This window comes from Pinus tabuliformis, chromosome 5_1 (assembly GCF_031772625.1).
Source record: "Pinus tabuliformis cultivar Carrire ecotype Pingquan chromosome 5_1, CPIR1, whole genome shotgun sequence".
Classification (NCBI taxonomy): domain Eukaryota; kingdom Viridiplantae; phylum Streptophyta; class Pinopsida; order Pinales; family Pinaceae; genus Pinus; species Pinus tabuliformis.
The window spans coordinates 965,603,843-965,748,021 of record NC_142305.1 but is presented as its reverse complement, the minus strand read 5'-3'; the positions used below and the strand labels follow the sequence as shown (position 1 = coordinate 965,748,021).

General features: G+C 39.6%; 1 protein-coding gene across 1 annotated transcript; it reads right to left on the bottom strand.

Moving 5' to 3' along the window:
• Positions 1 to 142,726: 142,726 nt before the first annotated feature.
• LOC149167977 (F-box only protein 6-like) lies at positions 142,727 to 143,422 on the bottom strand. The gene has a single exon (XM_089430652.1). The coding sequence runs from the start codon at positions 143,420 to 143,422 to the stop codon at positions 142,727 to 142,729; it is 696 nt and encodes a 231-aa protein (XP_089286778.1).
• Between the last annotated feature and the right edge of the window lie 757 nt (positions 143,423 to 144,179).

Sequence of the window (144,179 nt, the reverse complement as noted above, 5' to 3'; positions counted from 1 at the left end):
TGCATTCACGGATGACAGGTAAGGTGTGCGGGCATCTACATGCTTTATTTTTCACTTAAAAAACAAATTTCTATCTGAGAAAACAGGGTTCTGGTATGACGGTGCAGGTATATTCAACCAGATGGTGGCAATGGTGGTGAGAGGAGATGAAACAAGTGGAGGATGGAAGAAAAGAGTGGTTGCATGCTTCCTCAACAGACTTCAAGCTTCAAATCCCTCTCTGTAATCGATTCTGGCCTGCCCAAAGGCTCTACAGGATGTTTCTGGTAGAAATACAGAACTTCCTGTAGAAAGTCCTGTAGCTTCCTGTAGAAGGTTGAACCATGACCAGATTGTGTCCGAACCCTGAAAAAATGAGTGTTCATGGAGGGAGTGGATGTGAGGATGCCTGGTAACTTGGTAGGGGCCCTTGTCCTTGTGTTGGGAGGCCTCCTTTCTGCATTGTGTTCCTGCAACCGAGAAATTCCATGCAACACAGGAAAACTGTTGTTTTTGACTCATGGAAGACTTGTCTCGAATTCCCCTACTCCAAACAATTTAATTTATCACCTTTTGAAATTTCATGCACGAGTATGGCATTTTTTGAGCCTACCTCTCTTCAAAACTCCCATTTGTCGAAGAAAAATCCAGGCTTTTCTGCTCTGGAAGGCTGTTTTCTGTGTTTCCTGTAGAAGACTTCCTGTAGAAACACCTGTAGAGTGCGACAGGCAGGAATTTTTTAAGAAACGGTAGAAATCTCAAGAAACCAGGTAGGAATCTTGAAAAGGATCACCGGTTAACTAATCTGGACGTGGTGGACGCGTGCTCCAGTTGACCGCAGTTGAACAGAGGGTGGTGAGAATTTCAACCGAGCATCATTTAATTTCAGTGTGATTTGTGGTGAGGGAGTGAAGTGGCCAGGTGTACGTGGCCACATGCAACTGGAAGTGTTGTTCCTGAACTGTGTGTTTTCCCCCTGTAATCACTGGCATCAATTGAACTGAGGTTTAAACGGCCAACACTCCTGGTTGCTTTCATTTTCACGTGAGTCAGTTGTCCACGTGTACTGCATGACTTCCAGCTGAGTGCTAGAGAAGGCAATCAGATTAACCTTGCTAGATTCGTGGCTTACCCCACCATTCCATTCGTTCATGCAGTTCTTCGATTATATTCATGCAATAGAGGAACAAGTTTTAGTCACGTACCTGAAGTCAAATGGTTGCTGTGAGGTGCTTTTTACTGTTGCATGCATTTGTTTTGGTGGTTGCATGATGGATCCTTTGTGATATAAGCTCTTTTCTATCTGATGTGTGGTTATTTTTCTTGTGCAGGTATCCTCTAGCCAGATCTTAGCTGCAGGAGTTCGTTTCCACGTTCAGATCTGCACCCTCAAGCTGCTGCTGCTGAATTTTCACAGGACCAAAACTTGTTTTCACCATTGCTCCCGAACAATAGATCGGATCGATCTGAAACTTGTTGAGCATGTTCCTATCATCATGATGCACCTCCCATAGCAAAATTGAGATCAATGGATGCACATATTTCGAGAAAAATGGAAAATGGTTGAAGATTTCAGAGATCAATTTCTTAGAAACCGTGCATCACAATCAGCTGAAACTACTTGGGTAGGTTACTATTACCCATATGCATCTCCCCATGAAACAGGTTTTGAAATGGATGCACGGATATGGAGAAAATGCAAAAATGGCTTACGGTGATGGAGGTATATTTCTTGGAAACCGTGCATCGGAATGGGCTGAAACTGCTCGGGCATGTTGCCATCACCCCTATACAATTCCCTGTAAAGCGGTTTTTCAAATGGATGCATGGTTTTCAAGTTAGGGCAAAAACAAATTCTGTTCTATGTATTTTTTTCTTCAAAGCATTCTGCAAGTTTTTGCATGGAAAGAAAAGTTGAGCTTGGGCTGTGATGCAGGCATGGATATGATCGAGGAGGAGTTTTAAGATTGCAGGAGGACTTCTGAACCCTTTCGGAAGCTATCGTGTTCGCCAAACCACCTTTTTGCAATCCATTTTTAGCTTCTTGTAATTTCTACAGGAACTTCTTTTAGAAAACACAGTTTTCATAAAAGAAGCACAATGAGGTGGAAAAAATGATGGAAAAGGGTGAGGAATGGAAACATGGATTCTTGTAGGCATAACCAACAGATTCCAAGCTTTAGATTCCCTTCCAAAATCAAATCTGGCTCACCTAAAGATTCTACAAGATGTTTCCTGTAGAAATACAGAACTTCCTGTAGAAGGCACAAAAACTCCTTTGTCTTTGTTTTGAGTGATCCTCCTGACCTGCAATGTCCTTCTTGCAACCTGCAATTATCCAATGGAAATTATGTTTATTTTTATTTTTATTTTTCTCTTTTTTTTTTTGAAAAACAACTAGGGTGCCTCATGGAGGTTTTCACCCTAATTGCCTGCCCTGGGAGCCTCCAAGGGAGGTTTTCACCCAGAGATCTTATTTTCTTTTCTCTTTTTTCCCAACCCATTGACCACCTCATGGAGGTTTTCAATCAATGAGCCAATCTAAGGCGCCTCCGAGGAGGTTTTCACCTTAGATTTTTATTTTCTTCTTATTTTCATTTTTTCTCTTTTTCTCTTTTTTCTACCCTACCCTACTTGAAAAACAAAATCATTTTCAGGTGTAAGAATACTTCCAATGGAGCCATGTGCACATCGAGATTAGTGACAAAATGATGTGAAGGCTCGAAATGCTTGCTTTGACAGCTATCCAGATTTCAGAGACAAAATGATCTGACTTTGAAGGGATCAAACATAGCTGAGGAAGAGAGTACCGCTGCAACTTAGTGACGATCTGAAACCATATCTCAATATAGCTTTGATATCCTTGGTCCTTTTGATGATCTGGATCATTCTCCATATCTTCTTCTATCATGACCTTTACATCTTCCTCTTTTTGCTGACTTTTCTCTTGACTACATGGAGGGTTTGATGGTAACCATGAGGGAGCTTTCTCGATCTTTGATTCTGATATCTTCTCTTCATCAAGTGCAGCCCATGGTTCTTTGATCTCCTCTTTTGAATCTTCTTTTGCCTTTGGTACTTCAATGTTGTCAATATAATCTCTGTTTTGCAACACTCTTCCTGAGCTATGGTGAAGATCATTGAGCTCAAGAGGAGTCATTTGGACATGTTGTGCCTCAGCTTTGCAATTGGGTTGAGCTACTCCATTGTATGGTTTTGGAAATGGTGGTACGGGTAGCTGAGTGGGGGTGTATATTTGAGATGGATGTGGATGGGGTTGTGGTTGGGCAGGCATTTGGGCTTGCCTTGGTGGAGCAGGAGGCGATGGTTGTGGATGATCAGGTGGTGGAGGAAAAGAAGCGGGAGGAGTGTTGTATTGGGGCCTCCACCCCTGCTGAGGTGCATTCCACTGAGGCTATGGCTGAGCATAAGAGTGAAACGAATGAGCAGCTGGTTGGGCATAATATGGATCTGTGAAGGAACAAGGAGGAGGTGTGAACCAGGAAGGGTGAGCAGGGGGACCCCAAGAAGGCATGAAAGTGGCTTGATAGGGGTCATAATAGGTCTTGGATGTCCCTTGCAGTTCCTGGTGATAAGATCTAGGTTCATGTAGCCTCCTTTGGTTCATATAGTAGAGTGATTCAGTGGCTCCTTTTTCCCTCTGATATGCAGCTTTGATTCTAGGCAAGGAAGGGCACTGATCTGTAGGATGGTATTCTTCACAGACGAAACACACTTCTAGGGAGTGCATTGGACATTCGTCCCAAGGATGCTTTCTAGTGCACCTGGGACAAAAGATGGCCAAAGCCCTCTTGGCTTCCTCTTGCTTCTTTTGGATCCACAGGGTATCCAATTGCATGGCAAGAAATTGCCTCATATCACTCTTGAAATCTTCCATCTAATCTTCAAATTCGTCTTTGGACAAGGTGCTGCTCCCAACATTTTTGCTTGTAGCCATTTGCTCCAAAGGAATGGTTTCTTCTTCTTCTTCCCTTGAGGTTCTTCAAATATGTCTTGCTGTCCACCTAAGGGTTCTTTAATCACAGCCATTGAAGAAGAGAGAATGTTGGCTGTGTGAAGCAGTGGGGGTGTTGTGCAATCATTTTTCTAACTTATCTCTACTCCTACAAGGCATGAAATGAAATCTTATTGGTTCATTTTTGCTTTTTTCTACTTCTACCTGCAAAACTAAAATAGATTGAACTGGAACTAACTATCTTGCTAAAATGAAAATGCGGAATTGAAATGAAAGCAGGAAAGGACTAATCTATTTTGCTCAAATGAAATTGCAGGAATGAAATGCTAGTCTACGCTTGCGGAATTGAAATGCTAATATACGCTTGCAGAAATGAAATTGCGGAATTGAAATGCTAATCTATGAAAGAAGGAAATGATAATCTACTTTTGCATAAACAAAATTGCATAATGGAAATGAAATAAACTACTTAGCAGAAGATTGTAGTGGAAAATAGAAGAAAAGCGGCAATCACCAATACTCTGACGCTTCCCCGGCAACAGCGCCAAAAAGATGGTGGGCCACAGTATTGCAGCAATAATGCTGCAACTCCTGGAACTCCCTTCTTTAATTTTATCAACGCGGTAGTTCGTAACAAACTTGGAAGCGACGGTGTTGTATGCACAAGTACTAGCTCTTGCCGCAGCTGTCACTTGGTCAGCTGGCACAAGCCCGCTAGGAGCTTAAGCCAACTTCTATGAGCTCTTAGAAGAAGCTTTTTAACTGATGAATGAAAGCTAACTCAAAGGGCTAATTTACTTGCAGAAAGAAACTGGAAAGCGGAAAGGAAATGCAAACCCTAGCAAACCCTAATTTTACCAGCTAGCCCTACTGATGCGAAAAAGAGGATGCAAGCTACTGAAAGAGATGCCATTGACTTCTAGGAAGGTAAAATGCATGTGTCTAAGTTATCACTATCTGAAGAAAACATCTTTTTGTATTTTTGAATAAGTTGTCACAATTATCATGCATACAATTTAACTGTTTTTGACTGTGCAGAGGTGGATTGGCGAGAGGAAATGCTTGGAAGAGGTCGGGAAGGTTCAGAGAGGGCCTAAGGGGTCCCTAACACCCTTCCAGAGAGTTTCACAGAGTTTGGCTATCAAGAAACCTCATTCGTGAGCTTCTACAGGAAGTCTGCAGGGGTTCTACAGGATGTTTCAGGAATTTCTACAGGATGTTCAGAAATTTCTACAGGATGTTTAAAAATTGGATTTTGGAGGATGGGTGAGTGAGGGAAGATGCATGAATGGATATGGAGGTAGGATAGGGGTTTGAAGTGGCCCAAGGACTGGTGGATGGAGTGGTGAGAAGGTGTAGATAGCTAAGTTGGCTCAAAGAAGGCTGAAACAATGATGTACAAAAACTAGGGTTATGTGAGCAAATGTGGCAAACGTGAGGTAAGGATTCTAAGTAGAGGGTGGAGTGGATGGTGCTGATGGAGAATAAGCAGATGAAGGAGTGGTACAGGTGCTCTTCAAGTCGTTTTTCCAATCTGAACAAACAAAGACTTGTAAATTCAAAAACCTAGTTACGTTGACCTAATTTGCTAGCTGTCAGTAAAGAGAATGAACAGAAGTGTGACCTGCAATGAAACCATGTATTTTAACTCATGCAACTAAGCAAACGAAATTCTTAACTTGTAACCAACTTCTACACATGAAGATCAAACACTAGTGATTGCATGGCAAAGCAAAATCAGTGTTTTTATGGGCAGCAAAGTCATCCTAGTCACAGCTCCTGATCCCACTGAGGAAGAGGTGAAACCACAGATGTTTGTTGGCCCTTTTCTTGAAGATTTTTGTATTAACAACCTATCAGCTAAATCTGAGCATGAAAAGCTATTTTACTCATCAAAACAACCTAAATAATAAAACAAGGTTTAAATCTAAATAACAGATTTTATTCTAAGAATGCAGCAAAGACACATGAAAGTAAACAAAGGAGGTACTGGGCACTTGAGATGGGCCCAACCCCAAGAGCTACAGCCTCCTAAGATATATTTAGAGCTGGTGCAAAGCTGGATTCATCTTTGTTGATCAAAAGAAATGTTACATTCCAAAAACTGTCCACAAGGAGAACTTGAAAATGTGCTGAAAGCAAAGCTAATCTACTGCCTAAAAATCGAATTACAAAATGACTACAAAATGAATACAAAATGACTTTAAAGTGACTAACTGAAATGAGGCCCTAAGCCCTCTTATTTATACAAATTGAGGACCCCAACAGTCCTCCTAAACTTTAGGGACTCGGCTGCCCAAAACTTGCAATTAACAACAGTCCTACTTGACTTGCTTGGCTGCCCTTGTGGTAATTGATTTGGTGGCCCTTGAACTCCGAGCTGATGGTGGAGAATTCGAGGTAAGGGCCCATAAATGAAGGGGACACCTTCCTACAAATCCTCTCCCTTGTTCTCCCACGAATTTGGCTGCCAAGTGCTCATTAAAACCTTCAATTTTGTCTCCAAATTGACCAAAAAGGCTACACAAAGCACACATTAGACTTGTTGGCATAATGACTAACCCAATTCACTCTATTAGCATAAATATAATCAAAAAAATGCAATAAACTAATGAGAATGGTGGATTAAGTCGAATTAGGAGGTTGAATGAGCCCAAATAATCATCCATTTTTGGGGCTCATCAGCACTCTCCTACTGACAGCATATGCAACCCTGTTCTCCTTACCCTTAATGTATCTGATCTCAATTTCAAACTCGCTAATCATGGCCAACCACCTAGCTTACCTAACATTTAGATTCAATTGGTCAAAAATATATCTCAACCCATTGTGATCACTCATCAATACAAACCTCCTGCCAAGAAGATAATTCCTCCACATCTTCAAGGCGTGAATAATAGTTGCCAATTCAAGACCATGAGTCACATAGTTCCTCTTGTGCTCATTCAGTTTCTTGGACTCATAACACACCACCTATCTCTCCTGCATCAAGACCCCACCAAGTATTCTTTTGTAGGCATTTGTGCATGCCACAAACTCTTTGTCTAGATTTACAATATTAAGAACTGAAGCATTGGTCAACAACTACTTCAACTACTCAAAATTGACCGCACACTCCTCTGTCCATTAAAATTTCTTACCTTTTCATTGTAATGATGTGATAAGATATGCAATGCATGAGAAGTTCCTGATGAACCTCCTGTAGTAGCCTGTTAACCCCATGAATGATCTAACTTCATCCACATTATTAGGACCTACCCACTCAATGATAGCCATTATCTTTTTGGGATCCACTGTTGTGCCTTCCTCGGAGACAACATGTCCCAAGTAATGTGCCTCTGTCTGAAAGAAGTTTCAATTGAAAGAATTAATGTATCTCAATATTGGTGCTAAATGTTTGACATGCTCTTCTTCATTCTTAGAACATATCAATATATCATCAATGAATACAATAACAAACTTGTCCACATAAGGACACAACACACTATTCATCAAGCACATAAAAGTAGTTGGGGCATTAATCAAACGAAAAGGAACCACAACAAACTCACAATGCCCATACCTTATCCAAAAAGAATTCTTGTATATGTCCTCTTCTTTGATGCATACATGATGGTATCATGATCTCAAATAAATCTTCGAGACCACTAATGCTCCCTTCAACTGATCAAACAAGTCATCAATCCTTGGCAATGGCTACCTAGTCTTGATCGTCACCTTGTTCATCTTCCTATAATCAATGCAAAATCTGAGAGTACCATCCTTCTTCTTTACGAACAACACTCGTGCACCCCAAGGTGATACATTTGGCCTAATGTATCCCTTATCAAGAATTTCCTTCAACTGCAACTTCAACTCGGCTAACTCTAGTGTGCTTATCCTATAAGGTGGCTTTTATGCTAGTGTTTCCCTTCATACCAACTCAATAGAAAATTCCACTTCCTTGTGGGGAGGCGACTCTGGAATCTCTACTGGAAATACGTCCTGAAAATGTTTTAATACATGGTATCTCTTGAATATTTCTGCATCCTTAACATCCTTACCCTTGTCACTAGAAATATGAACTACAAACAGTACACACCCCTTCCTAAAATTGTGCTTAGCTTGCATAACAGTGACCATCCTCACTAATGTAGGCTTCTTCTTCCCTTGAAAATTTCTCTTTTCCCCATTATCATCCAGACATTGAATAGACTTGTCATAACAATCTACTTTGGTCCTGTGAAGATACAACCAATCCATACCCAAAATCATGTTATATGATCCTAGTGGCAGTGCATTCATATGTTTTGTTGTAGGCATACCGCTTAGCTCAAATGCACAAGCTCTTACCCAATGATGAACTATCTTCTTAATACCTATAGCCAACTCCACCAACCAAGACTCTGCATGCACTTATTTTCTCAAAACACACTTATCCACCAGGTCAAGATTAACATAACTATAATTAGATATAATTTCAATCAAACTAGAAATAACTTGACCATAGAGCTTACCTTCCATATGAATAATGGATGCCTGGTGATCTACTTGTTTGTTGTCCACAAATGCATAAATATGAGGAATGTTATGACCAACATCCCCAATTGTTTGTGCCTCTTGAGCATTGTAGACCTAAGGCCTACCGCCCTATTGTACTACGAAACAAACCCCCCATTTATAACAAACAATAGCTAGGCTTAGAGTCGTAAATGGGGACCCCTTTAAATTTTTAGGCTTAGGATAAATAACACCCTAACTCTAAGAAAATTCATAGCAAAACCTTGCAAAACTAACTAAGGATGGAATCCATATCGCAAATCGCACTTTTCCACATGACCATGTTAAAAAACCGCTACAAAAGTGCGATGTGCGATTAGGTCTCCCGCTGCGATAACATCACCTAGTCATTTCGCAATTGCATTTTGCACTTCACATAGTTCGTGTTAGAGTCAGTCTTGTCAGTCCTCCATTAGAGATCAAAACTCTTTTTGCATTTCATTTTTAGGTGTCTCGCTCAATTCACCCAGTTGCATTTCGCTAGGGGCATGCCATTATCTGACGGAAGGGTCTCTTCATTTGTTGCCCTCATGTTTGTACCTGCTGGATTGGTCAAAAATTTCTCAAAGTTCATCGAAGTTCATTTCATGTCCTTTGCAGTCATAGATGCTATTTTGGTCCAGAAAAGAGTCATTTCACATTCTAGGTCTAGGGTTTGTCTTCAGAATGTTTGATAATGCCCGCAGGCCATGAGGATGTTTTCAATTAGTTTTCAGTTTAAGATTTTCATCATTAATAATGCTAAAGGATATTTCTTCTTCAAAACTCTGTTTTGAAGAAGAAATCATCAAGTTTGTTTAATACATGATTGTTAAGGTTTTTTAAGTTCTGCAGTTCTTCAGGCAACCCTAGTTATCTTGCCAGGTTTCAGCAGCTCCTATCCCTGCAGAAAATCAACTAAGAAAAGTCATCATTTCAAGCCAAAATCAGAATGGAAATTAAAACACATTTGTAGTATAATTTGCTCTATTTGCATAAGAATCTTGCACTGTAGTTTCGAGATCCAATTTTTGTTGTGACATTGCCAAGGGAAGGAGTCTAATCATCCTATAGGAGGGCCAAATATATTGTTTTTCACCAATACTAGGAGAGTCAAGTTATTTATCATTCAGGGAACCAGTTCCAAGAAGATTTGCTACCACCACTAGCTGATATCGAAGTCATAATGTCCAGAGTTAAGGGCTTGCAGTAGTTGAGATTAAATATATGGTGGTTGTCATTTTCAGCTCCAAGGACATGTAAATAAGGAACCTGTTCCAGATTTATTTATGCACAGAATTTCAAGGTATTATGGCCGCATTGATGAGAGAACCATAGAGATTAAGCAGTGAGCACATTGAATTCTAATTTCTCATTGTACCGAAGGTTGTTCCGTGCATCTTTCATAATATTAAAACTGAACTAGGTGCCAAAGAGAGCTCTATCTCTGTTTGGAGGAGATCCAAATTGTTTACAAGAAGAAGGGACGAATTTCCTAAGTACCAAGCACAAGACCGAACTGTATGAATGTGCAGTGATCCTATGTTCAAAATGAATGAAGAGGAACAACAAATCTGATATGAAGGAGATCACCATCGTATATATATATATATATATATATATACTATATATATATATATATATATATATATATACGTTCACATGCGCAGCGTGTTGGGCAATGGCGCGGCGCATTGGGTGCCTTTACGCAATGTAATTTTACACTGGCACGGCGCATTGGGCAGCCTGCACGGTGCACAGAGCCAGACCACTGATCTTTTGCTATGTCACTCTGGAATCAAACGAAAAGATCTTCTCTGCTCCAAGTAGGTTCTAGTTGTCTTGTAAGTGCCATTGAGCAGCATTTGGTGTTGATTGGGAGGGAAAAATATGAAAATTTGACTCCGATGAGGATGAACCACTGTCCAATTTCCTTAAACAAGCAAAATTGTGCAAGAAACTAAAAATTACAGCTGTCTCTAAGAAGTGTCAATTTTCATGGGTTGGGACTGGCGGAACTCTCTTTCCCATCATCAAAGGCAGATTCAAAACTATTTTTTTATTAAAAATTAGTTTTTATTGAAAAGGTAAAAGGGAAAGCGGACAGTCAAACCTAAAATTAAAACAAAGACATTTACCATGCAGAGAAATAGGAACGGAAGCCTACTTTTGTCTTTAGCCACGATTTAATGGGATCCACACTACACCATTTATTGGCCATCAGAAATTTTCAGCTGAAATAATGTAACGATGTTCTATCTTTAGAACGAATGGATGACTCTTTCTCTATTTTTATAATTTCAATTGCAATAGCTCCCTATCTGGATCGATTTGTTTTCTCATAGTGGAGCTTATTTTATTGTATTGTAAAGCATTTGTAAAGTGTGGGAATTTCTGGGAAAGGTGTGGAGAAAAACCCAGCGCTTTCATTGTACAGTTTTGGCAGAGAATTAATAAAATGATGCAGCTCTGATTCATGAGATTCATGTGGTGTGAGTTTAGCAATATGTTTCTTTTCTGTTTCATATGTAACTTGTTATGTTTTACCGTTCCTTCATAATCATTTCTATTTGAATGCTTTTAAGTTAGAAAGGTAGAATCCAGTTTGTTGCTCTGCCTTGGGAAAGCGTTCATGTTCTGTGTGTCTTCTTCTGTCTGAAAAGGATTCATCACATATGCCCTTTTCAGCCCCCTCAACAGTCTTTCCACTCCATATTATTGAAATCTAATTGCTAAACTTCCTACCTATCTTGCCTCATGAAACAATCTGTGTCTTTGATTTAATTTCTCAGCTCATGTTGTTCTTTGTCCCATACAGCTCAGAAAATTCAGTCATTCAATCAATTACCTCTTTTCCATATCTATTTACTAGCCTAAAATCATCATTCATTTTGAGTCATCTCAGACCCTATTGTTCATTTTACTGAGTGTGACCCAGAGAGAGCCCTCTCCTGTTCTAGTAGGGCTAGCTACCAGACTGAGCGTGGTTTGTGGTTATCCTGAATTTTGCCTTCCTTTAGCCTAAGGCAGATTTAGGCTCTAACATAGTGGCGACTCAACTGGGGATGAAAATGGTTTGCTTGTAGATTGTCTTGCCCCAATACATCTATCAAGTTCAGATCTTATGGTTGACGGTGGACAACGATCATACATAAGAAGGCTGAAAGCATTCACCTGGCGACTTCACTCACTGAAAAATCCAGCAATCGGTGCTTCATGTTGACTCCACTGCAGAGAGATCAGTAGCTTTGAGATTTTCAAGATGGATCTGTTTTCTCGACGATACGCTCCCATGAGCTGAGATCACATTCCAGGCCTTCCAAATAAAATTTCGAAGGTAGATTGGTCAAAGAATTTGCCTACGTTTAAAGATGATGGTAGGAAGAATGTTGCTTTACATCTGGTTAGATTTCATATGCATATTCGCAAGTTGAAGGTTGATTTTCCTGAAGATTTCTTGATGAAGATATTCCTGGCCACTCTGGAAGGTGAAGCCCAATCTTGGTATGAAAGTTTGCCGCCTGCTTGTATTTACTGTTTAAAGGATTTTCATGCCCTGTTCATTGAAAGATATAAAGAATCTTATCCATCATTAAATTTAGTCCAGGACTATTGCAAGCATTCTCATGGTTTTATTGAAAGCCTTGAGAAATATTATGAGGATGATAATTTCATGGATGAAGAGATCATGGAAGCTCTGTATGAAAATCCGTTTCAGCAGCATGCAAAAATCCTAGAGGATACTTATCAAGATCAGCAAGTTGAAGATTTCCATATGGCTGAAAGTGATGAAAGAGAAAGTGTCGTTTCAGATCTGTCCATAGAAGAAGACAGCATGCAGGGAAGTCAAGTTTCAATGTCAGAAAGTGATAACGTTAAGTCAACCATTTCAGATCCAGATTCAGATTGTGATGACCAAGAAAACCTTGTACTGAATCCCGTGAAGAAGAAGTCTGCTGCTGAAATAATCTGGAATGAAGAAGACAAAGTTATGGATCCAAATGTTCTCATGCCATCAGAACAAAGCCTTCATAAAGAGGTAATCCATTCATTTCATAAACAACAAGATGAGATCTGTGGTCAAGTAAGTGAAAAGGTTTCTCTGGATGAATTTATGGTAGATGATAGAAATGTTAGTGTTGGGTTTCACGAAACATCTGAAGTTTCTTTTCGCATGATTGGTGAATGTAATGAGAATCTGGTTGTCATATCATATGAATATGACCTACAATATATTCAAACTACCGAAGATCAGACCATTCAGGATTCCATTTCAGATTCTTCTTCCTATGTTTCATGTTTTGAAATGTTCTTTGAAGAGGAAATCTGCTCATCTACTTGTTCAGAATTTTTTGAGGACCAGGAACATACTCTTATTGAAGTACCTTATGAAGAAAGACCAGAATCAAGAGAAAAAGATACCTTGTTTTTCCAGCAGGAGGTCAATCTTCATGTTTTTCAGGATCCAATGGCAGATTTGTTGTAGTCAACAGTGAAAGTGATTATTGCAGTATTCAGTGATGAAGGAGATCATGGTAAATTAGCTTTTTGGATGCCCAGTTACAAGTATCTATTGTTGACCAGGAGATCTGATCAGGAGAATCAATCAAGAAGGCATCTGCTTGATTGGTTACATTGGCATTTTGATATAGTTTGATCGTATATTGCCTTGTAAGAAACACAAGTGGCCATGTACTGCCACCAAACCTTAAGTTTTAAGTTCAGGTCTTTGTCATTTTGAGTTAGTTTGTTAAAGTCAAGTTTTTTTTAGTCATTTTAGCAGTCATTTCAGTTTAAAGTTGAGTCGGTTTCAGTCAAGTTTCAGTTAATAAACTGAGTCAGGTTGGTTTGTCAAAATAATGGACTCCATTGCCCAATGGATGAAGGCACTGTCTAGCTCTTCCAGAGATCTGCCGTTCTTGGCACCTCTAAGGAGCTACCATCCCCATTGGAGCCAATGTTAGATTCGGTCTTGTCAGTCCTCCGTCACAGATCAAAACTCTTTTTTGCATTTAATTTTTAGGTGTCTTGCTCAATTCACCCAGTTGCATTTCGCTAGGGGCATGCCATTATCTGACAGAAGGGTCTCTTCACTTGTTTCCCTCATTTTTGTACCTGCTGGGTTGGTCAAAAATTTCTCAAAGTTCATCAAAGTTCATTTCACATCATTTGCAGTCATAGATGCTATTTTGGTCCAGAAAAGAGTCATTTCACTTTCTAGGTCTAGGGTGTTAGGATATTCCGACACATAGGATATAGTTAAGTTCAACTTGGTCTAGTATAGAGTTAGGTTAGAGTTAGGTAATGTGTGTTTCTTTACCGTTGTACATTTTGTAACTTACAATCCGATGGTCACGATATGTAGTGATCCGACGGTTCACTCTCACCTCGGTATTACCGACACTTGATCCGTGGCTTGACACCCGATTGGTCCATGAGTTCTATTTAAAGCGCATGGAGGGTCATTGTTCGGGTAATCCGTGCATGAGAGAAGCTTATGTAAATTTTCATTCTTTGATTAATAAATTTCTTGTAGTACCCACATTGGGACAGGCCGTGGACTGTTTCCCTCCTTGCACTTTGAGGGTTTTAACCACGTCAAAAATACTGGTGTATTGATCTGTGATCTGGTTGTGAGCAGTGTCCTTTTGGTATTCTTTCTAAGGAACTTACCCTGTAAATTCCTACATGGTATCAGAGCTTGGACCCAGGTTCTTCAGAATGTTGAATAATGCCCGCAGGCCATGAGGATGTTTTCAATAAGTTTTCAGTTTAAGATTTTCATCATTAATAATGCTGAAGGATATTTCTTCTTCAAAACTCTGTTTTGAAGAAGAAATCATCAAGTTTGTTTAATACATGATTGTTAAGGTTTTTTAAGTTCTGCATTTCTTCAGGCAGCCCTGGTCATCTTGCCAGGTTTTAGCAGCTCCTATCCCTGCAGAAAATCAACCAAGAAAAGTCATCATTTCAAGCCAAAATCAAAATGGAAATTAAAACAAATTTGTAGTATAATTTGCTCTATTTGCATAAGAATCTTGCATTGTAGTTTCGAGATCCAATTTTTGTTGTGACATTGCCAAGGGAAGGAGTCTAATCAGCCTATAGGAGGGCCGAATATATTGTTTTTCACCAACACTAGGAGAGTCGAGTTATTTATCATTCAGGGGACCAGTTCCAAGAAGATTTGCTACCACCAGCAGCTGATATCGAAGTCATAATGTCCAGAGTTGAGGGCTTGTAGTAGTTGAGATTAAATATATGGCGGTTGTCATTTTCAGCTCCAAGGACATGTAAATAAGGAACCTGTTCCAGAATTATTTATGCTCAGAATTTCAAGGTATTATGGCCGCATTGATGAGAGAACCATAGAGATTAAGCAGCCAGCACATTGAATTTCAATTTCTCATTGTACCAAAGGTTGTTCCGTGCATCTTTCAGAATATTAAAACTGAACTAGGTGCCAAAGAGAGCTATATCTCTGTTTGGAGGAGATCCAAACTGTTTACAAGAAGAAGGGACGAATTTCCTAAGTACCAAGCACAAGACCGAACTGTATGAACGTGCAGTGATCCTATGTTCAAAATTAATGAAGAGGAACAACAAATCTGATATGAAGGAGATCATCGTCGTATATATATATGTGTTCACATGCGCGGCGTGTTGGGCAATGGCGCAGCGCACTAAACAAGCGCGACGCAATAGGCGCCTTTACGCAGTGTAATTTTACACTGGCACGGTGCACTGGGCAACTTGCGTGGCGCACAGAGCCAGAACACTGAATCTTTTGCTATGTCACTCTGGAATCAAATGAAACGATCTTCTCTTCTCCAAGTAGGTTCTAGTTGTCTTGTAAGCGCCATTGAGCAGCATTTGGTGTTGATTGGGAGGGAAAAATATGAAAGTTTGACTCCGATGAGGATGAACCACTGTCCAATTTCCTGAAACGGGCAAAGTTGTGCAAGAAACTAAAAATTACAGCTGTCTCCGAGAAGTGTCAATTTTTTATGGGCTGGGACTGGCGGAACTCTCTTTCCCGTCATCAAAGGCAAATTCAAAACTATTTTTTTTATTAAAAATTAGTTTTTATTGAAAAGGTAAAAGGGAAAGTGGACAGTCAAACCTAAAATTAAAACAAAGACATTTACCATGCAGAGAAATAGGAATGGAAGCCTATTTTTGTCTTTAGCCACGATTTAATGGGATCCACGCTACACCTTTTTATTGGCCATCAGAAATTTTCAGCTGAAATAATGTAACGTTGTTCTGTCTTTAGAACGGATGGATGACTCTTTCTCTATTTTTATAATTTCAGTTGTAACAGCTCCCTATTTGGATCGATTTGTTTTCTCATAGTGGAGCTTATTTATTGTATTGTAAAGGATTTGTAAAGTGTGGGAATTTCTGGGAAAGGTGTGGAGAAAAACCCAGCGCTTTCATTGTACAGTTTTGGCAGAGAATTAATAAAATGATGCAGTTGTGATTCATGAGATTCCTGTGGTGTGAATTTAGCAATATGTTTCTTCTCTGTTTCATATGTAACTTGTTATGTTTTACCGTTCCTTCATAATCATTTCTATTCGAATGCTTTTAAGTTAGAAAGGTAGAATCCAGTTTGTTGCTCTGCCTTGGGAAAGCGTTCATGTTTTGTGTGTCTTCTTCTGTCTGAAAAGGATTCATCACATATGCCCTTTTCAGTCCCCTCAACAGTCTTTCCACTCCATATTATTGAAATCTGATTGCTAAACTTCCTGCCTATCTTGCCTCATGAAACAATCTGTGTCTTTGATTTAATTTCTCAGCTCATGCTATTCTTTGTCCCATACAGCTCAGAAAATTCAGTCATTAAATCAATTACCTCTTTTCCATATCTATTTACTAGCCTAAAATCATCATTCATTTTGAGTCATCTCAGACCCTATTGTTCATTTTACTGAGTGTGACCCGGAAAGAGCCCTCTCTTGTTCTGGTAGGGCTAGCTACCAGACTGAGCATGGTTTGTGGTTATCCTGAATTTTTCCTTCCTTTAGACTAAGGCAGATTTAGGCTCTAACAGTTCTCAAAAAACTTGACCAAGCCATTAGAACAACCACAAATGATTTGTGAAATGCGATATTGCGATCTCGCAATTGCATTTCGCTTAACACATCCGGTAACACTATACTATATCCCTTTTAAGATCGCGATGCATGATTAAGTCTAGTAAAACATGTGGAATAATTATGTTTTAAATGCTAAAACAAACGAGTTGACAGGTTATTAAATATTTAGCGGCCTGAGGAAGGATAATCATTTTCCTGGTTATAGGTAGTTATAATCAAGTATCTCATTAAAACCTTTCTCACGATCCAAAGTCATTTCACAGAATTTTTCAATCTTAATTGCTAGATATCATCTGCGCCGATATATCTTGTCTATATTAGGAAAGATACAAATACATGTCCCTTAGAAAGGTGATGCAGAAACATAGCAAACAGACCATTGTTTAAGCTGAGTTTACAGAGATGGCTCCTATCTTTACTGATACAATTTGTGATGCTGCTGAAGGTGCAACAGCTTGAGAAGTAATTTACAATAGGCTGGAGGACGAGTGTCCTAAAATAACTGTTACGAGAGCAACAGCTGACTCCAAAAGGCCTTCAATACTCCAATATAGAGATGCTTCATGTTCATTCCTTCATAGGATAGAAGCAAGGGCTAAAATCCTCCCCTATATAGATATGATCAGGTGGGTGATTACAAACCTTATAATTGAAGATAGGCAGTGCAAGAATTCAAAGATGGAGCTCATTGATTCATTCAGAGCAGAGGATCTGAAAAAGATGTACCACATACCTGATCCCCAGGATATCTACGACAGTACATTTGTGGCTAACTTCACAAAGAAGAATCCATACACCTTCAAGCTAATTCAGGGTTGGAGGGTTTTGGACAACAAATTCAAGTATGACAAATTGGGTATGTATGCTATAGCCTCTTTGGAAACCCCTACAACTATGCAATAGCCATGTTATGTAGATTGTATGGGCTACCCAATAATACTAAGTTTTCAATTGAATGGATTCCTCTGATTGACGTCTGTGTTAATTCCCATATCATGAAATGGAATTCCATCCTATCTGACAATCTGGCCACCACCATTACCAAATATCAACAGAAGAAAGTCTCATTTTCAGACAACCTCCCTCCCTTCTATTTTAGTGCCTACATTATGGATACTATCTATTTTTGCACGACATTTCCAACCATGGGTTGGAAATGGACCTTACAAGATCCTTACCCAATCCATCTCAATCATAAACAAATATGGAAGTCACATTACATACCTCACTTCTATAAGATATTCCATGTTTTTGTGTTGCACCTACATCAAATGATTTTTAATAAGAAAACCCCTAGGTTTTCCCAAGAAGCTGCAGCAGACCTGCTTACGGTCAGCAAGTATTTTATTGAAGAGTGGTTCACCTATATTAGGGTTTTTGGTAGCATAACTGATCCACACATCCTTCCTCAATATGTTTCTAATAAGTTATTAGCAAGAGAGATTGCCTATCAGACTGTGGGAAAGGGCCTGACAAAACATCTCAAAGACAGCAAGAAGTCATTATGGCCCATTTTCCCTGTCAAATGTGGTTCTTTTGCTTTAGCCAATTTTGTTCACGCCACTAAGGAATCAGCACATATGAAAGCCCTCAGGCTTCATACATTTCCTAAGAGGCAATTTGATCCAAACAAAGTGGCATACAATGTCACTACTGGAGTTTAACCCAAGCCATACAATCATGATGATAATCATTTTGAGGATTTGTTATAGTCAGCCATATCCTTTGAACAAGCGTTCGAATGGGAAAAAGCAAATCTGAAACCTAAAGATTTTCAAATATTTCAGGAATTCAAAGATGAGAGGCTCTGGGTGATCCCAATGCATCTATTAAAGCCCAAGGATAAGACTAATCCAAGCGTCAGTCTTGATAGTGAAGGCCCTAGCTCTTAGGTAAAAACTGAGAAGACACCAGACACAAGGAAGCCCCAAGATGTCGACAACATAGTTGAGTCTAGAAAGAAGTCAGTTGAGAAGCAAGTGATTAGCATCCTGGCTACAGAAATCAGTTCAGAGACCAAAGGCAATAGTTTGGAGCAGGAGTGGAATCAGTTTAATCATAAATTACAAGGCACTCCCAAAGCCTCAAATGCCCAAGAAACAGAGAAATTCAAAACTCCTCTGCATGTTCAAAAGGATATAGAACCCAAGTTTGCCGACAAGCAATCTACACCTATGGAGGAACAAGCAACAACGTCCTAGCATACTGAAATTATCCCTGCTCTACCCACATCGAAGATTGTTCTCAGAGTGACTAAAATACCTCCACTTGATGTGTTCTATAGCCCTCTCCACAAGGTTGTAGTTAGAAGGCAGAGGAAAATGACAAGGGTAGATGCACCTAAATTCCCACCTAGAAACGAGCCCATGGACGTGGTCTGGAAGGATATTCCTTTCAATACGGTCGAGAACTTGACTAGACTATCACAGTTCACAGGAGCATACGTGTCGGCCACTATGGACAAGGCTACTGATGTCTCTACTCTACTAAGGGAGAAAGAGGAGATAATTGCATAGCTCGAACAAGAGCTCAAGGCAAAGAAAGCAAACGCAATCAGGCAGGTAGTGGAGCAACTAAAGCAATTGCAACAAGACATGGAGGTCCTGAAAATTAGCCATGAGGCCGATATATCAGCCAAAAACATACAACTCCAGGAAATGCAGCAATCCATGGAAAGATACAAGGACATTCCCACTACTGAGGAGTTCATCAAAGAGGCCTTGGAATTAAATTCCCTTCTGGTGAGACAGCAAGAGTATTTCTGCCAAAAGATGTTGCATATTACTCCCTATCTGACTACTAGTGACCAGCTGACAGACAAGGAAATCGACCAGAGAATAGAGTTTAATGATTTAAACACCAGAATCTCTGAGTTCATTAAGTGGCAGGAAACAGAAGATGGAAAGAAGGTCAATCTACCCGATATTAAAGAAACTCATAAAGACATTCTCTTTACAGATTGGGATGCTAGAATCAAATAAACTAAGCTAGCAGTCGCAAGAGTAGTGGGAGTATCAAAGAACATCGTCAAAGTAGTGAACCACATCCTGTTCGCCACCAATCTCATCAAGGAAGGCAATACGAAAGAAATGCTTGATTTAACTGCTCTGTATAAAGACTGGCAAGAGAAGGCGGGGATTCAGAGAGAGGCAATTGCAAAACTGACCACGACCAATTAGGAGTCATATTAGTAGTATCTGGTTAAGCCACATAGCCAGATTATGACTCTCAACTATTCCCTTCACACGACTCAAAGGATGTTTCCACCGCTCACCGATGTGATCTTCACCGGACAGCTCAGGACTCATTTCAGGCCACCTCCTCAAATTCAACCGATGACCGATATTTGCAACTTAAAGGACAAGCTAGAAGACAGCAAGTCATCCTCTTAGTTTTGTTTATTTAGCCTCTATTTATTTTTGGAGTTAGTTACCTAGTTAGGAGGAAGGTTGTTTGAAACCTCCTCAAATTTTTATAATCTATTTTTACACATTTAGTTAGAGTAGTATTTATACCCTTCTCATGCATTTAGAGAAGGGTCCAGAATTTTATCAAAAACATTTGCAAAGAATGCACTATTGTAAGTTTGTGAATGCTTTGGTGAAATGATGGAACATGATCGTTTCTTTTAGATATCAGACTACTTTCCTTTGTTGATGCACTTTTGTATTCTTGGGAGACAATTTGATTTGAAGAAAGAAGTTGGTCTATGTCATTTGTCAAATGAGCAAGACTTCACACATATGGTACTATTATCGTGTATGATTGATTATGTTTACATTTAATTAGTGGAAAAACTTTACTTTCATGGATTATATGTGAGATTTATTATTTTTGTTAAGCATTAATTTCACTTTTGTATGATGCCTAGCTGAGGTTGTGATTTTCATATATAACTCATCATATATGCGATATATTTTATAAATTCCTTTGACTAACTATTTAGTCAAAGGAATTATCTTTTACGTTATCATCTTTGTTTAGTTGTGTTCAATCTTTATTATCAGATGCTAAATAGATATCTTTCTAGATCGCATATCACATAAAGAACACTCAGGTTTATATTAGAATAAGTTAGAGAAATTGCATTGTAGAATAGGTCACTTAGATTACCATTATTCTATTGCAAAGCACTCATAAAACACCCACTCTAATCTTAAAACCCACACTGGGAAACTGGTCCCATTATCCCCAGTCGAAGCCACCACTTTAAACGGAAAAGGAGTTGTCTTAAGGTCCGGACCGGGTGGTTATCCCCCATGTTTCGGTAGCAGAATTTTGAGGCCGCAACATTTTGGTGCTAGAAGGAGGGAATTCAACTGTGAATGGCAGATGAAGCTAAAAATCATTCAAAAAGAATTCATAAGAGTCAAAACCCCTCCACCATTTCTACACCTTCTCAAACTCGTTCAGAATCTCCTGATCGAAAGTCTGAAGTAGTAGAAACATCTCCCTCGTCTCTTGAAGTAGTAAGGCGACCACCTTCCCCAGATTACACTCTTGAGTCTCCCGAAGTTCATTCTTTGATACAGCAATTGGAATAGATATCCATTTCTGCAGAGAAACCACAGAGACCCGAAGTATCTGAAGAGAGTGTTACCTCCTTATTACAACAAACTGGTGTATTGACTAGACTACAAAGTGAGAGACTTGGGGTTACCCCTTTCGAGTTCCCCATTCCTCCATGACGTAGGAAAGTCACTTCATCAGCATCTGAATCAGATACTAGCGAGATCACATCACCTTTCCATCCATTTACTCCTCCATCCACTTCTATCCAATCCACGACTTCTCAAACATCCACTTCTCCAATTAGTACTACAATTATTAGTACTAATCCAGTAGTAAGTTCTTTGTCATCTATACCTACTTCTGGACCGACCTTCCCATTTTCCCAGTCCCCAACTCAAGTTATGGCCAATCAACCTTGGACAAATCCTGGTGCTATTCTCGTTGCAAATCCAAATGCACTCCCAACAAACCCAGAAAAATGATTGCCTAAGTATAATCCTAACGATGCTCTCACGGCCGAACAACAATCTAAATAATTTTATGTTAGCCATGAATCTCAATGGGGTTTCACATGAAGATGTTGTAATTAGACTATTTCCTTATACTTTCAAAGGATCTGCTGGGTCTTGGTACTTTTCCCTCCCATCAGGTTCAATTAGAGACTGGGATACTTTTCAAGAAGTGTTTCTTGCAAAATTTGGTGATGATAGGACCATATCATCCTTGATCAATGATCTTTCTAATTTAAAAGCTAATCCAGATGAAAAGATCAAATATTTCAACTCCAGATTTAACAAATTGCTAAATAAAATCCCATCTGCCTCTAAACCTGTTGTAGATGTACGAATAGAATGGTATATATCATCTCTGCCTTCTAATATTGCAATTTTTGTAGATAGAGCCAATAAGGTTACCCTTGTATGAAACATGAAAGAATCCATGTCTGTAGAAATAAGAATCATAGGTTTGGAAAAGAGATCACAAATAGATGAAAGGAAGACCAAAAAAATGACATTGATGACTCTAAGAAGAAGGCTTCAAAAGACCCTTTCGATATTGAATGTCTTCAGAAAGTGTTAAAGATAATTTCCAACGAAATGGTTGAAATCAAAAAAAAAAAAAACAAGTTACAGAATCATCTTCTCCTAAGAAACCTTTTCGATCATTCAAATGGAACCATTCTTCTACGTCACAACCCCCAAACACCATTTCAAATGTTGAATCTGACCAAGAAGCAGAAGAAGATTCGCCAAATGAAGAGGAAGCCGAAATGGAAGAAGAAATTGAACTAAACAGGATGTGGGATTTTATTCTCCCAACTAAAGAAGAGGCACAAGCAATGCCAGTGACTACAAGAAGCAAAAATTCTCCTAACATGTCTATCACAAATCACAAGCAGAAAGTTGCTACTCCTGCAAAGGAGAAAACAATAGCTAAGAAATATAAGACTAGCCAAACCGATCCTATCCCTCTAGATTCCCCAAATGCCTCAAAAACATTGGTAATATCAGATACAGTCGAATAAAATATAATGGAAAACATGAAAAAGACTAGAGCTAACATCTTGTTGCATGAGCTCACTAAACTCAAACAGCAGCAAAAGATTTTATTAAGGGAATTGAAAGTAATTCCAGTATCTGCTCTGCCATCTACTATAGTTACTTAAGCTGCCTACAATATGGGAAAACCTCCCTCATCCTCAAACAAGGTAGAGCCTTCAGATCTAGTTCTGATTGGTGATAAGTCTATTTCTCATGTTCCTTCGTTTCTGCTCACCTATGAAATTTTCAACAGGAACGTTCACAACTATCTTCTTGATTCAGGAGCCTCCTCAAATATAATGCCAAGGGTTGTTTGTACCAAAATGAACATTACACCTCAAAAATCTGCAGTGCACATAGTTCAGCTAGATAGGACAAAAGTCGAGGTGCTTGGCGAAATAGCATCAATTTCAATAAGGCTTTCCTCTAATCGAAAATTTTCACAAAAAATTGATATTCTGGTGGTCGATATCCCTGAATTTTATGGTTTAATTCTCAGTAGGGACTGGTCTAAAAAGCTGCACGGTTATTTCGCAACTTATTGGTCTCACATGTGGTTGCCACACAATGGTAAACCTAACCAAATCAGGATACACTAAGAGAAATTCATGAAATATACAGTCACCGACCTCGAGGGAAGCAACAAACCTGTTGGTTTCCCTAATAATATCATTGGAAACTACTCAGCCAAGTCCTCTTTAGGATCCTTTAATGCTCAGAGATCTCCCTTTTTAGATAACATTGTAGTCTCTCAAATCGAAAAATTTTCAAAAGTGGATCCTTCCAAATGTCTAAATTTAGTAGATAAAGTTTCTAATAACTCTCCATTCTGGACTCTCTATTTTGACGGTTCTAAGTCATAGGATGGTGCAAGTGCAGGATGCATTTTGATCAATTCGCAAGGAGAGAAAACCATGCTGGCTTGCAGACTTGAATTCCAGTGCACAAACAATGTCATTGAATATGAAGCACTAATCCAAGGACTGTATAAATCCATTGGTCTTAATGTCAAATACCTATAAGTCTATGGTGATTCGAAGATAATTGTGAAACATGTGAGAAATATAATTCATTGTGTCTCTGGGCACCTTAAACACTATCAATCTTTAGCCCAGAAATTGACTTCTCATTTTTCTGATTTCAACATATCTTCAGTCCCTAGATTACAAAACACAAGTGCTGACTTACTTGCTAATGTGGCATCTAGACTTATAACCTCAGAAGATTTTAGTCTAGACAGATTTTCAATAGAATTAATTTTTAGGTCATCAATTCCCAACAATGTAACAAATTGGAGAGTATTCAACAACGATGCGGATATAGTTAATTTCCTTACATCAGAGGGATCATATGAAGAACAGATCATAGATGAACATGACCATGATCTAGAAATCAAACTTAATCATGATCATAACCCAATCCCAAAGTCTGTGGTTAAAATGGAAGATCTTTATGATCTAAAGGATAGATTTAAGAAAATTACTAACTCCAAAACTCAAAGTTCTACTTTGAGATTTGAAGTAGTAAACCTAGGGTCAAACGAAAAACCTCAAAATGTCAACCTAGGTCTAGGCCTATCATCTAAAGAAAGAATATCATTCATCAAGTTGTTGAAGACATATAAAGGCGTTTTTGCTTGGGATTGTGCAGATCTCAAAACTTAAATGCCTCTATAATTCAACACTCCATACCCATGACTTCAAATGAAAAGCTAGTTCAACGCAAGCTTCGCAAAATTCACCCAAACCTTGAAATTCAAATCAAATTTGAATTGAACAAGCTTATGAAGGCCAAAATAATCTTCTCGATTAGACATTCTAAGTGGGTATCAAATATGGTACCCGTAAGGAAAAATAATGGAGATATTAGGATTTGTATTGATTTTAGAACCCTGAATCAAGCTTACCAAAAAGATAATTTTCCCTTGCCCACCATGGAACATATTTTACAATCAGTTGCAGGTTCTGAATTAATGTCCTTTCTAGATGGATTCTCACGATATAATCAAATACTTGTCCATCCAGATGACAGATTAAAGACAACATTCAGGACCAAGTGGGGAACATATTCCTATCAGAAGATGCATTTTGGACTCATTAATGTGGGTGCCACATTTCAATGTGCTATGGACATTGCTTTCAAAGGTCTAATCATTAAATTAGTGGTTATTTACTTGGACGATATCACAATCTATTCCAAGGATAGGAACAATCATTTAGCTTACCTCAAACACATTTTTGAAATATGCAAGAAATATGGCATTTCCTTAAATCCCAAGAAACCATGTTTTGCTTTACCAGAAAGAAAACTCATTGGGTTTATAGTATCCAAGAAAGGAATTTACATTGACCCTGATAGAGTCCAAGAGATTGAAAACATTCCCCTCCCACACAACAAGAAAAACATGCAATCATTCCTATGCCAAATAAATTTTGTAAAAATATTTGTCCCATATTTTTCACAAATTGTTCTACCTCTTCAAGCGATGATAAGAAAAAATGCAGTTTTCAAATGGAACAAGGATGAAAGAGAGTCATTCAAGTTGATAAAAAAAGATGTTATTAATGCTCCCTTATTGACAACCCCGAACATTCTCAAACCTTTTGTATTATATACTTTCTCATCTGATACATCAGATGCAGCAATTTTGACACAGCTGAACGATGAAAATATTGAGGCACCTATCTCCTTTTTCAGTTCTAACTTACAAGGCACCGAATTAAATTATTCAGTTGTAGAGAAATAAGCATTTGCTATTTTTAAAACTTTGAAAAATTTCAGACCTTTTCTTCTTAAAACCCATACAAAGATAATTGTACCCTACCTTGCAGTAAGACAACTATTGATCCAAAGAGAAGTAGGGGAGAAAAGAGCTAATTGGGTAACTGCACTCCAAGAATATGATGTAGAAATCCGGCCAGCTAAAATTGTCAGGGGCCAAGGTTTTTGCAGGATGTTAACAGGAGCTTCCCAGTTACCATCAAAAGAAGATCAAGGTAATGAAGTACAAATATCAGAGGTAAGCCTCAATGAGACCCAATCACAATATGTTGATTTGAAATTTTATCTAAAAAATGGATATGCTCCTATGCATCTTAATTATAAAACAAAGTGAGCTTTAAGATTGAAATCAAATCAGTATGAGCTAGTCAATGATGTATTGTTTAGGAAGAATTATGATCCAATATTGCTAAGATGTCTAGAGAAACCTGAAGCCGAAAGGGTCGTGCAGGAATTACATGATGGACCAGCTGGAGGACATTTTGGAGGAAATACCACGACCCACAAAATCCTACATGCAGGGTATTATTGGCCAACAGTATTTAAAGATGCACATGAATATGCAAGGAAGTGCAAAACTTGTCAAACCACAGCCGGAAGAGAAAAAAAGCCAGCATTCCCTTTACAACCAGTTAACATCAAACAACCATTCGAACAATGGGGATTAGACATAATTGGTGAGATTGTTCCTAACTGTTGCAAACATCATAGGTACATCCTTACAGCTACTGATTACTTTACTAAGTGGGTAGAAGCTATCCCATTAAAGATAGCTAATACAAAAAATATTACAGACTTCATTGATCAGTACATAATTACCAGATTTGGCTTACCCTCAGCTTTAATGTTTGACAATGCATCTTACTTTTCTGGAAATACAATGGTAGAATTTTCTCTTAAGCGAGGTTTCAAGTTGAAATATTCAGCCAATTATTATCCTCAAGGTAATGGATTAGCAAAATCAACAAACAAGAACCTCATTAGAATTATCAAAAGGACTATTGATCAAAATCACAGGAATTGGCACAAAGCATTAACATTTTCTCTATGGGCAGACAGGATTACTCAGAAAGCCTCTATTGGTTCTTCTCCTTTTGCTTTAGTTTATGGAAAAGAAGTTGTTCTTCCCACAAACGTAGCAATCCCATCTCTTTCCCTAGTGCAATTTATTGATGAAAACCCTTCATCTTCTCTCCAGGCCAGACAATTTCAAATTCTCAAGCTTGAAGAAGAAAGAGAAAAGGCTAAAGAAACCCACTTCCATCATCAACAATTAGTCAAAGCTTATTTTGATACAACTTTTTCCAGTCATAAAAATCTTGAAGTAGGTGACTTAGTTTTGAAATGGGACAAAGCACATGAGGAAAAAGGTAGACATACCAAATTCCAAAGACTATGGCTTGGCCCTTTCCAGATCATTGAAAAAATTGGACAATTAACATTTCTTCTACAAGACTTGCCAGGTAAGAATGATTCTTTGCTCGTCAATGGGCAAATTTTGAAAAAGTACTTCTCCTAGGAGATAGCCTATTTCAATTTTGTAACATATTGCTTTCTAGGAAAATAATGGTCAAATAGTATTTACTTTTGGCTTTTCAAAATAAAATCATTGATAACATTTCTGTTTTTTTCGCTTTTATAGGAAAGTAAGAGTTAAAAGGAATAATCAGGACATTTTAGTGTTAAAGTAAACTTGATTTAAAAACTTGACCTTGCTTAAAACATTTATTTTACCAACAAACTCTTATCTTTATAGAATATTAAGGTTTTGTTATCCGTCCAGAAAAGAATCTTTAACCTAGTAAAAAATTTTGCAGATCAGCATCTTAAAAACTCTATCATTATCACCCAAAACTCTCAAAAGAGCCAATGATCCACCCCATCTGTTAAAATTTTCCTTTTTCAGAGTGTAATTATAAAATATGAAAAACTTAAAAGATAAAAGTCTCATTATGAGCTTGTTTACCATGTTCATAGGGAAGTGATTAAACTGATATTACCAATACTGCATACCAAACAGGGTAATAGCTAACGATCTCCTCAATTAGAAGACAAGGGGTCTCATCAAGAGCCATCTTGTTTAGTTTAGTTACAGCCAGTGAATGTCATTGTCATTAGTAGGTTACCACGCCTATACAATGTCTTTTAAGAAACCAAAAAAGAGAAAAATTACATTCAAAAAAGGAAAAAGAGGACAAGGTCCAAGTGGGATTCAATCCAAGTGAATATCATTTTGAAAATTGAAAATTCATACAGATGGGACAATGAAACATTGTTGGTTAAAAGATAACCCTGTCAAGGCTATGAACACCTGCTGGCAGCAGAGGCTCTATCTGTGATAAATGAGTAAACTAATCTGCAAAAGACACCTACTATATTTCTTTAAACTTTATTGGTTGATGCAAATGTTTATACTTCTATCATTACAAGAGTAAAGTAATTAAGTAAATAAGCTGAGAAAGTAATGATGATTCCAGAGACATGTTGTTTACTTTATAACTCATGTAATCATTATTCTTATAACTCTAATTATTTGAAAGTTTTTAGAAATTTTAGAAAACTACTCAGAGATAATTGGTTCTCCCAAGTGAATCACCAATTCTTGTAATACAAAGCAACCCCCCTGTTTATAACAAACAATAGCTAGGATTAGAGTCATAAATGGAGACCCTTTTAAATTTTTAGGCTTAGGATAAATAAAACCCTAACTCTAAGAAAATTCCTAGCAAAACCTTGCAAAACTAACTAAGGATGAAATCCATATCGCAAATCGCAAATCGCACTTTTCCACATGACCATGTTACAAAAGTGTGATATGCGATTAGGTCTCCCACTACGATAACATCACCTGGTCATTTCGTAATTGCACTTCGCATAGTTCACAAAAAAATTGACCATGCCATTATAACAACCACAAACGATTTGCGAAATGCGATATTGTGATCTCACAATCGCATTTTGTTTAAAACATTCGGTAATGCTATAATGTATCTCTTTTAAGACCGCGATGAGCGATTAAGTCCGGTAAAACGTGTGGAATAATTACGTTTTAAATGCTAAAACAAACGAATTGATGGGTTATTAAATATTTGGCGGCCCGAGGAAGGATAATCATTTTCCTGGTTATGGGTGGTTATAATCGAGTATCTCATTAAAACCTTTCTCACGATCCAAAGTCATTTCACAAAAGTTTTCAATCTTAATTGCTAGGTATCGTCTGCGCTGATATATCTTGTCTACCTCAAGAAAGCGACAAAAGACATGTCCCTTAGAAAGGTGATGCAGAAACAGAGCAAACAGACCATTGTTGAAGATGATTTTACAGAGATGGCTCCTATCTTTGTTGATACAATTTGTGACGCTGCCAGAGGCGCAACAGCTTGGGAAATAATTTACAATAGGTTGGAGGACGAGCGTCCTAAAATCATTGTTATAAGAGCAACAACTAACTCCAAAAGGCCTTCAGAACTCTAATGTAGATATGCTTCCTGTTCATTCCTTCATAGGATAGGAGCAAAGGCTAAAATCCTCCCCTATACAAATATGATCAGGTGAGTGATTGAAAACCTTATAATTGAAGATAGGTAGTTCAAGAATTCAAAGATGGAGCTCATTGGGTCATTCAGAGCAGAGGAACTAAAAAATATGTACCACATACCTGATCCCCAAGATATCTACGATGGTACATTTGTGGCTAACTTCACAAAGAAGAATCCAGACCCCTTCAAGCTAATTCAGGGTTGGAGGGTCTTGGACAACAAATTCAAGTATGACAAATCGGGTATGTATGCTATAGCCTCTTTGGAAAACCCCTACAACTATGCAGCAGCCATGTTATGTAGATTGTATGGGCTACCCAATAATACTAAGTTTTCAATTGAATGGATTCCTTTGATTGATGCCTGTGTTAATTCCCATATCATGAATTAGCATTCCATCCTATCTGACAACCTAGCCACCACCATTATCGAATATCGACAGAAGAAAGCCTCCTTTTCAAACAACCTCCCTCCTTTCTATTTTAGTTCCTACATTATGGATGTTATCTGTTTTTGCACGACATTTCCAACCATGGGTTGGAAATGGACCTTACAAGATCCTTACCCAATCCATCTCAGTCATAAACAAATATGGGAATCACATTACATACCTCACCTCTATAAGATATTCCACGTTGTTGTGTTGCACCTACATCAAATGATTTTCAATAAGAAAGCCCCTAGGTTTTCCCAAGAAGCTACAACAGACCTTCTTACTGTTGGCAAGTATTTGGTTCACCTATATTAGGGTTTTTGGTAGCACAGCTGATCCACATGTCCTTCCTCTATATGTTTCTGATAAGTTATTAGCAAGAGAGGTTGCCTATCAGACTGTGGGAAAGGGCCTGACAAAAGTTCTCAAAGACGGCAAGAAGTCATTATGGCCCATTTTCCCTATCAAATGTGGTTCTTTTTCTTTAGCCAATTTTGTTCATGCCACTAAGGAATCAGCACATATGGAAGCCCTCAAGCTTCATACATTTCCTAAGAGGCAATTTGATCCAAACAAAGTGGCATACAATGTCACTACTGGAGTTAAACTCAAGCCATACAATCATGATGATAATCATTTTGAGGATTTGTTACAGTCAGCTGTATCCTTCGAACAAGCATTCGAATGGGAAAAAGTGAATCTGAAACCTGAATATTTTCAAAGATTTCAAGAATTCAGAGATGAGAGGCTCCGGGTGATCCCAATGCATCTATTAAAACCCAAGGATAAGACTACTCCAAGCGTCACTATTGATAGTGGAGGCCCTAGCTCTCAAATAGACTCTCAGGTAAACACTGAGAAGACACCAAACACAGGGAAGCCCCAAGATGCCGACAACACAGCTGATTCTAGCAGGAAGTCAGTTGAGAAGCAAGTGATGAGCACCCCGGCTACAAAAATCGGTTCAAAGACCAAAGGCAGTAGTTTGGAGCAGGAGTGGGATCAGTTTAATCAGAAATTACAAGGCACTCCCAAAGCCTCAAATTCCCAAGAAACAAAGGAATTAAAAACTCCTCTGCATGTTCAAAAGGATACAGAGCCCAAGTCTGCCGACAAGCAATCTACACCTGTGGAGGAACAAGCAACAACGTCCCAGCATCCTGAAATTATCTCTGCTCTACCCACATCGGAGATTGTTCTCAAAGTGACTGAAATACCTCCACTCGATGTTTTCTATAGCCCTCTCCAGAAGGTTGTATTTAGAAGGCAGAGGAAAAGGAGAAGGGTAGATGCACCTGAATTCCCACCTGGAAATGAGCCCATGGACGTATTTTCGAAGGACATTCCTTTCAATCCAGCTAAAAACTTGATTAGACTATCACAGTTCACGGGAGCATACGCATTGGCCACTATGGATAAGGCTACTGAGGTCTCTACTCTGCTAAGGGAGAAAGAGTATAGAATTGCACAGCTCGAACAAGAGATCGAGGTAGAGAAAGCAAGCACAAACAAGCAGGTAGTGGAGCAACTAAAGCAATTGCAGCAAGACATAGAGGTCCTGAAAATTAGCCATGAGGCCAATATATCGGCCAAAAACATACAACTCCAAGAAAAGTAGCAATCCATGGAAAGATACAAGGATGTTCCCACTACTAAGGAGTTCATCAAAGAGGCCTTGGAATTAAATTCCCTTCTGGTGATATAGCAAGAGTATTTTTGCCAAAAGATGTCGCATATTACTCCCTATCTGACTACTAGCGACCAACTGACAGACAAGGCAATCGACCAGAGAACAAAGTTTAATGATTTAAACACCAGAATCTCTGAGTTCATTGAGTGGCAGGAAATAGAAGATGGAAAGAAGGCCAATCTACCCGAGATTGAAGAAACTCATAAAGACATTCTCTTTACAGATTGGGATGCCAAAATCAAACAGGTTGAGCTAGCAGTTGCAAGGGCAGCGAGAGTATCAAAGAACATCGTCAAAGCAGTGAACCACATCTTGTTCACCACCAATCTCATCAAGGAAGGCAATACGAAAGAAATTCCTGATTTAACTGCTCTATATAAAGACTGGCAAGAGAAGGCGGGGATTCAGAGAGAGGCAATTGCGAAATTGACCACGACCAACTGGGAGTCATATTAGCAGTATCTGGTTAAGCCACATAGCCAGATTATGACTCTCAATTGTTCCCTTCACACGACTCAAAGGATGTTTCCACCACTCACCGATGCGATCTTCACCAGACAACTCAGGACTCATTTCGGGCCACCTCCTCAAATTCAACCGATGACCGATATTTGCGACTTAAAGGACAAGATGGCAGACAGCAAGTCATCCTCTTAGTTTTGTTTATTTAGCCTCTGTTTATTTTTGGAGTTAGTTACCTAGTTAGGAGGAAGGTTGTTTGAAACCTCCTCAAATTTTGTATAATCTATTTTTACACATTTAGTTAGAGTAGTATTTATACCCTTCTCATGCATTTAGAGAAGGGTCCAGAATTTTATCAAAAACATTTGCAAAGAATGCACTATTGTAAGTTTGTGAATGCTTTGGTGAAATGATGGAACGTGATTGTTTCTTTTAGATATTAGACTACTTTCCTTTTTTGATGCACTTTTGTATTCTTCGGAGACAATTTGATTTGAAGAAAGAAGTTGGTCTATGTCATTTGTCAAATGAGCAGGACTTCACACATATGGTACTATTATTGTGTATGATTGATTATGTTTACATTTAATTAGTGGAAAAACTTTACTTTCATGGATTATATGTGAGATTTATTATTTCTGTTAAGCATTAATTGCACTTTTGTATGATGCCTAGCTGAGGTTGTGATTTTCATACATAACTCATCATGCGATATATTTTATAAATTCCTTTGACTAACTATTTAGTCAAAGGAATTATCTTTTATGTTATCATCTCTGTTTAGTTGTGTTCAATATTTATTATCACATGCTAAACAGATATCTTTGTAGATCACATATCACATAAAAAAAAAAAAAACCCAAGTTTATATTAGAATAAGTTAGTTAGAGAGATTGCATTGTAGAGTAGGTCACTTAGATTACCATTATTCTATTGCAAAGCACTCATAAACCACCCACTTTCACCTTAAAACCCACACTGGGAAACGAGTCCCATTATCCCCAGCCGGAGCCACCACTTTAAATGGAAAAGGAGTTGTCTTAAGGTCCAGACCGAGTGGTTATCCCCCATGTTTCGACAACATAATTTTGAGGCCGCAACACACCCTAGTACAATGGACAATCCTTCTTGCAATGATCTTTGCCACATATCCAACACTGTAACAATCCCCTACCGTCACCTATAGTCTGCTGCTCTCCAGGCTGTGACCCATGTCCCTTCTTCATTGCATTGAACTTCTTGTAAGGAGCAACATTTTCTTTCTCACTTGCATCCTGAGGCATTCCCCGCTTTGGTGGAAACTTTCCTTTAAATTTCTCATTTCTTTTCAAATCACGCATAGGCTCAAATTTTCACTTTGACTACTCATAAAAATACTTTAACTTCCGAATGGCCTCCTCCAATGATATATTCTCATCGAACTCAATCCGGTCTCTATATGTTATTGGCAATCCACTGATTAATCTCTAGATCTTAGCCTTCTCATCCTTGAGGTAAGGCACATACCTCAATAGCTCTAGGAACCTGCTAGTGTACACATCATCTATCATAAAACCCATCTGCAGCTCATATAACTCCTTAGCTTTGTCATCATAGTACCTCTCCAATAGATGATTATTCTTATAGAGTCTCTCGAAATCATCCCAAATCACATCTTCTACCCAAATTCCCTTAACGTTATTCACATCTTCCCACCAAATATCTGCTTTCCCTTTGAGACTGAAGGTGGCTATCTTTGCTTTCATTTCTCTGAATAACTATGCATTATAAAGAATTTATTCATCCCAAGCAACCATGCCTCTGGATATTTTGTCTTATTCATCTCTCCATCGAATGTAGGAGGCTTGAATTCCTTGAACTCCTCTAGCAAATACTCACTCCTTCTAAAAGGATGATGACAGTGATGATGATGATAATGTCTCCTAGATGAGGAAATAGAATGATGCCCATACATACCCATCCTCTTGTCAGGTGCATCCAGTGCTCTACTACCACTAACTATATCCCCTTTATCCAACCTGTATCCACACCAAGACCTGCTACCATAGGCTGCATCAATTTTCTCTTCATGTTCTTGATTTTTCCTCAACTGTAATTGTCTTTGCAATTGTGACAAGCTATGAAGAATTGTTGCATTTACTTCTACCTACTTTTCCAGAGCCCTTGCAAGTCTTTCCTAAGCCTCAACCAACCTGTCATTGTCTACTTTGCAACCTATGATATATGCCCTCAAAATCCTCAATGTATCTGATATACTAGGAGAATACTCATCTCCTTACTGCCAAATTTATCTGTAGGGAGAGTCATGAGAACTATAGTCTAACATTTTTCTCCTCATATTTGATTTTGTTCTTCCCGCAAGTAGGCTATGTCAAATAAACCAAATAGATACCAAAATAAAAACCATACGTCATTTATGTCCAGAGGAGGCTTATCTCATCTACCAAAACCCGTCCACATTAGCATGATACATATATAATCATAACCATATCAATATAACAACATCATGCATGACCATACCAATTGTATACCATGATCCCATGCATGACAATAATAAACTTGACAGCATTAAATTTTACCCAAAGAGAGTGCAACCCACTTAAATACCACCCTACAACCGCCTCCTCCCACATTTACCCACTTTAACCAGTTTTCCCACGGTAAACATGAGCCGAGGGTCACCATGTGTTGGGATAGGGTCCCTAGGGTCAATTTTGTTAAGTTTTGAGTCAATTTTGTATTATTTTTTGTAGCAAATGTAAAGTATCCGCGAAATGTGCAAAATCGGAGCATGAAGCTAGTAGAAGTCAAAGGGGCTTTAGTTCCTTAGTTGGGTAGGTGATAGAGTTGTTTTGAGACCCGCCCATGGTCCGCGGACCATGGTATTGTAAAGAAAAGGCTATATAAAGTTGAGTCATAGCGAGTCTAAGAATCAATAATTAGTGAAGAATCATTGTAAGGGAAAGGTGTTAAGGCAAGAAAAGTCTGTTTCATGTACTTAGGCGAAAGGGGAAGGCTCCTGCAGCTGAGTGCGTGGAGACCTTGGTAAGTCTACAGGCTGAGTGCACGGGTCCCTACAGTTGAGTGCGCGGGGATAAGAAGTTTGTAGCTGAACATTTTTATCTAAGACTGTTTTGAGCCAAATTTGAAGCATCTGTGTCCTTTTATTTACTTCTGCAAAATTTATGTATCTTCACTCTGTAATCTGTTTAATATGAATTAATGCTTATTTACTGCACAGAACTGGTAGATTTGTAATATTTATGCATGATAAGTATAACTAAGTACCTTCGCGGAGATCTAGAAGCCGTTTAGATATATTTGCAGTAGTTATCTGTCTAAAGGAGTGGATCTGCGCAAAGGCAGATCTAAGGCCCAAGGGTATCAGGAAACCATCACACAGGCCTGTGGATGTAGAAAGTTGGTTCTAGCATCCCCCAGTACTGCTTTGGGTGAGACTAAGCTTGCACTATGCAGGTTGTTGCCGAAAGGGCCAGCAGTTAGGGTTTTGTTGGTTGGCACAATTAAAGTTGAACCTGGGTTAGGCCCCATCAAGCCAACAAATGGTCCCGTCTACCGACGCTTCAGGTGTTCTAAAGATAGCGACCTTAATTTCCAGGATCGCTTCATCAATGCACCCAAATCCATCCTCAAAGCTAAAAGTCAGAAAGAAGCTCTCCCTCAATATGTCCCATTCGGTTGTCCCATGGTGTAGCTCTGTTTCCAAATACCAATTCATGGGAATAGTATCTAAAGTGTGACAGAAAATGTGCACCCATTCTTGTTGTGTCTCTTCACCCCATTCTTTATTCCACTGCGCTAAGTGTTCGCGTGGATCATCCTTTCCATTGTACTTTTCAGTCATCTAGGTATTAGCGTATCCAAACCTAAGCTTCATCATTCACTTGTATTCCTTTCAGTCAGCAAAGCTATCCTTATGCGTACCCCACCAACGGGCAGGAGTAGCGCACAGTGCTAATTCAAGCGCCTAGAAACTGTTGGGTTGTGTTATATTCTTTCAATGACTAGCCCACATAGTTAACTGTGGGTTAGAGGGGGGGAGGTCACAAGGGGTTTGAGGGGCACTCGTAACCCCACTTTATGGGGTCCGGGGCAGCGCCCCAGAAAATTTTGGTTTTGTAACCTATGTTAGGTTAGGCGAACCCACTTATGGTTTTGTGCATGATTTTCGCACATGTTTTTTTGGACGCGATGGTTTTCGGTCCATGGTATTGGACGCGATGGTTTTCAGTCCATGGTATTGGATGCTTCGACATGTATAAATATGTATTATAACATTGAAAGGAACATAATGAAAAATCAAGCTGGTAGTCCCGGTTTGGGGATCCAAGGGAAAATCTCTGTGTATATGTGTTTTATGTGTTATGCTCTCGCATTGTTTATTTTTTGTGTTTTAGAATTCATATGCAGGTAATTTCTGTACGGGGTTAAAACCTACATTTGGTATCAAAGCTATTTTGGCTTCAAGGGGACGCCTTTGTTGCTGAGGGGTTTCGCTCGGGCTTGTGGTAGACCCTGTTCAGTGGGAGATCTGCGAGATCAATTCTAGTGGTGAAAGAAGATGGCGAGCAGTGGAAAGATAGAGATCGAGAAATTTAATGGTCAGAGTTTTGAGTTGTGGAAACTCAAGATGGAGGATCTATTGGTGGAAAAAGATCAGTGGATTGTGGTATATCCAGGTACTAAACCAACGGGAGTGTCCGATGAAGAATGGAAGAAGTTGGATCGGAAGGTAAAGAGAACAATAATATTATGTGTCTCAGATTCAGTATTGTTGAATGTATCAGGGGAAGCTACGGCGAAGGCTTTGAGGGACAAGTTAGGGACTTTGTACCAATCTAAGTCTCTGGTGAATAAACTGTTCCTGAGGAAAAAGTTGTATAACTTGAGGATGAAAGATGGAGACTCGATGACAGAGCATCTGAATGCATTTAATACTGTGGTAAGTCAGTTAGCATATGTTGATATTAAAATTTCAGATGAAGATAAGTGCATCAGTTTGTTGTGTTATCTACCAGATTCGTGGGATAGTATGGTTATTGCAATAGGTAGTAATGCAACTGCCTTGCAGTTTGATGAAATAGTATCAGCCTTGCTGACGGAGGAGATGAGATGGAAAAATATGGAGAGCCAGAATGGTGATGCCTTGTTTGTACAAGGATGGTCCCAGAACAGAAACAAAAATAAGTCATCGAGTGGGAGATCTAAATCTAGAGGGAGATGTAAATCTCCAGGAAAACCTGTAAAGGTGGTGTGCTGGAAATGCGGAAAGGAAGGCCACTTCAAAAGGTACTGTAAATCTAAAGCTCCTGAAAAAGGAAAAGGATCTGATGAGGCTCCTTTTGCAGAGGTGAAAACCACCTCAGATGAAGGTGGGGATGTGTACTTGGCTTCTTCAAGTACTCATGTAGATCATGAGGCATGGTTAATTGACTCAGGTGCATCCTTTCACTTCACTCCCCATAGAGAGTGGTTCTGCGGGTATGAGAAATATGATGGTGGTGATGTCTTCTTGGGGGATGACAGGAAGTCTAAAATTGTTGGTCGCGGAAAGGTAAAGTTGAAGTTGCAAGGTGGAAGAGTTAGAACACTTCCGGGTGTTCTACATATTCCTGCATTGGCCAGAAATCTAATTTTTGTAGACAAGCTGGATGATGCAGGTGTAAAAACAGTGTTTGAGAAGGATACCTGCAAGATGGTTCGGGGAGCACTGGTATTGATGCGGGGAGTTCGTATAGGAACTCTATAAAAGCTGCAAGGTAGCACAGTTGTTGATGGGTGCAACAGTTCTGTGGTTCTTGAAAGTGGAGCAGAAAATCTAGTGGTCTCTGGAGAGAAGAACATGTTGTGGCATCAAAGGCTTGGACATATTGGAGAGAAAAGCCTTCGAATACTTCATGGTAAAGGTATGGTAGAAGGTATGAGTAATAGCTCTCTGGATTTTGATTTCTGTGAAAATATTGTATATGGGAAGCAGAATCGGGTGAGTTTCCCCTCTGGTGGTAAGAGGGTGAAACAGATATTAGAGCTTGTGCACAGTGATGTGTTTGGACTTGTAAAAGTTCTGTCACTGGGTAAGTCTGTGTACTATGTATCATTTATAGATGAATTCTCAAGGAATACATGGATATATTTCCTTAAGAACAAATCTGAAGTCTTTGATAGGTTTAAAGAATTTAAGGCTCTCGTGGAAAATCAGACAGAGAAGAAGATAAAGGTGCTAAGGACAGATAATGGTGGAGAGTTTTGCAGCAAGGAATTTGAAGAATTCTGTAAGAAGTGTGGTATAGCATGGAAGAATACTGCTCCATATACACCTCAGCAAAATGGAGTTGCAAAAAGAATGAACAAGACGTTGATGGAAAGGGCAAGAAGCATGCTCAGTGGTGTCGGGTTAGGACAGGAATTATGGGCAGAGGCGATGGATACTGCATGTTACCTAGTCAACAGATCACCTTCATCAGCGTTGGAGGATAAGACTCCACATGAGGTATGGATTGTTAAGAAACCCTCTCTTTCACATCTAAGGGTATTTGGATGTGATGCATATGTACACATTCCAAAGGAGAAACGAACCAAGTAGGATAGTAAATATGAAAAGTGCATCTTTATTGGGTATAAGGATGGTTTAAAGGGTTATAAACTTTGGAACCCAGTAACAAGGAAGGTTGTGTACAGTCGAGATGTGGTGTTCAGAGAGGTGAAAGATGTTATTAAACATGAAGTCCAACCAAAGGAACCTGAGAGGATAGAGTTTGAGCTAAAGGAGGAAGAATCAGACTCTACAGCAGAGCAAGAATCAGAAGATGAAGAGCCACAAACTCCGGCTGTGAGAAGATTAGTACGAGAAAGAAGGCAGCCAGAGAGGTATAGTCCATCTGCTTTCTGTTCAAATTTTGCTTTGTCTGTTACTGATGATGATCCCAGAACTGTGAAGGAAGCAGTGGATTTAGATGATAGAAAACTCTCGAAAGAGGCCATGGTTGATGAAATGGCATCTTTGCACAAAAATGAGCCTTGGGATCTAGTGGAGTTGTCGGCTGGGAGGAAACCCATTGGAAGCAAATGGGTGTTCAAAAAGAAGACAAATACAGAAGGAAAAGTGGAGAAATACAAAGCTCGGTTGGTAGCAAAAGGTTATTCCCAGGTGCCGGGAATTGATTTTGGTGATATTTTTTCTCCTGTTGCCAAGGTAACTTCTATTAGATTACTTTTATCTGTTGTTGCTGCTTTTGATTTTGAGGTAGAACAGATGGATGTGAAGATAGCATTTCTTCACAGGGATTTGGAAGAGGAGATCTACATGAAGCAACCTGAAGGCTTTGCGGTGAAGGGTAAGAAAGAACTAGTATGCAAGTTAAAGAAGTCTCTGTATGGGTTAAAACAGTCACCGAGGATGTGGTATCAGAAATTTGATACATTTATACGGGGACTTGGCTTCACCAGAAGCAAAGCAGATCACTGTGTGTATTTTAAATTAATTGGTGACCGTGTTATTTATCAGGTCTTGTATGTGGATGATATGTTGCTGGTTGGAAATGACAAATAAATTATCCAGGATTTGAAGACCCAATTGTCCTCCAAATTCGACATGAAAAATCTTGGTGCTGCAAACTATATTTTGGGCATGGAAATTAAAAGAGATTGGGAAAATAGGAAGCTCTGGTTAAACCAAAGGAAGTATGTCGAGACAATACTGCAGAGGTTTAATATGCAGGATAGTAAATCGGTGAAGGTTCCTATTCCTGTAGGTGTGAGGTTATCTACTGAACAGTGTCCCAAGACACAAGAAGAGGAAGAGGACATGTCCTGTGTTCCATATGCAAGTGCAGTCGGTAGCCTGATGTATGCAATGGTTTATACTAGACCAGACATTGCACATGCAGTGGGAGTATTGAGCAGGTTTATGTCAAAACCAGGGAAGGAGCATTGGACAACAGTGAAGCGGATTTTCAGGTATTTGCGTGGCACTAGTGATTATGGTTTGTGCTACCAAGGAAGACTAGGATTGGATAGAGTGTTGGATATTCATGGCTTTGTTGATGCAGACTGGGCTAGAGATATGGATCAGAGAAGATCTACAAGTGGGTATGTGTTTAACCTATTTGGAAGTGCAGTCAGTTGGATGAGTAAGAAACAATATGTAGTGGCACTATCAACTACAGAGGTAGAATACATGGCAGCCACTCATGCAAGCAAGGAAGTAGTTTGGTTACAGAGATTATGTTCAAGTAAGGGGTTAGTACAGGAAGCTATAAGGATAGACTGTGAGAGCTGAAGTGCAATTTTCTTAGCAAACAACCCTACATATAATTCAAAGACAAAGCACATTGATGTTCAGTATCACTTTGTGAGGGATATGATAGAAGACAAAAAGGTGTTGTTGGTAAAGGTGGACACTTTGAAGAATACTGCAGATGCATTGACAAGATATGTGAGCTCTAAGAAGTTCTCTTGGTGTAGAGAAACAATGGGCATTGCAGGGCTGGATAAATGACTAAGCTCTCTTGTGGCCCCCTGTGGAAAGAAAACAACAAGTGGGAGAATGTTGGGTTGTGTTATATTCTTTCCACGACTAGCCCACGTAGTTAACCGGGGGTTAGAGGGAGGGAGGGTTTGAGGGGCAACCGTAACCCCACTTTATGGGGTCCAGGGCAGTGCCCCAGAAAATTTTGGTTTTGGAACCTATGTTAGGTTGGGCAAACCCGCCTATGGTTTTGTGCATGATTTTCGCACATGTTTTTTTGGACGCAATGGTTTTCGGTCCATGGTATTGGATGCTTCGGCATGTAAAAATATGTATTGTAACATTGAAAGGAACATAATGAAAAATAAAGCTGGTAGTCCCAGTTTTGGGATCCAGGGGAAAATCTCTGTGTATATGTGTTTTATGTGTTATACTCTCGCATTGTTTATTTTCTGTGTTTTAGAATTCATATGCAGGTAATTTCTGTACGGGGTTAAAACCTAGAGAAACTATGCTCTTCAGGCACCTCTCTTTAAAATTCATCCAAAAATAAATTAACATCATTTAAGCCATCATAATGCGGGAGTTTTCTTACCTCCGTAGATACGCACTGTAGCGATTTTTTCATCATATTGCAACGTAGCGTAGAGACCTCATGCAACCTATTCTGCTAATGTTCGAGCTCTTCATCTGAGTCTGAGGTACAAGAATTGTCTCTATCCCACATGTTTTTCCCATATGCAATGGGATTGATCCATTCTTCGTCGCACGTAGTAATCTTGTAAATTTGATCCAAATTATCGTCCTCTTCATAGTCGCAAACTAGTTCAGTGTACCGTGCTCCTTCAACGGGATCCAGTGACACAATAACACTAAGCGCCTTCTTTTCAAATGTCATCCTTCGCTTCTTCAAGTTAATTACTCCATCCATGTTGAAGTCCCAACCAATTCCTAGTAGTGCAGGGTAAGGATTGTTGTCATCCACTATTTCTATTACTTCAAAATCCGAAAAAGCACTTTCTCCTTCAATATCGACGGTTACTCCATACAGACGCCCCATAGGAATGACCTTCTGCTGATTGGCCATGCGTAGCTGTATAGGATACCACTGTAGTGCAGGTATCCCCATCCTCTCCCATGTCTTCTTAGGTAATATGTTCGCATCTGACCCAAGATCCAAGATAACTTGATCCATTTCGTATTCTCCAATCTGCTCGGTGAGCCTCATCTCGCGCCCTGTTCACTTCTTATGTTTACCCAGTTTTCTCATAGCCTGTTGTCCTAAACCAATCTTAATTTTTCCCGTACAATTATCGATTAGCTCTTAAAGCCCTTCTACTACCTTCTAATCTCTCAATAGCAAGATACAAGTTTTCAGAAAAGTAGTTAACAATGAAGGATCCACATCTTGCACTTCACTGTTTCCAGCTGATTTCTCTTGACTCTCGGACGTAGAAGTTGTTATCACTCTGATAATTCTTTTGAAGCAAAAAGAAATAAAACCCAAAGGTAACCACAAACCGCTTTTGGAGATCAGGACCTAGCCTTCCTGATGCTCAAAGAGGGCTCTCTCCTTAAAATTTAACTTTGTTTTAGTTAAGACTCTTTTAGGCTAGTTATGATTGTTCAAGGGGTTTTTTAATTGTATTTGAGATTGGGTGGTGGGATCACTTATACAGATGGATAGAATGATGTCTTTTAAACCATTGGGCTATGGAGTCAAACGGTAAGGAAGAAAAACTGGATTAACTAACTAAAGGGAATGTTCCAAGGGTAAGATAGCAAAGTGTTTTTTCAGATCTTTGAGACAGGGGTGAAAGGGTTTCACTTGGGGTTAGAGAGCAGTTAAGGGTTCTCAGACTCGAATAATGAATGAGGAATTAAGGGGTAATAAAGATAAAAGGGAAATTAAGAATCCTTTAACCTGGATATTCAAGAAATCAATCTAAACCAAAGAGCAATTAAGAATTCTTTAAATTAAATATCAGAAGAAAACATTTAAAAGCATAATTGTTAAGACAGTGTAATTAAACAAGTTCTGAAATATTATTCCAGTTATAACATTTAGATTGAGAAACACATTAAAGATTATGAATAAATTTGAGAAAAATAACAATAAGACATGAAAATACTTGTCTGAAATTCGCTCAACACATGAATCCTTGGAAATATCTAATCTTTATTTATCAATCCAGCTTGTTGGCTCAGCAAATGATACAATAACCCTCTGGGTCTTCTGATCAAAAGGTCTATAGAAATGTCTAATAGAATCCACCCTTAATACTTCGAATTATGAAGTATTTATACAAAAGGATTTACAAAAATATCTCAAACTGTATTGAGAATTAATTTAGGAGAAAGAAATATCTTCATGCAAGAAGATAGAGACAACTATTGAACTGTTTCATGTTGTCCCTTTTATTTCATGCTTTGTTGTTTGATCTTTTACGCTAGATGCTTCATTTACTTTAGCCTTTCATCTGATACACTTTCATCTTATACACTTTGACTTTGTTGATCTGTCCACATCCTTTTACCATGTTGTTTTACTTTTACTGTACATTAACCTTTTTACTGCATATTTCTATAGTAAATCAGTTAATTTCTCCCATGTTTCAGCATCAGGTAATTGGATTTTTAGCATCTTTCTATATGTTTCATCTGCCTCTGTGTATTTGGAAAAAGTAGGCTTATTGATAAACAAGTGTTTTACCTCATGCTGGAGGTAAAACAAGTTTTCAAATGTTTGGTAGAGTACTTTGCCTGCTGGCAATGCCTTCATTCATGATGTATTTAGCTAATCTTTTTTTACCTCTCTGATTTTCTTGTTGTAATCCTCTTGTGTCATCAGCTTATCATTTATCACTAAGGGATTGGGTAATCCCTTCTCTCTCAAAATCTGGAACTTAGCCATAAATCTGTCAATAGCTAGCTGCATATTCTGACACTTATCCTCCAAGTTTTGCATCAAGTTCCTCTTGGAGAGGACCTTTTTGACCTCCAAAATTGTCTCTGTTATGTCCTCTATTTCCAATTCATACAGCTCATACTTATTCTTTGTGTTAAGGAATTGGATAATTCTAGCAACCCCTTCTGGCATTTGTCCTAATTCTTCTTTTACTTTCTGGATCGCCTTTCTAGCCAGCTTTATCAAATCTATTTGCTCAAAAATCACCTGAATAGATGGCCAAATATCATTGACATAGTCAATGATATTGGCCCATAGTTGTTCCTTAGCCTGCCCAAGGCATTCTTTTAGTGTTATGTCCTTTTCCAGGGCTTTCAATCTTTCACTCATCCTGGTAGCCTTTTGCACTTCTTCTTTGTGCATGATTTTGGAAAGCTTGTAATCAGTTTCCAAGCTTGTCACTTCTCTTTGAGCTTATTCATCTCTATTGTTTATATGGACATTTCTTCCATAGCTTTAACCAATTTTCCTGCTTCTTCACTTGATGTACCTGTTGCTGATGTAGATGTTTTAGAAACTGGTAGTGTTGTGGTCACTGGAGTTGTGGGAGCCAATGAGGCTACCAATGTGGAAGGAACAGCCGTGGTAACTGTTGGGGTGAAATTTACTGAGGTAGTGCCAAGATCAATTTCTTTTAATTGGATTAATCTATCCAATTCCTTTTCTATCTCCCTCAACTGATCATTGAGTTTAAGGACCAAGTCCATCAACTCTTCATGCTTAGTTTGGCTTTCCAAGACTTATTGTGTCTGGGGGTGCTATGGTTGAGGTATCTTTAACTATTTCTTGAGGGTTGCAATGTCATCATTCTTATTTTTGATTAATTTTTCAGTAGCCTTGATGTCTTTGGGATCATGTCCCAATTCAATTACCAAGTCTTCCAAAGAGTTGATTATGGTGTCTTTGGTCTGTGAGGAGGCTTTTTCCAACTAATACTGGACCGAAATGTTATTCAGTGAATTTTTAAACCAATGAGTAACCATGGCCTTTCCTGTAAGGGTGGAGTAAATCATTTCTCCATCTTGCTTGTGAAATTCAATCTAGTCAACTAGATGAATATCCCTTGCCAATACTTCAAAGTCTATTTTATTGAAATCTGTTGATGTTCTCGATTGTTGTACAGTTTTCTTTACGAAGGACATTTACATCTTTCCTTCCTTGATGTCAAAAGCTGAAATCAACCTACTTTGATTAGGCGGTGTAAGCTTGAAATACTGTAACAAGCATGGTACATATGAACAATCTCGGGAAAGACGTGTACTTGTGGAAACTGGTAATTGGGCAAATTGGACTCCCGAAGGCCAATGTCATCAGTATGGTTTAGATATCTATCCTTACTCCAACAATGAATTTTGAGCAGGAGTGTATAGGCACTTGTGTCTTTGATTTGAAAATCCCTGTCTGCCAGGGGAAGGTGGTCAATGTCCAAATGGGGGGTTGTCACTAGTCAGACATCCATGGCAATGCGGGCAACCATAATTCAGTTCTTTTGTATTTGAATTTGACTTATATAGGTTTATATCAGAGGTTTGAAGGTAATTTGGAAACTTTCAAAAGGGTTTGGGTATTTTAATCAGGCACACACTTTAATTTTAAAGTAATTTCAATTAATTTTACTTAATTAAAACACTTTAAAGACTGAACGTTTTCAAATTGAAAGGGTGTCTGGTAATTTCTCTTCAAATACCTAGAATTTGGATGAATTAACTTCAAATTGGTGTTCTTGGCAACTGTAGAAGGTTGAATGGGCTCTGGTACGAACTGGGAGCTTGATTGGGGTCTTTGCAACTTCTTCAGGAGTGAAATTGAGGTCAACTGGTAATTTCAGGGTTTGAAGGTGTCGCAATGGCTTACAAAGGTTTACAAAGAAATTGATTGAAAAAGGTCAAATAGGGCTTCTCGGCCTTTTTATTGAACAACGGTCATTTTTTGGCGGGCGAATTACAAATGAATAGTGGGTGGTTTTTCGGGTTGGGTGGGGAGGTGGTTTCCCAAGCCATCGCACTGCTTTATGGAGGAGGCGGTATTTTGGCGAGGTCACCCAATCTACCTTAATGCTTGACACGTAGCAGATGGGGGCCCAAGCAATACCACTTTATCGGGCGGGTAAAGGTCGGATATCGGGTGAACCCAATATGGCTGTGAACTGTTGGATTTGGGCGTTGACGATCAGACGATAGTCGGGTGACAGATTCACACGAATGAAATGGGCAAAGGTTTGGGGGGGGAGGGTGGCTTTAATCCATGGTGGTTTGTGATTATTTACGAGTTAAACATGGGATTAAATGATCGGATGAGGTTAATGAAGGGATTATCTTAACTTTACCGAGATTTGGTGAGTTAAGAGGGTTTTGTCAGGGGCATGGGATAAATATATAATTTATAGTTATTGGATCTGGGAAGAATGCACTATTTTCTAGGGTTGGAAGTTTGGTAGCAGAAAGGAGAAATCTTCCTTGGGCAAGGAAGGTATGCTACAGAAATTTTGAAAAGGTTCGGCATGGGAGACTGTAGACCTATGGCTACACCAATGATCACCAACTGAAAGAAGATTGTTGCATCAGAAGACAAGGATGTCGATCCCACCCTATACTGACAGCACATAGGGTCCCTAATGTATCTAGTCAATACCAGGCGAGATATTTGCTATGCTGTCAACACCCTCAGTTAGTTCATGGTGGAACCAAAGAGGGCTCACTGGGCAGCAGCCAAGCACGTTCTTAGGTATTTACAGGGAACAGTTGATTATGGGCTCTTGTACAACAAGGGGAAGGATATCAGGTTGAGTGGATTTACTAATGCAGATTGGGCAGGAAGTTCAGTGGATCGGAAAAGTACCTCTGGGTATTGTTTCAACATTGGGGCATGGGATGAAAAATTATATAGTTTATAGTTAAATTAAGGGTTGGGGTATTATATACGGGATTTATTTATATATGGGAAAAGGTATATCGGGAGCTATATTATTAAGTTAAAAGTTAATATGAATTGAAATGAGCGGAGTGAAAATGCTACTAAGCATAATGTAATATTTGTGCATTTTCTTCACATACACTTATACTTAGGATACAAACTTTTTGTGGATGTTTTGAGTGAAATGAAACTGGAGTTTTTAATTTTCATAGGCAAATGGTGTTTAACCTTAGGAAAAGGGGCTTTATTAGGGTAATGAAGGGAAATGAATTTTATGAAGGGAATTCTAACACTTGATGTCCACAAGTCATTAAGCCGAGGGTTCGATCCCACCAAAAGTCATAGAAATGCTCTGAGCCTTTATGACTTGAAGGATTTTTAGTACTAGAATATACTTGTGGATGGGGAAATTAGTAAGTATAGGGATGAAATGAATGAGGGGAAGTTAATTAAATCAACTTGTAAACCTCTGTTTCTTATTTCTTAATTGTTCATGCACATTGAAACATATGATTAAGCATGATAATGTAATCAACTTTATACTTCAGCAACCTTTCTTTTACTTACCCTAACATTCATTTTTTTTTTTTTTGCATTTAGGCTAGTAGGCCCTTATCATTCTTTTTTCTTTTGAAAAGTAAACTATCTAATTCTATCCTTCTATCTTCCAAGGGCTCAGATTAAGCTGATGAGCCCTTTTATTTTCTCTACCTATCTAATGATCTGCCAATATTAAGTTGTTTGGTCAGATTTTATTCTCTAACTATAAACATAAAATTCAAAGCATGAAATAGTCAAGATTAAGCAATTTGACTACCATGGGTTGTGGCATGTATGAAAAGCTGCACACAACCATTATTTAAGACAGTAAAGCAGTAAAATAGTAGTGGCATTTAGACTTGCACACTTTCATGATCTGTTTTTGTGTTTGGGGTTCATATATTTTCATTTTTTGATCTTTTCTTATTCTTTTTGTCCTTTGATATTTCTTTTAGGACACACCCTCTTTACATTTTTTAATTTTTAATATGGAAAACATTTGCAGAAAGCAAAGGTATGTACAATATTACAAGGCTTAACCTTAGCCAATTCAAAATTATGAATCCTATCACTATAGGAATCTAACAATGGCTCCACATGGGGATGACATTTCTTAGTGAAATATCAAGAACTCTAAAGATCAATAGCCTTTGAATTGTGGTTGAAGTTACCTTGCAAAGTTTCCTTCTATGAATCTGCATTATTGATACTTATGAGAGTGAATCCTCCAAAGCTCAGGGCCTTCTCTCCGGGCTTCAACTTCAAAGGATTACCTTCCAATCCAAACTACACTCTACAATGTTATGTACAATGATGCAAAGTAAAGTGAACTATTGTAAGTTAGTGGAAAATTAATGCTTCAGCATCCTACCATTAACAAATCCTCCTACTAGATCTGATCCGTCTATGTTTCTCAAGAAAAAGGCATTGTTGCCTCTGTAGCCATAAATGACATAAGGCCCCTGCCACAGAAAATCAAATTTTCCTTGCTTGCCTTTGTCTTCTCTCCCTGAATCCCACTTAAGGACTTCGTCTCCTATGTAAAAATCATCTACTTTAGTCATTTTATCAAAGACTTTCTTAATATTTTCCTAGATTATCTGTGATTTTACATATACTTCTTCTCTAGTCTGTTGCAGGTGTATGGTATGATTTATTCTTCTCTGAATATCATTTGGTTCCACCTGTAATTCCTGGAGGATATTCATGACTGGCACTCCCAAGGATGATGGGAAAACTACATCCATCCCATAAACCAGCTGATAGGGTGATGTTCCAATGGAATTCTTAGTAGTCAGTCTATCTGCCCATAAGGCATTGACTAACTTCTTGTTCCATGTCTTTTTATTGTCTTCCAGTAACTTTTTGATAATATTGACCAGAATTTTGTTGGATGACTCTGCTAGTCCATTACCTTGAGGGTAATAGGTTGTGGAATGGCCAAGGGTGATGTGGTATTTGTTACAGAAATCTATCATTCTTTTGGATTTAAAGGTTGTTGCATTATCAGTAATGAGCTTCTGGGGACATCCAAATCTTGAAAGGATATTACTCTCTAGGAAGGTGATTATGACAGTGTCTATGGCTTGCCTAGAAGGTATGGCCTCTATCCATTTGGTAAAATAGTTTGTGGCTGTCAGAATCCACTTGTGCTGAGCTGAGGAGGCTGGGTGTATTTCTCCAATGAAGTCTAACCCCCATTGTTGAAATGGCATCTCAGTGGAAATTGGTTTAAGAGGCAAAGGTAAAAGTTTCCTCTTTCCTCAAAAATCTGGCATTTATGACAGGAGGTCACATGTTTTTTAACATCTGCAAACAAAGTAGGCCAATAAAAACCAGCCCTCAGAATCTTGTCAGCAATACTCTTCTAGTACAAGTGTCCTCCACAATCCCTTGCATGAAACTCTTGTAAAATCTTGTCAGCTTCATCTTTTAATAAACATGTTAAAAGAATACCACTATTGTCTTTCCAAAACAATGCATTATCTATAACACAATATCTCAATGACTTCATTTTTAAGAATCTAGCTTTAGTTCTTGTCAATCCAGGAGGAGCTTGTAATTTTAGTAAAACAAATGTAATATCTGCATACCATGGTGAATCAGTAAAAGGTTCATTGATCTGTGGAGTCGCCATCTCCTCCTGATCATCAAGGGCACTAATGAAGTTGATATCAAGGGCCTAACAGTTCGATTCAACCATGAGTTTAGTTAAACCTTGGCCTTTGATGAGCTTGGTGGGCTTTATCTCGATATCATATTCCAATATGGCGGCAATCCATTTGCCTCTTTTTCCTTTAGGCCCATTTTGAGTCAAAATGTCCTTAACTACAGAGTTTGGAACATAAGCAATAATGTGAGAGTATAGAATGTATACTCTGAAATCTTTGATAGCCTTAACCAAAGCTAAAGCCTGTTTTTCCATGATATTGTATTTGAGTGTGGCATATCTTAAGGATTTACTAAATAATGCTATTGGTTGTTCATATCCTTGATTGTTCTTTTGCAGCAAGACTGTTGCAATGGTGTGTTCTGAAGCAAAAGAAAAAATGATAAAATCTTTGTTAAAGTCAGGACTAATCAGGACTGGAGTCTTGGTTAATGCTTCCTTAATAGCTTCAAAGGATTGTTTGGCCTCCAAGGTCCATTTAATTGGTGATTCCTTTCTTAGCGTGTTATTTAATTCCCTAATTAATTCTGCCAGATTTGAGATAAATCTCCTAAGAAAATAATCTTACCTAGAAATGATTGTAGCTCTTTAATGTTTCGAGGATGGAAAATGGTCAAAATGGCTTCTATTCTAGCAGGATCTATCCTAATCCCATCTTTAGATCTGGTGTGTCCTAACAACTTTCCCTCTTCAAGACCGAAAAGTGTCTTTTTAGGATTTAAAGAAATCCCAAATTTCCTACATTTGATAAATACTCTTCTGAGGTGGTCTAAGTGTTCATTGTCAAATTTAGAGAAGACTGTGATGTCATCCTGGTATACTACTAAGAAATCATGGATTTCCTTTGCAAAAGATATATCCATAGCTCTTTGAAATGTGGCACCTGCATTCATTAATCTAAAAGGCATCTTCAAATACATGAAGGTGCCCCAAGGAGTAGTAAACGCAGTTTTAGCTTGGTCCTCAGGTTGGACTAATATCTGGTTATACCCAGAGAATCCATCTAATAGTGAAATCCTAGATGACCCCACTACCCTTTGCAATATATGGTCCATTTTTGGTAAGGGGTAGTTGTCTTTTAAAGAGACCTTGTTTAAGTTTCTAAAATCTACACAAAGTCTAATTTCACCTGTCTTTTTCCTAGTTGTAACTAAGTTTGAAATCTAGTCTGAGTATCTAATGGGTGCTATTATTTGGGCATCAAACATTCTTTTAACCTCTTTCTCTATGGATGGCATAAGAACTGGGTTTATCCTCCTAAGTTTCTGTTTGAAAGGTTTATGATCTTCTTTTAGAGGTATTTTGTGTTGGATTATGCTGGTGTCATAAGATTTTAAGTCTTCATAACTCTAGGCAAATACATCCTGGAACTCCTTAAACAGATTGATATATTTGACCTTTTCCTCTGGGGGTAAGGCTTTAGATATCTTAATGAGTTTTGGATTATCTTCAGTTCCTATATTAACCTCTTCTATGTCAACTCTTAGAGGTTCCATCTTGGGTTTCCTAGCTACATCATTAGAGTCAAACAAATCTTCTAAAGGTACTACTCCTTTAGGCAAAAAATTATTTTTCAAATGAAGAATATCATAATCATCATCCATTATTTCATCTATATCTACATTTTCTAAACTATCTATTTCTACTCTAGTAAATTCAGTTGGTTTAGTTATATCAAAAATATTTACATCTAAGCTGCAATCTATATTATTGTCTACTGTATAGTCAGTATTTATCTTACAATTCTGAAACTCACCTTTATTGTTCATGAAATCGTAGATCTGGGAGTCCTAGGAGAAAATCTGTCAATACTTAAGGTTGTTTGGTATAATAGGCCTATGTCTGACTTCTGTAGTGTACTAGTGGTTTGGTTGAAATGGCAATTTACAAGTACTAGCAAAGGTAGCCAGACTGTGGGCCTGCATGTTTTGTTTTCTAGGAATGGCAGCAAAGTTTGATTCCAGGAGGTCTTTGATCAAGTCTAAAACAGTATCCCTATATCTACCAAGCCTAGGGTTGTTGATAGAATATTCACCACTGATCTATTTGATAATCAGCTCTGAGTCTCCCATGATGGAAACTCTTTTGGCTCCCAATTTCCTAACCAATTGTAACCCTAGAATCAGGGCTTCATATTTGGCCATGTTATTGGTACATTTAAAGTTCAATCTGAAAGCATGTCCCTCAACATGGTTATTTTCCATATTACGGATCCACACTCCTACACTAGCCCCTAACCTATTTACAGACCCATCAAAGTCTAAATACCAAAGTGACTCATGGAATATGTTCTCATTGTCAGTTGTTCTGTACTTAAGGTCTTTGGCTGTGATTTCCTTTTTATCATTTTCTGCATTGTATAAGATGAAAGAGTCCATATCTGAATGCATGGAGTATATGGGAAAGTTTTGTGGCTTTTCCTCACTACTGACCATGTACTTCATAAAGGTCTCCCTATATAATTTTCTTGGTTGGCCAAAAACGGATATGGTGGCATAAGACATATCCAACTGCAAAGATCCCTACAGTTTTGCTCCCCATGAGCGAGATAGTAGCATTCCATATTTTGGTGGGATGTCTGCAACTACAATGTCCATCAGAATGTTCTTTTCAGGGCAATGGACAAGAGTCACACATAAGTCTTTAATTAGACCAAGGCATTTAACCTGGCTGGAGTCAAAAGAAAATAAATCCTTATAAGGCCTGGTAATGTTTAGGTTCAGTCTTTCCATTATTGCCTTTGGCATTAGATTGTGGGATGCCCCTGAGTCTAACATAGCGTTATGCAAAATTTTATCATGAATTTTTAGGCTGATGTAAAAAGGAGGAACTCTCCCTTGTTGATGAATTCCATTGGCCTCAGGGCCAAATAATAATTCATGTTGGTCATCATTCAAATTAACAGAATCCTCTCCCTCTCCTATGTTCAAAGTCTCAGTTATCTGTGACCTATAAGATTGATTCTTTACCAGTTCAATCAAAGGAACTAATATCTTTAATCTAGCTATTTCATTTTTAATGTTGAAAGGGACCTGAGGTTTGTTTGTTTGATTCAGAACTTCCTTAATGTATGCAGTTTGAGTATCTTTATTTTGTTTCTCAATGGTACGCATTTCAGTTTGTGTTTCTACTGTCTTGCCTTGATTTCTTTTATTTTGATTGTTTTCAATGGTTGGCTCTTTTTGGGTTTCAGTGGAGGTTATATCTAATATCCTAGGGGTTGAAGTTTCAGTTGTTCCCCTAGGGAGAATTTGCAATACTTTGTTAGTTGGAGCTTCTTTTATTATCTTAGTCTGGGTTTGAATGGATATTTTAATGGGAGTCTCGTTATTCTTCTTACTTCTCAGGCTATATTGTTTAGGTACCTCATATATAGCTGACTCATATCCCTGTTTAAAATAAAAAGATTCACCAGATTCTAACTGCAACTGCTGAAGCATATATAGCTCATGTTCTTCTTGAGTAAGAAAAACAATGTCTTCCTCTATGGTTTCCAGTAAGTTAATCTGGGTATCATCCTCTGCTTCTTGGTTCTGTCAATCCTCAACATATTTTTCTTGGAAAGGGGGCCTAATTTGTTGGTCTCGTGTAGCATTTTTTGTGGTATTAGGGTTCTTTCTAAAATTTGGGTTTCTTATTGGGGGTTGTTGTTGTTGATTCTCCCATTGATTTTTCCTCTCCTTGTTCTCTAACCTATCCATGATTCTTTCTAAACTTTTAGTTAAAATATCTATGTTATGAAACCAGCTCAAGAAAAGATAGATCAACGCTTTAGAATTCAGCCTCTTCGAGGGGAAAACCTCCTTTACATTACATAAATGAACAATTCTTGGATGATTCAAATGACAAAACCTCCTTTCTATATATAGGAGTCTAAGGAGTCACAATATAACCCAACCGACCTAACAATAATAATATAAAGCCACAAAAATAACAATAGAGGGATTCTATGGAGCACAGTAATAACAATATGGGGATAATAGGGGCACAACAATATTAATAAGGGATGCAACTACAATAGTAATGGGGTAATCACTAGTATTATAGGGACCCAACATGCCCCTCTCCTTCAAAAAAGTGTTGTCCTCAACGCTTGAGTAGTTCTGGATGCTTCTATATAAAATTCTCATCCTCCCATGTGGAATCTTCAGCGGATAAGTTCTTCCACTTGATAAGATACTCCGAAATTGATCGATTTCGTAGCTGTCGAGTTCTTGTGTCTGTGACTGCTTCCGGTTCCAATATAATTTTTCCTTCCTCGTCAAGTTCTGGCAATATTGTTTGAACTGGGAGCTTGTCACCTATAACCTTCTTTAAACATGAAACATGGAAAACTGGGTGCAATTGAGAAGCTACAGGAAGCTCCAATTTGTATGCCATAGTACCAATCTTTTGCAACACCTTGTATGGACCATAATACTTTGGTGATAATTTATTATCCTTCTTAGCTTGCTTGAGGGACATTTGCTTATATGGTTGTAGCCGTAGGAATACCCAATCACCTACATCAAAACTTCTTTCGCTGCGATGTTGATCTGCCTATTGTTTCATTCTATTATGTGCCAACACGAGGTTATCCTTTAAGAGTTGGAGGACTTGTTGTTGATGTTCGATGTGATGTTCCACTGCTTGAACCTTAGAATTTTCTCTTAAATATGATGTGATGGATGGTGGATAATATCCATAAAGTGCCATAAATGGGGTCATTTTTGTTGTTGTATGGAAGGAAGTGTTATACCACCATTCAGCCAGAGGCAACCATTTGACCCATTGTGTATGTTTATCAGATACAAAGCAACGAAGATATCCTTCCAAACATTTGTTTACTATCTCAGTTTTCCCATCAAATTGAGGATGATAAAATGAGCTATGAGCTAACTGAGTACCAAGACAAGAAAATAATTCTGTCCAAAAATTTCTAGTGAAAATGGGATCTCTGTCACTTACAATAATCTTTGGGTTTCCATGTAGCTTTTGAATTGTTTCCATAAATGCAGTAGATACTGTAATAGCTTTAAATGGATGTGATAATGCACAAAAGTGTGCATACTTGGTAAGTATATCAACTAGCACCATGATGACACTCTTTCCCTCAGACTTGGGTAAACCTGTGATAAAATCCATTGAAACCTCCTCCCAACGTTGGCTTGGAATGGATAAAGGTTGTAATAGACCGGTGTCTTAATTGTTTCAACTTTATTTCGTTGGCAAACCAAACATTCCGCCACAAATTTTTGAATATCTGATTTAAGGTCATCCCAAAAAAATTCCTTCTTAACCTTGTGGTAAGTTTTTAAAAATCTTGAGTGCCCTCCTAAGGGAGAAGTGTGCAATTCCATAAGAATCTTTTGTTTTAGTTGGGAATTCTTACAGAGGTATAAGCGATCTTTGTACCATAAAGAATCATTTTTCCAACTAAATGTATCAGACGTACTGGAATCTTGTTGTAACTTTCGAATAAGTGCCCACACTTCTTCGTCATTCTTCCATTCCTCTCTTGCTTCGTTTATCCAATCTGGCTGGATAATAGAAATGGTGCACAACAATGTTTCCACATCCTCATCCTTTCTTGAGAGTGCATCTGCCACCACATTTTGCTTCCCTTTTTTGTAGATGATTTCAAAGTCATAACCCAACATCTTTGTGACCCAATTTTTTTGCTCTTCAGAGGATAATCTTTGTTCTAAAAAGTATTTAAGGTTATCATGATCCGTTTTTACCTTGAAGTGTCTTCCCATTAGGTAGGGTCACCATTTCTTAAGTGCATGGAGTATTGCCAACATTTCCTTCTCATAAATAGCTTTGTGTAAAAACTTTCCCTTGATTGGACGACTTTCAAAAGTAATGGGTCTTTCATCTTGCATTAAAACAGCACCAATTCCATTTCCTGAAGCATCACATTCCACAATAAAGGTTTTTGTGAATTCCGGTGTAGCTAAGACCGGTGCTTAGCACATTTCCTCTTTAAGATGTTCGAAGGCCTTTGTTGCTTCTGCAGTCCATGAAAATGCATCTTTCTTCAATAATGTTGTTAGAGGTGCTGCTATTCTCCCATAATTCTTAACAAACTTGCGATAATACCCTGTCAACCCGAGAAATCCTCGCAGATGCTTTATGGATGTGGGAATTTTCCATTCCTTAATGGCTTTAATTTTGCTAGGGTCTACCTTAACTCCTTCATGAGATACAATATGACCCAAATATTCCACCTCTTGTACTCCAAAGAAACATTTGGATCTTCTTGCATATAATTGTTTCTCCTCCAATAGTTGTAGCACCCTGTCAACATGTTCAACATGATCCTTCCAATACTTGCTGTAGATTAGTATATCATCAAAAAATACTAACACAAATTTTCTAAGGAATGGTTTGAAAATGGAATTCATCAAACCTTGAAATGTTGAAGGTGCATTGGTAAGGCCAAACGGCATGACCAAAAATTCATAATGACCCTCATGAGTTCTAAATGTTATTTTCGGAATGTCTTCAGTATTCATTCTGATTTGGTGATATCCTGAACGAAGATCCAACTTGGTGAAGTAAATTGATCCATGCAATTCATCCAGTAATTCATCAATGACGGGAATGGAAAACTTATCTTTAATAGTGAGCTTGTTGAGCTCCCTATAATCCGAACACATGCGCCATGATCCATCCTTCTTGTGCACTAATACTACTGGAGCAGAGAAATAACTTTGACTTGGTTGAATTATACCAGCCTCTAGCATTTCTGCAACCATACGTTCAATTTCACTCTTTTGGGCATAGGGATATCTGTACGGCCTAATGTTTGTAGGAACACTTCCTGGAATCAGATGAATAGCATGATCATGATCACGAATAGGTGGGAGACCTTTGGGAGTCTCAAATACCTTGGAATGATTGTCCAAGACTTTTTGGAGATCTGGAGAAATAGATGATTGCAATGTGGAAACATCTAGTGAACATAATTGTGCAATTACACCCCTTTGTTCCTTTTTTAGAAGCTTTGTCATACCGTTAGAGTTGATTAACTTTCCCAGTTTCCCTGCAATACCCCTTAATTTAACTTCCTTTCCTTCCATAGAAAATTTCATGAAAATTTCTTGAAAATTAAAAGCTATTGTACCCAAGGATTGTAGCCATTGGACTCCTAGTACAACATCAGCACCTCCCATTGGAATGGAAAGCATTGGGCTAGTCAATACATATTCTCCCATCGATAGCTTGTTATTATGGCACTTTCCAGAGCAATTTATTGTTCCTCCATTTGCAACCATCACTTGATACTCTAGTGCTAGATATAAGAAGCAATTCAATTCTTTTGCTACCTTACAATGAATAAAATTGTGGGTACTTCGTGAATCAATCAACACTATTACCTTTTTCTTCTTGATTTTTCCTTCTATCTTGATGGTTTGAGGAGTGGTAATTCCCGCCAATGCATTACAAGATATGGTATGATTCATTTCTTCTTTATCTAGGCTTGGTTCCTGGAGTATATCCTCTTCTTTGGACCTTTCTTGCTCCTTTCTTCTTCCTCTTCGCAATCTATGTAGAATAATTTCTTCTCATCACACTTATGACCTTTAGTGTATTTGCTATCACAACTGTAACAAAGCCCTTTTGCTCTTTTTTCTTCCAATTGTTGTGGTGTCAACCTTATAAGTTGTGGAAGACTAGGGGCAACAACACTTCCATCTTTATAGTTGTGAGTGGTATGCTTCCTGGTTGCCATAATTTTGCTTTCCATTTTTCTTGCTAACCTGAATGCCTTCTCTAATGAATCAGGTTCCCAAAGGCGAACATCATGTTGGATATTATCCTTTAAAGTCCCTATGAACACATCAATCCTATGCTCCTCTAGAATATTTTTTACCCTTATGCTCAATTTTTGGAACTCCTCAATGTGCTCCATTATTGAACCCTTTTGTTTGAGACTTATCAATTGGCTAAAAAAAGTGTTGCTTTTTGTATCCTCATAATGTGCTGTCAATTCTTCCGTAAAAATTGCCCAAGTGTTAATTTGTTTACGAGATCAAAGCCATTGATACCATACAAACTGATTTGGTTCCAAATATAAAGTTGCAATACGTACCTTTTGTGTGTTTTGCACATTATTGAGATCGAAAAATTGCTCCATCTGTAATATCCATGTTGCGGGATCCTTGCCATCAAACTTGCTCATATCGATTTTTGGAATATGGTGGGCCTTCGATCCCACATTAGAGTCTAAGAAATTATGATTAACATTTCTTTTGTTGGCATCATGAGTTTCATTTACTACCTTTTCACCATTAGTAAGTATTTCTTGTAGAAAATTTGCCAAATCTCTCTTCAAATCTGCCATGTCTGTCTTCAAATCTGGCATGTCTCTCTTCAAATCTGTCTTCAAATCTATCTTCAAATCATCCATCTTAGCTTCCATGCCCTTTATCTTATATTCCACCCCATTTACCTTAGCTTCTGTTAGCTTTTGTGAGAGTGACATTTGTTGCACTTGTTCTTGTATGTTTGATATATCATGTAGCATTTATTCCTCTTCTTCATGAGTCATGCTAGAGCTTTCAGGTTGCTTACTAGGTGTTTTCATTTTCTTTCCTCGGGGCATCAGTTACTGATAATAATGCTCTACTATGCCCTTTGAATTCCTTCAAAATAAATTTTTCAAACCAAGCTTAAGCAAAAATTTAAAAAAATCTACACACCTTTTTTCACTTTGTAGGAGCTCGATATTGCCTCTGATGTATCTCTATACTTTTTAATCATCGAGTTCTAAAATTGTGATTTGTAGTAGCCCTCTGTGTCCTCTTTCCAATGCCACCAGTCTGACCCAAATTGGATTCTCCAAGGAAGAGTTATGCGAAATCTCCCACAGTGACTTGATTATAGACTAGTTCAGTAAAGCGAACTTGTACGACATGCCACGAGTCACTGTTTCGACCTTTGGTTCTAAAAAATATCTACAAGAAACTACAGTCTGTCCTATTTCTGTAACTTCTTATGAAATTTCAATCCGATGCTCAGAGAGAAAGTTATGACGATTTTCCCCCAGGTCACCTGTTTGGAATGTAATTCAGGAGTCTGCAAAAATACCAACTTCCTCAAATCATATCTCCGCAAATATAATGTGAAAAGCTCTGAAATTCAGACCCGAGGTTCAGCACAATGTCTTCTCAAATGGGTTTTTTTTTTAGCTTTTGAAACGTCGTAGAAAAAAAAAGTTATAGCGAAAATTCCACGATGACCTATTTAGAGCAGCGAAACCCTAGAAGCCAAAGCTCTGATACCAAATGTTATGAAACCAGCTCAAGAAAAGATAGAAAAGACAGATCAACGCCTTAGAATTCAGCCTCTTCGAGGGGGAAACCTCCTTTACATTACATAAATGAACAATTATTGGATGATTCAAATGACAAAACCTCCTTTCTATATATAGGAGTCTAAGGAGTCACAATATAACCCAGCCGACCTAACAATAATAATATAAAGCCACAAAAATAACAATAGAGGGATTCTATGTGGCACAGTAATAACAATATGGGGATAATAGGGGCACAACAATATTAATAAGGGATGCAACTACAATAGTAATGGGGTAATCACTAGTATTATAGGGACCCAACAATCTACTTTTCTATCGGAAGTTGAAGCTTCTTCTTTAAACACAACTTTCTTTTCATTCCTCATTCGTGCTTTCTTAACTAACAGGTTGGCCTCTACACTGGCAACATTACTCTGCATTTGTTCAAGTGTTTCAGGATTTCTTTCCCTTAGCTAGTATGACATGTCAGCATCAAAACCATCAAGGAACTTAATTAATGCTAGGTCAGGTGGAGGATTAATGTTGGCTGGGATTGCATTATAGATATTATTAAACCTAGTGCAATAGTCCGGAACTGACTCATTAGGAGCTCTTTTAGTATTGTCATATTCAGAAAGTATTTCCAATGGGTTTTTCTTTCTCTCCCATCTATCAATGAATAACCTTTGAAAACTGACTAAGTCTGCAATATGGTTGACAGGAAAGGCTTTGAACCATTTCTTGACATCACCAGTTAAAGTTTGGGCAAACAATCTCAATTGGACATCTGCTTCATCTATTTCATGCAATTCAAAAAAGTCAGACATCTTGTTTACATGTTGTTAGGCAGTGTAATGACCAGTAACATTAAATAGGAAGATCTTACTCTGATAATCTGCACGCATGGCATGGAGTTAGGCAGTTAAAACAAGAGGAGCATATCTATTTGCCATTGTTGTGATTCTGGTTTGACTTGGGGGTGAATCTGTAGTGGTTGAAGAAGGGCTTCAAACTGAGAGAGGTGAACTACATGATGATGAAGATGATTGATTAATAAGTGGTTTAGGTGACTGGATTGTGGTAGATACAATTGATGAAGCTGTGGTAAAGGAAGCTGGATTTACAGCGAGTGAAGTTTGTGGAGAGACTCCAAGGGCAACTAGTTTAGTAGATTGTTGGATGTAAAAATCACCTATATTACTTATCAATTTAGAGGCCCAAGATTCTAATTTGTCAAAAGTCTCAACGACTAATTTATCTAAATCTAAATGAATAACCCTTTTTGATTCAATGAGTTGAACAAACCCAGGATCTAAGACTGTTTCATGGATTGCATTCTCAGATTTACTTCTAAATAATGAGAGGTCAAATGACAAATCAAAAGGGATGTCCTCTAAAGTTGACAACTCCTCAGGGAGTGAATTGGATCTAACTAACCTGCTACTACTGGCTTGAGTTTCTGTTGTTTTAGGTTGTCTTAAAATCCTCTCTGGGTCATCCACTATAGTTGCAGGGTTCGGATCTGGGTTTGCCCTAGTATAGTGAATCTTTTTAGGAGCCAGAATTTTAAGTTTTTAAACTGTTTTTATGAAATTTTCTGAAAACTTACTTCAAGTAATGACCTTAAGGGGCTCAAGATTTAATTTAAGGTTTCCTTAAAGTTTTATGAGATTGAGGATCGAAGTCCCCAGTATGGTCGCCAGAAATGTTATCACTCTGATAATTCTTTTGAAGTAAAAAGAAAGAAAAACCAAAGGTAACCACAAACTGCTTTTCGAGATCAGGACCTAGCCTTCCTAATGCTCAGAGAGGGCTCTCTCTTTAAAATTTAACTTTGGTTTAGTTAAGACTCTTTTAGGCTAGTTATGATTGTTCAAGGGGTTTTTTATTTGTATTTGAGATTGGGTGGTGGGATCACTTAGACAGATGGATAGAATGATGTCTTTTAAACCATTGGGCTATGGATTCAAACGGTAAGGAAGCAAAACTGGATTAACTCACTAAAGGGAATGTTCCAAGGGCAAGATAGCAAAGTGTTTTTTTTCAGATCTTTGAGACATGGGTGAAAGGGTTTCACTCTGGGTGAAAGAGCAGTTAAGGATTCTCAGACCCGGATAATGAACGAGGAATTAAGGAGTAATCAAGATCAAAGGGCAATTAAGAATCCTTTAACCTGGATATTCAAGAAATCAATCGAAACCAAAGAGCAATTAAGAATTCTTTAATTTAAATATCAGAAGAAAACATTTAAAATAATAATTGCTAAGACAGAGTGTAATTAAACAAGTTTTGAAATATTATTCCAGTTATAACATTTAGATTGAGAAACACATTAAAGATTATGAATAACTTTGAGAAAAATAACAATAACACATGAAAATACTTGTCTAAAATTCGCTCAACACATGAATCCTTGGAAATATCTAATCTTTATTTATCAATCCAGCTTGTTGGCTCAGCAAATGATACAATAACCTTCTGGGTCTTCTGATAAAAAGGTCTATAGAAATGTCTAATAGAATCCACCCTTAATACTTCGAATTATGAAGTATTTATACAAAAGGATTTACAAAAATATCTCAAACTATATTGAGAATTAATTTAGGAGAAAGAAATATCTTCATGCAAGAAGATAGAGACAGTTATTGAACTGTTTCATGCTATCCCTTTTATTTTGGTTCTGCTGGCTTTGATCTTTTTCCCTTTAATCTGTTTTGTTGTTTGATCTTTCACGCTGGATGCTTCATTTACTTTAGCCTTTCATCTGATACACTTTGACTCTGTTGATCTGTCCACATCCTTTTACCATGTTGTTTTACTTTTACTATACATTAACCTTTTTACTACATATTTCTATAGTAAATTAGTTAATTTCTCCCATGTTTCAGCATCAGGTAATTGGATTTTTAGCATCTTTCTATATGTTTCATCTGCCTCTGTGTATTTGGCAAAAGTAGGCTTATTGATAAACAAGTGTTTTACCTCGTGCTGGAGGTAAAACAAGTTTTTAAATGTTTGGTAGAGTACTTTTCCTATTGGCAATGCCTTCATTGATGATGTATTTACCTAATCTTTTGCTACCTCTCTGATTTTCTTGTTGTAATCCTCCTGTGTCATCAGCTTATCATTTATCACTAAGGGATTGGGTAATCCATTTTCTCTCAAAATTTGGAACTTAGCCATAAATCTGCCAATGGCTAGCTGCATATTCTAATACTTATCCTCCAAGTTTTGCATCAAGTTCCTCTTGGAGAGGACATTTCTAACCTCCAAAATTGTCTCTGTTCTGTCCTCTCTTTCCAATTCCTGCAGCTCATACTTATTCTTAGTGTTAAAGAATTGGATAATTCTGGAAGTCTCTTTTGGCATTTGTCCTAATTCTGCTTCTACTTTCTAGATGGCCTATTGACAGCTTTATCAAATCTATTTGCTCAAAAATCACCTGAATAGATGGCCAAATATCATTGACAGAGTCAAAGATATTGGCCCATAGTTGTTCCTTAGCCTGCCCAAGGCATTCTTTTAGTGTTATGTCCTTTTCTAAGGCTTTCAATCTTTCACTCATCCTGGTATCCTTTTGCACTTCTTCTTTGTGCATGATTTTGGAAAGCTTGTAATCAGTTTCCAAGCTTGTCCCTTTTTCTTTGAGCTTATTCATCTCTATTGTTTGTATGGACATTTCTTCCATAGCTTTAACCAATTTTCCTACTTCTTCACTTGATGTACATGCTGCTGATGTAGATGATGTAGAAACCAGTAGTGTTGTGGTCATTGGAGCTGTGGGAGCCAATGCGGCTACCAATGTGGAAGGAACAGTCGTGGTAACTGTTGGGATGACATTTACCGAGTTAGTGCCAAGATCATTTTGTTTTAATTGGATTAATTTGTCCAATTCATTTTCTGTCTCCCTCAACTAATCATTGAGTTTAAGGACTAATTCCATCAACTCTTCATGCTTAGTTTGGCTTTCCAAGACTTCCTGTGTCTGGGGGTGCTGCAGTTGAGGTATCTTTAACTATTTCTTGAGGGCTGCAATGTCATCATTCTTCTTTTTTATTAATTGTTCAATAGCCTTGATGTCTTTGGGATCATGTCCCAATTCAATTACCAAGTCTTCCAAAGACTTGATTCTGGTGTCCTTGGCCTATGAGGAGGCTTTTTCCAACCAATAATGGGCCGAAATATTATTCAGTGAATTCTGCAACTAATGAGCAGCCATGGCCTTTCCTGTAAGGGTGGAGTAAATCATTTCTCCAGCCTACTTGTGAAATTCAATCTGGTCAACTAGATCAATATCCCTTTCCAATACTTCAAAGTCTATTTTCCTGAAGTTTGTTGATGTTCTCGGTTGTTGTACAATTGGCTTTATGAAGGACATTTGCATCTTTCCTTCCTTGATGTCAAAATCTGAAATCAACCTACTTTGATTAGGCAGTGTAAGCTTGAAATATTGTGCATAGGATTCTGCCTTCAGTTTCTCATTTCTCATTTTAATCTCCTTGAACCTGTCCTTAATGTCCTTATCTCTATCAGCATGCTTATTGAATGAAGAGGCTTCTACACTGAGCTGCCTTTCTAAAATTTTAGTTTTTGATGTATATGGCTCATGTGTTTCTCCAGATGGAGTTGTGCCTTTGCTCATGTGTAACTCAGCATCAATTATTTCTACTTAGCCTTCTGTGCCTTCCTATTCTGAAACAGGATTGAGCCTAGCTCTTTTGCTCTGGCTAGCTTCATATTGTACATTGGAAGTGTCCACTGAGCATGCTTCTTTCCCCTTCCATCAACGTCTTGTTCATTCTTTCTATAACTCCATTTTGCTCAGGTGTATATGGAGTAGTCTTCTGTCGTGCTATACCACACTTCTTACAGAACTCTTCAAATTCCTTGCTGCAAAACTCTCCACTATTATCTGTCCTCAGCACCTTTATCTTCTTCTCTGTCTGACTTTCCACGAGAGCCTTAAATTCTTTAAACATGTTAAAGACTTTAGATTTCTTCTTAAGGAAATATATCCATGTATTCCTTGAGAAGTCATCTATAAATGATACATAGTACATAGAATTACCCAGTGATGGAACCTTCACAGGTCTAAACACATCATTGTGCACAAGCTCTAATATTTGTTTCGCCCTCTTACTACCATAGGGGAAACTCACCCGATTCCGCTTCCCATATACACAATTTTCACAGAAACCAAAATCCAAAGAGCTATTACTCATACCTTCTACCATACCTTCACCATGAAGTATTCGAAGGCCCTTCTCTCCAATATGTCCAAGCCTTTGATGCCACAGCATGGTCTTTTCTCCAAAGACCACTAGATTTTCTGCTCCACTTTCAGGAACCACAGAACTGTTGCAACCATCAATAACAGTGCTACCTTTCAGCTTGTACAGAGTTCCAATCCAAACTCCCCGCATCAATACCAGTGCTCCCCGAACCATTTTGCAGGTATCCTTCTTGAACACTGTTTTTACACCTGCATCATCCAGCTTGCTTACAGAAATCAGATTTCTGGCCAATGCAGGAATATGCAGAACACCCAGAAGTGTTCTAACCCTTCCACCTTGCAACTTCAACTTTACTTTTCCTCAACCAATGATTCTAGCCTGCCTGTCATCCCCCAAGAAGACATCACCACCATCGTATTTATTATACTTGCAGAACCACTCTCTATGGGGAGTGAAGTGAAAGGATGCACCTGATTCAATCAACCATGCCTCATGAACTACATGTGTATTTGAAGAAGCCAAGTACACATCCCCACCTTCATCTGAGGTGGTTTTCGCCTCTACAGAAGGAGCATCATCAGATCCCTTTCCTTTATCTGGAGCTTTAGATTTACAGTCCCTTTTGAAGTGCCCTTCCTTTCCGCATTTCCAACACACCACCTTTACAGGTTTTCCTGGAGATTTAGATCTCCCACTCGATGACTTATTTTTGTTTCTATTCTGGGACCATCCTCATACAGACAAGGCATCACCATTCTGACTCTCCATATTTTTTAGTCTCATCTCCTCCATCAGCAAGGATGAGATTATTTCATCAAAATGCAAGGCAGTTGCATTGCTACCTATTGCAATAACCAGACTATCCCACGAATCTGATAGAGAACACAACAAGTTGATGCACTTATCTTCATCTGAAATTTTAATATCAACAGATGTTACCTGACTTACCACAGTATTAAATGAGTTCAGATATTCTGTCACCGAGTCTCCATCTTTCATCCTCAAGTTATACAACTTTTTCCGCAGGAACAGTTTATTCACCAGAGACTTAGATTGGTACAAAGTCCCTAACTTGTCCCACAAAGCCTTCGTCGTAGCTTCCCCTGATACATTCAACAATATTGAATCTGAGACACACAATCGTATTATGCTTTTTGCCTTCCAATCCAACTTCTTGCATTCTTCATCGGACACTCGTTGGTTTAAAACTGGATCTACTGCGATCCACTGGATTTTTCCACCAACAGATCCTCCATCTTGATTTTCCACAACTCAAAACTCTGACCATTAAATTTCTCGATCTCTATCTTTCCACTGCTCGCCATCTTCTTTCACCACCAGAATTGATCTTGCAGATCTCCCACTGAATAGGGTCTACCAAAGGCTCGAGCGAAACCCCTCAGCAACAAAGGCGTCCCCTTGAAGCCAAAACAACTCTGATACCAAATGTAGGGTTTAACCCCGTACAGAAATTACCTGCATACGAATTCTAAAACACAGAAAATAAATAATGCGAGAGAATAACACATACACAGAGATTTTCCCCTGGATCCCAAAACTGGGACTACCAACTTGATTTTTCATTATGTTCCTTTCAATGTTACAATACATATTTATACATGCTGAAGCATCCAATACCATGGACCGAAAAACCATTCCGTCCAAAACCATGTGCAAAAATCATGCACAAAACCATAGGTGGGTCCGCCCAACCTAACATAGGGTCCAAAACCAAAATTTTCCGGGGCGATGCCCCAGACCCCATAAAGTGGCGTTATGGGTGCCCCTCAAACCCCCTGTGACCTCCCCCTCTCTAACCCTCGGTTAACTACGCAGGTTAGTCGTGGAAAGAATATAACACAACCCAACAGAACAATCAAGGTAACTGTTGGGATGACATTTACCGAGTTAATTCCAAGATCATTTTGTTTTAATTAGATTAAGTTGTCCAATTCCTTTTCTATCTCCCTCAACTAATCATTGAGTTTAAGGACTAAGTCCATCAACTCTTCATGCTTAGTTTGGCTTTCCAAGACTTCTTGTGTCTGGGGGTGCTGCAGTTGAGGTATCTTTAACTGTTTCTTGAGGGCTGCAATGTCATCATTCTTCTTTTTGATTAATTGTTCAGTAGCCTTGATGTCTTCTTAAGGAAATATATCCATGTATTCCTTGAAAATTCATCTATAAATGATACATAGTACACAGACTTACCCAGTGAAGGAACCTTCACAGGTCCAAACACATCACTGTGCACAAGCTCTAATATTTGTTTCGCCCTTTTACCACCAGAGGGGAAACTCACCCGATTTTGCTTCCCATATACACAATTTTCACAGAAATCAAAATCCAGAGAACTAATACTTATACCTTCTACTATACTTTTACCATGAAGTATTCGAAGGCCCTTCTCTCCAATATGTCCAAGCCTTTGATGCCACAACATGGTCTTCTCTCAGGAGACCACTAGATTGTCTGCTCCACTTTCAGGAACCAAAAAACTATTGCAGCCATCAACAACAGTGTTATCTTGCAACTTGTACAGAGTTCCAATCCAAACTCCTTGCATCAATACCAGTGCTCCCCGAACCATCTTGCAGGTATCCTTCTCGAACACTATTTTTACACCTGCATCATCCAGCTTGCTTACAGAAATCAGATTTCTGGCTAATACAGGAATATGCAGAACACCCGGAAGTGTTCTAACCCTTCCACCTTGCAACTTCAACTTTATTTTTCCGTGACCAACGATTCTAACCTTCCTGACATCCCCTCAGAAGACATCACCACCATCACATTTCTAATACTCACAGAACCACTCTCTATGGGGAGTGAAGTGAAAGAATGCACTTGAGTCAATCAACCATGCCTCATGATCTACATGTGTACTTGAAGAAGCCAAGTACACATCCCCACCTTCATTTGAGGTAGTTTTCACCTCTGTATGAGGAGCATCATCAAATCCCTTTCCTTTGTCAAGAGCTTTAGATTTACAGTCCCATTTGTAGTGCCCTTCCTTTCCGTATTTCCAGCAAACCACCTTTACAGGTTTTCCTAGAGATTTAGGTCTCCCTCTAGATTTAGATCTTCCAATTGATGACTTATTTTGTTTCTGTTCTGGGACCGTCCTCGTACAGACAAGGCATCACCATTCTGGCTCTCCATATTTTTCTGTCTCATATCCTTTGTTAGCAAATATGATACCATTTCATCAAACTATAAGGCAGTTGCATTTCTACCTATTGCAATAACTAGACTACCCCACGAATCTGGTAGAGAACACAACAAACTGATGCACTTATCTTCATCTAAAATTTTAATATCAACAGACAATAACTAACTTGCCACATTATTAAATGCGTTTAGATGCTTTGTCACTGAGTCTCCATCTTTCATCCTCGAGTTATACATCTTTTTCTACAGGAACAGTTTATTCACCAGAGACTTATATTGGTATAAAGTCCCTAACTTGTCCCACAAAGCCTTCGTCGTAGCTTCCCCTAATACATTCAGAAATATTGAATCTGAGACATACAATCATATTGTGCACTTTGCCTTTCGATCCAACTTCTTCCATTCTTCATGGGACAATCCCGTTGGTTTAGTACCCGGATCTACCGCGATCCACTGATATTTATCCACTAACAGATCGTCCATCTTGAGTTTCCATAACTCAAAACTCTGACCATTAAATTTCTCGATCTCTATCTTTCCACTGCTCGCCATCTTTTTTCACCACCAGAATCGATCCCACAGATCTCCCACTGAACAGGTTCTACCATAGGCCCGAGCGAAACCCCTCAGCAACAAAGGCGTCCCCTTGAAGCCAAAATAGCTTCAATACCAAATGTAGGTTTTAACCCCGTACATAAATTACCTGCATACGAATTCTAAAACACAGAAAATAAACAATGCGAGAGCATAACACATAAAACACATATACACAGAGCTTTTCCCCTGTATCCCAAAATAGGACTACCATATTGATTTTTCATTATGTTCCTTTCAATGTTACAATACATATTTATACCTGCTGAAGCATCCAATACCATGGACCGAAAACCATCGCATCCAAAACAATGGATCGAAAACCATCGCGTCCAAAACCATATGCATAAACCATGCACAAAACCATAGGTAGGTCCGCCCAACCTAATATAGGGTCAAAAAAAAAATTCCCCCGGGGCGCTGCCCCAGACCCCGTAGTGGGGGGTTACCCAGCCCCCTGTGCCCCCCCCGCGCGTAATCAGCAAACAAAGGGGGGGCTCCACCACCCCCTCTAACCCCCTAGTTAACTAAGTAGGCTAGTCATGGAAAGAATATAACACAACCCAATAGGACCGACTACAGAAATGTTGATAGAGGAAGTACAGCAGGCTACAGTACAGGGTTCTGATGACATAGTTGTGTTGCAGATGGAGTTTAGTGACCTTTACAACAAGATAGAGGCACCAGCTGAGTGACTCAGGGGTGAGTCACCCAATTTGTGTTGGAGGCCTATTGGGATAGAGTCCCTAGGGTCAATTTTGTTAAGTTTTGAGTCAAATTTGTATTATTTTTTGTAGCGAATGTAAAATCTCCGCTAAATGTGGAAAAGCGGAGTGTGAAGCTAGTAGAAGTCAAAGGGGCTTTAGTCCCTTAGCTGGGTAGGTGATAGAGTTGTTTTGATACCCACCCATGGTCCGCAAACTATGGTATTGTAAAGCAAAGTCTATATAAATTTGAGTCATAGCGAGTCTAAGAATCAATAATTAGTGAAGAATCATTGTAACGGCAAGGTGCTAAGGCACGAAAATTCTGTTTCCTATACTTAGGCAAAAGGGGAAGGCTCCTGCAGCTGAGTGCGCGGAGACCTTGGTAAGTCCGCAGGATGAGTGCAGGTAAGTCTAAACGTTTCTATCTAATAAAGATTGTTTTGAGCCGAAATTGAAGCATTTGTGTCCTTTTATTTACTTCTGCAAAGTTTATGTATCTTCGCTCTGTAATCTGTTTAATATGAATTAATGCTTATTTATTGTGTGGAACTGGTAGTAATATTTGTGCATGATAAGTATAACTAAGTACCTTCATAGAGATCTGGAAGTCGTTTAGATAGATTTACAGTAGTTATATGTTGAAAGGAGTATATCTGCGCGAAGGCAGATCTGAGCCGCAAGGGTATCAGGAAACCATCACACAGGCCTCTGGATGCAAAAACCTGGTTCTAGCATCCCCCAATACTGCTTTGGGTGAGACTGCAGCCTGCGCTATGCAGGTTGTTTCTGAAAGGGCCATTAGTTAGGGTTTTGTTGGCTGACGCAGTTAAATTTGAACCTGGGTCAGGCCCCATCAAGCCAACAAATGGTCTCATCTAACGGCGCTTCAGATGTTTTAAAGATAACGGCCTTAATTTCCTGGAGCACTTCATCAATGCACTTGAATCCATCCTCAAAGATGAAATTTAATAATAAATTCTCCCTCAAGATGTCCCCTTCGTCTATCCCATGGCGTAGATCTCTTTCCAAATACCAATTTAGTATCTAAGGTGTGACAGAAAATGTGCACCCATTCCTGTTGTGGCTCTTCACCTCATGCTTTAGTCCACTGCACCAAGTGTGTTAGGGTCCAACCCTAACCCCTTTATTTATGTAATAAACCCAATAGGGTCGATTCATAGTCATAGTTAGTTAAAGAGTCAATAAAACCTGTATTAATAATTGTAAGTGGTTGACCCGTATTCAAGAAAGGGACCACAGTTAGTTGCAAACAGGCCATGGTAATAGATACATGGTATTGAGAGAACCATGTTAATGACCCATGGTATTGTATGTATGAATCCTATATAGAGGCTAGAGACTCCCCATTGAGAAATATCGAGTCTTATTTTGTAATCGAGCTCTGCTCTGCTGGAGGTTGCCCCCTCAAAGAGGCAAGTGAACATTGCTTTCATCTCTGGATAATAAAATACTTGATGTTTTTCTCATTTTATTCTGTATTATGGGTTGTATTTCTTTGCATATTTAGTATTCTGAAATTTCTCGCAGGTCAAGAGCATAACAAGTGGCATCAGATCACTTTCCAGGGCCGGTGGTACCTCCATTTTTGGCAGATTTTTTTTTTTTAGGCTAGAGACATGTTTTGGCATCTTTAAACCATGGGATCTGTTGTTGAGCGCATAAACCTGCGGATTTGGGGAGGCATGCACACAAGAAATACAAGAGGTGGTCACGCTTGTTGGACTCCCTTGTAACCCTTGTGGGTACCCATTCGTTTAGTAGCGCATTAGACAGAACCGCGCACGGAATTCCTTCCACGTACCCTCTAGGTATATCAGAAACCCCCTAGGCTCACTTGAAACCTCGCGTTAGATAAGTTGTCAGCCATCTTGCTACTACAGTACACTGAGTACAACAGTCGAGGAGTTTACTCGCGCGTACGATAGGGTAGTCGGGTAGTACGGCTAAGGGTATGTTTGATCCTCCTTAGTTAGTGTCCTAAAAGATTAGGTTGAGTATTATTGTTGGACCCTTATGTATATTGCAATCTGTAGCACCTAACACTCCTTTGAGACCATAGTTCCCTTGACTCTCTAAAGATCTCCCATTATCTTATTTGCCATATCAGATCCACCAGTTGGGGTTCTACCGCCGCAGTACGACTCAGATCTAGCAGTTGGGGTTTTGTCACCATCGCAAAAATCAGATCCACCAGTTGAGGTTCTACCGCCACAGTACCATTCAAACTAGAAGTTGGGGTTCTGTCGCAGCCGCAGTCAAACTCACATTCAGCCATTGGGGTTTCTTGGGTAGATCTAACCATTTACACAGTGAGGCTTCTGGCTCCTATATTCTGGGCCTAATTTTGGAAGGACATTGGGCAGGATCAAGTTTTCTCGAATTTGGCCACTACAATATTGACCAGCTGGGAGGCCTTTCCGGGACACTTACAAGAGACTTAGCCCATAATATTTAGGATGACAATCTGATCACAGTGGTACCATTCACTTATCAGCTTCAATTTTCGGGCGATCCCAATTTTTTTCAAAGTGACGTCAAGTGACCCATATCGAGCTCCTTGAACAAAAGTTGGCTTCTTTCAAGGAACAGATGCAGAAATTCATGGCACAATTCAATCTGAGCACATCGAGGTTGCATCTGGAGGCACGTGGTATTAATGAAGACCTTGAAGGAGAATCTAGCCATCATATTCACTTCCATGGAAATCACCAATATTCCCATCCTCGACCACCCAAGCTGGACATGTATAAATTTGATGGCTCTAATCCGGTAGTATGGGTAGAAAAAATGGAACAATATTTCATTATGAATGATATCCGAGATTATCAAACTAAACTACATGTGGGAGTCCTTTACTTGGACCAAGAGAGATGGAAATGGTGGCAGTGGCATCAGAAATGCTATCATTGGAACATAACTTGGCAGGTGTTCTCAAAATATCTTTGTGGACGCTTTGACAGAGAATCTAATTTTTTGGGTCGTCTTACTAAGCTCTGATAGACAAGTATAGTAAAAGACTACCTTGCAGCATTTGAGGCATTGGCCATCCGCACAGAAGGTCTAGGAGATGAATTCTACTTGGAATGTTTTATCAGTGGTCTCAAAGAAGCCATCCAAGCACATGTCTTAATGCACCACCCACCTACATGGATAGACGCTTGCACAAACGCTATCGAAGTGGAACATGCTTTAGTTTCCCAGTCTCCTCGTCCAAATTTCATAGCCAAGGGACGCCCCACCCAGGCTCAGGGCCCGACCCAAACACTTAAGGTTCAAAAGGTGTCTCCAGCAGAAATGGCTGAAAGAAGAAAACAAGGATTGTGCTACCACTATGATGACAAATACTCCCTGGGGCATAAATGCAAGGAACCAAAATTCTTTCAAATTGATGTTATTGATCACAACTCATTTGAGGAAGCTCCACCCCTTAGAGGACCAGAGCATGAAGTTGAGGAAACCCAGCAAGACAATGAGCTCACAGTTATGCCAGAGGAACCAGTTATCTTGCTACATGCTTTGGCGGGCATTTATGTGCCCCAAACTCTCAAAATCAGAGGCTTTATTAAACATCGCCCTCTAATAGTATTGATTTATAGTGGCAACACTCATAAATTTATCCATCAGTGAGTCGCCGAAGCTGTTCATTGTTTTGTAAGGGCAGTCTCTAATTTCCAGGTCCTCATTGTTGATGGGGGGACAATGAAATGTGAAGGCCACTGCAAAATATTAAACTTCAGATGGGATACTACCTCCTAAATACCCACATTTTTGCGATTAACATGGGTGGTTGTGACATTGTCTTAGGTGTTGAATGGCTTCACACACTAGGCCCAATCGCAATGGATTTCCAAGAGTTATATATGAGCTTTAAGTAGAATGACCACATGCATACCCTTTGTGGACTCCAGGCAAGTGCACCTTCTATCATCAGCTCACATCGAATGAAAAAGCTATTGAAAAAGGGCCATCATGGAGTTATCGATCAATTTAATGCCATCCAAGCCATAGAACCCACTACTCTTCATATTCATCCTAAGATGCAATAGGTCTTAAATTTCCACCAGCTAGTATTTGACAAACCTAAAGAGCTTCCACACTATAGAGGGGAACATGATCATATCATCACTTTGGTCCCAAGGGCCCAACCACATAATGTGCGCCCATATCGATATCCTTTCGCCCAAAAGAATAAAATTGAAAAAAACATCAAGGAACTCCTTGAAGTAGGTGTTATTCGTCCTAGCATCATCCCTTATTCATCACCAGTGGTCATGGTGCTCAAGAAATATGGGGAATGGCGCATTTGTCCAGACTTTCGGGCCCTCAACAAGCTCATTGTCAAAGAAAAATTCCCTATCCCAGTTGTTGATTATCTGCTTGATGAACTACATGGTGCTCAATTCTTTACCAAGCTTGATCTTCACTCTGGCTATCACCAAATCTGCATGAAGGAAGTAGACATTCCCAAGACTGATTTCCGCACTCATGAAGGGAATTATGGATTCTTGGTCATGCCATTTGGTCTCTGTAATGCTCCATCCACTTTTCAAAGGCTCATGAATCACCTGTTAAAACCATATCTCCAAAAATTTTCCCTCGTGTTCTTTGATGACATTCTCATCTACAGCCTAACCTAGGAAAAACATCTCCATCATGTAGACATGATCTTGCAACTGCTTCGGAATCACAAATTATTTGCCAAATTGTCCAAGTGCTCTTTTGGCGTGGAAGAAGTTGAGTATTTTGGACACATTGTGGGTCTTGAAGGTGTCAGGGTTGATCCCAAAAAGATATAGGCAATGCAATATTGACCCCAACCAAAAACCTTGAAGAGTGTGAGGGGATTCTTGGGTCTCACTAGATACTATAGCAAATTTGTCCGTAATTATGGTCACATTGCTAGACCCCTCACTTACCTTTTCAATAAAAATTCATTCCTCTGGACTAATGCAACATAACAGGAATTTGTGGCTCTCAAACAGGCCATGTGTTCCACTCCAGTGTTGGCACTACCCGACTTCACCAAATATTTTGTGATTGAATGTGATGCTTCAGGTACTGGTATTGGTGCAATATTAATTCAGGAATGTCGACCCTTGGCCTTCACCAGCCAACAACTGAGTAGGAAACATCTAGGACAATCTACCTATGAGAAAGAGATGATGGCCATCTTACATGTAGTAGATACCTAGCAACCGTACTTATTGGGACGACGTTTCCAAATTCGTACAGAACATCAAACCCTCAAATATTTTTTGGAGCAACGTCTATCATTGCCACAACAAAACAAATGGTTAGCCAAAATGTTTGGATATGATTATGAGATAATTTACAAGAAAGTGTGTGACAATGTAGTAGCGGACGCTTTATCACTCCAATTTGAGGATGAAAGCACCCTGCTATCAATCTCTCTTCCCATACCAGATTGGATTGAAGAAGCCCACAAGGAATGGTTCCCAACTCATTAATAACTTGAGAGTAGGTCCTAATTCCTCAATTGGCTACTCTTGGAAGGATGAGATTCTTCGCTACAAGGATCGAATAGTGATATCACCGACATACACCCTCAAAACTCACATTTTGGCAGAGTTGCACTCATCTCCCACTGCCATGCATGCAGGCTTTCAGAAGACTTATGCTCGCACTCGCCATTCTTTCTTTTGGATGGGCATGAAGAATGAAATTCTTACCTTTGTAGCTGAATGTGATGTGTGTCAACGCCACAAAGGAGAAACAGTCAAGTCACCAAGAACCTTACAACCATTGTCAATCCCTGCCTTCGTCTAGACGGATGTTTCTATGGATTTCATTACTAGTCTACCAAAGTCAGGCAAAAAATCAGTCATCATGGTGGTTGTGGACAAAATTTCTAAATATGCTCATTTTTGCGCTTTCCCCAACCCATTTACCCCCACTTTGGTGGCTCAAGCTTTCATGGACCACATCTTCAAACTGCATGGCATGCCAACTTCCATTGTGTCTGATCGTGACCCAATTTTCACTAGCAAATTTTGGCAATAACTTTTCAAGCTACAAGGCACCCAACTCCAACTAAGTACTGCCTATCATCCCAAAACTGATGGTCAAACTGAAGCAGTCAACAAATGTTTGGAGACATACCTAAGGTGCTTCACTTCATAAAAGCAACATCAATGGGTACAATGGCTACCTTTAGTTGAATGGTGGTATAATACTAACTATCATGAAGCCACCAAGATGACTCCATATGAAGCAGTGTATGGCCAACTCCCACCTTCACCTATTTCTTATATCCCTGGATGCTCTAAGGTGCAAGCAGTTGATCAACTCCTATAGAACTGTGCCGCCATGATAGCTTGTCTCAAAGATAATCTCCATCAAGCTCAGAATCGAATGAAGCAACAGGCAGACCAACATCATTCAGAGCGCACATTTCAAGAAGGGGATTAGGTATTCCTGCGACTGCAACCATATAAGAAAACATTGCTCAAAGAAAAGGGTTTCCAGAAATTAGCTCCCAAATTCTACAGACCTTATCAAATAAGTCAATGCATTAGAGCAGTAGCCTACAAACTGGCCTTGCCACCAACTTCAAAAATCCATCCAATCTTCCATGTATCACTCCTCAAGAAAGTGGTGGGGAACAATTGCAGAATTCAAACTAGTCTACCCAAATTATATGAGGAAGCTTCACTCTGGCTCCAACCTGAATAGGTCCTTGATATTTGTGAAAGACATTTGTGGTGGGCTCCAGTATTGTAGCAATAATGCTACAACTCCTGGAACTCCCTTCTTTAATTTTATCAACCCGGTAGTTCGTAACAAACTTGGAAGCGACGGTGTTGTATGCACAAGTACTAGCTCTTGCCGCAGCTGTCACTTGGTCAACTGGCACAAGTCCGCTAGGGGCTTAAGCCAACTTCTATGAGCTCTTAGAAGAAGCTTTTTAACTGATGGATGAAAGCTAACTTAAAGGAAGCTAATCTACTTGCGGAAAGAAACTGAAAGCCAAAAGGAAACGCAAACCCTAATTCTACCAGCTAGTCCTACTGATGCAAAGATGAGAATGAAAACTACTGAAAGAGATGCCATTACTTCTATGAAGGTAAAATACATGTGTCTAGACTACCTCTATCTGAAGAAAACATCTTTTTGTACTTTTGACTAAGTTATTAGAATTATCATGCATGTGCTTTTCACTGGCCTCTTACTGTGCAGAGGTGGGTCAAGGAGGAAAAAGGCTTGGAAAAGGTTGGGAAGGTTCAGAGGGGGTCTAAGGAGTCCCTAACACCCTTCCAGAGAGTTTCACAAAGTTTGGATATCAAGAGACCTCATTTGTGATCTTCTACAGGAAGTCTGCAGGGGTTCTACAGGATGTTTCAGAATTTCTACAGGATGTTCAGAAATTCCTACAGGATGTCCTACGATTGGATTTTGGGTGATGGATGAGTAGAAGAGGATGCATGGATGGATAGGGAGGTAGGATAGGGGTTTGTAATGACTTAGTGACAGAGAGATGAAGTGATGAGAGGGTGTGGAAAGCTAGCTTGTCTTAAAAAGGGCAGAGGAAATGGAAGGCCAAGAAGGTAGGGTGACGTGGGCAAAAGAGTAGTTGTGAGACAAGGGATCTAACTTGGAGATGGGCAGTTGGCCTGGACGAAGCTTAGATGGACGAGAGAGTGATGGAGATGCACTGCACAGTGTAAACTTAACCAAATCAACCACGTCCTACACATAATCAAAATATTAACTAATCTATCCTAACTGTTAATGAAACCGATGAACAACACGTTATTTCTAAAGAGAACCATGTACGGTACTGAAGCAAAGAAACATTCCAAGAGGTCTGAGTGCATGAACAACTCCTACAAATGAAAACATTGCACCAAAGATTGCATGAGTAAGCAAACTAGTGTTCTTGTTGGGTAGCACTGTCTACAATTCCAGCCCCTAGAAAGAGGTGAAAATGAGAGTGCAGGCAACCCTTTTATGGAACTCTTATCAATTCTTATCTCATTACACTATTCTAGACATCTGAAGCAACTCTATCTTTCAACAATGACCTACTTAACCACACAACGAAATCTAACTCAACAAACTGCGTTTCAAATGCATGCAAAGAAAATCATAATGCTGAAAGGAAAGATATCAATACAGAGAAGGAGGCCCTAGGCTCTCAGGTTGGGCCCAACCCCGAGAGCTAGGGCTCCTCTAGAAACTCAGAGCTGAGATCAAATCTGACTGCTTCTCATTAAAAAATAATAATCATAAGTCAAGAGGTATGCCAATGATGGCTACAAAAGAGCAAAAACAGAGTTGGCAGCTCGTAGTGCAGAATGTGCAACAGTTTTTCAAAAGTCCTCTTCAAAGGCTGAAGCCTTATCATTTATACATCATGAGGCACCAAGATGGCCTCCTAAATCTATGGGACTTGGCTGACCAAACTGGGAGTGAACAGCTGCTTCCACAAAATCTGTTTGGCTGCCTTCTAGATCCGGTTTTGGTGGCTTTTGGAGCTCGGAGTTGGGGGTGAAGATCCCAAGGAAGGCTATTTAATGCCGTGGACAACCCCCCTACGAATCCTCAACCCCATCTTGGTTGTCTCCTAGCCCTTGTCTGCTCGGTTTTGCTCCAACATGTGTCAAAAAACCTGAAATGAGCACGTGTTAGCAACCTAGGAATAGTGACTACCCTTATTCGTACAAATGACATAAACATACTAAAAAATGATGCATAAGTTATGAAAAATGAAGGATTGAGCAAGGGTAGTTAGGCCAAATGAGCCCAAAATGTTACCAAATTTGGGGCTCATCATCACCCCCCAGCTAAAATGATTGCTCATCCGTGAGCAACTAATCCAGCTCCTCGTCCTTCATTGCTTTCACCGCCACTCTCACATCCCAAGCTTCTGAAGTAGTATCCTCCTCACTGGAATGGAACCCAACCTTACTTTCCACCTCTTCCCATTGCTTATGCTCTTCTTTCTCTGTGATGCCTTCCATCAATCCTAAAAGAAAAGGTGGGCTTAGCTTGAGGCCAATCCAGCTGGCTTGGAGGTTTTGTATGGACTTCTTGTAGAGGGGCACCCGCACTAGAGCTTCCCTCATTCGAGTTGGAGTGTGATATTCCCTGATTTTGAGGCTGTGGGACAATGTGTTCCATCGGCTGGTGCAAGCATGAACACAATTGTCCCCTAATAGTCGCTCCATATCCTCGAAATGTGCTATAGCCTGAGCCTGCTGATCCATGTATTTCAATAAGGCTTGAGAGTCGGTTGCTAAGTGTTGGTGGGCCGATATCAATGCAGTGGGGTCCCCTGGCTCTGCTCTAATCAGCAGTGGCTCATGTAACTCTCGGTTCATGACCTCTTTGACCTCTGCTGCTCTCTTTTCTTCATGGTTCAACCATGAGGCAAATGCCATCAACTGCATATCTCCTACGACTGTGTTGGGATCCCATGAAGTCACATTAGGAAGGGCCAAATTATGGAGATAGAACTCCGATAGCTTGGCCTTGTCCTCTGATGAACTGCTATTGCATAACTCTGTGAACTGCTGGGGGTCTTGGATTTGGGAGATACCCCTCTGTGCCAATGCATTAATTTGGAATTGCAGCCACTGGTCCCGTAGGTATAGGCCATAAGATTTGGCCGGTTGTCTACATTGTAGAGCATCCATGGCCCAACTGGCCATGCAGGCCAGTTGTGCCTCTTTTTGTTGCAACTGTTGTTTGAGAGCTTGTATCTCGATTTGTGCTTGCAGTTCCCTTTCCTGTAGATGCGGGGTTAGCTCCCCAAGACCAACTTGCAGTCCTTCTTTGCCTTGAGGTTTTGTTGTAGTGTCCCCTGATGCTGTGCCCCTTTCTTTCCTCTGTTCATGTAGCTACAGTTTGAGTTTCTCATTCTCTTCTTGTAGGAATACCCGCTGGCAGTTTCCCACGTGTTTGGCCATAGCTAATTCTCTTCATGCCTCCTTGAGTTGTTCCTCCAAGGGGCCTATATCTGCCACTCCTTTAGATTTAGCTATCCTCATCCACGTGTGGGTTCTCACTCTTTCTTCCTCCAACGCAAAGAAAAGCGGCACTGTGAATTTCTGTGGAATAATTTTTCCAGCCTCCAAAAAGTTATAATACGAGCTCAAGCTTGGCTGGGGACTAGGTTCCGGAATATGCTCTACCTCTTCTTCCCTCGGTGGCTCTACTCCGTCTTCCCTTGGTGGTGATGTGGCTGCCTCTCCCTCCATTCTTTCGGTCTCCTTGAGCCTGGCCAATGTTTCCTGTAGAACGGCCTCAGCATCCTGTAGCGGGGTTTTTGAAGCCAACCTGTCCATTCTCTCCTTCCAGGCAGTTGTCTTCGGGCTCCCCCGCTCATAAGTGATTGATATTTTTGAGGGGGACCTCTCCCTTGGCGAGGTAGGGGTGTCTTCTATGGTAATTGGGTTGCTGGATGGAGGTTGGGGCCTGCCTGTTTTGATTCTCACACTTCTCCTTGCTTTGAAATACAGAGGGATCTCCCTCTTTCGTTTTTCCTTCGGCTTGGGAGGGGTACTAAGGGTGGCCAGCACAGCTGCTGCCTCCCTTGCAAGGATTTCGGCTGTCTTCCCCTTCTGTTTTCCTTTCTCGGGACTTCCTGTAGCGGCTGATTTTTGGCTTCCTGTAGAAGCCATTTTTTATTTTCCTGTAGAAACAGGTGGCACCGTTTTAGCCTGTTTGGCTGAGGGTGCTTTGTCTTTTGACTTTGCTGAGGCTGCCTTAGAGGTGCCTTCACTAACGTGGACTTGTTCATTCCTTTCCACCCTGCTCTGTAACCTTTTCTCCCTGGGTTTTAATGTGGGTTCGTCATCCTCTGTTTTGGCAACCTGGTGTTTCTCTTGTTTCCCCTTTTGTTCTTTCTTTGGTGCTTTGGCCATGGTTTCTTGGCCTTTTCCTTTCTTCTCTGTTTGAATTGGTTCCTTCTCCTCACTGCTGGAGGAGGTGAGCTCCTCAGCCAACATTTTGATGTCACCATCCTTAGTCAAATTTCGAAAGGCTTCCCACGAGAGAGGGACGGTGTATGTGGGGAGTGCATCCTCCACGAGGAGCTTAATGAGCCCATGATGGGCTACCTGGTCTGGCATTCCTTCTCGTAATTTGGTGGCACATTCAGTCATGGATTGCAGGAGGAAGTAAGGAATACTTAACTTGTTTTCTAAGGGTAGGTCCATTTGGTGCCTAAGTTCTGTGAGCAGCCGGAAATGGTACCCATACACGATGTTGAATCGTCCCTCGCACGTGATATATTTCATAATTTGGAGGCTGACCTCACTCCAGAGTGGTTGTAGGCTGGCTCTTCGAACTCCGTTCTTATCCTCTGAGAATTGCTCCTCCGGCAGAAAGAACTCCTTCTTAGCCTTCTAGCCTAGTTTTCTCTCCTCCTTATCCCACGGTACCCCCGTCGGGAGATTAGTGACTCTGCTGATGAACTGTGGGGTGAGTCTGAGATTCAAACCTCTGAAATTGACAACGGTCAGCGTTTTTGATTTTGGCTTCAAAGCTCGCACGAATTCCTCTGCCACCTCGTCATCGTAACCTTGAAGCTTGTCGCAGAACGACATCCACCGTGCACGAGAAAACAGGTCTACCACCTCAGGGTTTTCCCGTAGCTTCTTTGAGTCTGTCGGTTCTTTCCTAATGAACCCACCTGGCATGGTGAAAACTTGTTGTGTTAGCCGGAGTTGGCTGGCGCGTATCAAAAGATGGACCTTTGGGATTTCCTTAGACAGAGCGCAGAATTATGCCTCTGTCAAGCACACAGTTTGTGAATTCATGGCTATCTACAGTTGAGCCTTGACAGTGGCTCAATTATGAACCAAATCCTGTAGAAAACCCCGCATATCCACTACGACGACAATTCTCATGCAGAAGTAAAACGACGCTTGCAAATTCATGCGCAGACTGCAATTCTACTTTTTTAGGACGTCGACTTCGCCACTCTTCGAACCAATTGCATGGGAAGACTAGGTTCAGGCTTACCTCATTCCAACTTACCACCTTTGACGTGAATAGATTAATTTCCTCCATAGCGGTGAGCTTCCTGTAGCGCAGCTTCCTGTAGAAGTCGTGCATGGGTTCTGGAGAGCGCGTCAGTGGTTTTGGGCCTTCTGTGTGACCACCGGACGTTTGAACAGGCCGAGGACTCGGAGTAACAGTCTTCAGGAAATTCCGAATGCTTACTCGACTGCAAAGCGGTTGATGATAAATGAGTGGAGTGCCATATGCGATCTAGCGGGTGGATTTGAATCCCTGCGGAACTCGTGGCGCGGGGGTCAGCTGTCCCTGCCGGACCGTTGGACGACGTCACCTGTTATCATTTCACTGTAAGTCTTCCTAATCGCCAATCATTCCCTACATATCTACCGCCGCCATTTCTGTTAGATCGCCGCTTCTCCCCGACTGGACGCTTCCCACGTGTCCATTTCCTGTCTTGTTTGACACAACCAACGCTTTCCGAATCGGACGAGACCATCGGACTGGTCATGGTGGCCAGTTGAATGGCTACCCGACTGGCTCAACCCATTCATTTCCATACTCGCACACATTTTAGAGCATTGTTCATGTAATTTGACGAAGAAGGGTGAGGCACTTACCTGTGCGGTCGCGACGTTATTTTCATGCTTCAAGACGAGGGTGACGAATCCGCTTCCTGTTGCTTCATGCACAGGCACGGGAGTTCCTTCTTGCCGACTGCTGCTGGTTACGAGACCGGTTACCTGGCTGCAGATGGTGCATGTGCCCGCTCTATGAGTTGCAGGTGCCTTCATGGTGTATGCTCTAGCCGGATCAACTACTACAGGATTCTTGTAGGATATCGTGTAGTCGTTTCTCCTCCTAGGGTGCATGCCGAAACGGTGGAATCACGGTCACGGTCGCAGGGTCCTTGGATGGCTTTGATAAGTAGCGCATGGGGCCTCTGCATACTTTATTCCATTTGAGAATTGTTTCTTCTGAGAATCCAACGTTCTGATTTGATTGTGCAGGTATTTCCATTGCATGGCAGCAGGGGTGGTAGAAGGAGGCGACAGCAGTGGGTGATGGAGAAAAACATTGGTTTCATGCCTCCTTATTGGACTTCGGGCTTCAAATTCTTCCACACAGTCGGTCCTGGGCCGTCCAAAGATTCTACAGGAAGTTTCCTGTAGAAATACAGAGCTTCCTGTAGAAAGTCCTGTAGCTTCCTGTAGAAGGCTAAACTATGACCAACTCGTGCCCAGACCTTGGAAGAGATGAGTGTTTCTGGAGGAAGTGCTGGTGAGGTCACCTGGTAGCATAGTAGGAACCCTTGTCCTTGAGTAGAGAGACCTCCTTTTCTGCATGGAATGCCTGCAACCTGCATGAATTGTCAAATCTTGAGCCTGTTTTCCTGTTTCTTTGTTTTTTTTTTCTTTCTTCTTTTTTTTTTTTTTTTTTTGAGAGAGAGAGACAGCAGGGGCGCCTCAGTGAGGTTTTCACCCCTACCATCTGCCTTGAGCGCCTCAGAGAGGTTTTCACCCACGGGTCTTTTTTATTCAAAAATTTTCAGAAATACAGCAGGGGCGCCTCAATGAGGTTTTCACCCCTACCATCTGCCTTGGGAGCCTCAGAAAGGTTTTCACCCAAGGATCTTTTCCTTTTTTTTTCTTTTTTCTTTTTAAGATGTTCAGGGTATGCCAAAAACAGAGGCAGAACCCTTCTCTATGACCAGCACCAGTTTTGATGAATTCTTGCCTTGAAAGAGGTTTCCTGTAGATCTTTAGTCAATGCCCATTGACGAGCATGGGGATGGCTTCCTCATCAATGGTCCGAACAAGAACAGACCCATTGTCATTACACTTCTCCACTGCATATGGTCCCAACCATCTTGTTCTCAGCTTCCCCTTAAAATCCTTATGTATGGAATCGTACAATAGTGCCCAATCTCCTGGCTGGAATTGCTTGTCATTGACGTGCCGGTCATGCCATACCTTCCTCTGAAGTTGAACCACCTCTGAGTGGAGAAGGGCCTGCATTCGGTGTTCATCCAGCCCATTCAGCTGCAATAACCTTTTTTGTTGGGCATGGCTGAGATCTAGGTCCAGCTGAGCTGCCATCCTCAAGGTGTTGTACTCGAACTCAATTGACAGCAAGGCTCTCTTCCTATAGACCAGCTCATAAGGTGTGAAGCTGGTTGTGGTCTTCCAAGTGGTGTTGTAAGCCCAAGTGGCCTCAACCAGGCGATCTGCCCAATCTTTTCTACTGCTGCTCACCACCTTAGTTAAGATCCCTTCCAATGCTCTATTGGTGACTTCCACCTGCCCATTTTCTTGAGGATGATAGGGGGTGGAAGTCCTATGCTTGATTTTGTGATGAGCGAGTAGGTCTTCAATTAAGTTGGAGGTGAACTGGCTTCCTTGATCGGTGACTAGGTCTCTTGGGTAGCCAAATTTGTAGAAGATGTTTTCTCTTAAGAACTCGGCCACCTTTTCTTCTGTCGTTGCTTTGATTGCCTTGGTTTCTGCCCACTTTGTCAGGTAGTCTGTGCACACAATGATGTAAGACCTTTGCCTTGAAGGAGGATTGATTGGACCCACAAAATCCATACCCCACTTCTCAAAAGGCTCAAGAGTCACTTGAGGTTGGAGAGGCATTTCGTCCCTTGGAGTCGGTTTCCCCATCCTTTGGCAGCGGTCACATTGGATGATATATCTTCTGACATCTTGATGAAGCGTGGGCCAATAGTAGCCTGCCTGTAGGATTTTGAAGGCAGTTCTTCTGGCTGCAAAATGTCCTCCACAAGGCCCGTCATGACAGGTTAGGAGGATGTCAAAGACTTCCTCCTCCCTTACACAACGCCTTAAGATCTGATCGGGGCCAAGCTTGAACAGGTTGCCCCCGATCCAAGTGGATGAGGCACTCTTCCTTACGATTCTGCTCTTCTCTCTTGAGGATAGGTGCGGAGGGAACTGTGCTGAGACAAGGTAGTTTGCTATATCAGCAAACCATGGAGAGAGTACTGAGATAGCAAACAGATGTTCATCTGGCATCTGGTCATCCACTGTTCCATCCTCACCTGCAGGTAAATCCAATCTAGACAAGAAGTCAGCGACAACATTTTCTTTACCTGGTTTGTCAACGATAGTCAAATCAAACTGTTGCAACAAAAGTAACCATCTAATAATACGAGCATTCACATCTAGTTTATTCATAAAATATCTAATTGCAGCATGATCAGTATGTACAAATGTTTGATAGCCAGTGATGTAGTGTTGGAACTTGTTCAGGGCATGGACCACGGCCAAGAATTCTTTCTCAGTTACAGTATAATTCAGTTCTGCCTTGGATAAGTTTTTGCTGACAAAGTATACGGTGTATGGAAGTTTTTGTTCAACTTGTCCTAAGGCTGCGCCTATGGCTTTGTTCGAGGCATCAGTGTGGATGTGGAAGGGTAGGGCCCAATTTGGACCTCTCAAAATTGGGGCAGACACCAACTTATCCTTTAATTCATTCAAAGCCTTCTGACAATCGTCAGTCCATTTAAACTCAAAATCTTTTGCCAAGAGGCCAAACAATGGCGAGGCTAGCTTACTGAAGTCTTTAATGAATCTCCTATAATACCCTGCTAAACCTAAGAAACTTCGAACATCTCTTACCTTCTGAGGAGGTGGAACCTTTTTGATGAGAGCAATTTTGTTAGGATCCACCTGTAACCCTTGGCGAGAAATGGTATGTCCTAGCACGGTCCCTTCAGTCATCAAGAATTCACACTTTTCAGGACTAAGGGACAGGTTCATCTCAATGCACTTGGTTAGGACTTTTCCCAGATTAGACAATGCTTCCTGGAAGTTGGACCCATAAGGAGTGAAGTCATCCATATAGATTTCCACCGAATCATGGACCAGCTCAGAAAAGATGCTCAAGACGGCTCTCTGGAAGGTGGCAGGAGCATTGCATAGTCCAAAGGGAAGAACTCGGTAAGCAAAGGTACCCCAAGGACAAGTGAAGGTGGTCTTATCTTGGTCTTCCGAGCTGATTTGGATCTGATTATGCCCACTAAACCCATCTAGGAAAGAGAAAAACTTCTTTCCCGCCAGTCCATCCAACACTTGATCTATGAAGGGTAGAGGAAAGTGGTCTTTCTTGGTGGCTTTGTTCAGTTCTCGGTAGTCCACACAGATTCTCCACTTCCCATTTTTCTTGGGAACCAACACCAGAGGGGACACCCACTCGCTATCCGAGATGGGGTAAATGAATCCTGCATCCAACAATTTTCGCAATTCTTCCTTGACGATGTCCTTAAGGGCTGGATTCATTCTCCTTTGGGGTTGCCTGACCGGTTTACAATCTTCCTTGATGTAGATGTGATGGGTACAGACCGAATGATGGACTCCTTTCATCTCCTTATAGCTCCAAGCAAAAGCATCTAGATGACTGGCCAACAGACTACACAGCTCCTTTTCCTGGGAAGGAGATAGGGAGGAGCTGATCTTTAACGTTCTCTCGGGGCCAAACTCCACATTTTTGACTCTGGGAGTGGTTGGATTGGTCACACAAAGGTCCACTAAGGTGCTGGCTCGGGTATCCTTCACCAATTTCTCTAAGGACGACGCACTGGGAGGTGGATTCTGAATCAAGGTTTCGATCAAATCATCCTCGGTTTGAGGACCTCCCCTGGTGGTTTCTAAGGTGCACAAGGGTGCAGAGTACACCTCATCCTCTTCCCCTTCTTCCAACCAAAGTGGTAAGTCATGCTCTAATAAAGGTTGGGCAGGAGGATATAGGACTAGCTGCTTGGACATAGGACCATTTTTGATGGTCATGTTTCCTGCACGGCAACTTATGTAAGCATCCGCAGTGTCTAACCAAGGCCTTCCCAAAATAAGGGGGTATCCAGTAAGCTTTGCCTTTGGTTGAAGAACCAAGAAGTCTGCAGGGTATTCCCAAGAGTCAACAGAGACCAAGACATCCTCTACAATCCCTTCGGGAGTCACGGTGGAGCGATCTGCTAGTTGCAGGACTGTCGAGGTCTTTCTCAAGGAACCCTGAAGGTTGAGTTTGAGCATGGTATCTCTGGTCATCACATTAATGGCAGCCCCTAAATCAATCAAAGTGTGGGGTATGATGGTGCCATTGATGTGGACATCAACTACAGGACTCCCAGGATCCAAATACTTTGGGCAGATTACTTGCCCCAACATAAGATCAGACAGTTGTCCTATGACGTTGATGGTTGAGGCTTCTCTTTTTCGCCTGCCTGGGTGTCTGAAACACTTTTCCTTAACCAGTTTGTTGTATATCGGTACATCTTTGATGGCTTGGAGAAGTGGTATTCTCACACACAACTGTTTGAGTTCTCCCAGAAGCTCATCCTCCTCTGGGTTGGGTTGTGTGGTTGCTGTTAGTCTCTCAGGAAAGGGTGGAATGGCTTTTGGTTCACTTTCCTGTTTATCTTCCTCGTCCTCTGGGGGAGGAGGTTGGCGATCCGGAAGAGTCTTCCCAGATCGCAGGTTGATCTCCTGGATCTCCACAGCATAGGTAGGGCATGTTGTTTCCCCAGTATATACCTGCTGGGCCTGTCGGTTGTTGGGATTCGGGTTCGGTTGAGCAGGCATTTGGGGTTGTCTTGGAGGAGCAGGAGGTAATGGTTGTGGTTGAGGTGGTGGTGGAGGCAAAATGGCGGGAGGAGTGTTATACTGGGGCCTCCACCCCGGTTGAGGTGCATTCCACTAAGGCTGTGGCTGGGCATGTGAGTGAAACGAATGAGTAGTGGGCTGAGTATTGTACTGAGGTGAGTAAGACCATGAGGGAGGTACAGACCAGGAAGGATGAGCAAGGGGACCCCAGGAAGGCATAGGAGCAGATTGTTTGGGGCTATAATAAGCTTGGGATGTCCCTTGCATCCCCTGCTGGTAAGGTCTTGGTCCATGTGGCCTCCTTTCGTTGAGGAAATAGAGAGGTTCAGTGGGCGCTTCCGTTCCTTGGTACATGGCTTTAAGCCCAGGTAAGGTTGGGCATTGGTTTGTGGGGTGGTCCTCCTCACAAACAAAACATACCTCTACCGAATGTAATGGGCACTCGTTCTTAGGGTGCTTCCTTGTACACCTAAGGCAGAAGATAGCCAAGGCCCTCTCACCTTCCTCTTTCTTCTGCTGGATTCGGAATGTATCAAGTTGCATGGCAATGGTCTGTCCCACCTCACTCTTGAGGTCCTCTAACTGATTCGCAAACTCATGTTTGGAGAAAGGAGTACTAGCTGAGAGGGGGTTTCCTCTACCTCTTTTCCGGGCTGCCCTAGAGTGGTTCCTAAACACAGTCTTTATATCCTCATAAGGTAGTTGGTAAATATTTCCTCCAACTAGCATGTGAAGGGTATCTAGAAGGTCTTCAGGGACTCCTCGGAGTAGGACCAACTTGAGAGATTCAGGGTCAAGTGTGCACCTGGCCCGTTTATAGCTAAGTTGGAACCTTTCCTCGCAATCTTCTAAAGACTCATCATTCCCCATGGTCATCCGAAAGATTTCTCCCTTGGCTTCCTTGGACCTACAGTAGTCCCAGTATTTGGTGTTGAAAGCTTGCTGCATCTGAGCCCAAGTGGTGATACTGTTCCCAGGTAAGCCCATGAACCAGCGTAATGCTGCATCCTTAAGGGTAGAGGGGAAGAGTTTTAGTTTTTGCTCATCTTCAGTATAGTCATAGGTTCGACAAAGGACGGCAAACTCAAACAGGAAGGTATCAGGGTCTTCAGTAGTCAGTCCATGGAAGTGAGGTAGAGCGGAGGGGCTTATGTTTTTCATTTTCATGTCTCCATTGGTCTCTCGGATGGGAAAGGCACCTTCTATTCTCTCATCTTCTCTTCTATTGTCAGCCATGGCTTCAAATGGAGTGTTCTCTAACTCTTCTTCTGTTATAGGATCTTCGTATATCTCAGGAGGCTCGCCTATAGGTTCTTCTGGATCACTGTCACCAAAGAAGAGAGAAGGGTGACTCAGTGACATGGTGGGGATGTTGGGTAAGAATTTGCCTGTTTTATCTTGATTTCTATGAGGCATGAAATGGAAAAACTTTTGATTGCTTTTGTTTTTTTTTCTCTGGTACCTGCAAAACTAAAATAGATTGAACTGCAACTAACTATCTTGCTGAAATGGAAATGCGAAATTGAAATGAAAGCATGAAAGAACTAATCTATTTTGCTCAAATGAAATTGCAAGAATGAAATGCTAGGCTACGCTTGCGGAATTGAAATGCTAATCTACGCTTGCAGAAATGAAATTGCGGAATTGAAATGCTAATCTATGAAAGCAGGAAATGTCTATGCTACTTTTGCGGAAAGGAAATTGCAGAATGGAAATGAAAGAAACTACTTAGCAGAAGGCGAGAGTAGGAAAATAGAAGAAAAGAAACAATCACCAATACTCTGACGCTTCCTCGGCAAAAGCGCCAAAAAGATGGTGGGCTCAAGTATTGTAGCAATAATGCTACAACTCCTGGAACTCCCTTGTTTAATTTTATCAACCCGGTAGTTCGTAACAAACTTGGAAGCGATGGTGCTGTATGCACAAGTACTAGCTCTTGCCGCAGCTGTCACTTGGTCAGCTGGCACAAGTCCGCTAGGGGCTTAAGCCAAATTCTATGAGCTCTTAGAAGAAATTTTTAACTGATGGATGAAAGCTAACTTAAAGGAAGCTAATCTACTTGCGGAAAGAAACTGAAAGCCAAAAGGAAACGCAAACCCTAGCAAACCCTAATTCTACCAGCTAGTCCTACTGATGCAAAGATGAGAATGCAAACTACTGAAAGAGACGCCATTACTTCTATGAAGGTAAAATACATGTGCCTAGACTACCTCTATCTGAAGAAAACATCTTTTTGTACTTTTGACTAAGTTATTAGAATTATCATGCATGTGCTTTTAACGGGCCTCTTACTGTGCAGAGGTGGGTCAAGGAGGAAAAAGGCTTGGAAAAGGTTGGGAAGGTTCAGAGGGGGTCTAAGGAGTCCCTAACACCCTTCCAGAGAGTTTCACAAAGTTTGGATATCAAGAGACCTCATTTGTGAGCTTCTACAGGAAGTTTGCAGGGGTTCTACATGATGTTTCAGAATTTCTATAGGATGTTCAGAAATTCCTACAAGATGTCCTACGATTGGATTTTGGGTGATGGATGAGTGGAAGAGGATGCATGGATGGATAGGGAGGTAGGATAGGGGTTTGTAATGACTTAGTGACAGAGAGATGAAGTGATGAGAGGGTGTGGAAATCTAGCTTGTCTTAAAAAGGGCAGAGGAAATGGAAGGCCAAGAAGGTAGGGTGACGTGGGCAAAAGAGTAGTTGTGAGACAAGGGATCTAACTTGGAGATGAGCAGTTGGCTTGGATGAAGCTTAGATGGACGAGAGAGTGATGGAGATGCACTGCACAGTGTAAACTTAACCAAATCAACCACGTCCTGCACATAATCGAAATATTAACTAATCTATCCTAACTGTTAATGAAACCGATGAACATCACGTTATTTCTAAAGAGAACCATGTATGGTACTGAAGAAAAGAAACATTCCAAGAGGTCTGAGCACATGAACAACTCCTACAAATGAAAACATTGCACCAAAGGTTGCATGAGTAAGCAAACTAGTGTTTTTGTTGGGTAGCACTGTCTGCAATTCCAGCCCCTAGAAAGAGGTGAAAATGAGAGTGCAGGCAACCCTTTTCTGGAACTCTTATCAATTCTTATCTCATTACTCTATTCTAGACATCTGAAGCAACTCTATCTTTCAATAATGACCTACTTAACCACACAACGAAATCTAACTCAACAAACTGCGTTTCAAATGCATGCAAAGAAAATCATAATGCTGAAAGGAAAGATATCAATACATAGAAGGAGGCCCTAGGCTCTCAGGTTGGGCCCAACCCCGAGAGCTATGGCTCCTCTAGAAACTCAGAGCTGAGATCAAATCTGATTGCTTCTCATTAAAAAATAATAATCATAAGTCAAGAGGTATGCCAATGATGGCTACAAAAGAGCAAAAACAGAGCTGGCAGCTCGTAGTGCAGAATGTGCAACAGTTTTTCAAAAGTCCTCTTCGAAGGCTGAAGCCTTATCATTTATACATCACGAGGCCCCAAGCTGGTCTCCTAAATCTATGGGACTTGGCTGACCAAACTGGGAGTGAACAGCTGCTTCCACAAAATTTGTTTGGTTGCCTTCTAGATCCGGTTTTGGTGGCTTTTGGAGCTCGGAGTTGGGGGTGAAGATCCCGAGGAAGGCTATTTAATGTCGTGGACAACCCCCCTACGAATCCTCAACCCCATCTTGGCTGTCTCCTAGCCCTTGTCTGCCTAGTTTTGCTCCAACATGTGTCAAAAAACCTGAAATGAGCATGTGTTAGCCACCTAGGAATAGTGACTACCCTTATTCGTACAAATGACATAAACATACTAAAAAATGATGCATAAGTTATGAAAAATGAAGGATTGAGCAAGGGTAGTTAGGCCAAATGAGCCCAAAATGTTACCAAATTAGGGGCTCATCAATCTGCGCGGCCGCACGATCAAGGAAGTCCTCATCAAGTGGAAAGACACCTCTCCAGAAGATGTGACTTGGGAACCCACCACTATCCTTCAGTAGTTTCCGCAACTTCAGCCTTGAGTACAACGTTGCTTTTGTTGGGGGAGGGCATGTTAGGGTCTAACCCTAACCCATTTATTCATGTAATAAACCCAATAGGGTCGATTCATAGTCATAGTTAGTTAAAGAGTCAATAAAGCCTGTATTAATAATTGTAAGTGGTTGACCTATATTTAAGAAAGGGACCATACTTAGTTGCAAACAGGCCATCGTATTAGATATATGGTATTGTGAGAACCATGGTAATGACCCATGGTATTGTATGTATGAGTCCTATATAGATGCTAGAGACTCCTCATTAAGAAATATCGAGTCTTATTTTGTAATAGAGCTCTGTTATGCTCGAGGTTGCCCCCTCGAAGAGGCAAGTGAACATTGCTTTCATTTTTTAATAATAAAATACTTGTTTTTCTCATTTTATTCTATGTTATGGGTTGTATTTCTTCGCATATATGGTATTCTAGAATTTCTCGCAGGTCAAGAGCATAACAAAGTGTTCGCGCGGATCATCCTTTCCACTATACTTTTAAGTCATTTGGGTATTAGTGTATCCAATCCTAAGCTTCATCATTCACTTGTACTTCTCCAGTCAGTGAAGTTATCCTTATGCGTACCCCACCAACGAGCAGTCGTAGCACTGTTAATTCAAGTGCCTAGAAACGATGCTCTTTGAGCACCTCTCTTTCAAATTCATCCAAAAATAAGTTAACATCATTTAAGCCATCATAATGCAGGAGTTTTCTTACCTACATAGATATGCACCACAACGATTTTTTCATCATATTGCAACATAGCTAGAGACCTCATGCAACCTATTATGCTATTGTTCGAGCTCTTCATCTGATTCTGAGGTACAAGAGTTGTCTCTATCCCACGTGATCTGCCCATCTGCAGTGTGATTGATCCAATCTTCGTCGTGCACATTAATCTTGTAGATTTGATCATCGTCCTCCTCATAGTCGTGGACTGGTTTAGTGTACTGCGCTCCTTCAGCGGGATCCAATGGCACAATAACCCTAAGCGTTTTCTTTTCAAATGTCATCCTTCGCTTCTTCAGGTTAATTACTGTATCCATGTTGAATTCCCAATCAATTTCTAGTAGTGTAGGGTAAGGATTGTTTTCATCCACTATTTCTATTACTTCAAAATCCGCAAGAGCACTTGCTCCTTCAATATTGATGGTTACTCCATACAGGCACCCCATAGGAATGATCTTTTGTGTATTGGCCATGCGTAGTTGTATAGGAGGCCATTGTTGCGCAGGTCTCCCCATCCTCTCCCATGTCTGATTAGGTAGTATGTTCGCATCTGACCTAAGATCCAAGATAACTTGATCCATTTCGTATACTCCAATTTGCGCGGTCAACCTCATCTCGCGCCCTGTTCACTTCTTATGTTTACCCAGTTTTCTCACAGCTTGTTGTTTTGAAGGAATATTAATTTTTCCCGTACAATTGTCGATTAGCTCCTGGAGCCCTTCTAATACCTTGTGATCTCTCAACAGCTTCATACATGTTTCAGAAAATTAGCTAATAGCGAAGGATCCACATCTTTCACTTCACTGTTTCTAGATGTAACCGCCTCCTCCCACATTTACCCACTTTAACTAGTTTTCTTAGGGTAAACATGAGTCGAGGGTCACTATGTGTTGGGATAGGGTCCCTGGGGTCAATTTTGTTAAGTTTTGAGTCAATTTTGTATTTTTTTTTGTAGTGAATGCAAAGTCTCCACAAAATGTGGAAAAGCGGAGCGCAAAGTTAGTAGAAATCAAAGGGGCTTTAGTCCCTTAGTTGGATAGGTGATAGAGTTGTTTTGAGACCCGCCCATGGTCCGCGGACCATGGTATTATAAAGCAAAGGCTATATAAAGTTGAGTCATAGCGAGTCTAGGAATCAATCATTAGTGAAGAATCATTGTAAGGGCGAGGTGCTAAGGAAACAAAAGTCTGTTTCCTACACTTAGGCAAAAGGGGAAGGCTCTTGCAGCTGAGTGCGCAGAGACCTTGGTAAGTCCACAGGCTGAGTGCGCGGGCCCCTGCAACTGAGTGTGAAAGGATAAGAAGTCTGTATACAAATGTTTCTATCTAATAAATATTGTTTTGAGCTAAAATTGAGGCATTTGTGTCCTTTTATTTACTTTTGCAAAGTTTATGTATCTTCGCTCTGTAATCTGTTTAATATGAATTAATGCTTATTTAGTACGCGAAACTAGTAGATCTTTAATATTTATGCATGATAAGTATAACTAAGTACCTTCACGGGGATCTGGAAGTCGTTTAGATAGATTTTTTTTAGTTATCTTTCCAAAGGAGTAGATCTGTGTGAAGGCATATCTAAGCCGCAAGGGTATCAGGAAACCATCACACAGGCCTTTGGATGCAGAAACCTGATTCTAGCATCCCCCAATACTGCTTCGAGTGAGACTACAGCTGGTGCTATGCAGGTTGTTTCCGAAAGGGCCATTAGTTAGGGTTTTGTTGGTTGGCACAGTTAAAGTTGAACCTGGGTTAGGCCCCATCAAGCCAACATTATGATAAGACTCAACCTCCTATGTGACCTTAAGGAAATGGAATCAACAACTTGACACTTTACTAACCTCTCTCAGGTGCCACAGTACCTCCAGGAGCAACCCAACCCCTCCAGGTGTCCAACCCCTGAGTTAACTTTGTTTCACTTACCTAGAGCCTCAGTCGCTCCCTTACCAATGCCTCCAAGTGACTCTAATTCTCCAGTCACTCCCATAGACTTTCTTCCTAACAACTGTGGAGTTTTTCAGTCAATTCTTTGCCAGTGACCCCAAATTATTAGCCACTTTTTCAAGGCTAAGACTCAAGCCCCTACCCAGAACTTAGTGAAACTACCATAAATGGTGAATCACATAGAAACAAGGCTTCCAAACCAAAATTTAAACCAGGACTTGACCTGACATCTCCTAACTAGGACTGACATTCCATCAAACACATGATGAACATGCAACCTACAAGTCATGAACGTATATCTGAATATAAGGATCTAAAACTTATCTCAGGTTTAACAAAAAGGATTTATGCCTTCTCACAATAGTTGTCATAACACAAATTAGGTCATGCATTCATTAACCAGACATTCATTGAATGAAATTGATAAGAGCCATATTTATATCTATCATATAAATGTGATTATAACCAACGTATAAAGAGATAAATAACAATGATAGATTAGCCATTAAATCCACCTAATAAAAAGTACATTTACTTATTAAAGAAGAGAGAAACTTAGCTCTTATTAACAATATGAAAAAGCCAACCAAGTCTGGAACTTCTGCATACCACCCGACCATAAATTGGGCTAAACCAAATCTTTCTTTCAACCAATCACCCCCATACCATATTCCAAGGATGAATGTGGGATCTCATGGGATAAACCAATCTATAAACAACCAAGGGAATCCATAGGTTAAACCACCTCTACCTTCACCATACTATGATCTCCCATAAACTAGCTCTGAGATCACAAAACCAAACTGAGCTTGGTTGCCTCATCATTCCTTCACCATCCCTTAAATAATTTTCTTATCTCGACCCACTTGTTGAGGGCTTCCCGGAGAATACCATCTCCACCGCCAACCCTTGGGATTTTCTTGAGACCACCTCACCTGGATCCAAAACCTTCCGGAAATACAGAGTTCAACTGAGAAAGGATCCCATCACACCATGACTATCTCGAAAATGGCAAGGCAATGCCAAAAACCACTGTCAAAACCTAGAAAAATCCATGCCACCAACAACAATGAAACCAAATACACACATGCACATACCATGCATGCCAAAACCAGCTAGGAATTCATACATGCAACCTGTGACTTGCAAGTATTCCTACTGAAGCTTCTTGATCCAACCTTTCCTTTTCTTTCCTTGTCCTTATTTTGCTTGTTTTCTTTCCATCTCTTCTTGGTGCTCTTCTCCTCTCTGAAAACCAATTCTAGAACTGAACTGACTAAAGTTACCAATTGATGCTCTGATGCCTTTTTATTATTGATGCCTGTAATTTCTTCACTTCCCCTTAATTTTACTTCAATTTCCTCCTCACATGCAACCTATTACCTTTCACCTCCCTTTTCTCTTATTTTCCTTTATTTTCATAATTAAAATGTCAATAATACATTTTTTCCTTTTCAAAGCCTTTGTCATTGCCTTTTCCAATTTCCCCTTAGCCATAATATATAACAAGCGATGCCCACTAGGATATTTTTCCTAACATTCAGCTTGGAATAATTGTCCCTTGACCTTGGTCTTATTTTACCTTTATTAACTTTTATTACATTAAATTTTAACTCGGGGTTGTTACACAATCATCATCATCTTATTCTTGTTGACCAACATGCTTCTTTGAGTAGATATTGTGAAGCTTCTTCCAAAGCCTTTTAGCTTATGACCATTGATCTACTCTGGCTTTCACAAAATCTAGCAGAGTACTAAGAATGACTTTCATGGCTTTTGTATTTTACATTTTAGATTCTTCGGTAGATGTGTCTCTAGAGACAACAGAGTGCCATACATCATATCCATGAGCTTGCAAATAGGGTTCCTTTCTGGATTCCCATATTTCATATTTGTCTTCGTCGAACTTGTTATCCATGATAACACTTAGGAATAGTTTGTGAAGTATGTTGGTCAAATTAGCCAGGGTTTTCAAATTTTCTCGAAATAAATTTCATGATCATAGTGTTTTTGGTCATCATGTCATGATTTGGGGTCCATATAAGTTAAAAAAGGGTCAGTCATAAAGGTTCAATTTCAAAATTTCATGTGTCTCAGACTTATTCATTCATAATTAACATTTAAGCACTTTTGCAGAATTCCGTAGAAAATCTAGTTAAGGAAACTGAAGGTTTGCTATGGAAGTTCCTGATAATTTCGTAACAGATCTGCCTTTCCGAACACCTATCCCACTACATAATTGCGCTGAAGTATACAACTATGTTAAACGGTGGAGTAACGGTCCTTTTTGTTTGAAAATCATGATTGGTCAGTCTTATGGTGGGTTATGGATGCACTTTATCAGTCTTTTATCCATTTTCCCTACATATTGACTAAAGTAACAGGAGGCAACCCTTAATGTTTTGGAGAATTTAGCATCTACGGATAAACACTAATTCACTAGACAAGTAGTTGTGCCTAGAACAACAGTTTAAAGTGTTTTAAACTTTTCCTATAAACAATAGATAAGAAGAGGGGATAGAAGGCCTACCTGTAGTTCCGCTTTCCTCTCGTCTCCCTTGTATCGATTCCGTCGCTCCTTCCCGTACTTAATCCGCTTGAGAAGTACCCTGTAAACACAACAGAAGACAAAAACCAATCAAAGCATATGATCCATTGAATATAAATGAAAGGAATCAGAAGCAATTCATACATATAAGCATTATGAAAGAACACAACATATGGAAAAAGGCTCAAACACTTTATTATATAGAAGAAGGAATTACAACCATCAGTGTCTGATTCAAAGTCATTCCTCCAGCTTGGATCCCATCCACATCACATCAAAAGCAAGACAAGCTTGTGGCATCACATCATTTGCTCCAAAGTCAAGTCTCATAGCAGCATTATCTCCTTACAATTCAACATAATCCAGCCCCTGATCACTTAGATGAGTGGTAAATTTATAAGAAGATGAAGGAGGTTTTTTCATTAATGGTGACATTGAATGGCCTTCCATACTTACAACTAGTTCCATGGAGGAAGGGAAGAGAGGATAGGATGCTCCTTAACTCATTCCTCATCCATTTTTGAGCTCATAGGAGTTGATAAGACAGGGAAACTTCTAGATGACTCCAAAAGATAAGAATATTCCCCAAACCCTATGTGAATTTCGCTCATTCTCGCCCAGCGCAAGTGAAAGGAAGCCTAAGTGCTCTGCAGAGCACCCTAGCAATGGACTTAACTGCTCTACAGTGCACCTTCATAAGGGCTTACCTGCGTTGGTCCCTCTAGAGGCAATTTCTGGATGTCTTCAAGTCATGAAACTGTTTGGGAAGGAGGCATTCAAAGGGGTGACTTGTTTAGGGCATGAAACAACTGAATTTAGGGTTTGATGAGCCCTAAAACACTGATCTGAATGTTGGGATTTGATGTGCCCAAATGGATCTGTAACAGCTGCCCCCTAAAGCATGAAGTCGGAAAAATGCCAATGTCGAATGAAATTCTTTACGATGTGATGAGGAGGTATCGAAGTGGAAGGTGACCTACATCAAATACAATACATATATCATGATATTTGATTTTGCATGAATTGCTGAGGGAAGGCATACCCATGCTCAGCATATAAACTTTCATTACATGTACATAAACAGTCGTCTACAAATATAGACCCATGCTCGGAATGACTATCAATGTAAAGCCATTGTACATATGATTTAGTACTCCTGATATCGCAGCCCGGATGGATGAAACTAGATCCGGGGTCTTCAATCTCATTCAACCGTTCACTCAAGTACGAGTCTAACCATGTGAATATGTGATCTGAAGTTGAACATGGGAAGACACCATCTGATTACCAGCCAATGATGTAAGTTGTTAACAGATGCGAGAGAAATCACTGATAATGATAATGATCCTCAAGGTACTGCAGTACATTCTGCATGGTGTGAATGGATGATTTGATGTCGAACACCATACAAAGTCTTTTGGTCGAAGGCCATTGATGTATGCCTATCGCTAAAAGTGAGAAACCTACCATTGATGCATGCAAGCCTCAAGGTACTGAATGGGTGTTTCTAAGTCAACTTCTTGGATAATGAGTTGATGTCGACAAGAAGCGACTCGTCACAAGAGGGCCTTGATGTATCCCACATCAACGACATGAAATGAGTGTAGTGATTTTAGAGATGGAATTTGACTGATGACATAAGGTTCAGGAATGGCGGTCATGAAAATGAAGGTTTATGGTATTGCAAAAGATGGATTTTGACTGGATGACTTCTCTTGAACATGTCGGTGACACTAAAGTGAATTGGTAGCATTGACCCAAAACAAAGCGACAGATGGTATGATAGACCAACAGTGTGATAACCATCAAGCTAATAACCCAACCTAGATAGTCACGTGATGGAGTGAAAGTGTCATGTTCAAGAGCGACCTGCTACCATAAAGTGGTTTTCCCCTTTTTCCATTTTCCCCAGTCATTGCTAACCAATACCTCTTTATTTTTATCAAGCTTGAGGAGGATAACATATGCTTGTTGTATAATTTCACCCTTCGGGTGAATCCATCGCTATTTGATGTTTTAACGAGTCTAGCGAAGGTGAAACTCAGTCTTGTCTAGATGGACAAGTTTTTCGCTATTTGATGTTTTTAACGAGTTTAACGACAAAGATAACTCGGTCCTTTTCATGTTTAGAGAGTTTGAAAAGGTACAAAAAGAAAACTCCACAAGTTCTTTTTCGTAAATTAATCTCTCAAGTCTGAAAAAGTGTAAAATAATACAAGAGAGATATATTTTCCAATCCGTTAACGAGCTGGAAAGGACAAGCACTCGACAATATTTTCATATTTAGAGAGTTTGAAAAGAGCTTAAAGAGGACTCCAAGGGGGTTCCTTTTTCATTTTTAACAGAGCTCGAAAAAGAGATAAAAGTGTGCTCTGTGGTCAAAAGTTCAACTTACAATCGAGCATGTTGAATTCTGCAAATCAGTTGTAAAACCTACTCAAAACATCACCAAATGGATTAAAAATATCTGTTTCATAGGAAAAAATAGGCAAATACTAATTTTTAGTCAATTAATTAACATGAAATAAACATAAAACAAGTTTTTACCATAACATTTTTACCATTTGGAACTTACCATCCAGTTTTGTGCTCTGAGCTCAGTTTTTACCTCAAACTTCACCAGCTGATTGCGAAAGATTCTGTGGACCATTTCTCGAGCCGTCCAGACCAGGTAGGAACTAAACCTCTCTACTTTCTTTTCAATTCATTATTTTGTCATTTCATGCAAATTTTAGGGTTTTTTGGGGCCCCCGGGGTTACATTTTTTTTGCCCTGGGATCAGCGCAGGCTTTCACATCGAAAACTGCGCTGAAGAGCACCCAAATAGAAGGCTAGATGCTCTGCAGCGCACTGTCTCTGTGCCTGGGCTGCGTTGGGCAAGTTTCCCAAGTTTGTTTTAGCTGTTAGCTCCAAAATTTGTCTTGTTTTTTGCATGGAAAGGATCCTAATTTAGCTTATGATTGTGTTTCAGGCTTTCATCGGATCAGAATGTCAATTACATGGCAAGAAAGAGAGCATGAAGAACAAGACATGGTTTCCCTAAACAACCCGGGTACAGTTGAGGCCCTCAAGAATTGGTGGTTACTCAAATACTTTAAGTTGTCCAGAATGAGGCAACAAATAGAACTATTATAGTTCCTTGTTCGTGCATGGGATCCGATAGATCAGACATTTCACATTAGGGACAAGATGGTCCCTATTACTATTGAGGATATTTACTTTCTTACCAGAATGTCGAGGCGAGGTGCCCCCATCTCACTTTCGGGATTTTCCCGTGGAGGTGAATCGATGAGAGATTACATCAGACAGTTTTGTCGACCAGGTACACAGCCTAGCAAGGACAGGAAAATAAATATCAGAGATGTAAGTGATTTTCCTTTAAGAACGATCCTCTTCATGATCGCAAAACTGGCTGGCAGTGTGACACTACATCTAGCGAATAGATCTTATATGCAGTATGCACTGGAGTGTCTAGAGCCAAAAGTTTTCAACTGGTGCGAGGCTGTACTTTCGTTGCTGAAAGAACAACTAACTAAGGTAAAAAGCGGTAAGACGAAGAATTTCTGCTATGGTTCAATCTTAATTGCTTTTGCCTTAGAGAAAATCCCATTGATGCAACCACAGCATGTATCACTGGGTGTGGCTGGTCTTAGAGATCCACGTATGCAGAGGTGGATTGAATTGATGGCTCGACATGCTGGTCAGTCAACAATAATTTTCTCCCCTGCATTTTTCAGTTGGCTTGAGTGACAACATGTTGTTATCGAGAAGCATCCATACTGAAGGATGGATTATCGTGGAGATCCAGATTTGATTCTACCAGTTGGAGCACAATGGGGTGCTATGGGTAAGTTGTTTGACCAAAGTGTTTTTTGATTTTTCAAGTTTCTACATGTTTTTTGTGTTTTTTAATGTTTCCAAGAATAAACTAAAATTACTCTTAAGCATACGTATGTGGGTACTGTTTGACCTACGATACACCAACAGGTTGCAAGTGGGCCAGCACAGAGAAACATCGGGAGAGCGGTTCTCTAGGACTTGGATTTGGCCGAAACCTTAGCAAAGTTGCAGAATCATATCAAGGGACTAACCCTTCGTATTTTGGATATCTGGATCGATGAGTTACCTATGAGGCTGCAGCGCCACACTATTGGTGTTCCTAACCGTTGGGCGAGGCTTTTGCGCATGACAGCATAAGCTATGACCTGTTACCATGAGCACCACTAGATCTACTTAGGATATTTTGTATGCATTTTTGAGTTTTTGGGTCAGATGACCAAATGTGTCTTGGGCACAAATTTTGTAAAAAAAATTAAAACACCTATCTATTTTACTTTCAGATTTTTTAATGGTTATATGCAATCCTATTCAACTGATGATGTGAATTGAAAATATTATTTTTACATGTGTTACAAATGTCTATTTAACACATAATTCGCCAGAGAATCAGTTAATGTGTTAAGATTTCTAGAAATATGTTGATATTGAATGTGTTCAAAATGTCTTTCCAAAATATGAACTCTAAGGAGCACACGAAAAATTGTTGGATTTCATACAGTATAAATGTTTGTTAATTGTAGTACAACAAGTTGCGAGTCTAGCCTAACGATGATTCGGCGAATGCCAAGTCAAATGGCATCAGACAGTAGTTCAGTCAACGCGCTATACTCGGCGATATTATTTGTCGATCGACCGATACAAATCCCTTGAAAACTCACTAACTCACCACTTGGAGCGAAAATAGCCCATGCTGCAGAAGACAAATTCTGCGTACTACGACTAGCACCATTGGCATAACCAACAAAAGGTTTCGAAAACTCCGAAATCTGCAACAAATGCAAAGCAGATTACTAACCAAAAAAAATATCTAGAAGACACACACACACACATATGCAATGAAAGCATATATATAGTGATTTTTACTACACTTAATCAAGCATAGTAACGTTTGAGGTACAGCCCGTTTCGAGGTTGCAACAATGGAATCCAATCATAATCTACTAACTTGTAGGCTCCTTTTGCCAGAACACGCTTGACAACATAAAGACCCATCCACATTGGTTCGAATTTCCCTACTCCAAGTTTATCAGTTTCCCGATCGTAAAGCAAGACCAGGTCTCCTTCTGAGAAGATACGAGGCTTGACATTCCTATCATATTGCACTTTAAAACGTCTCTTATGCGCTTCGTTAGCCAATGCGTCATCACGACAAGTTTCATCCAGATGGATTAATTCCAAGAAACGTGCTTCTTCTTCAAGAGTGTGGGGTAACAGGTCAATCGCAAGTTTGAGTGATGAAATTTCACATTGTATCGGTAAGATTTCTTCCAAACCATACACCAACTTAAAGGGTGTAAATCCAGTTTCATTTCTCACTGAGGTTCGATATGCCCACAAGGCAGAGTACAGGATTAAGTGCCAGTTTCTTTTATGAACCCCTATCATTCTTTGCAACATCCGCTTCAGGACCTTGTTGATGGCCTCAACCTGTCCATTCACTTGCGGGTAATACGGGGTAGAACTATCATGTGACAATCCTAACTTATCAGTCAACTTCACCATCATGTGATTGCGAAAATGTGACCCATGATATATAACTATGGCTTGTGGTACAACAAACCGGGCAACCACATGATTAAAAAAGAAAAGAGCAGTCATTTCGCCATTGTTGTTCAATGTTGGTATCGCCTCGACCCATTTGGTAAAATAGTCAACAACGACTATAATATACCCATGTCCCCCAGCCGAGGTGGGGTTACATGTCATAAAGTCAATGCCCCATTTGGCGAATGGGCCAACAGCAACGACTGGATGCAATGGTGCATGTGGTAATCTGGTTTTTCGGTCATATATCCGACATGCATGACAGCTTCTGACAGCAATAATACAATCTTTAAATATAGTTGGCCAGAAGTAACTAGCACGATGAATTCTTTGTGCGGTTGCATTTCTAGATAATTGTCCACCACAGGCACCTAAATGGCAATTATTCAATACTTTCTAGGCCTCCTCATGCGTGAGGCACCTCCATAAAATTGTATCGATACCATGACGGTAAAGTGTGTCGCCAATGATCGGATAATCTTTGGCTTGGTATCGAATACATCACTGTTGCGAGCAAGAGTTATCTTGCCAGAAAGTTTGGGTTTGGAGATAAATAAGTATATCTCCATACCAGGCGTCAGATGATGAAATTAGAAACAGAGACTCATCCAAAATTGATGGTTTGGATGTTGAATCGATGGAGGTTGAGGGAAGGTCACATAGTAACTCAGTGAAAACTAGAGATTTCTTTGATTTAGACTTGATGAATTCTAAATCAAATTCCTGTAGAATAACTATCCATTTTGAATATTTTCCCCCCATCAATTGACGTGACAAAATGTATGTCATAGGGTTGCAATCTGAAAAGGTAGTTGTTTTCCGTAATAGGATATAATGGCAAAATCTTTGAACAGCTTGCATAGCTGCCAAAGCTAGTTTTTCGACATAACATTACTTACTTTCTGTATCATTGAGATTACGGGTCAAGTAATAAATAGGATGTTCAATCCCATTTTCTTCCTGGACTAAAACCATGCTAATGGTTGTATCTGCAGCAATGAGATACAGGTAATAGTCATTTTGGTAATTTGGAGAATACATTAATGAAGCTCTAATCAGGGTATCTTTAAGAGCGTCAAAGGAAGCTTGTGCAACCTGATCCCAATGAAAGGGTATCTCCTTTTTCAAAATACGTGTAAAACCTTTATCCATTTTAGCGTAATTAGGAATGAACCTCCTCAGAAAGTTGGCTTTCCCTTGGAGTCTCTGTAACTGTAAAAGATTTGAAGGTGGAGGCAAATCCAAAATTGCTTGAACCTTTAACGGATCCAGTCGAATCCCTTCTTGAGACACTACAAATCCAAGCAAGCGACCAGAACCAACGCAAAACACACATTTGTGTGGATTGAGTCGTATCTTGTAGTGTCGGCACCATAAAAATATTGCTCTCAAGCGTTGCGGGTGATCAGTCCACTTTCGTGAATGAGCAGGTAAATCGTCAAGGTAAGGTTGAACAATGTGCTTGATGTCATGAAAGGCATAATTCATTGCCCTCTGAAATGTGGCCCTAGCATTCTTCAAACTGAATGGGAGTTTCCTATAGGAAAATGTTCCCCATTGACAAATAAAAGTTGTTTCGATTGGTCCTGTGGGCAGATATTGATTTGATTGTAGCCGAAGATCCATCCATAAATGAAAATATTTCGCATCCGGCAGATTCATCAATAATCTGGTCGATAAAAGGAGTAGGATAATTGTCCTTTGGACATGCCTGATTTACATCCCTATAATCAACGCACACTCGAATTGCTCCTTGTTTATTCATGACAAGAACAATGTTGGAAACCCAGTCAGTAAGAGGAACAAGGAAAATAAAACCAGCCCGCAAAAGTTTTTCAACTTCTGCTTTAATTGCAGCAGCTTTCTTTGGATGAACAGGTCAAAGCCGCTGTCGCACTGGCTTGACATCAGGGTACATTTTAATTTCGTGTTCAACAATACTAGAGTCAATGCCTGGCATCTCCTCGTAAGACCATGCAAAAATATCTCTAAATTCACGAAAGAGAGTACGGTAATTATCGAGTTCCAATGGAGAATAAGATTTGCTGACATGAATGTTCTCTACAATATTAGGCTTGGTCGAAATATTAATAGAAATCGTTTCTTCAATATTTGATAGGTTTTTCTCAGATTCGATTGTGTCTATGAAAACTGAATCGATAGGAAATCAACGACTAATGGGTGGTTTAGTTCATTCGAATAATCTTCAATGTCATCTGGAAGATGGGAATGATGATGATAATATTCCCATGGTCCCTCTCTTATCATCATTGATTGGATGATTCCTTCATCTGTAGAATGTATGCGTGAAAAAGGATCCGAAGAGGTACCATATTCAAATGACCGATCTACCCATACAATTGTTGAGTGCATATTTGGGTTTTCCGCACAAGCCCAAAAAATTGGTTGTTGTGATGATTCAATGGGGCTTAACGGCATCACCCCAATATTACTGTCAACTTCAACTTTGTTGGCAGTCCTCCTTAAATCAAATGAGGTGGAGGAAATCATGTTGCAAGTCTCTACTCTTGCCACTTCTGCCAAATCAGATGGTGACGGTAGGGTAAAAGTACCCATTAGGGAAGGATCTTTAAAGAGACCTACTCCAATACTTTGAAGTGACAGTGGGGGTTTGTGTAACAACAGAATGCTTCCCGTAGCCTGTGAACTATTTGCAAAGAAGGCTAGCTGATCAATGACTGTGATTCCACCCTCAAAAGGGAATGCAATAGTACAAAGTACGTGGAAACCACAACGACCATAGCATATACCCAAGGCCTTCCCAGTAAAATGTTATAATCAAGGGGTCCGTCAACTACCTCAACTTCAACAGTAACTGTTTTTCCCCCTAGTTCGATTTGCAGGTTACTCAAAATCCCACATGGAGTATATGTTCTTCCATCAAAAGCTTTCAACGTGGTCGGTGATCGTGACAACGGCAGTGAACCAAGTGTTTTCTAGCAGCTCATGGACATAATGCAAGTAGATGCCCCCTCATCAATAATAGTTCGGTGAACATTCTTATTGAGAGCTTTTACTTGAATTAGGAAAGCTAACTGCGCCGGTAACTGTGGTGTATATCCCGCATGGTTAAAAACCACAAGATTTGAATCCATAAGATCTATTCCACCTATTGCTGATAGTAAAGCCTGCTTCTGGGAGGGACAATTTTGCAACACCTCGAGTGTCGACATAGCAGAAGGTGATTGAGCAAGATCTTCCACTATGTTATAATTTTGAGCTAATCAAGCTCGAGGGTTAAATATCGATTTGTGCACAACTCCCTTTGGTGGTTTTATTGTCAATTCAGGTACAATGGGTGGAACATTTTCAGATCAAGTCGCAGTCAAAAGGATTAAGTTGATCAGTGGCCTGATCATTCGACGATGACGATGGATTTCCATAATCTTTGTTTCTCGTTGACACCAAAACTTCATTTTTTGGCTTTGTGATGGATAACATGAGTACTTGGTATGTGGACGCATGGTCTGTTGCAACCAAATGTGTCTCCAGGTTTGGAAACGGATCAATTAACACTGTCGATGTGTTTGAAGTCTTTAAAAGTTTAGAGACCTTAGAGCGGTGTGGACAATGTCTTGTAAATTGCTCATCATTAGAGATCAAACATGGATAATGAGGTTTCCTTGCTGAAGTAGAGGAATCAAATGATTTCTCTGGAGGGGAATTATCTTGTTTCTTTTTGTTTTTCCCCTTTTTCTTGCTCCCTGGTTGCTTCAGATTTTTGCCTTTGTCAGATGACATGACATTATTTTCGGAGGCAAGAGTATTTTATGATGCATTGGTAGTTTGATTGGAAAGAGCAAGATTTTGACCAGGTGGTCTTTCTATTGTTTGCGTGCTCGAAGAACTAATCACACCATCGTCGGCATGAGAGTCCTTACTCAATTGTGGAGGAGGGGGAACAGTTAAAGTTGGTCGAGGTGCATTGGGAATTTTATCATAAAGCGTGTCAGATTGTGCCTAAATCAAATCCAAGTATTGGGCACGAGCAATAACTTGCTCTTCTGTGACAACTCCACCTTTTGCCACATCCTCGGTGATTGATGGCAACAAGGATTTTATGAACCACTCAGCTAAAAGTTGATCGGGAACATATGTCTTAACCATTCAATGACGACGCCACCACTCATGAATATGATATGATATATGGGTAGCAGTAGTCTATTTAAAGTTGGTTAGGAGTTCCATTCCAGTCTTGTATCTGATGGGTAACTGGAAGTGGGTCAAAAATGTAGTGGCTAAAGTGGTGAAATTATCGAAAGAAGCTCTTGGTAACTCAATGTACCATTTAGCAGCTGGACCAGTAAGTGTTCTTTGGAAAAGACGAAGTCTAACCAAATCATCATTTAAGGAGTTTGATGAACATAGAAATTGAAAGGTCATGACATGATTTGATGGGTCTTCTCTAGGATTTCCGTTAAATTTCATAATGTCAGATGGTAACTTATGCGGAATTACCGGCCACCAAGGTGCATATAAGATTGGATCATTAGTGAGTCGATTTAAATTTGGTAATTCTAAAGTTGCTACAAATGGCAACTGTCGATTCAAGTCAGGTTGAGCATACCCAGGATATGATGGAATTGCCTGAGCAATAGGTCTTTGCATACCGACTGATGAGCCCCAATTTTTGGTACAATTTGGGCTCATTTGGCCTACTTGCTCTGCTCAAACCATTCATTTTTTATTGCTTATGCATTCATTTCTTGGTTTATTCGTGTTGTTTGTAGGAAGAAGGGTAGGCATTCTATCTACGTGACTAATGCATGATGCTTTCAGGTTTTTGGCATTAAAAGGGAGAAAAGACCACGAGAAAGGAGACAAGGAGACAATGAGGTGGCACTGCTGGTTTTTAGGAGAGGATGTCCACGGTCTTGGGGACCTTCCTCGTGATTCCCACCATAGCTCCGAGCTCCAATCCATCTCCCCACCGAGCTTAGAAGCAGCCAACTGTTCTACAGGAACAGCAGTTATAACTGTTCTACAGGAACAGCAGTTATAACTGCCCTACAGGATCAGCAGTTTAACCTTCAGTTGGACAGCCGAGCTCCACAAATCAAGGACACCTGTTGGATGATCATTTTGCATAAATACTGAGGCCGTAGCCTTGGATAGAAGCTTTTTGAACTTTTGTATTACTCTTGTAATTTGGAAGTACGAGCTACATCTCGGTTTTTGTTCCTTTTGTAAGCCAATTTTGGCATGTCATCAGACTTTCGTTTATGAATAAAGGCAGGCAGATTTTGATCTCATTCTGAGTTTCTAAGGGAGCTATAGCTCTCAGGTTAGGGCCCAACCTGAGAGCAATAGATCTCCTCGGTGTTGTAATGTTATTTTCATTTCGTTCTAGCACTTTGAGTTTTTTTACTTTCACATGCAATTCGAATTTACAGTCTGTTAATTTAGTCTTTTTCATGAGCTTAGATAGGATTAGTTTATGGTGATTTGCTTTCAGTTGCTTAGATTCGATAGGAGGATAGTTATAAATTATTGGAGCTCCAGCAAAAGGTTGTTAAGGCTCACTGCCATCTCTGTTAGGGATTGGGGTGCAGTCCATAACCAACCACCAAAAAGAAACGCAGTTCTTCTCACTTCCATGCAAGCTGCAACATAGACATTTTCGTTGAAGATCCATCCATGCACTTTTGACATTGAACCATACTTCTGCATTTCACTTCCATGCACGAGTTTCATTTCTTGGTTTTCCATTGCTGTTCATAGGTTTCATGGCACAGTTATCATAGGTTAATGAATTTCTCGTTTTGGGTGCATAAGTCATTTGTTTCATTTACGCTGCTCCTTATCATTCCACTTCCTTCTTCTTCTTCTTGATCTCTCCTCAATCCACCTACTCAGCCTCTGTCCAACTCATCTACCCTCCAACTCATCCATTAATCACTTAGCTCCATTTACTTACACTTTCGTTGATCCCATCCTTCCAACCATCAAACCACTGCATGCACTTCTCCTCCATCTGATTTCTCTGCTCCTGAGCCATCACCAGCTCCATCTCCATCTCACTTATCCTCCCACACCACTCCAACACTTCACCATCTCCCAAAACCTTCCACGGCCAAACATCCTGTAGAATTGCACAGACTTCTTGTAGAAATCCCTGAGTTTCCTGTAGCATCCCCTGCAGACTTCCTGTAGAAGCCTGCAAACTCGGTTGCTGAGCATCCGAACGTGGTAGACTTCTGTGGACTTATGCTAGAGACCCTCTGGGACCTCCCTTAGCCATCCTGACCTTGCCCATGCTTTCCTTCCATTCCAACCGCTCCTGCACAACCAAACCCTAATCAAAAGCATCATCACAATAAATCCAACCACTTAATGAAAAAAATACAAAAACATGTCTTTTCAGATGCAAGTAGCTTAGATGCATGTATTTCAGTTCACTGCAAGTAATGGCATTAGTGGTAGTAGTTTCATTCACAGTTTTGCATAGTTAGGGTCTAGCTAGTCAAATTAGGGTTTACTAGGGTTTTCATGCTTTGTTGGCTTTCAGTTTCTTTTTGCAAATAGACTAGTCTCCTTTGAGTTAGCTTTCGTCCATCATTCATAAAGCTTCTTCTGTGAACCTATAGAAGTTGGCTTGAGCCCTAGCGGACTTGTGCCAGCTGACCAAGTGACAGCTGCGACAAGAGCTAGTACTTGTGCATACAGCACCGTCGCTTCCAAGTTTGTACGAACTACCGGGTTGATAAAATTAGAGATAGGAAGCTCCAGGAGTTGTAGCATTATTGCTACAATACTGGAGCCCACCATCTTTTTGGCGCCGTTGCCGGGGAAGCGGCAGAGTATTGGTGATTGTTGCTATTCTTCTATTTTCTACTACAACCTTCTGCTCAGTAGTTTATTTCATTTCCATTCTGCAAAAGTAGCATAGACATTTCCTGCTTTCATAGATTAGCATTTCTCGCTTTCATAGATTAGCATTTCAATTCCGCAAGCGTAGACTAGCATTTCATTCCTGCAATTTCATTTGAGCAAAATAGATTAGTCTTTTCCTGCTTTCATTTCAATTCCGCATGTTCATTTTAGCGAGATAGTTAGTTGCAGTTCAATTTATTTCAGTTTTGCAAGTAGAATTAGAAAAAAGAAAAACCCAAGCAAAAAGATTTCATTTCATGTCTTGTAGGAGTAGAGATAAGTTAGAAAAATGATTGCACAACACCCCCACTGCTTCACACAGCCAAGATTCTCTCTTCTTCGATGGCTGTGATTGAAGAACCCCTGGGTGGACATCAAGACATATTTGAAGAACCTCTAGGGGAGAAGAAGAAGAAAACATTCCTCTGGAGCAAATGGCTACAAGCAGAAATGTTGGGAGCAACATCTTGTCCAAAGATGAATTTGAAAATCAGATCAAAGATTTCAAGAGTGATATGAGGCAGTTTCTTGCCATGCAACTGGATACCTTGCGGATCCAAAAGAAGCAAGAGGAAGCCAAGAGGGCTTTGGTCATCTTTTGTCCCAGGTGCACTAGAAAGCATCCTAGGAACGAATGTCCAATGCACTCCCTAGAAGTGTGTTTCATCTATGAAGAATACCATCCTACAGATCAGTGCCCTTCCTTACCCAGAATCAAAGCTGCATACCAGAGAGCCAAAGGAGTCACTGAATCACTCTGTTATATGAACCAAAGGAGGCCACATGGACCCATACCCTACCAGCAGGGAATGCAAGGGACACCCGAGACCTATTATGACCCCTATCAAGCCACTTTCATGCCTTCTTGGGATCCCCCTGCTCATCCTTCCTGGTCTACACCTCCTCCTTGGTCATATCCTCCTTGTTCCTTCACAGATCCATATTATGTCCTACCAGTTGCTCATTCATTTCACTCTTATGCTCAGCCACAGCCTCAGTGGAATGCACCTTATCAGGAGTGGAGGCCCCAGTACAACTCTCATCCCGCTCATTGTCCTCCACCACCTGCTCATCCACAACCATCGCCTCCTCCTCCACCAAGGCAACCTCAAATGCCTACCCAATCACAATGCCATCCACCTCCATCTCAATTACACCCCTCCACTCAGTTACCCGTAGCACCATTTCCAAAACCATGCAATGGAGCAGCTCAACCAAATTGCAAAGTTGAGGCACAACATATGCAAATGAATCCTTTTGAGCTCAATGATGTTCACCAAAGCTCAGGAAGAGTGTTGCAAAAGAGAGAATCTATTGACAACATTGAAGGACCAAAGGCAAAAGAAGATTCAAAAGAGGAGATCAAAGAATCATGGGCTGCACTTGATGAAGAGAAGAGATCAGAATCAGAGATAAAGAAAGATCCCTCATGGTTATCATCAAATCCTCCATGTACTCAAGAGAAAGATCAGCAAAAAGAGGAAGAAGAGAAAGTCATGTTAGAAGGTGACATGAAACATGATTCAGATCAGAAAAAGGACCAAGCATATCAAAGCTATATCGAGACATGGTTCAAGACAGTCACTAAGTTGCAGCAGTACTCTCTTCCTCAGCTATGTTTTGTACTTTCAAAGTCAGATCATTTTGTCTCTGAAATTTGGATAGTTGTCAAAGCATGCATTCCGAGCCTTCACATCATTTTGTCTCTAATCTTGATGTGCACATGGCTCCATTGGAAGTATTCTTATACTTGAAAATGATTTTGTTTTTTTCAAGTAGGGTAGGGTAGAAGAAAGAAAAAAGAAAAAAAGAAGAAAAAAAAGAGAAAAAAATAAATAAAGATCCTTGGGTGAAAACCTCTCTGAGGCGCCCAAGGCAGGTAGTAGGGGTGAAAACCTCATTGAGGCGCCCCTATTGTCTTTCAAAAAAAAGAGAAAAGGTGAAAAAGATCCTTGAGTGAAAACCTCTCTGAGGCGCTCAGGGCAGATGGCACGGGTAAAAACCTCTTTGAGGTGCCCCTGTTATCTTTCAAAAAAAAAAAAAAAAAGAGAAAAAAAAACAATAAGCAAAATATGGTAAAATTGCATGCAGGTTGCAGATGTTCTATGGAGGAGAGGAAGCCCTTCAACTCAAAGCCAAGGGTCCTTACCATGCTGTCAAGGAACCTCACCAGCACCTCCTCCAAGAGTACCCATGTTTTTTCAAGGTATGTGCAATTTTATCATGGTTTGAATCTTCTACAGGAAGATGCTATCTTTCTACAGGAAGGCGCGGATTTTCTACAGGAAAGTACAGACTTTCTACAGGAAGGCGCGGATTTTCTACAGGAAAGTACAGACTTTCTACAGGAAGGCCGAACTTTCTACAGGAAGCTCTGTGTTCTACAGGAAACTTCCTGTAGGAGTTTTGGACGGCCAGAATTCATCTTAAAAGGAGATTTAGCGACTATGGATTGGTTTGGATGCATGCAAGCCTCTGTTGGCACCCTTGCACATTGTTGTCACCTTGCTCCACCATCCTTGTCGACATGCGACCAAGTTCCCTGCACCAACAAAGAAGATCGATGAGTTCTCGCGGGAAAAGCCATTTTCAAAGTTAAACAAATGCTGGGATCTCATACCGCAGGCATCAAGAGCTCCGGGAACGTGATTGAAAGGCCAGAACCTCCATCGTGCAGCATGCACCCAAGGAGAAAGGACTGTTACGAGACACCTCGCGGGAATCCTGTAACAGTTCAACCTGCTCGAGTGGATACCATTCACAGCACCGCCATCTGAAATAAAACGCGGGCACATGCAAGCAAAACATCCACTCCATCGTTGGCAGCCTGTAACCACGAGCCTCCGGGTCTGTGTAAGTCGCATGCAGCAGGTAGATCCACTCACCATCGTCCAAGAACTGGAAAAATCGTGTGCAGCCACGCAGGTAAGTGTCTCAACCCTTCCTTTCATCAAATCGCATGAATTTTACTTTGAAATTGTTTGCATAGCGTAAAATTGAATGGTTGAGCGGCCGTATGGCCCGTCGACTGGCCACGTCGGCTAGTTAAAGTGTAATTGGATGTTTGGGTGGCGGCCACGACAAAGAGAATGAACGGCACGCACGTGAGAACACTCTCGTCAGAAGCATGAGTTTAACAGGAAAAGGCGGCGGCAAATCTGTGGGAATGGATGCGGCAGCAAGTAAATACGCAGGCGGATGATGGATGACGTCGCCCAACAGTCCGGCGGGGACAGCTCATCCCCCGCGCCACGGATTGCGCCGATTCAAAATCTAATCGGCTAGATCATGCGCATGCATTTATCATCCAACACTTCAAACTCGGGTGGGCTATTCTGATACTCTGCACTTTGATACGCCGAGCTTGGCTACCAACACAAGGTAATAAAGCACACGAGCGCGGGCCAACTACAGTCCTCCCCGAGAATTGCGCACTGCTTCTACAGGAACGCAGTTCTACAGGAACGCAGTTCTACAGGAACGCAGTCTACAGGAACGCAGTCTTCTACAGGGAAGTGGGTGCCTCACGAAAAAGGTGGCCAACTAAAGAGGTAACCCTGAACTCTTCATGCAACTGGTTAGTAAGAGTGGCAAGACCATCGTCCATAGTCTGGTTGGTGGAATTGTTGTTTGCTGTGCCTATGCTGTCGTTCTACAGGATGTCAGTTTAGGTAGACTGTGTTGAATTTTGTGGATTATATGCATGCTCTGCCTTAATAAACCAAATCTCTGTTGCATTTGCCACCTTTAATTAAAACAACCGTGTTCATCATGTCGGGTTGGTTTATAAGACGGGAACCCACTGATTCAACTAAACTAAGGGAAAACCCCAGTGGTAGAGCTCTTCACCAGCACAATGGATGCTTTTGTGATAAGCTGCAGGGCTACGAGATGAAGTGGCCGAAGAATTCTTGCAGGCTCTGAAGCCTAAATCCCAACACTGGCCACATAAACTTCAGAGGTCTAACCTCAAGCTCACCCCAGAACATATCAGTCGGATCACAGAACTTCCTATGGTTTGCCGTGGGATAAGGAAGAAAGGAAGCTGAGCCAGCAGGTAAAGAAAGAATTCTTTCCACCTGAGGAAGAATTCTCGGAGGACAAAAATGGGGTGCGAAGGACGAGCCTGTTGCCACCATGGAATGAAGTCAGTTTGCAAATCATGAAATATATTACTTGTGAAGGCCGTTTCAGCATCGTGTATGCATATCACTTTCGGCTGCTCACTGAGTTGAGGTACCGAATTGACCTTCCTGTAGAACAAAAATTGAGCATCCCTTATTACCTACTGCAGTCTCTAATGGAGTGTGCCACAAAGCTGAAAGAGGGTATACCAGATCAGATAGCCCACCATGGGTTGATCAAGCTTCTTGTGGAAGATGCATTGCACTCATATAAGGTCCCCCTCTCATGGGAATCCTTCCGGAATTTGACAAAAGATGGGGACATTAAGATGTTGATCGAAGAAACGGGTTCCTCCAGCAGTGAGGAACAAGAAGCAGTGGCCGAGGGACAGAGAGAAGAAGGCCAAGAGACCCCGACCACAGTACAGAAGAGAGGACAAAGGAAGAAGCATGAGGAAAAAGAGGACAAAGAAAAAGGTGGCACACCTATCCTGTCAGCAAGGGAAAAGAGGATGAAGAGCAGAATGGACAAAGCTGAGGTGGTCCACGTCAGCCCAAGTACCTCGACAGCACCTGCAACCAAAACAAAAAGTAAAACTCAGGCAGGCAAGCAAGCAGAGGTGGAGACACCTGTGTCTACAGGAAAGCAAAAACAGGCTTCTACAGGAAGCCCGAAAACAAAAACAAAGGCTTCTACAGGAAGCCCGAAAATCATTGAGAAAAAGGCTTCTACAGGAAGCCCAAAAACAAAAACAAAGGCTTCTACAGGAAGCCCAAAAATCATTGAGAAACAGGCTTCTACAGGAAGCCCGAAAACAGAGACAAAGGCTTCTACAGGAAGCCCGAAATTGCAGAAACAAGCTTCTACAGGAAGCCCCGAAAAGGTGAAACCCAAGGAGAGAAAGGTGGATATTCTGGCACGGGAGGCAGCAGCTGTATTAGCTGGCCTCAGCACGCCACCTAAGCCAAAAGGAAAGAGGAAGAGGGAGACCCCTCTATACTTTAAGGCTCGAAGAAGTGTTAGGATAAAGACGGGCAAGCCACAGGCCCAATCCAGCAGCCCGATCGTCATCGAAGATACACCTGCTTCTCCCAAAGAAAAGTCACCCTCCAGGATCACAGTCACCTACGAGAAGGGGAGTCCAAATAAAAATACGTGGCAAGAAAGGTTAGACTTGTTGACTGAACAAACCCGGCTACAGGAAGCTGAAAATGTTCTATAGGATACTCTGGCCCGGCTACAGGAAACGGAAAAGAAGGAAGGGGAAGGACCCTCAACACCAAGGGAGGGTGAGGTAGAACCGCCTGAAGAGATAGAAAGAGAACATATACCAGAACCTAGCCCTTCACCTAATCTGAATTCATACTACGCCTTTTTAGAAGCGGGCAAAATCATACCGCAGAAATTTACTGTGCCTCTATTTTTTGAACTAGAGAAAGAAAGAGTCCGTTCCCACACATGGATGCAGATCGCCAAATCAAAGGGTGTGGCGGACATAGGCCCTTTACAAGAGCAACTCAAGGAGGTCAGGAGTGAATTCACCATGGCTAAACATGTGGCTAATTGCCAACGTGTGCTTCTACAGGAAGAAAATCAGAAACTGAGATTGCAGCTACAGGAACTAAAGGTAGGGGCAGGAACATCCTCCAAGGACATCACAAATGAACAACAAGGCAAAAAGGAACTGACCACCAGCCTTGAAGGGCCAATGACACTTCTACAGGAAGCAAAACAGCAAACAAAAATTGAAGTGCAAGCCCTAAGAGAACAGCTGCAACAAAAGGAAGCACAATTGGCCTGCATGGCCAGTTGGGCCATGGAGGCAATTCAGTGCAGGACACCTGCAAAATCCTATGGATTGTTCTTAAAAGATCAATGGCTGCAGTTCCAAATAAACACCTTGGCACAAAGAGGTATTTCACATATCCAAAACCCACAACAATTTTCTGAATTGTGCAGTACTAGTTCGTCTGAGGACAAAGCCAAATTAGCAGAGTTTTACCTCCACAATTTGGCCTTGCCTAATGAAGTCACCTGGGATCCCAATATTGCTTTGGGGGATATGCAATTGATGGCGTTCGCCTCATGGTTAAACCATGAGGATCAAAGAGCAGCTGAAGCAAAATCGGTCATGAACCGAGAAGTGAACGAGCCACTGTTCATTCGACCAGAAGTAGAAAATCCGGTGGCACTCATCTCAGCCCACCAACAGTTGGCTACAGATCCCACAGCTTCCTTGAGATTTATGGACCAACAGGCCCAGGCCATAGCTCACTTTGAAGACATGGAAAGGTTGTTGGGAGAAAATGTTGCCCAAGCATGTGCACGCAGATGGAATACCCTGGCACACAGCTTGAAAATCAGAGAGTACCATACCCCCATTCGGATGAGGGAAGCTTTGGCAAGGGTTGAACTTTACAAGAAATCCATGCAAAGCCTCCAGGCCAGCTGGATTGGCCTTAAACTCAGCCCACCACTACTGCTAGGACTGACTGAAGGCAATACAGAGGAAGATGACAGTCAACAATGGGAAGAGGTGAACAGGAAATCAGGGTTTCATATCCACAGAGAAGACACTACCACAGAACCTTGGGATGCAAGGGAAGCAGTGAAAGCAATGAAGGATGAGGATTTGGACTAAGTTGCTCAAGGATGAGCAAATAGTTTAGCTAGGGGGTGATGATGAGCCCCAATTTTTGGTACAATTTGGGCTCATTTGGCGTACTTGCTCTGCTCAAACCATTCATTTTTTATTGCTTATGCATTCATTTCTTGGTTTATTCATGTTGTTTGTAGGAAGAAGGGTAGGCATTCTATCTACGTGACTAATGCATGATGCTTTCAGGTTTTTGGCATTAAAAGGGAGAAAAGACCACGAGAAAGGAGACAAGGAGGCAATGAGGTGGCACTGCTGGTTTTTAGGAGAGGATGTCCATGGTCTTGGGGACCTTCCTCGTGATTCCCACCATAGCTCCGAGCTCCAATCCATCTCCCCACCGAGCTTAGAAGCAGCCAACTGTTCTACAGGAACAACAGTTATAACTGTTCTACAGGAACAGCAGTTATAACTGCCCTACAGGATCAGCAGTTTAACCTTCAGTTGGACAGCCGAGCTCCACAAATCAAGGACACCTGTTGGATGATCATTTTGCATAAATACTGAGGCCGTAGCCTTGGATAGAAGCTTTTTGAACTTTTGTATTACTCTTGTAATTTGGAAGTACGAGCTACAGCTCGGTTTTTGTTCCTTTTGTAAGCCAATTTTGGCATGTCATCAGACTTTCGTTTATGAATAAAGGCAGGCAGATTTTGATCTCATTCTGAGTTTCTAAGGGAGCTATAGCTCTCAGGTTAGGGCCCAACCTGAGAGCAATAGATCTCCTCGGTGTTGTAATGTTATTTGCATTTCGTTCCATCACTTTGAGTTTTTTTACTTTCACATGCAATTCGAATTTACAGTCTGTTAATTTAGTCTTTTTCATGAGCTTAGATAGGATTAGTTTATGGTGATTTGCTTTCAGTTGCTTAGATTCGATAGGAGGATAGTTATAAATTATTGGAGCTCCAGCAAAAGGTTGTTAAGGCTCACTGCCATCTCTGTTAGGGATTGGGGTGCAGTCCATAACCAACCACCAAAAAGAAACGCAATTCTTCTCACTTCCATGCAAGCTGCAACATAGACATTTTCGTTGAAGATCCATCCATGCACTTTTGACATTGAACCATACTTCTACATTTCACTTCCATGCACGAGTTTCATTTCTTGGTTTTCCATTGATGTTCATAGGTTTCATGGCACAGTTATCATAGGTTAATGAATTTCTCGTTTTGGGTGCATAAGTCATTTGTTTCATTTACGCTGCTCCTTATCATTCCACTTCCTTCTTCTTCTTCTTGATCTCTCCTCAATCCACCTACTCAGCCTCTGTCCAACTCATCTACCCTCCAACTCATCCATTAATCACTTAGCTCCATTTACTTACACTTTCGTTGATCCCATCCTTCCAACCATCAAACCACCGCATGCACTTCTCCTCCATCTGATTTCTCTGCTCCTGAGCCATCACCAGCTCCATCTCCATCTCACTTATCCTCCCACACCACTCCAACACTTCACCATCTCCCAAAACCTTCCATGGCCAAACATCCTGTAGAATTGCACAGACTTCCTGTAGAAATCCCTGAGTTTCCTGTAGGATCCCCTGCAGACTTCCTGTAGAAGCCTGCAAACTCGGTTGCTGAGCATCCGAACGTGGTAGACTTCTGTGGACTGATGCTAGAGACCCTCTGGGACCTCCCTTAGCCATCCTGACCTTGCCCATGCTTTCCTTCCATTCCAACCGCTCCTACACAACCAAACCCTAATCAAAAGCATCATCACAATAAATCCAACCACTTAATGAAAAAAATACAAAAACATGTCTTTTCAGATGCAAGTAGCTTAGATGCATGTATTTCAGTTCACTGCAAGTAATGGCATTAGTGGTAGTAGTTTCATTCACAGTTTTGCATAGTTAGGGTCTAGCTAGTCAAATTAGGGTTTTCATGCTTTGTTGGCTTTCAGTTTCTTTTTGCAAATAGACTAGTCTCCTTTGAGTTAGCTTTCGTCCATCATTCATAAAGCTTCTTCTGCGAACCTATAGAAGTTGGCTTGAGCCCTAGCGACTTGTGCCAGCTGACCAAGTGACAGCTGCGACAAGAGCTAGTACTTGTGCATACAGCACCGTCGCTTCCAAGTTTGTACGAACTACCGGGTTGATAAAATTAGAGATAGGAAGCTCCAGGAGTTGTAGCATTATTGCTACAATACTGGAGCCCACCACCGACATAGGGCATTTGCATTTGGTAACCTTGTTATGGCTGTTGTTGAACAAAACTAGCATAAGGTGGTTGTTGATAACCAAGTTGAATGTGTGGTTGTCCATAACTTGCAAAGCCTTGTTGACCAGGACCTTGGTAAGCTTGAGATTGACCAAAACCAAGTTGAGCCTGTGGAACAAGTCCAAACTAGAGTTGGAATTGCTGGAATTGGGGTTGTTGAAATTGAGGCTGCCACGGTTGTTGAATCAACTGTTGTTGTTGTTGGTACAACTGTTGTTTATGTTGGCATTATGATAAATGTGTTGTACTTAATGGCAACCCACTTGTATCAAAACAACTCACTTGTATATGGTAACTAAATGAATCTACAGAAGAGATATCAGATGTGACAGAATGCATGATAGTAGTATTTATAGATGTGATGAAATGCGGGGCAGCTTCAAGGAATCAGTTCAGAAGGCAACTCTCTCAGATGAAAGATCACAGCAGGTAAATGGCAAGAATGAAGAAAGAAAGGTATACGCAAGTTCACTGTATACCAAGTCGCGTATACACGCAGGTTCACTATATACCAAGGTGCGTATAACGTACACACGCATTTTCACAGAAGGAAAGGCGCGTACATGTCGAAAAACTAAGTTTTGGTCCGTGGTATTTAGACTATGGTATTTTGGTATTGGTCCATGGTATTTGGTCCGAGGTATTGACCCCAGGTATAGGGTCCAAGGTATCGGTCCTACGTGGTTTTGGACCATGGTACTGAGAGAGGCCTAAACCTATATAAGGAGAAGAAGATCATTAGGCCAAAGTGCAAGTGTGCAAGTAATGAATATCTGATGAAGTATGAGATCAAGCATGCAGGTTATGGGTTTGTGATGCTTTGCTTGATCTGAACTAAGGATGCACCTATATGGATGATGGATCGGGATCCTAAGGCTTGAAATGTATTATCATTATGTGGTTTGACCTTGAACATTCTAGATCTGAATACTGACGCATGTTTTATTATGTAAATGTGATGATCTGGGTATGAATGAAGTCTGAAATAGTTGTGATGATTTAAGTTAGCATTTCCAGATCTGTACACAAGTTGGCTTTGGCAAAACAACGTATACATGTCGATTCAGCATACAGAAGTAGCGTATACCTCACAGGATGGAATTTGTAGATCTGTACGTTGGTTTCCCTTAGTAAAAGGGTGTATACATGCTGGTTTGACTTATGGATGTAGCGTATATCTTCTAAAGTATGATCTATAAGGGTTCTATTTGATGTTGCAGTATTCAGGGTTCTGCAGTGTGTTCTAGTGACTGTTTTCTGGTGACAGTATTCTGCATATTCACATTGGTTGATTGTCATTAGCTTTAGTGTTAATGGATGAAATCTAATGATGGATCAGGATCATAATGACTTATTGTTATATGATCTGATAATGAATGGGCTAGATCTGATCACTAACACATGTTATATCCTCTATGTATGATTATGTTTGAAGTCTGGAAGTGCAGCAAAGTGTTTCCAGATCTACACGTTGGTTTGCTTCAAGGAAGCTACGTATACATGCAGGTTGGCTTCTACCAAATAGTGTATACAATCTGAAGCATGGTTTTAAGATGACAATTGATTCTGAATGATAATGTAACTCAAAACTATGTACTGGTCTATCTGTTGCAGTTGATAGAATAAAGTATGAATGAATAATTGATTCAGTTGTGTCAGAGGTTCAGAGGTTTTCAATTATTGATTGATTTTGGTTTATTCAGATTGAGTTTCAGTGATTGGTTGATGCAGATATAGTTGATGGATGTATTGCAGTGGTGATTGATTTTGAGCTTCAATGTTGTTGATGGGTCCAGTATGAAAATTGGATGAAACGTGGCCTTCAGATTATGGTGTTGTGTTCCAAGAGTATCCAGTTTTAAAATTTATGAAACATGGTACCTGGAGGAAGAAAGAAGGTCATAGCCTTCTGTAGGTCGGCACCTATGTACTAGTAAATATATCGGCTAGTATAAGAGCTAGGGGGTTGTAGCTCCCTTTCCAGTAGAAGCTGGAGAACGAAATAAGGTTGTAGCCTTTTGCAGGTAGAAGCCTGCGTACTGGTATGAGTCTGCACCAGCACATTGTTGTAAATAGATTTTCTTATTATTAAAAGAAGACAGAGACGATAGCAGTAGGTGGTTTTTACGGACATTGGGTTTCCACCTTACATCTTGGTGTTCATGTGTGATGCTTATGTGTGATGGTTCTTTCTGTTATTAACTGCACATGGTTACTGTTTAATGTTTAATAAAGTACTGATACTCAGATTAAAGCTCAACATATCATGAATTATCTAAATCATTAGTTTGCTGGATATACGCTTGTTTCCTTAAACATAGTTGCGTACACACGCGGGTTGCCTTCATTGAAGTAGCGTATATGAAATTAAGTAAGAAAAGAAAAATATTATTGACTTGACTAATGCTGATTCACCCCCCCCCCCCCCCCCCATTATTATTTCCAACAATTTATTTAATGGTTGTTGTTGTCCAGCAATGAAAGGTTGGCCAGGTTGTGAATAAACTATACCAGTGTAAGCCTGGGTCAGTCCAAATAAAGGTATACTAACCTGAGGTTGTTGCTGAACCCTGGAAACAAGTGCTTGTTGTACAACAACCTGAGTAACTTGAACTTCTTGACCTGAAACTTGTGGTTGCAAGGTAGAAGGATTAGTTTGTACGATTGAGATACAACAGTTTGAACTTGTGACTGTGGTACAGTAGTAACAATAGGTGTAGTAGGAATAGTTGACACAGTTTGCATTGGTTGTGTTGGAAACACAAGCCTTGGTTGAACTGGAATTGTTGGTTGCCATTGACAAACTCTAATTCCAGATTGACCTGAATACTACGGGATATTACCATATGGTGGTCCTCCGGAATAAGGAGGATACGGTGAATAAGCATATTGCTCTCCATATGGTGGCCCAGTATTTAATGGATACATAGGTCTTTGTTAACCAGATTGCCTAGCTTGATAGTGATATGCGGGATCAAACTGTTGAGTTCCCATTAGAGAAGAACTAGGTAAAATTTCGGTTGAGGACATGGGTGATGACCATGGTGTAGAAGCAACCCCTGAGTGGGTTCCAGACAATGATTGGTAACCAACCAGGACAGACGATTCACCATACAAGTGCGACTCAAGTGTGGTAGAAAACATCGAAGAGGCTGCAATAGAAGATTCTGCTACCGCTGCATCAGATGATACAGTCTGAGATGTTGATGGTTGTTCAACCATATTTAACTGAACCAAAAGTTGTCCTAAAGAATCGATAGGTACTTGAAAAGAAGCAGGATCAAATGAAGCAGAAAAATCAGGAGTTTGAGGGTAAATATAAAGCCCATTTCCAAAGTGAAACGAGGTTCCAGGTGTGGAATGTTCTTCCAATTCCTCCTCTATAGCAATTAAATGTGGTGGAAGAACTTCACCGTCAGGTCTGTAAAAGATTTCTGGTGTTGATAAAATTGAAGTTTCAATAGTTACTGATGTTTGAGGGGTAACCAGTTGATCGTCTTCTGGTAAAGTAAAAACTTCTGAATGTTCAAATTCGAAGTCCAGATGTTCAGGTAAATGAACAACAGTTTCAGAAAGAGGTTCCTGAACAACTTCAGGTTCAAGTGTAACCTCTGTTTGAACTGGGATAGATTTTGGATTAACTTCTGGTTGAACGGATTCAAGTTCAGAAGTACTTTCTTGTTGAGAAACTTCAAGTTAAGGATCAACTTGTTGTTGAACAACGTTGGTTACTGTTTCACTAGGATCAGTGCTAATGTCCTCAGGTAATTTTGAAACTTCTTCTTCAGAAATGGATGGGCCAGAAATAGTTGGAGTAACTGGAGTCTCAGTACTTACCAAAATAGATGATTTAGGTAATTCAAATTAAGAACTAGGAGTTCTTGATGTACTAGACTCAGTTAAGCGAGACCGCTTTGTCCGAATAGGTGTCACTTCGGGTGGCAATGGTGGTTTGCTCGCTGTTCTCCACGAACGACGAGGTAAGGGTTGATGTTCCTCCACGATTGCTGATTAATTTTATTATCAAAAAATAAATAAACAAAAAGGGGTATACTAGGAAAAAGGTTTACCAAGTAACTGTGAACTAATAATACCTCCTGGTGAACCAAGAAGTATGGGCAGGCAATCTCCCTGAGTGTTGTGTTCGGTGCAACACAGTTTACAAGGCAGCCGACTCAGTTACTTAAGGATGGATAGCAACCTAGATTTGTCCTCCCATATATACCCGAAGGTACATGGAGGCCCAGTCTGTATAAGCGTTGTCTAATGCAAAACCGCATAGTGAGAGCATTCCCATATACTTTACGTACTGTAACACTGCCCTAAATACCTGAAAGTACGTGGACGAGCTACGTTATACTCACGTACGTGGAATGAGGTATCACACTCAAGATGTATTGCAGACAAGTTAGCGACAAATACTTTCTTTTACGACGTCGGAACACGTCTCTAGACTAGAACCACTAAATGTTCTCGTTAATGACAATGCTCCATTAGGTAAATTGATGTTAATTTTAAGTTGATCTTGCTTAGGAATTTGCCTTTCAAGTTCACCACATGATGTATTATGAAATTCCTAGGAATGCAGCTATCATGATAAGCATTCTTTCCATTCAATTTAGCGATGAAAATCCTAGCTACTTAGGGATAGAGCAATCATATTTCTTTTGATCAAAGAGAAAAGAGCACAATCTAAATGCAATTTCCCTACACTATTCCTATCAGCACACTCAAACTTTTTCAATGCAACATGCATGTATTTCTTTTCGATTCCCTTAATGTGAATATGAACAAAAAGGAAATATGCACATACAATCAATCAATCTTTCATATGAACGAAGACTTTTACGACAGTTCAAATTCGAAGGAAGAGAAGACTTTACGACACTTTCTTTCGAATGAAGATTAATCAATTATATCCTAACTTTGACTATTGATCGATAATGACAAAGAAAACATGAAGAAACATTAATCAATCCTATCAAAGTTGGGCTAGACCAGGAGATAAAAACTCATTTTCTGAGACATAACATTCATTGATCAATCAACAAACAGTCAAACAGAGAAAATTTGGCAAAAAACTCTTTCCAAAGGTGGGAAACTGATCCTAGGAGGATCAGCGCAGCCCAGAGTGGGAGACAGTGCGCTTCAAAGCACTGTCCCTAAGCCAGGGATGCCCCGCAGCGCACTGTATCCCTCACAAGCCTACGTTGGTGACAATAAACCATTTCAAGAGGCAATTTGACACAATTTTGACCAATTTTTCAATGTAAACTGCTGAATTACAATCGATGAACACAAATAAAGTCTACAAGGATGTCTTAAGAGGTGGATAAGCTACTAGGAAAGAGGATTATTCCCCAGTATGGTCGCCAATTTGTTTTGGAGAATTTAGCATCTACAGATAAACACTAATTCACTAGACAAGTAGTTGTGCCTAGAACAACAGTTTAAAGTATTTTAAACTTTTCAAATAAAAAATAGATAAGAAGAGGGGATAAAAGGCCTACCTGTAGTTCTGCTTTCCTCTCGTCTCCTTTGTATCAATTCTGTTGCTCCTTCCCGTACTTAATCCACTTGAGAAGTACCCTGTAAACACAACAGAAGACAAAAACCGATCAAAGCATATGATCCATTGAATATAAATGAAAGGAATCAGAAGCAATTCATACATATAAGCATTATGAAAGAACACAACATATGGAAAAAGGCTCAAACACTTTATTAGATAGAAGAAGGAATTACAACCATCAGTGTCTGATTCAAATTCATTCCTCCAGCTTGGATCCCATCCACATCACATCAAAAGCAAGACAAGCTTGTGGCATCACATCATTTGCTCCAAAGTCAAGTCTCATAGCAGCATTATCTCCTTACAATTCAACATAATCTAGCCCCTGATCACTTAGATGAGTGGTCAATTTATAGGAAGATGAAGGAGATTTTTTCATTAATGGTGACATTGAATGGCCTTCCATACTTAGAATTAGTTCCATGGAGGAAGGGATGAGAGGATAGGATGCTCCTTAACTCATTCCTCATCCATTTTCGAGCTCATAGGAGTTGATAAGACAGGGAAACTTCTAGATGACTCCAAAAGATAAGAATATTCCCCAAACCCTATGTGAATTTCGCTCATTCTTGCCCAGCGCAGGTGAAAGGAAGCCTAAGTGTTATGCAGAGCACCTTGGCAGTCGACTTAATTGCTCTGCAGTACACCTTCATAAGGGCTTACCTGCGTTGGTCCCTCTAGAGGCAATTTTTGGATGTATTCAAGTCATGAAACTGTCTGGGAAGGATGCATTCAAAGGGGTGACTTGTTTAGAGCATGAAACAACTGAATTTAGGGTGATTAGTCCTAAAACACTGATCTGAATGTTGGGATTTGATGTGCCCAAATGGATCTGTAACACTTAAGCATGGTGAATTCCTAAAATTTTGTCTTTACTATGTTTAACCAATAAATTCAACCTTATGTATAGTTGAACAAGGTATTAGAAGTAATAATGAGGCACAAGAAACCATAAAAATCCAAAAAACTAAGAAATGCACAGTTTCGTAGCAACTCCCCATATTAAATCCAGTTATTTGTTACGAAATTGTTGTAGCTTTTCATGAAGGAAAAAGCAGGTTTAAACCTCAGCTAAGGGAGTGTAAATGAAATCTTTTTAGTTAATAAACATTAATGAAGACTTCAACGCTATCAGAAAGGTCAAATAGCTAGCAGAAAGGTGTTTTTGAAATTTACTACCAAAATTTGCTACAAAAATTACGGGAATGATTGTTTTACTAGTTAACTTCAAGCTCACTTAATGTCTAAATGGAAAGGAATTTTGGAAATCTGAAGGACTTTTTTGTTCAAAATGAGCTCATCTACAAAATCCTCTCTCCGTATTTTCACAGATATCAGGGTTTGGAATATATGCACTTATCTTTAAAGCCTATTTTTCAGAATTTTTCCTAGCCAAATTTGTTGCAGAAATTTTGAAAATCGACTTGGTGGAGGTCCAGGTCAGACAAGTCAACCATGTCAGCACATCCATGTGGAAAGAGCACATCAAACTCTAGCATAGAATTTTTTGAGCTCATAAATGATAGGAGACTCCTATTTGTATTCAAATTCTGTTAAAACAGAAATATCCCTATAAAGGCTCCATGTTTTGTAATTCAATTAAAATTAGGTCTCTTAGCTATGCATCGAGTCTAGCCTAAGTGGCAAATTATTGTAATGGATACCTTACTCTATATATGTGTAACTTTTTCACTTTGAAGGGGTGGATCGAGAATGTGAGAAAGACCACTTTTGTATATTTTTTTAGTTAATAAGAAGTAGAGTTGCAACAATACTCTGCTTTTAACATGAGATTCATTTTTGGTTTCAGTACCATCTCATCATGCTTTTATGTTGTTATCAATTTTCATAACTTATTTGATTGCTTTGAATTTATTGTTATATTTCTCCAACTTCCTTCAATTTGTTGTGATTAACTGTATATGTTCATATTCACATTAGTAAGCCAAAAATGCCTCGGCTTCCACAAAACAATGTTTGTCTGTAATTGAGTTTTTTTCTTTTGACTCCATGCCCAATGGTGGTGATTATCACACTTTCTTTCACCTGCAAGAATCACACAAAATCCAGAGTTAGCCATCTGTAATTGAGTTTTATCTATAACATCATATTGTTTTCTTTTAGAGGTCCCTCTCATGCTAGAAGGGCTAACTTCTAGCTACAAGTGGTTTGAAACAGTTACTCTTGGTTGGAGGTTGACATAGCCCAGCCTGTCATATCAAGTCATAACATTTTGGCGCGTCTATCGGGAGTCGAAAAAGCTCCATTTCCCATACTTTCTTTGAGTCTATTAATTTTGATTCTTGAGGGTAACAGGAAATCAAAGTTTTATGAAGGTTGCGATATTACCCTGTTGACTCCAATATAAAAAGATCTTGAAGGTCAAATCTTCATGGTGACTCCACTGCTTTAAGATCAGTAGCTTGAAGAAGTTCCAAGATGAGTTCTACTGCAAGAAGAAATGCCAGGTATGCTCTTATGGATCGGTCTCATATCTATGGTTTTCCAAATCCTATGCCTCGTGTTGATTGGTTAACCCATCTTCCCATGTTCAGACATGAAAAGAAAGATGTGTGTTGATTGGTTAACCCATCTTCCCATGTTCAAAGATGAAAAGAAAGATGATGTTGTTCTGCATTTGGTTAGATTTCATATGCATGTATGTAGACTGAGGGTTGAGTTTCCTGAGGATTGTCTCATGAAGATGTTTATGGCTACCCTAGAAGACAAAGCTAGAGTATGGTATGAAGGGTTGCAATCAGGAAGCTTGTGTTCTCTTAAATATTTCCATAGAATATTCTTTGGACATTATGGGAAGTCTCATCCTTCCTTACCATTGTTTCAAGATTGTTGTAATTTTTGTAAGGGTTTCATTCAATATCTTGAAAGTATTGATGATGATGTAGAATGTATGGATGATGAGGAGATGTTAGAGGAACTTTATGAATTTTCTTCTCAAGCTAGTTGTCATGATGATCAAGAAGTTTTCCAACAAGCAAATGTCTCTTCTTTAGTTGAAGATGAAATGGATCAACAATTTGATAGTCAAGTCATATTACATGAAATTTATGAGAATTTGCAGCCTTGTCAATCTATATGTAGTCAAAGGTATGAGCCAAATCATTCAAATTGTTTTTCAGCCCATTCCTTTTCTGAGATTTTATGTCAAGAAGAAACTCCTCAAGATCAGGTTGTTGAAAATACATGCATGAAAATTCTGAACAGTGAGGTAACATGTGATGAAAGTTGTCTACCTAGACAAGAATTTTTATTTTTTTTTCATTGAAAATCATAATGATGTTGTCTGGGTTAAAGTGCATGAAAGTTCACTTTTAGGTAAACTTGAGTTACATGAAGAGCTAGATATACCTGTTTTTCCTATTCTATTTGAGGATCATCAAAATGACATGGATGATATGCATAAATTTGTTTGTATAGGAGCTGTTAGTGGATGAAATTCCTCAAGAAAATTTACCAAAGTTCAAAACAGAATTGTTTGATAAGCAAAAGATTAGTTTTGATGCACACAATATGGATGTCATGTTTGAAGATGTTCAAGAATGTATGGATGTTTTTGTTTATTTACATGGAAGGGAAGACAAATCTATTGTTTCCTTTTTATTTGATGATGTTCCTGGAATTGAAGACATAGGACAAAAGAAGCCATCAGTTATGAATGAATTCAGCCCTCATGATTTTACTCATCAAGAAAAGGTGATTTTTCATGATTATCAAGATCGTTTGGTAAGTCTATTCCAGTCATCAGTGAAGGTGGAGTTTCTTTCATTTATAAGTTTAGGTTATGGATTCAGTTTTTATTCTAAGTTGCCAATAGATGGTCCACTTAAGAACAATCAAGGAGCCTAGGTGTTGGATCAACTCTTTGACTGGTTATACTGGAGGTTTCATATTGCTTGAATTAAGCATGTGGATTTTCAGATGTTAGAGTAGGGTTATTGGTACATAAATAAGATTGTTGGGCAAGAATTTCCTTCAGCTTTAGGCTACATTTTGCAGTTTTCAGTTTCAGTTTGTACAACAATTTGATATCATGTTGCAGCAGTGATTATCACACTTTCTTTCACCTACAAGAATCACACAAAAGTCTAGAATTAGTCATCTGTAATTGAGTTTTATCTAGAACATCATATTGTTTTCTTTGAGAGAGCCCTCTCATGCTAGAAGGCCTAACTTCTATCTACAAGTGGTTTGAAATAGTTACTCTTGGTTGGAGGTTGACACAGCCCAGCTTGTCATATCAAGTGATAATAGAACTCAAGAGCTACTAGACCAACTTTATTATCTTCATTAGTTGTAATAGATTTGGAGAGCACTGCAATACCAAATACTTCCTTTGATCATTTGGATGTGTGCTTCTTTAACTTTACCATCTTTGTACTTATGAGATTTGCCTTCCAACTGTTAAGTTGCAACTAAAGGAAACTATTGTGATACCAATTTTTGGAAATACTAAGAGGGGGTGAATTAGTATTTCACTTCAATTAATTGATTTTTAATCTTTAAAACATTAATTAACATCAGCATCATATTAAAACATAAGTCAACAACATCGTTAAACAATCCACAATATCAAAGGCAGTAGACACGAGAGTTTTAGGTGGAAACCCTCATGGGAGAAAAACCACCGAACACTTCTTAATATAGTATTTAAAAATATTACATCGATAGGAAGCTCCAACTTCTAATGTTATCCAACGACAATTGGAAGGAGGCTCTAACCCACTAATTTATAGCACCAACTAAAAGGACACTCCAATGCCCTGGTTTACTAACTCCAACTGGAAGGACGTTCAAATGCCCTGGTTTACCAACTCCAACTGAAAGGATGCTCCATCACCTTTCACAGGCTCCAACTTTCCTTAGCACCACCCTCCTGCACTGAAGCATTCTCATGATCTAACCTGAAGGAGACTCCAATCTCCACCTTGCACCACCCCGTTACCCTACTTGGCAAGCCACCACTTTCCCTGAAGGCTTCGACCTTTAATTCACCATAGTGGACCACGTTTCACAATTTTAAAATTGGATCCACCTGTGCTTAATAATAATATAAAACAAACTGCAATACAACTTATGCTCAATAATAAAATATGCTTATGCTCAACAAGTACATCAATAGAAATCCCTAACGACTTACATCAATAATCAATTCTCTACTCATTATCTCTGTAACAACCATTGTTATTAACCAATGTGATTTAAGTGACACGAACCCAACTCAACTCATCATATAACATAAATAATCTCCCATCTGAATCATCATCGTCAAATTTGATGTATCCCCTCAATAATAATAGTGTTGTCACTTATTTTTGTTATAAGTAAATATTTTTTATAAGCTCGAGAAACCAAAAGTTGAATTTCGACCTGGACCCGCCAGCCAAGCTCTGAGCGATACGCTTCTCCTCGGCCCTGCTTAGCCCTGCCTTTCTCCCTGCGCGGCCTGATCTCTCCTAATCCGTTGCGGATCTACCCGGTGGATCTCATCCCGGCGTTCTTCCTGGCCATGGGTGTCTGATTACCCTGAGCAGTTTGCAAGCCTGATCTAGCGTCCATGGAGGTGTTGGGCACCCCCCAGGCCCCTCCTTCTCCTCCGTCGACGATCTCCTCAGCTGAGGCGTTCAGCCGACTTCTGGAAGGGCTGCCTAAAAAGAAACATGTTGAAGCGGCGAAATTCGTAAAGAAGCTAGATGATATTCCAGAGATATCTCTTCCTCCGGAAACCCCGATACAGGTTGCTTTGTCCCTGTCCGAGCGTGCTCTCATAGGCCAGTTTACTGGTCTATGGCCATCCCCCAAATCCACAGAGAGCTGGGTTAAAAGAAACTGGTCGCCGTTGATCAAAGAAAGTGTGACCTCTTATTTTCTGGGGCGAGGATTCTTCCTCTTTGAATTTAACACCAAAGACGACAAAGATCTGATTTTCCGAAACGGTCCTTACTTCATGGGCCCCCAGGGCCTATATCTGAATAAATGGACTCCTGATTTTGATCCAGTAGTGGACGTCCCCAAAGCTGTCCCGGTCTGGGTTAGACTCCCAAATCTCCCAGTTCATTGCTGGAACTGGGACTCTCTGATGCACATCGGAAATGCCCTGGGGAAATTCATAGACCGAGCGAACAGCAAGGATCAATACGACTGTGCAAGGATCTGCGTTGAGGTGGATCTGGAGGAGGGGCTCCCAGAGGCCATCAAAATCAAAGTAGGAAGCTGGATGCATGTACAGAAGCTAGACTACGAACAGTTGCCCTTCAAATGTCGGAAATGCCAGGTTTATGGGCACTTCGCCAGGAACTGCCCAACGGCTAACGAAGCAGCTCAAGGGAAGGAGGCCGGCTGGAACCAAGTTAAACGATCCAAAATGCCATCCAAGATCCAGAAGCCGGGAGGAACCACTGGCAAAGGTCTTCAACAGGATCCAGCTCAGCAGATCCAGCAAAGCCAGCCCAAGTTAACCCCTGAGAACAGGTTCGATCCTCTCAGCTCCCAACCAGAGGACCCTCATGCAGTTGCAAATCAAAAATCAGTGTCCCCAGACAAAGGCTCCCCATCTCACATCTTTAAAGACACGGGAGTTCTAGAAACCCCCGATGTAGTCGAGGAGGAGGACCAAGAATCAGAAGACTTGGAGGAGGAAGGAGAAATAGGAGAGTCCCAATCCTCTGTAAGGAGATCTACAAGAGGGCGCAAAACGGATCGGGAAAAAAGAGAGCACGAAACGTACAAGGACAAACTACAGGGCAGCCAACCAACTCTGGAGAAGCTGTTAGCAAAAAAGCCGAAGATGGCAAGAAACCAACACCAAGGCTCCAAGGGAGCCCAGCCAAGCAAAGGTAAATAATGAAAGTAATCTCCTGGAATTGTAGGGGTATGGGCAGCAAGATCAAAGAAGAAGCTATTCGAAATCTAATTAGAATAGAGACCCCGGACATACTCCTCCTCCAGGAGACTAAGATGGAGGAATCAGATTTCCTCCAGGTAAGCAAAAAACTTTGGAAAAAAAGTAATGCAACAGCGGTATCAGCCCGAGGAGCCTCCGGAGGGTTGGGTACTCTCTGGAATGAAAGTAGGTTCTCGCTGGTGTCAGAGGCATCAAATATCCACTGGGCGATGTTAAAGATGCAGCACATAATCACAAAAGAAATATTTTGTCTTTTCAATGTTTATGTACCGGCCAATGCTGGAGAAAAAAAGATCTGCTGGGACTCATTAAGACAGCAAGCAGATCTGGGCAATCTGGATAATGTCATCATAGCAGGTGACCTGAACATCACGTTGCACTCTTCAGAAAAGCGAGGAGGCTGCATTGTGCGAGACCCGGCAAGGGAATGGGCAAAGGATCTCCTTCTAGACTGGGATCTGATCGATATCAAGCCTGTCTCAGGTAAGTTTACTTGGTCCAATAAAAGATTAGGTCCCGGACATATCGCTGCTAGGCTGGATAGATTCTTTGTTCAAAGTTCATTTCTCCTGCTTGGTTTAGATGCAAGCATGCACATTCTTCCGTGTAGCACCTCTGACCATAATCCAATAATGCTAAATCTTAGAGCTCTCACTGACCTTGGCCCTATACCCTTCAAGTTCAGTTCATTGTGGATCAAGGAACCTAGCTTCATGCAGATTGTCAAAGAAAGTTGGTCCCTGCCTATCAGTGGATCTCCATTCTATATATGGGAAGAAAAAATCATAAGATTGAAATCAAATCTAAAGTGCTGGGCCAAATCTCTGGTCAACCCAGAAGATGAAAGGAAAAGTATTCAAACTCAGCTGGAAGCCCATCATGTGCATACGGAAGAGGCATATATCACTAGAGAAATCTTAGACAAAGAGGCTCAACTCCAACAGCAGTATCATAAAACATGCCTGGCAGAAGAGGAAGCGTGGAGGATCAAATCACGTTGTCTATGGCTAAAGGCAGGTGACAGAAATACCTCATTTTTCCACAAACAAGCTGAATCCAGGAAATGCTTCAATTCCATAACAGAAATTAAAGAAGGTGATATCATTCACAAAGACTTTGCAAATATTAAACATGCAGCCCATCATCATTTCAAAAGTCTGTACAGTGTAGAGGCGAATACACAACAGAATTTTTATCTGCTGGATGGGGTTCCCACCTTAATATCTGCTGAGGAGAATCATTATTTAGAAAACAATATCACAATGGAAGAAGTCAAAAGCGCCCTTGATGCTATGAACCCTGATAAATCCCCAGGACCTGATGGGTTTACCGCCTCTTTTCTCCAAACCTGCTGGCATATAGTGGGGAAAGATCTGTATAAAATGGTTCAAAAATCGCAGGCTTGTCAGAAATTAGGAGGCGGCACCAACTCCTCATTCCTTGCTCTCATTCCCAAGGAAAAGGGAGCCAACTCTTTCAATAGGTTTCGCCCCATATCCCTTTGTAACATTGGATACAAGCTGATCACAAAAATTATTGCTAACAGGCTGAAGCAAATTCTCCCTAGAATCATTCCAGAGAACCAAGGAGGTTTTATCCAAGGAAGATATTTGGTGGACAACTTCATTCTAGTCCAAGAGGCTATCCTGTCAAGTCAGCAGCGCAAAGAACAAGGTATGGCAATCAAATTGGATTTAGCAAATGCCTTTGACCGTGTTAATCATAGCTTTCTCTTAAATGTTTTGAAAAAATTTGGTTTTGGAGTAAGATTTATCAATTGGATCCGGGCCTGTATATCGGAACCTTGGATCGCTCCTTTAGTTAATGGTAGACCTGCAGGTTTCTTCAAAGCTACAAGAGGACTAAGACAGGGCTGCCCCCTGTCTCCTCTGTTGTTCGTTATTCAAGCTTCAGTTCTCAGCTTTCATCTAAACAAAAAAATGCAAGAGCAAGAGATCCCAGGGATCTCCATAGCAAGGGGAGTCCAAAACATAAACCACGCCCTATTTGCAGACGATACTCTGCTTCTTGGAGCAGCTTCGATTCATTCAGCCAGAAAATTTAAAGAGGCACTTGATGAGTACTGTATGGAGTCTGGAAGCAGCCTCAACAAGGGTAAGTGTCACACTTACTGCTGGAACACTCCCCCCTCTCTGATTATTTCCATCACCAGATGCCTTGGATTTGTCGCCACCACAGATTGGACATCGTTTAAGTACCTGGGTTTGCCTATTTTTCTCAAACGCCCCTATAGCAGGGATTGGTTGCCACAGGTAGAGAAATTTAAAAGCAAGCTTCAGGCATGGGGGATTAATTGGTTAAACATGGCAGGAAAGACAATCCTCATAAAAGCCGTCCTTAGCAGCCTCCCTCTATATCAGTTCTCAGTGCTACTTGCGCCCAAAGGTATTCTCCAGAAAATGGATCAACATATCAGATATTTTTTTTGGAAAGGGGGCAAACACAACGAGAGGAGATTCCCGCTGGTTAAATGGGAGACGGTCCTCAAACCTCAGATGGAGGGAGGGCTCAATATTAAGAAACTTCATCTGCAGAATATAGCAATGGGTGGCAAGCTCCTCTGGAGACTAATAGCGCCCAATCCTGGCTGGGCACAGTTAGCAATCTGGAGAAAATATTTCAAAGGCGCGCGTTCGAGATGTTTAGATGGGCCACCTCCTCAAGGAAACTCGCCTTTCATCAGTCTCTGTTCCAAAGCAACCTCGTTAATTCGATCCAGAGCCTATTGGATTCCCGGGAATGGGAAAAAAATAAACTTATGGAAAGATCGAATCATGGACAGAGACCCAATTGGTGACTGCCCAAACGTGACAGCAGTGAAAAATTGGTTGATGGCTTCAGGAAAAATCAAACTGTGGGATATTACAGCATGGAACGATCGCAATGGGTGGGTTGGAACCTGTTGGACCTACCGTCAGACCTCCAGCAAGAAGCCAGCCACCTCCGCGGTCTTCTGAACGGAATTGCACCCTTGCACAGTCGCAAGAAAGACAGGCGAGGCTGGGGTGATCGGTTGGCTGGCTACTCAGTCGCCCAGGGCTACGCGCAGCTTGATTCAATCCCAAACGTGCCTCCCGATCCGGCCCCGTGGAAGGCCATCTGGGGAATTACTTCGTTGCCCAAAATTGATTTTTTCTGTTGGCTTTTATGCCACAGAAAAATTTTAACTGAGGACAAACTCCAGAGGCGCGGCTACTACGGCCCTTCCAGGTGCCCCTTGTGCCAAGAATCTGAGGAATGTGCCACGCACCTTGTACTCAACTGCAAGTTCTCCATACAGGTCTGGAGAGAATTGATGGACGATTGGAACCCCAGATTCGAGATTCCTACCTCTATAACAGGCATGTTCGCCACTTGGAAAAACAGCTATCTAGGTCCCTCCCCTAAAAACAAAGTGATCAAAGCGGTCTAGTCATCACTGCTCAAAGTTTGCTGCTGGCAACTATGGTTAGAGCGAAATGGCAGAATCTTCAGAAGCATTCAGCACAATGCCAAGAAAGTTGCGGCCAAGGTAAAGAGCCAATTAAAAGAATGTTTGGGAGAACAAAAAGACGACTCGAACCTCAGCCAGATAGACATAGATTGGGGGTCCTCCTTGAACCTGCAATTCCGTCAAAATATCAGAAGCATGGACCCTCCTGAGGAATGGCAAATCAGGGGAAAAAATAGCGAGGATTTTCAAAACTGGATCCCCAAACAAAAGGTGCACTCCCTCTTCTTTGACGGGGCAGCAAAAGGAAATCCGGGCAATGCTGGAGCAGGAGGAGTTATTAAAAACATTGATGGTGCATTGATCCTTCAGTTTGCCTGGGGTCTGGGAATCAATTCCAGTATCCAAGCTGAGGCACTAGCCCTCTTCCAAGGACTCAACCTGCTCTTGAAGCTGAAAATCAAGGAGGCAATTGTTTTTGGGGACTCTGAAGTGATCATAAAAACCATGGTGACCAATTCTATACCACGGGATCTAAGATTAGCAAGGCTGATCCAAAGAATCAGAAGCATGGCGAAGCTGCTCCAAAATCTGAAATACTTTCACGTGCTGAGAGGCAACAACAAAGAAGCAGACCTTGAAGCCAACAAAGCAGCACAACTCTCGGCTGGGGCAACGAAAAGTGACGGGGAAGAAACATGGGTTCCAATTCCTTAAATCTTGCAGCAAAATATGTTTTTTTGTTTGATCCTAAAGCAGTTTGTTTGTATATTTAAACTTGGGCAAATCACAGAAATAAACTCTCTAGATGATCCCAAAAGGAACTGGAAGGGGAATACAAGCCTCACAGTATCTCAGAAGGACGATTCCAACTGGATCGGGCCTATTCCTATTGTAACCAGAAAATTGGTATTCAGACCGATCCGTTAATATAATCCATAACCGTTCTTGTTAAAAAAAAAATAGTGTTGTCACTTTCTTTTATACTTGATTAATATACATATTCTTAGCATACTCTATTACAAAAGAGACACACAACTACAATATATATATATATATATATATATATATATATATATACTCAGTTACAAAAGAGACACACAACTACAATATATATATATATATCAAACCTTTGTTCAAACAAATCACAACTCACTTCATGTGCACCAAAATACATTGATCTCAAAGTAGCACTCATATCCCCTGCATCAATATATTTTCATTCCTGCAACAATGGTATATCTTAGGCACATTACTTCATTTGATTTACATACTTGCTTTAGGCACATAACCTATACTTGTATCAAGGTCTTGCCCATGATTCTTTGTCATCAACCCTCAACATTCATAATCACAATGATACTCTACTAGTACATACCAACATATAGATATAGCATGACATCCCTGCAAAACACATTATTTAGTAAAATATATAGCATCTTCTCTTCATACAAACATAGCCAATAATCTTTGATTTATGCATTCCATGCATATTTTTCCACAGTCCTCTGTTGTAATGCATTAATTGATACCCACAACCATCATATGCCATCTAGAATCCATTCCATAAGTTTCATGCTCCTGCAATATGTTAGTAGTTGTTGGTGCAATTATCAGACTGATTAGTTCTACTCAATGACTATTGTACAAAATGTTATTTTCAAATCTTAATTACAAAAAGGAACCATTATTTTATGTTTGTTGATAACAAGCCAACTGTCAAACTAGTACCTGAAGACGACTTAGAGTAATCATTGTCATTAATCCTTCTATCACAAGGGTGTTTCTAACCTCTTTGTCTGGAAATGTCACAAGTACCCTTAACCTTTACCTTAGTTCAACAAGTTCTATGACCTTAACCCTTGTGCAAACATAAAGAAGCCTTCAAGGAAACTCTTCCTGAAATGAATCTTAACACGTCCTAAAAAAGGAGATGCTTCATAGTTTAGCTTTCTGAACAATAATATAATAAGATCTCGTTAAGGAATGCTTCAGACTATCCTCATAAATAGTACAATATGTCTACCAAAAAAGAAACTTCCCAACAAGACTTTGAACTAACTATAGAGTTGGTCACAAATTGCTTCGTATCTTCAAGAATGTGCCATAAAAGGATTGTCGAGGATGGTTATAACTCCTGGTTGAATTTTTTTAACAAAGATATGCTTAAGTTGTATTCATCAACTACATATAATTTGTCCTTTATAAGGTTCCCCTGAAAAATGACCTCAAAATTGGCCTCAGCATTTGTTATAAGGGATTTTTTGACTCAAATAGAGTCAGGTTTACAACAACTAGCTTAGAGAAGACATCCCGCATATCTGCTTCAATTTGTTCAAAAGATATCTCACAAGGCAAACCTCAAATGGAGCCTTAGATAACTCTTAGGCAAACTTCTGTATCAATTCTGATCAAACTAAGTATCAACATACCTTAACACTATTTTGAACAAGTCTGAGCTAGAGCATATTCATATCATGTGGAGTCACAAGAATATGAGTCGTAGATATGGTCTGAAGGTTCCTATCGAAGCCAAAGATTTATAAGACAGTCCATATACGTTGCTTCAGTATAGGCCAAAAATGGGGCTAAAATTTAGGCCACAGTCTGATGTAAAAAACTAGATTTGAATGTCTTGATCCATCATGTAATAGACCTTGAAGGCTCCACCAAATAAGGGTTTTAAAATTATCTCGAAACCATGCACAATTTGACACAAAAAATGTCATAGCAGTCTACCAAAAAGGTCTGAGTAGGTCTTAGGAAATTTAATCTTGATCACAAATATAATCCTTATCTAAAGCAACAAGAAGACTTAGGCCTAAATCTCTTCAGAATATCAACATTTTGACTTAGATACACTTGACTACTCAAGGTCGTGGAGCATTATAGAATATTATACATTGAATTCTTGTGTTTTATGGAGGATTCGATCCTCCTTTTATAGTGATGAAGGAGGTATTTCAAATGGAGCAGACCTGATCCCAAAAGGAGGGAAAGCAACCTTCAAAATTTCAAATTTCAAAATGACAATTTGGAGCTAAAAACCCTAAGGTATTTAGGGCTGACTTTAATCAAATTACTTGATGATTTATCCTTAATAAAATCCTCTTTTGACTTTGACTAGGATAGGCTCATTTTAATTTAGATTTCTTGAATAAACGAAAATTTCTTATAAAATCTCCTTTAGGGCTTCTTGACCACGGGATGGGGCTTTAATCTTTAAAGAGGAATAACTCCTCAACTGTGAAGAATTATGAGGTGTACTACCTACAGTTGGAATTGGCATGAAAAGGAGAACCAAAATTTTGATTGTCTTGAGTGCAAATACATGTATCTTCCCATCTAAAATATTCATCAAACGTGAGGTATCATGACCAAACTACAAGGGATTTATTTCTTCTAGGGCTTCTTGTCCATTGGAGCTTCCAACTAATGCAATTCACAATGTATTTTAAGAACATTCATAGACCAATGTTTACATCAATAACAACATCGTTCAATAATTTGAACTTTAACAAATTGGTTGGTATAAGTCATTGTTAATTAGAGTCATTGTTAATTAGAGAAGCATTCCAAATTGCCTGCCATTTTTGTTGGGTATACCATCACATTCATTGAATACCTTCATTACAGAATGAATGTTTTGTTTTGTAGGGGATGAGCACTCAAGTGAAAGCTCACCCAAAGCTCCTTCATTGTGTTGAGTTGTCCTTGAAGCGGTGGACACCTTAACACCATGCCTACGTGAGATTCGTGCTCCTCAACTTGCGCTCCTTCCTCATTTCGATCTAGGGTGAATGTGGGAGTCAAATGGGTCACCCCCATCGGGGACCTATGAATATACCATACAAACATTGCAATGTAGCGTTTATTACTAAATATTACAAAAATCCAATAAAAATAATTAAAATGCTGTTTGGATTTGGTGTGTTCATGAGATATTCTTGGTGCCTTGTTCTTTGGATAAATCTCTTAATTATAAAATAAATTACAATATTAAATGTTTCCCAAGTTATCTTTTTAGAATTAATATTAAGAAACAATATTATTTTCATCTTAAATTATAAGTTAAGTTTAGATTTACGTTTATATTAATATTAAATATTAACAACAAAAACTTATATAAAGCCATTTATTTATTTAGAAAAACATGAGAATGATAGAAAGAGGTCAAAACAATATTTTTAACCCATCTAAATTTGGAAAAAAATATAAAAACAATAATTTTTACATTTCAATTTGAAAAAATTATAAATTAATATTTAATATTTAAAAATAGAAATATTTATTTATTTTAAACATTATATTAAATTATATTAATAAAAATATTGTGTCTAATAATAATACATGTAATGTTATTGTTGGTGAAATATAAGCTATTAAAACTGAAATTATTATGTTAAGAAGTTCTCCCCATCCTAATATGGAAGAGATTTGTAATGTTATTCTTATTCTATTGTCTTACGTTATCTAAACACTCTGACTTGGTCAAATTACATAAAATAAAATTATTTGAAATATATATATATATATATATATATATATATATATATATATATATATATATATATATATATACCAGTGTAGATCCGGGAAGTTGAGGGAGTGGGGAGGGGTGGCTAGAACCCTAGTCGCCTCCTCCCTGGTTTGTGCCTTCGTGGGTTCATCTATCTATACATGTTGTTGAGCCTCCATACCCAAGCTTTTATTGTCGTTGTCGTGTTTGTGTATAGGTTGCTCCTTAAATGTGTTTGGTCAGGGTTCTTTGCTTGTGGTGTGTGTCATGCCTTTGTAGCCATTCAACCTCGTTGTTGGAGTCATCACCCCTCTTTGCGTTGTCATGTGCCCTCTCCTTTGGCCGACCATGCTTGCTAGCTTGGTGGAGTCTCGATGTTTTGGTGAGGGCTCGTTGCCCTCGCTCTTTGGATGCTCATTTTCTTAGGTGATTCTGTAATGACAACGCCTCCTAGGGCTTCTTTGCTGCCATGGAGATGGGAGTCAAAGTGACTCCCCTGTTGCTTTGACCTAGTTTCTTGCCTCTCTATTTTCATCATGGGGTTTTTTGGGGCCATCTAGGCGCCCTATGCCCAATGTTTGTTTGATTTTGGCCAACAAATTTTGTTGGGGTTTATGTTTTTTCTTGGTGGGCTTGCGTGCCCTGCTTTCTTGACGACCTTTCAGCCATTTTCATGTTCAAGCAATAAATGCTCGAATGCATACAAGCATTTTCAAAATGTAATTTGTTCCTATTTCATTTGAATAAAATCATAGGTTTATTTTCTTAGGAAAAAAAACTAACATAGATCCCCATATATATATATATATATATATATATATATATATATATATATATATATATATCTATATATATATATATAACCATTGTAGATCAACTTTGAATCTTGGGAGGGATCAAATCTCTCGAGGTGTAAGCCTTTGTTCAAGTTTTGCACTCAAAAAAGATGTTTGCACCTTGAGGGATTTGATCGCTCTTGGCGCCTGATAGATGTGGAGTTAAGATGGATCTATGTTGGTTCAAGATTCAATATTTTACATACTGTCAATAATAATATCAAATGTTCTATTGATGGGTACTGGGGTATAAATTTGATGGGCACTCTTTCTCTTTAAGTAGTTTTTTGGGACAAGTTTATTTTTTAAACTGCGTTTCACATGGCATTTTATATATATTTATGTCTATCATTTAATTTTTTTGTTGATATAATTTTTGTGATTCATCTTATCAATTCTAACTTAACCATAAAATAAAATGAAACCAAGTAAAATCATAGATATACACATTAAAGAAAAAACATATGAATTATGTTCCTTATTGCAAAACTAACCAATGATTTAGGAAAATTATGTATAGTCATTGTTTATATAATTTCAAAGCTTTTGCAAGTTATGTTGAATTATTTTGCAATTTTACTTTTAAATATGGATTTAGGAGGTTTCTAAAGTTTCAAGCAATAATAATATTTAAAGTATCAATTTTCAAGAAATTCATTATTGTTTAACAAGGACATGTCTCTCTAGCATGCATCCCGAGTTTTGAAAGGCCCAAACCTTAGCAGACATCCCAAGATTTGAAAGGCCCAAACCTAGTCATGTTCAGATTCAATTATGAATTTATAGAATTTGTATGAGCCATGGTAATTGCCTATTTGAGATTTATATTTCTAACTACTAAATAGATTTATTTGATAAAAATTGGGATCTATCATGGGCATACTAACACTAAACAACTTACATGAAAACTCTCAAAATCAAACAAAAAATTGTTATGTCACTTTTAATATTTTATTGAACAACTAAAAGGTCCTTCAATCTAATTACTCTATCCCAACATTTTTTTTTATAGCATATAGATGGCCCTTGAGTGAGCACGTGAGTTTCAACCTTTGGGTGCATGTTGTGTGTTTCCATGATGTGAGTTAGGACAAAGACAAGCTTTTTCTAGCATGCCCAAAGATCCATAGTTGGGGTAGTGAGTGGGGAGCTTGTCTTTATCTTAGAGTATATAACCACAATCCAATATGTGCTTATCTTGGAGTTCCTTCTTCTGTCTAACTTTTGTTTTCTTCAGTCCAACTTGGAATTGCTTATATTTGTGATATAGAGTTATAATATATATGTAATAGATATCTCTCTATCATGCACATATACATGTATAAATAAATGTCTCTCTCACAAATAAATATATATAGGTGATCCTTTATCTCACCATTAAATTAATAGATTTAAAAATTAAATAAATATTAGTGATAACATGCATATTTTAATATTGTGAGTGTGTGAAGGTTAAAAAAACATACGGTTAAATACTCATTAAATTTAACTACTATTAAATACATACCAATCTTTAACAATATCTATAAAATACTTACCATTTTAAAAATGTTAAAAATATTAGAATTTATTTATTGTTATATTAAATAATTATTAAAATCTACCTAAGCATTATTAAAGGTATATTGGGGTATCTTTCCATTTTAAAAATACTAAAAATTATTTTTTACTATATTAAATAATTATTAAAATCTACCTAAGTGTTATTAAAGGTATGTTTGGGCATCTTGCAAGTCAATTGCATGTGAATAAAACATAATATCCATGTTAATATTGATGCCATCAATTTGGTATTTGGAAAGCTTTATAATACCATCAAATTGTAATATTTGATATTTGGAAAGTTTAACACATCTAATTTTAATATTTGGTATTTGGAAAATTTAGCATCATCAAATATAATTTGGAAAATTTAATGTATTTCAAATTTATTTATATTAATATTTTTTTAATTACATTTATAATATTTAAAAAAATTAAATATTTAAAATTAAAATAAGTCAATAAATTTGTTTTGGAATATCTTTTTAATTTTATAGGTGTTATAGTATAACTTATTTATAAGAAAATTGATCATAAAACTTTGTCCTTTGAAATTTTTGTATTTTCAAATGAATTATATTATTAAAATTTTGATATAAAAGATACATAAAACTATCTACAGTTTGTTTATGTATCAATCTTTCTTTCTTTCTTTCTTTTTCTCTTTTTTTTTTTTTTTTTAACTGAATAATACACTCAACCATAATTATTAAAAAAAATATTGAAAAACATTTATAATTAACCATATGTGAATTTAATATGTTATGAACAACTTGACGAAAAGCATCACTCATCTTAAGAAGTAGATTTATAAAAACTAACCATAGTAATTTAATATGAGGGACCTCTTTTGTGTATACTCTGCCTACCCTAACCAAACTAATTTAATATGAGGGACATCTTTTGTGTATTTGCGTATACATTGCCTACCTTAGGGCAAAGAGAGGAGACAAAATACTTAGCTTATTCAAAACTCATTATAGAAGTGCAATTTGATTTCTTCGCAATCAATATAAATTAGCAATTGCTTTTAAAGGTGTAAAGACACACAAAAGGAATAGAAATTTGGGAACCTCGTAGGCATACTTAGAATTACTGTAATCAAAATCTGTCAAAACAGATTTTACTACCTTCATAGCAAGTGCACCTACCTGAATCAACATGGATTCTATGGTAGCAGTCCTTTCGTCGAAAAGAGAAGCATTGGACATGGGCAAGCCGGTGAGATCTCTGATCATCGTTTGGAAACTCAAGAGTGGCTCCAACATCCCCTGGGCAATCTCTGCCTAGTCAATTTTGTGTCTAGCTCTTTGAAGGTGTCCTTTGAGTTGTATTGACTCGACTGGTAAAGGCAACGATGTGAAAACTCATCCATTTTGTCTTCACAATTTGCCTGATCTTCCTAATCTTCCCAAACCTTCTATTACTTCGGTGTATCTTTGCACCTTTAGGGGAAATTGCTAGTTATATTTTTAAGAATAAACCACATACATCCTTTGTTCTAGCCTATAAAGCCCTTTTGTTATGCGTTTTAATATCTTTTACTTTCAAGGTTTTTCCTTTTTCTTTTTATATTTTCATTTTAACATATTTTGATGCATAGTTATATGTTATTTTGCTTCAATATTTGTATTTATCTTAATGAAACTATGAAAATATTCATTTGAGAAGTGAAAGAAAACAAAATTTCCTACAATATTGTAATTGTTGGTCTGTTGTTCGTAATATATGTGCAGGGCATCGAAACTGTTTTTACTTGTAATTTTTTGAATCTTCCCAAAGCAGAAACCCTTGTGCCAAAAAACCCATATAATACTGCAACTGATCGACCTATGTGTATGTTTGTTATCAGAATAATATGAATGAAAAACAAAACAAGTACATGCTCATCTACGAGGATAAGTTTAGAAAACCTGACACCAACGGGAGAGGCACCGCTAGGAAAGAGTGTCTGCTATGGCCTTCCCGAGAACAAAGAAAAAATAGAATTCATTAAAAATGTTTAGACCCGCCTACAAGCGCACCAACAAAGGCAAGGTCAGGGAATTCTCTCACACACAAACCCTCACATGACCTCTAGCATCCCTAAATACAAGACATAGATTATAGCTTTAGTTGTATCTTAATAAGTTCACCAGATCTATAGATCGAATCTCTTATTGATATTGCACAATGACCAGAAAATATCATTCAAACCATATCCATTATAGTCACAACCTGATCTTCACGTGTAATGAGCCAATTATAGTGGATCAAAATATTAAAGAAGCAACATGCTTTATAAAAAACAGGTGAAGAAAACACAACTGATTATTTGTAAGAACAAAATAAACACATGATGCAAAGACACAAATGCTACACAATATCATGTAGTGCGGATCAATCATAGGATTGAATGAGTACCACTTTTGTCTACCCTGACCTCGCCATTCAAAGAATGTGCAGATGAAATTGACAGTGAGGATGAATCACTAGAGAATCTTATCTGTTGAATATATCGTCATCTAACAGTGAAAAATGCATTGTCTCTTTCTCATTCTTAGGCTCCATCACATTCTTCGATGTTACTCAAAATGAAACTTTCACTAGTTGACTCCTCCCTTGAGCTTCGGGAAAGGCAGTGTCGATGGATTAATACGTAACTTATAAATTTGTTAACTTTGTTTATTCTTCTCCTTTTTAGTATTAATAAACGACTCCATATTCCGCTAATGAGAATTGTTATATATATATATATATATATATATATATATATATATAAATTACATATTTTATTATTCTTTTTAAATAAAATTGCAATCTCTTAGATTTAAAATATGTTTTTGGATTTATAAATAAATTTAGTGGCTTACAAATTTAGTATGAGTATTCAAAAAAAATCTAATCTTCTTTTGGTTAAAATTAAAATTAAAAAAATAAAATAAAATTAACACATACACATCAACCAATTTTAAATCATATAATCATTAATTATAATCAAAACATTAATATAATACGCTTATATAATAATATGAAACATGTTTGAGGAAAATAACTATAATTAAAAATTTTAATAATAGTTTAATTTTTCATTTATATATATTATATATAGTTTAATTGGTTATGGTTGAAGATGTCGACTCCATGTTCCGTAAATGGGGATTGTTTTTGAAAAAATAAAAAACTAAATTTTGAGTTACATATTTCATTATTCTTTTTAAATGAGATTGTATCTTTTTAGATTTAAAATATGTTTTTGGATTTATAAATAAATTCAATTGCTTACAAATTTAATATAGTATTCTATATATTAGATAATTTATTTTTTTTGGTAAAAAAAAACATTGACCAATTTTTAAATCATATAATCATTAATTATAATTAAAACATTAATATAATCTATAAAATATAAAACAATGTGTAATGAAAATAAATATAATTAAAAATTATAATAATAATTTAATTTTCACATATATAGATATATATGGATGTAGTTTAATTGGTTATGGTTGAAGATGTTGTGTAAATTTGATGTTGTAGGTTTAGATTCCTAATTTACAATGTGGGTGGTAGGTGGAGCAAGTATGGGTTCATTTATAAAAGTTATACTAATAACCAAATTACAAATTCCATATATATAGTAAATCTCTAAAAATCATTTAATTCATTTCCATCAATAAATTCTCCATTAAAATACACTTAGTCTGATTTTACTTCATCTCCGGTCCATCACAAACAAACAAACAAAAACTAACATTATAAAATAAATTAAATCATATACTTATAATTTAATTTCAAATTTATAAACTCATAATCATAAAGAAAAATAAAATATTTACCACCATAAATTTTATTTTTAAAAGAATCACTTTCAAAGCTTATTAATATGGAAATGGTTGCCATTATTTTCGTGCAACCAAGTCTCTTAGTGAGAAAGTAATGACTATGTGGAGGTTACCCTCGGTTCCAACACCATGCAATTCAAACGAACATATTTGTAATGTCCATATGTTGGAGAACACTCTGGAAGCCAATTCCAGGAGCCTTCCAGTAGATTGTAGGTCACAATTTTCGTACTCTCATGTTTTCTAAAGCATATGTACTCACCCACTCCAATGCATTCGAACCAGTTCAAGCACGATCTTCTCCTAAACTCCGCGCACACTGATGCAGGCATTCTCCCAATCTCTCTCCAACAATTGTGCTTGCAGTTTTGATTAAACACTTTATATTCCCATATGACCAAATCTTTCAACTTGTGATCCTCTTTGATTGCTCCAATGAGCAGGAGCTCAGAGCCTCCCCTGCAAGATAACAAACGAGGCCAATAATGGTCATTTTTGTCCGTTGATGGCATCGGTATTATCGTTGCACTGCCCTCATTGAGGTTGTATGCCAACACATGGCCACCATCATGATCATGCAAGTTCCTCGTCAAGCAATAGAAGGATCCTTTACAGAAAATCAAGTTGTCCATCTTTAACGCCAAATTGTCCGATAGAGTGCTTGTAGTCCTCCATGATTTTGAAAGTGAATCATATGCTTCCACTATTACCACTAAAGTACTTGCAGTCTTCATGCCAATCACAAACACAATATAGCTACCCAATTCATACCCGGGAACAATTCCCTTAGCCATCACTCGAATTTCACAAGGCATTTGAGGAAGCGAGAAAATGGTCTTGTTCAGAGGATTGCACATGCAAAGTATGGGGAGTGGTGTCGTGTTTCCTCCCCGGGAAAAGGGTGAGATATCTAGCAAGAGCATCCTAGAAGCAGATCCTCTGTAATATACTTGGGCACACACATCCTTATGATGTAGCAGGAAGGACAAAGATATCGGTCACCATGAATTGGTGAAGAATGAATAAAGGAAACACGACATTTCCATGTTGGGTGTGCAAAGTAGAAACCAGGGTTTTCAACTCGAAATAATGTGAATGAAATGAGTGGAAGAGAGGAGATGGTTCCAACCCTTACAAACGCAGCGCAATCGACAACAAAATTCCATTGGCAGATGCTCCATGATCTTTTTTTCCAAATCGTGAGGCAACTCACTCCATGGATGCATTAATGAATATTGGATTGACCCATTACCAATTTTCCACATTTTCCACTTTCTTGTTGTGATTGGACAATTATTTTCATCCCTTGGACAGTTTGAGAATATGACTAGATTTAAGAAGTAGATTGTGGACAATACTTTTACTTAAGTTGGAGTGGATTGGTTAAATGTATTTGAAGAGCTTAAATAATGGTGAACAAATAAAACATTACACAAAATAGTCTTACATATGAGTTTATATTGAAAATCCGGAAAACCTTTGATAACTCTATACATATTTAAAAAAAAAAAATCAAAACCGTAAATGCATACCCTTGAGATTGCATGGAAA

Coding starts and splice junctions, on each gene's coding strand:
- LOC149167977 (XM_089430652.1), bottom strand. CDS start 143,422: ATGGCTAAGGGAATTGTTCCCGGGTATGAATTGGGTAGCTATATTGTG.